At 37.3% G+C, this 144,179-nt stretch overlaps 1 protein-coding gene across 2 annotated transcripts; it reads right to left on the bottom strand.

The window, feature by feature from the left end:
* Positions 1 to 29,513: 29,513 nt before the first annotated feature.
* ZNF831 (zinc finger protein 831) lies at positions 29,514 to 139,675 on the bottom strand. Of its 2 annotated transcripts, none has more exons than XM_074210370.1 (6): positions 139,425 to 139,675; positions 85,880 to 90,086; positions 83,602 to 83,750; positions 73,407 to 73,558; positions 35,968 to 36,128; positions 29,514 to 35,294 (listed from the first exon to the last, which is right to left on the bottom strand). In XM_074210370.1, exons 2-6 carry the CDS (start codon positions 90,047 to 90,049, stop codon positions 34,455 to 34,457), a joined length of 5,472 nt encoding a protein of 1,823 aa, XP_074066471.1. In that variant the 5' UTR covers positions 90,050 to 90,086; positions 139,425 to 139,675; the 3' UTR covers positions 29,514 to 34,454. The 2 variants fall into 2 exon arrangements, with proteins under 2 accessions (XP_074066471.1, XP_074066470.1); XM_074210369.1 differs by lacking the exon at positions 139,425 to 139,675 and adding an exon at positions 114,730 to 115,105.
* Between the last annotated feature and the right edge of the window lie 4,504 nt (positions 139,676 to 144,179).

Below are 144,179 nucleotides of genomic sequence, written 5' to 3'. Positions count from 1 at the left end.
TTTTATAAATTTTAAAGACCTACATAAAGTGCTATTACAAATATATTTACTTTGTAAATGTAGCTTATTGGCTCAGCCACCAATTAAGGAAGCTTTATTTGCCAACAGGTTAGCTATTAGGAAATAGTCATCACATACCTTTGTATTCTCTTAAGTCAACAGAGCATTCTTCCATGAGGCCAGGCACACTACTCAATCTCATAAGGATAAACCTCATAAAGGAGGTCAATGACCTCCATTACATAAATATAAACTAGTATTACTATACTTTGATGAACTTGTTATCTCTTCAGTATGCATGTGCATACTTTCTCCTCCAGGACAGACTGTAGCCTAATGATGATTCTCACTCTGTCAACTCACTCACTCACTCAATTCTTGTCCAAGTCATCCAAGATATCCTCCAAGATGGGTCTATCCAAATGTCACAGGCCTTTCCATAAGTCCTTTAACATTACCAGATTATGGATACAGCATTGGGGTCTTCCATCTGTGGTTATATTTGTTCATCTGTTGTGAGGTCATATTATATATGATATATGTCAAGGGACAAAAATAACCATTATCCAGTGGAACAAGATATAAAAACATTTTTAAAAATCCCTTGTAATAATTCAAGACATATACATAAGTAGACTTTAAATTTTAATTCTAATACTTCTGTAAAATTCTAATTTATTGGAAATCAAGTAAATGTCCTTCAATTGGGGAATGGCTTAGCAAACTGTGGTATATGTATGTCATGGAACTCTATTGTTCTATTAGAAACCAGGACAGGTGGGAATTTGGAGAAGCCTAGAGGGATTTGCATGAACTGATACTAAGTGAGATGAGCAGAACCAGAAAAACATTGTACACACTAACAGCAACATAGGGGTGATGACCAACCTTGATGGACTTGCTCATTCCATCAGTGCAACAATCAGGGATAATTTGGGTCTGACTGCAATGGAAAATAGCATCTGTATCCAGAGAAAGAACTATGGAGTTTTAACAATGACCAAGGACTATTACCTTAAATTTAAAAAAAAAACTGATATCTTATTGTCTGATTTTGCTCTTATACTTTATGTTTCTTCCTTAAGGATATGATTTCTCTATCATCACATTCGATTTCAATCAATGTATACTATGGAAACAATGTAAAGACTGGCAAATTGTCTTCTATGGGGAATGGGGGGTGGGAAGTAAGATTAGGGGAAAAATTATAAAACTCAAAGTAAATAAAATCTTTATAATTCTAAAAAATATTCTAATTCATTCTTCAAGAAGACTTCCCTATTCTTCCAAGGTTGACCTTTCTCACTTTATTCTTAACATAATACTTTCCTTGTACCTCCCATTTCTGATTTTTTTAATATTTTGATACTTTTTTCTTTTCTTTTTAAGTGTTAATTCCCAAATGAACCCTTTTTTATAATAAGTACAGTCAAGCAATACACTGTTTCTGTTTTTTGGTCTTCTTTTGTACCCTCAGCACTTAATACATAGTGCCTGTCACATGGGTGCTTAATAAATGCTTATTGATTGATTTATTATTATCCATTATTATAGTTTTGCCCTTGTAAATCAAGTGTTTTTCAGAATAACACAGTACTTTTCCTATTTATAATTTCTGAAACCTATATTTAAGAAAATAATAATAGTATTCATTTATATTATACTCTATTTACATAGGGGCAATTAGCTGGCAAAGTAGAAACTATACCATGCCTAGAGTCAATCTGGCCCCAATTCTTTACTTACTCTGTGATGCTGGGCTAGTCACTTAATTCTGTTTCCTTCAGGTTCTTCAGCTGGAAAATGGGCTGGAAAAGGAAGTGACAAATCACTTCCATATCTTTGCCAAGAAAAACCCCATATAGGGTCATAAAAAACTGGACTCAACGAATGACTGAACAACAACATTTACAAAGGCCCCCCCCCATCCTTAAAGGTAAGTAATCAATATATTGACAATATAAAAACATAAACTATCATTTATTTAGTTCTTTCTGGATTGCAAAGCATTTTACTAATAACTCACTGGATCCTTTCAATAACCTTGGGAAGGAGGCATTATTAACATAACCATTTTACGGAAGAGGAAACAAACAGAGGTGAAGCGACTTGCCCAGAGTCACAAAGTTAATAATAGTCTGAGGATGATTATGACTCCTAGTCTCCCTGATTTCTTTACATATTATTTCTTTACATTCTTTGCATTATGGTGCATTTATGTGTTTACTGAATTCTACTTTAGCCACAGAAAGAAGCAGAAAAGAATTCTCCTTCAAGAATGAAAACAAGGTCTAGTATTCTCCCTACTATCCCACTTAGCTGCCTCTATATGTATTTATTAATATTATAAAGTTCAGGAACTATTCTAAGTTCTGAGGGACATTTGATGAGGTGAGGCAGAAGAGGAGCTATACTTCATCTTTGAGTTTTTCACAATTAGAAGTGAGGAAATGCTCTGCCTCCTCGGCCTCACCTCATCACATATCCCAGCAATGTGCTTACAAAGAGGAGACAAGATGAATATAAATAAGCATATAAGAAAAAATGCCAAAGAAATACAAGGTAATTTGTATTTAATAACAATGATAGATAATAAGAATATCATGCTTATAATATTCCAAGCACTGTGTTAAGCATTTTGAAAATAATATTTTATTTGATTCTCAAAACAACCCTGGAGATAAGTGCTACTATTATGCTCATCTTGCAAATGAGAAAATTGAGGCAAACAAACACTACATAACTTGACCAGATCCACATAGTTAGTGTCTGAGGCAGGATTTGCACTTGGCTCCTCTTGATGCAGAAGTCCAGTTGTCTGAGCATTATGGTGCATTTATGTGTTTACTGAATTCTACTTTAGCCACAGAAAGAAGCAGAAAAGACTTCTTCAAGAATGAAAACAAGAAGGGGGGGCTAGGTGGTGTAGTGGATAAAGCACCGGCCTTGGAGTCAGGAGTTCATATCCGATCTCAGACACTTAATAATTACCTAGCCGTGTGGCCTTGAGCAAGCCACTTAACCCCATTTGCCTTGCAAAAACCTAAAAAAAAGAATGAAAACAAGGGATTCTAAGAAACAAACTCTGGGAAGAGCTAACACAAAGCTCTAGAGATTGGAGTCAGATGTGCAAGTATATTTATTATTCAGTTTGGGAAACTGAACCTCAAAGACATTAAGTGATGTGTCCATGGTCACATAATCAGAAACATGAGACTGAGATTCAAGACCAGTATTGACAGAAATAGTTAGCTTTAAAAGGATCTGAACTTATTATAGTAAAGACTTAGAAGAAATAACTCAATTCAATTTAGCATTAAATGTCTCCTATGCAGAGAACATCTCAGATGTAAATAAATACATGATAAATGAAAGAGAGATTAGGTGACTAAGGGTGATTTCAGTGATTGATCATGATCATGAAACATACCTCCTGCTTCTGGGCAGACAAGTGATGAACTACACTTCTCTGAAGAATGAAGCCTGCATAAACACATATAATCACACAGAGCCAATGTATTGCTTGACTGTACTTACTATAAGAAAGGGTTCATTTGGGAATTACTTTAAAAGGAAAGGAGAAAAGTATCAAAATATTAAAAAATAAGAAGAAATAAAAAGAGATACAAGGAAAGGGCTATGTTAAGAATAAAGGGATAAAGATCAACCTTGGAAGAATAGGGAAGTCTTCTTGAAAAATGAATTACAATTTTAAAGGATTGGGATAAAAATTTAAAATCTACTCATGTATATGTCTTGAATTATTATAAGGAATTTTAAAAAATTTTTATATCTTGCTCTACTAAATAGTGGTTATTTTTATCCATTAACATATATATATATATATATATATCATATATCATATGTATGTGCAAATATGTGTGTTTGTCAGTCTAGGCTGCTAAATCCTCCACCTTGTGAGCCTGCTTTATCTTCACAAAATTACACAGGAGGAGAGAGATTTCCTGTTTCCTAATTATGTTTACTTTTCCAGTTCTGGTCAACTTCAGCCCAAGACTTCGCCCAGAGTGGCATTTCTAAATTCATGTACTCCTTTGCATATACACCATCCATAATCTGTTGATCTACTCACAATAAACAACAATATCCTGTCCATAAACATACATGAACTCTTCAATAAACTGAATATGCTTGCCTGGAAGCTCAGATAATTTCTCTTTATTCTTCTTGTTTTATGTCACTTATGGCCTGATACAGCAGAATGCTGTTAAATGTTGAACAATCAGTTTTCAAGGATAAAGTGTGATGATGGTGGTGGAAATTGGAAAATAATCTGAAAGATAATTTTTAAGTTTAATATACATCATTACCATTTTCTTCATCACTTTCTTAAGTCTAGACCAGTGGATGTCAAACCCAAACAAAACAAGGACCACTAAGTCAAACATAAGGATATCTGCCTTGGTTTTAAAGTATAATGTTAATTATGTTTTTTTTATTTTGTTAAATATGTTCCAAATGTCTTTTTAATCTAGTTCTGTTACTCTTGCCATGTTTGACAGCTCTGGTTTGGATAAACAAATCAACAAATCTAGCCCTACTTCGTATTGCTTGCCACTTTCTGAGGTATAAATGCTCACTTGGAAGACTTAAGAAAAGTGTTTGATTAACTGATTTGAATTGGCTCCAGCATACTCCTGATCTGGCCCACTGCTGATCAGCACAGAAGCTTTAACCTGATCCATTTTACTTATCTGAACAAGTTCATCCCAATACTAGGAAACCTAGTGACCCTCCACTTGGGGAGGAAGGAGAAAACTGATCATCATATCTGTATCAGACTTCATAAGAACACCCGATCAACTTTAGCCTTACTGTAGTCAGAGCTCCTGAACTCAGGTGATCCAAAAGGCTCAACCTCTCCAATAATAGGGTTTATAGGCATGTTGCCACCATAAGGGGTAATATTCTCTTGGTTCTGACAACACATTTTTCTCTTTTTTAAAAATAATATTTTATTTTCCCCTAAATATATGTTAAAACAATTTTTAACATTTGCTTTTGTGTTTTGTTTTGAGTTCTGAATTGTCTCTCGTTCCTCTCCCCCCCCCCCCAGAGATGGTGAGCAATCTGATGTAGATTATGCATGTTGCCATCACATATTTTAATGGTTGATCTTCATAATAAATCAATATGGAAAATTATGAAAATCTTAATGGCAAAGCATGATTCCCACCACAACCATGCTCCAAAATTCCTATTCCTTACACACACATTCAAACCCACATATAAACACACATAGCATTCACTTATGACTAACAACCTACCTACTTCAAGGACCTGTAAGTTTATCGGTATGAGTACTTTTCTAGAAGATTTCAGAGCAGCCTTAGTTGCTCCAGCTGAAAATTTATCTGAGGCTAATTTTCTAGTGATGAATCTCTTTGAATTTAGTTAGACTGATTCTTAGATGAGAGATTATCACCAATCCAAAATCAAAATCAATTTGAAGCCATAGAAATTTAGTTTGAATGCTGCCCCAGTTAAGATTTGGTAGTACATGCCTCTAATCTAAGTTATCAGGGAGACTGAGGCTGATGAATCTATTGAATTCCAGAGTTCAGAGCTACAGTGAGTTATGCTGACTAACTCAAGGACTACTAACCAGGGGACACCCCCAGAGGGGCAAAGCAGTCTAGATCAAAGACAGTGCAAATCAGACTGCCATACCAACCAATGTGGGATAGGCCCCTGAGAAGCCCTGCACTTCCAACCTAGATGATATGAGAAAATTCAGTTAAAATAAAACAGTTCATGAATTATGATTCTGCCACTTACTATCTCTTTCACCTTGGCCAAATACCTTAAATTCTATGCACCTCAATTTTCTCATATGTAAAATGAGCAAATCATACTATATAGGCATGAAAGTCCTTTCTTGCTCTAGGCTTAACATCCATGATCCTCTTACAGATTTTTCTATTACCAAATTAAAGCTCTCTGAGAGCAGGAGTCATCTTTTGCCTCTTTTTTTGTATCCTAAACATTTAGCACAGTGTATGGCATATAGTAGGTGCTTAATAAATGTCTGTTGATTGATATTAGACAAGTGAATTATAGAGCACCCACTTTTTGCCAGATACTGTACGAAGTGTTTTTTTACAAATTTTTTTTCATTTGATCCTTATAACAATCCTGTGAGGTTGGTGCTAATATTATCCCATTTTACAGTTGAGGAAATTGAGACAAATAGAAGTTAAATGACTCACCCAGCAGTATAGCTAATAAATGTGAGGTCAAATTTGAATTCAAATCTTCCCCACTCCAAGACTCCCATTCTATCTACTGTACCAAAATAAAAAATAGTAAAGAACTTTGCAAAGTGCCTAATAAATACTTGTTCCTCTCTCCCTATGGCTCAGAGAATCACTACTCTGCCACTCACCAGATTTACACCCATCATATTCCCTTGCTCCTTCTCACTCATCATGCCCAACCTGTTATCAAATTCTATCATTCTTTTCTCTACCTCTTTCCTATATATCCCCTTCTCTTCATTCACTTAACTACTGGTCAGGTTCTCTGATTCAGATTGGTTTTGATTTTTGGATTGGTGATAATCTCTTATCTAAGAATTAGTCTAGCTAAATTCAAAGAGATTCATCACCAGAAAATTAGCCTCAGAGTGATGAAATTTTCAGCTAAAGCATCTAAGGCTTCTCTGAAACCATATAGAAAAGTACCCATACTGATAAACTCAGAGGTTCTTGAAGTGTGAAGAAGGTAATCTTAAATGTGTGTGTGTGTGTGTGTTTGTGTGTGTGTGTGTGTGTGTGTAATAGAAATTTGGGGGGAGGAGGGGGTGTTTATTAGAGAAGTTATGTGAGTAACTGGTGATAGTTATGTGAGTGAAGAGAAGAGCAGGGATTGGGAATTTTTTTCTGCCAAGGACCATTTGGATATTTATAACAGCATTCACTTGCTATATTTGGCCAAGTACTTCATTAATTCACCCCTAAAACAATTCTAGATTTATTGAATTTCAAGTCCCTCCTGCAGTTCCCTTGACAACAGCAAATCAATATGGCCCATGGACCCAAGAATGACAGGATTTGGCAACAGATTGGGTGAGGGGGGATCATCTCTCAACAGACAATTTCAGAAACTTTTTAATTGGCCTTCCTGACTCCAGTCTCTTCCCTCTTCAATCTGTACTTCATACACATGACAAAATTATTTTACTTAGGTTCTTATTTGTCCTTATCACTCTCTTCTTCTTTTTTAGTTTTATTTAAGGCAATGGGGTTAAGTGACTTGCCCAAGGTCACACAGCTACATAATTATAAAGTGTCTGAGGTCAAATTTGAACTCAGGTCCTCCTGACTCCAGGGTCAGTGCTCCATCCACTGGGCCACCTAGCTACCCCCATTATCACTCTCTTCTCAATAAACTCCACTGGCTCCCTATTACCTCTAGAATCAAATATAAAGTTGTTTTGATATCTCAAGTTTTTTATAACCCACTCTCTTTCAAGTCTTTTTAAATATGTGTCTCTACACACCCTATAATCCAAGAATAATGGTCCACTTTCTGATCTTCATATATGATGTTTTCTCTACTATACCTGTGCCTCTACTACCTCCCATTCCTGGAATATTAGTTTCTTAAACCCCCTGACTTCCTTCCAAGCTAAGCTGAAGAGTCACCTTTAACAAGTAGCTTTGCCTCTGTAAAGTTACTTTGTCTTTGCCTTGATGTATCTTGTAAATAATCTAAATAAGAAAGCTCTCTCTTCCCTTCAGAATAGAATCTCTCTGAGGTCAAGAACATATTTTTTTAATTTTGATTTTGTATTCCCAGTTATTAACACAGCGTCTAGATCATGCTAAGTGCTAAATGTTTATTGATAAATTAATTTATTTTTCTTGTAGAAATTGCTGATGTTAAACTTTCAAGAGACAGAACCAAGAGGGACCCAGTGAGGCAGTTCTGCTTCTCAAGATGACCTGGAAAAGAGCAGAAAGGCTCTGCTCCCCTGGGAGCCGCAGCTCACAGCACCGGGGGAGTCTCCTGAGCTATGCCCCCTGGGGGCACCTGGCACAAATTGGGGCAACAGCAGGGGACCTCTACCAGAGAGAGAATGTGGAGGCCAGCCCTCAGGGCACACAGCAAGCAACTGGTCTTTCTGCAGCCCAGAGCCCAGAACAGAAGCAGGCGGAGCCTGTAAGCAGGAGCCCCCAGCACATGAGCCCATTGAGCTGAGGGAGGGGAGTGGAGAGAGAGACTGCAGAGCTCTGTCCTCTGCCCCTGGAACAGGACTCTGGGGCTCTGAACATATTCAGATACTGATTGCAGTCTAGCCCCCCCCCCAATAGAACAGCAGAGCCCCCTCCACCTCAGCCCTGTGGCAGAGGGGGGCGCATATGGTCATTCACAGACCAGGAGGGAGGACAAAGCCTCACACACTGAGACCCTTGTGGGAGTGTCCCAAAAGCTCAGGAAGCACCCCCAAACCAGGCTCAGGCTGGGAAAATGAGCAAGCAGAGAAACAAGAGGAACACCATTGAGAAATATTTTGCCTGTGAGTCCAAGAAGGATCAAAACACTCAGTCTGAAGATGAGGAAGCACAAGCTCCTGCATCTAAAAACTCCAAGAAAAACAGAAACTGAGCTCAGGCTATGACAGAGCTCAAAAAAGACTTTGAAAATCAAATGAGGGAGTTAGAAGAAAAACTGGGAAAAGAAATGAGAGAGATGCAGGAAAAACATGAAAATGAAGTCAGCAGCTTAGTCAAGGAAATCCAAAAAAATGCTGAAGAAAATAGCATGCTAAAAACCAGCTTAGGTCAAATGGATAAAACAGTTCAAAAAGTTATTGAGGAGAAGAATGCTTTAAAAAGCAAAATTGACCAGATGGAAAAAGAGATAAGAAAACTCTCTGAGGAAAACAAATCCTTCAGACAAAGAATAGAATTCAGAGAGATTGATGAATTTACCAGAAATCAGGAATCAATACTTCAAAATCAAAAAAAGAAAAATTAGAAGAAAATATGAAATATCTCATTGAAAAAACAACTGATATGGAAAACAGACTTAGGAAAGATAATTTAAAAATTATTGGAATACCTGAAAGTCATGATCAGGAAAAGAGCCGTGACATCATTTTCAAAGAATTACTACAGGAAAATTGCCCTGATATATTCTAGAAGTAGAGGGCAAAATAGAAATGGAGAGAATCCACCAAAGCCCTCGAGAAAGAGATCCCAAAAAACCAACCACTAGGAATATTATAGCCAAATTCCAGAACTTCCAAGTCAAAGAGAAAATATTACAAGCAGCCAGAAGGACACAGTTCAAATATCGTGGAACTACAGTCAGCATCTCACAGGACTGAGCAGCAACTACATTGGAAGCTCATAATTCTTGGAATATAATATACAGGAAGGCAAAAGAGCTTAGAATACAGCCAAGAATCAACTACCCAGCAAGGCTGAATGTCCTCTTCCAGGGAAAAAGATGGACTTTCAGTGAACCAGGGGAATTTCAAATGCTCCTGTTGGAATGGCCAGAGCTGAACAGAAAGTTTGATCTTCAGATACAGGACTTGGGTGAAGCATGGAGATTGGAGGAGAGGGGGGAAATATGAGGGACTTAATGATGAACTGCATGTATTCCTGCATAGAAAAATGACACTGATAATACTCATATGAATGTTCTCAATTAACAGAGCAGGTAGAAGGAGCTTTTATAGATGAAGCACAGGAGAAAGCTGAATTTGAAGATAAAATATGGGGTAAAAATGGAGTCAATAGAAAAAAGGAAAATGTAATGGGAGAAAGAAAAAGGAGACGGGGATTAGGCCAAGATATTTCATATAATAAGATTTTTCTTTATTACAATGAGCTATTGCAATGATATGGAAGGGAGGAAGGCAAGGGGGAATGAGGGAATCTTCGCTCTCATCAGAGGTGGCTCAGAGAAGAAACAGTATATATACTCAATGGGATATAGACATCTGTAGTAAGAAGAAGAAAGGGGGGACAGGGGGAAGGGGGGGATGTGAGTGATGGAGGATAGGATGGACCATGGAGGGAGAGTGGTCAGATAAAACACATTTTCTTTTTTACTTCTTGCAAGGGGCTGGGATTGGATGGCCTGTCAGCGACCATACGGCCAAGTGGATTCTGGGCCTAAGGGGTGGTATGGGGGCTCAGGGCCTCTTGGCCCCAGAGCTGGGGATCTGTCTGCTGCACCACTCAGCTACCCTACAGCAGAGTCAGAGTGAAAGGAGAGAGAAAATATAGTACATGGTAGTGGAGAAATACAAAAGGAGGGAGTTGCAATCAGCAATGGCAATGGTGGAAAAATATGGAAGTAACTTTTGTGATGGACTTATCATAAAGAATGTGATCCACCTGCGACAGAGTTGTTGGTGTTGGAACAAAGACTCAAGCACATTTTTTATTATTATTATTTTTGGGGGGGAGGTGCAGGGCAAATGGGGCTGGGTGGCCTGCCTGGGGCTGCATAGCAGGGTGATCCTTGAGTGTCTGAGGCCAGATTTGGACCCGGGTGCTCCTGGCTCAAGGGCCAATGCTCTGTCTGCCACCCAGCCACCCATACTATTGTTACTACTTTATTTCATTTTGGGCCTTTTTTTCTTTTTTTGGTTTTTGCAGGGCAGTGAGGTATAGGTGGCTTGCATGTCACACCGCTGGGTGATTGTTGAGTGTATGGGGCCAGATGTGGGCTCGGGTGCTCATAGCTCCAGGGCTGGTGCTCTGTCCATTGTGCCTGGCCATACCTACAATTATTACTATTATTTTTTTAATTTTAATTTTTTTTCTCTCCCCTTTATTGCTCAAGCAAGTCTATGTTTATGGGGGAGGGGGTATTTTGTTTACTCTTAAACAAGAATATTTTATTAATGTAAAAAAACATTATTTGTACAAAATGAGAATAAATGTTATGTTAAAAACAAATAAATAAATAAATAAAAAGAAATTGCTGATGTTTAAACCTTTGAGAATTCAGTCATAGTTTCTAAGCTCTTCATATCTCTAGAATATTTCAACTACCAAATTTCCTGATACCTTGGTCAGTAGGTAAGGTTGAAATTTTGTTTGAAACACTTGTGAGTGATACAAAAAAATGTGAGCAAATGAAAAGGATCCTGAACTTGGAGTAAAGGAACCTGATTTCAAATCCAGTCTCTGATATTATCTACCCATGTGACCTTTGGTAAATCACTTAACTTTTCCTGAACTTATTTTACTCATCTATAAAAGAGAGGTGCTAAGCTAGATCATTTCTGAGGTCCTTTAAATATCTATCCTTACCATTGATGAGTTCATATGTTTAGAGTATGTAAAAAAATATTAAAATAATGCCAAGTTTTGCTATCAGAGTAACTTGGGAAAGTCTATGATACATATTGATGACTCATCAACCTAGACAAACTAAACTTGCACACTATAAAGAAACTCATAAAGCCTTCTATATTAGACTATTTCTAGAGGGTAGCAATGGTTTTCAGGGTGGGCTTTCTAACCTCTTTCAGCAATGCCAGATTCACTTGAAGACTATTTTCTTTCCAAACCAAGTAGTATATCTGAGCCAAAGTGTGGTTCTTGAGAAAAGGAGAGAGTGTCAAAATCTGTTAGTTCAGTTGGAAGCTTTTATAGCACTATATTATCAGAAACTGAAAGGATGGTTTCTTACATATCTCACCTGGTACACTACCTTGGAACTTCTCTGATTGATTTCTCTACCATACCCAAAATTGAGTACTTCCCTATTTCAGTTTCCTTTTATTTTTTGTCTTCTTCCATTTGACTGTGAGCGCCTTGAGAACAGAGACTTTCTTTTTATTTTTATCCCCACTGCTTAACAGATAGAAGGCACTTAAATATTGATCTATTGATTTAAGGATGGAGAAAGGAATGCAGGGGAAATACTCACATAATTCACTGCTCAAAACTGAAGAGGCAGAATCCACAGAAAGACCCAGTGAAACATTTTTCCAGACCAAGATAACTTGAAGATCCTTTGGGAAGGCTCTGTTCCACCAGAGTCTCTGGGGGTGTTGGTTCGTGGCAGCATAAGTGGTATCCAGACTTTCCTATCCAGGGATCACCTAGCACAGTTTGGAAGATCATCAGGAAAAACTCTGCCAGAGTGAGCACAGAACCCAGGCCAGCATGGCTTTCAGTGCAGTCATGGCTCCATGGAGCCACTCAGAAGCTGCCAGCAGCTGCTTCCAGAACACTCAGCCCACAGAAGGTAAGGGGGTAGGGGGAGACTGTTGAAGTCTCTCTGATATCCCTGGGGCACAACTCTGGCTTCATCCATATTCAGACCCTTGTCCCAGTCTGGGGTCCCCCACTACCATACAACAGGGACCCTCCTCACAGCTCCAGAGCAGAGGGAAATGCTTGTGGTCATCCACAGACCAGAACACAGGCCAGGAGAGCAAAGTCTCTTATAAGACATTGAAGAAACTGGGGTCCTTACAGGGGTGCCCCAATAACACTCAAATCTCAGAAAACACCTCAAAACCAGGGAATAGGCTGGGGAAATAAGTAAACAGAAAAAAAAAGAATCTGACCATAGATTCCATGGAAGATCAAAACATATACTCAGAAGATAACAAAGTCCAAGCTTCTGTATATAAAACTTCCAAGAAAAAAAGGAGTTGAGCTCAGGCTATGCAAAAGCTCAAAAAAAGATTTTGAAAATCAAGTAAGGGAGGTAGAGGAAAAATTGGGAAGTGCAATGCAGGAAAAAACATGAAAGCCAAGTCAACAGCTTGTTCAAGGCTATACAAAAAATGCCAAAGAAAACAATGTTAAAACCAATTTAGATCAAATTGAAAAGGCAGTGTTAATGAGGAGAATACCTTAAAAAAGCAGAATTAGTCATATATAAAAGGAGATAAGAAAGCTCTCTGAAGAGAACAGCTCCTTCAAATGTAGAATGGAGATAAAGGAAACTGATGACTTTGTGAGAAATCAAGAAACAATAAAACAAAACCAAAGAATGAAAAGCTAGAAGTAAATGTGAAATATCTATTGGAAAAACAACTGATCTGGAAAACAGATCCAGAAGAGACAATTTAAAGTTTATAGGTCTACTTGAAAGTCATGATCAGGAAAAGAGCCTTGATTACATTTTTAAAGAATTTCTACAGGAAAATTTCCCTGATATCCTAGAAGTAGAGGGCAAAATATAAATTGAGAGAATCCACCAATCTCCTCCTGAAAGAGATCCAAAGAAAATAACCCCAGGAATATTATAGACAAACTCCAGAACTCCCAAGTCAAAGATAAAATATTACAAACAGCCAGAAAGAAATAATTCAAACATTGTGGCACTGCAATCAGGATTACACAAGACTTAGTAGCATCTGCATTAAGGGCTCATAGGGACTGGAATATGATATTCCAGAAGGCAAAAGAGTTTGGAATGCAACCAAGAATACACTACCCAGCAAAACTAAACATCCTCTTCCACAGAAAAAGATGGGTATTCAATGAAATAAGAGAATTTCAAACTTTCTTGTTGAAATGATGAGAGCTGAACACAAAGTTTGATCTCCAAGTATAGGAGTCAGGTGAAGCATAAAGAGGGTTGGACAGAAGGGTAAATTATGAGGAATTTTTTGATGTTAAACTGCTTGTATTCCTGTATGAGAAAATGATGCTGATAACTCATATGAACTATCTCAATTAATAGATCAGTTAGGAGGAGCATATTTAGACAAGGAACAGGAGAGAGTTGATTATGAAGTTATATTATCAAGATGGAGTCAATGGGTTAAATATTGGGAGAAAACGAAAGGAGAGATAGAATGGGCTAAGGTATTTCATTTAAAAGAGTCAAGAAAAAGCTTTTTCAATAGAGTAGAAGGGAGAAGGGGGAGAAGGGTAGGGGGGAATGAGTGAGCCTTTATTCTCATGGGAAATGGCTCAGAGAGGAAACAATATACACACTTAAGAGGGTGTAGAAATCTCTTATCCTAGAGGTAAAGGAGAGGAAGGGGATGGAAGAAAGGGGACGGGGGGAGGAGGGGGGTTGCAAGTGATAGAGGAGAGTGTAGATCATGGGAGAGGGTTGTCAGACAATACACTTTATTTTTTTGGCAAGGTGGTGGGATTGGGTAGCGTACTTGAGACCATACAGCTGGGTGGTCTGTCTAGGGTGGGATTTGGGCTTAGGTCCTCCTTGCTCCAGGGCCAGTGCTCTGTCTGCCCCATAGCATACTTTTGAGGAAGGACAAAGTGAAAGGAGAGAGAAAATAGAATAAACAGGAGTGATGAGGAATGGATGAAAGGAAATACAATCAGCAATAGCAACTATGGGAAAAAATATGGAAGCAACTACTCTGATGGACCTATGATAAAAAAGAGCTGATGATATACTGAGGTACAATTTTTTTTTCTTTCTTTCACTTTATTTTTCATGAGGTTTTCCTACTTCTGTTGGGGGCGGGAGGGATTATGCTTACTCTTAAAAGAAAACTATTTTAGAGTCAATCCTACATTCTGTCTAAAGTTCTATCTAAGGGGCACAAACTTCAGTACCAAATGAAAAAGGCTTTAAGTGTGGGTCCAGTGCTATGCTGAATCTTTTCTAGAATAAAGACTTATTGCCAGGTTAGCCACCAGATGATAAATTTCTCTAGCCACAGTGATTCAGGAAGGCCATCTGTTAGTCATAGAAGAATTGCAATCCTATCTTGGTGGAGAAAGCATATACCCCACTGAAATCACAGTTCACTTGGAAGTACTGAAAGTACTATGTTCCACTGATTAAAATTTTATCATGGGGAAATAACTAGAGCTCCAAAGTTTAGGAGACAATCTCCATACAATCCCAGCAATTTATAACTGTTGACCAAATTTTCACAAATTCTATCTAGGATCACCTTATGAACTGGATATCAGTGAAGCACTATCCTGAAGGATAGTAATACTGATTTGTTTAATATATTTTATAAGTATCTGTTTTTTAATTGTCTGTGATCTGATTTTTTTATTGTTATTGTTGCTCAGTTGTTTCAGGCATATCCAACTCTTCATGACATCATTTTGGGGTTTTCTTATCAAAGATACTGGAGTGATTTGCCATTTCCTTTTCCATCTTATTTTATATATGAAGAAACTGAGGCAATCAGAGTTAAGTGACTTACATTGGGATCACACCTAGTAAGTTTAAAGGCCAGATTTGAATTCAGAAAGATGGCATAGCATTCCATCCACTGTGCCAACTACCTGCCTGATTTCTTTTAGGCTTATGCTAATTGTTTCCAATGAACTCAATCTAACATTGGTTATATGGCAGAGAAGATAGCATGCAGTGTGAATGTGGGCAAGTCATTTACCTCTCTGAGTATTAGTGTGCAAATTTAGGAGTGATAAAAATGTCTCCCTTATTGGATTATTATGAGAACTAAAAGATATTACATGATTCCAAAGTCATTGCAATCCTTAAAGTGCTCTATAAATATAACCCATTGTTATAAAATTATCTGCATATAGATATAATATCTTAAAATTTTGTGTCATCATATTCATTATTAAAATGAACCATGCTTGTGTATGGGTGGCTAGGTGGCACAGTAAATAGATCACCTTAGTTTCCTCATTCCTCAAAAGAGTTAGAGAAGTTAATGGCAAACTATTCCAGTATCTTTTCCAATAAAAACCTATATGGGGGTTGCAAAGAGTTAGATGTGACTGAAAAATGAATCAACAACAAATACTTATGTGTTTAAAGCAAAGACAGTGTAGAGATGAGATTGTTTGCTTTCTTGCTTACCTTTATTATTCAAATCTTAAGCACAAAATCCTTTCTCATCAGATGTTTAGCCAGAAGTATATTGTTATTCATCTCCAGAATGATCTTCAGTGTTTATCATGAAGAAATTTTTATATCTTTTTTCAAAACCCCATGTAAAAACTTTGAGACTTCTTTCTCCCACTAAAACAAATCAGTCAGTGCTTGCTTGTTAAAGAAGAAACAGTGACAGGTCCAACAACTAACCTCATCATGGAAAGGAAGGAAAGAAATGCATAGAAAAAAATAATTTCTACTGGAGGTTCCTAAAGACTGGTCTTAAGAAGGATTTGGTTACATTAAAAATTCCCTTTGCACTTTTCTTTTAAATAATTTGCTATTCACCATCTTGGGAAATGGAACCTTTCCAACTGACCACTAAACATTATTCAATCACTGTAGAATCGTAAATCTAGGGCTAAAATGTACCTTGGGCTAACTTCATTCCTAATCCCCATTTTAAAGAGAAAGAAAGGAAAAACTTAGAGAAGTTAAGTGATTTGTTCTTGGTCATATAGTGACTTGGAGAGGAAGATTTGAATTTATGTTTTCTGACTCAAAAACTAGACCCTGTTTCACTAGACCCTGTTTATAAGTTCATCTGGAGCCCAAATATCTTGGTTCAAGGCCTGCATCTGCTTCTTACTAGCTATGTGGATTTGGATAAACTATTCATTCTTTATTTATCCCAGTTCTATCATCTGTAAATAGTACTAACAATATCCCACAGTGGTTTTGTGAAATGTAAATATGGCAACAGGTCTGAAGCATTTTTAAAAGTGCTATAAAATGCCATATTATTATACTTTAATATTTCAATATATGTTCACTGAAATCTTGTTGAATCTATATCTCAATATCTCTGCCTTCTCTCCATTCACACAATTGCCATTTGAGGCCCTAATCACTTCTTTCATTTGTACACTCTCTCCAATGGTAGATGTAATCCATCTGTCTTCTCATCTGGAAAAATTCTCATACATGTCCTTCCATTAATTCTCTATAGAGGATCTATCTAATGTGCTGGAGGTATCTCTCTAGGTCTTTTAACATCATTTGTTGATAAGTATCTATGACTTAGACTATTATTAGTAATCATAATAAATTAACTACTTAAGTCCTGTGAATTTTACCAGATGCCACTTCTTTTGGAGATTAAATTTGGCTGACTACAAAGAGGACTACTTCAAATTTAGCAACAATCTGAATTAGTAATAATCTGAATATAAAAGAGACATTGTCTTTATTTTTCAGAGGGAAGAATAAGAAATAAAGGATGGAAATTGTGAAAAGGCAAATATGGACTTTTCATAAGGAGAAAACTTTTTAAATCTTAGTACCCTTCATAAATGGAATGGGATAATTATAGAAGAAATTATCAAACTTATTAGAGGACTTCAAGTAGAAGCTGGAAATTTTTGTTAAGTGTAAAATAAACAAATAGCTTCTAAATTCCTATTCTAAAATTCTGTGAATGGTCTCAACACAATAATATTGCAAGTGATTTGCAGGAAGGAAATTTTCATGTGAAAAAATGGGAATTTTATAGAATTTTATACTTCATATCTTCTAGCAATATCTTTAATAGAGGAATTGTCTTATCTGGCAGCAAAGATTATAAATCTGTCTATAAAACTCAGCCATCTGTCTAATCTTTACTATCCTAACTAGTTACATTTTGATTCACATGTATATAATTGGAAATTACATTTCCCTCATGTAGTGCATGAACCATCTAACCACTGGCCAAAGTAGTGATTAATAGTGTTGTTTCATCCTCCACAAGCTCCTAAGTACAATTCTATTTCCATCTTTAAGTCCCCTGCTGCTTTCAAGGATATTATTTCTTTCAATTACTGAAAAATTTCTGCCAATGTGGTTATAAAATCAAAATAAGATACACAGGCTTTGTTATTCCCTTCTTGCATAGCTCTTCCTCCTATGAATGAATGATTAAATGTAAACAATTACAGATCACTTCATCATTTAATGTCTCTTCATTGCCTCTCTGTTTCCACGTTGGGGGGGGCGGGGCTCCCCTTCCCTCGAGGGATGATTTTTCCCTTTAGCTCCCCTGAGGCCCTCTGGAAAAAGCTTCCCGTGTGAGTACTCCGCACTTTTACTTTCTTGACCACTTGTGAAAATTGAGTCATTACAGTTCAGAGAGTTGATGATAATTTATAATCCACCCCACTGGGAAACATTTAGCTTTGGGTCAGCTGTTCAGGCCAAGTCAGGTACTGGAGGCAGCTGGAACAACAAGCCCACTTTTTGTCACTGAGTAGACCAAGGGATTTCCATTAAGTTACCAGACTTTCAAGAAGTCAAATGTTAGCCATTCCCAATTGTTTCTTTAATTAAGAAACCATAAATTTCCTTGATTTATGAGTCTCTAAGATTTGAAGTATTCTCTTTGAACACTTCAGAGATAACTAATTTTGAAATAACTCTTTTCTGTACTCTCCTCTTCTGCTAAGGCCACTTGTATGAGAGCCTTAGAAATTATATTTATAGCAGCTCTCTTTGTGGTGGCAAAGAACTAGAAATTATAGAAATACCCATCAAATGGGGAATGATTGAACAACTCATGGTATGTGATAGTGATGGAATGCTGTGCATTAAGAAATAATAAATTCAATGATCTTAGAAAAACATGGATAGACTTTCTTGACATAATGAAGAGCAAAATGAGTAAAACCAAAAGAACAGTGTATTTGATAATAGCAATAGTGTTTTAAGAATGACTTAAAGCAATTAAGTCATTTTGATTATTATATTATTATTATATTTGTTATTAATTTGTCTCAAATTAACAACAAAGGAGACCTATGAAGGAAGATACTATCTGCATCCAAGAAAAAGAATTGATAAATAGAAGCATGAATAGAATGATATATATAGTAATATACATATATAAGGAAATTATATTTATATAAAGAAATTTTATATAGATAGTAATATACATATATGAGAAAATTATATTTATGTAAAGAAATTTTATATATATGTTTGTGTCTAATGTTAGCCATGGAAGGGAAGTAAAAAAAATTTTACTTGAGAACTTGATTTTATGTATTTAAAAGGAATAGCAAATTGTACATTATAGATTTGCAATTTTGTGTGCAATCCTCATTTTTATTATACTATGTCAAGGAAATGCTTGTATATCCATAAATTAAAAATTAAATAAATAAAAAATTTTTAAAGGAAATGTGGAGATGAAATACATGGCAGTTGATATAAACTGGTCCAGTTTTTTCAAATTGAATTATTTCTATAGGAACTTAGAATTTATCTGCTCAATGAAAAGAGAAAATTTTTTCCATTTTTAAACTTAAGATCATATCGTAAAAAAAATCTCAGTTTTGACCATCTCAAATTGAGATCCAGTCATGGGATTACTTCCCAGTTTAGAAAACCCATCAAATTCTATTTTTTTCCAAGTCAGTTAGGGTGATCATTTCCCAGGATCTCTTCCTTTAAAAAGGATCTAAAAATTGAAAAAAAAAAGACATGGCTTCTGCAATTTCACAAGCTCCCATTTAACTTATTCAAATATGGAATAAAACAGAAGAAAGTCTCCTCCCTTATAAAATCTAGACTTCTGAGTATTTGGAAATATCATAATGATTAAGTTTTTCATTGTCTGCCCAAATGTTTGGCACTAGAGAGATGGAGCAAAAATCTCAAAGACAATGAGCAGGATGTGCTGACCACCTACACAAAACATATCTTTTTGAAGTTGTTCAGTTGTTTTAGCCATATCTGATTCATCATGAATCCATTTGTTGTTTTCTTGGCAAAAATACTGGAGTAGCTTGCCATTTCCTTTTCCAGATAAAGAAACTGAGGCAAAATGGTTTAAGTGACTAGCTCAGGAACATACAACAGTAAGCAAGTATCTGATTTGAACTCTGGAAGGTCAGTCTTTCTGACTGCAGACCCAGCATTCTATTCACTGCACCACTTGGTTCCCTACATCTCATTTTACAACTTTCAAAATCCCATTAGAGAGAAGTGATAAATAGCATTTATCTAGTTAAATCACAAGAACTAATTAATCTTAGAGACTTTTGAGTACTTGTCTCTAATTTTACAGATAAGGAAATTGAGGTTGATAAAAGTTAAATAACTTGCCCAGGATGGCACAGTAAATTACTGAGGTGGTATTTGAATTGGGCACCAGTCCTGTCTTCTTTTACATTGTTCCACCTAGCTGAAGTCCTGAGAAAATGAAAATAGAGAGGGTGGTTGTTTTGGCTATTTCAGCTTGCTCCATTTAAGATGTATTTCATGAAGCTATTTCAATTTTTGGTGTCTTTCTTGGAAAAGAATAAAGGAATGGCAAACTGTGGATACAATAAAACAAATATAAGTTCTATATGCCCCTAACCTCTCCCCCTAGTACACATTTCCCAGAAATACCTCATCTCAGACTCTGGAAGAGATGACACCCTTAAAATTTTTAATGAAGCCATACTTGTGATACTTTGAGAGATAACCTAGGGGTCTTCCCCCTTAGAGATGAAAAGGGGTTTAGAAAGCACACGGTTACAACTCAGAACAAAATCCATGAACCTGAACTCTCCACACTCTGAAAGAACACCCAAGCAGTACTTCCACCTGTATTCACAGCTTGAACCAAATACTTAAGCAAAGACCCTGAAAGAAAAAGCCTTTTGGGTAAAATAAAGTCTAACAGATCCCCAATGAGATATCTGGCATTCTGATGTAATGATTTGAAACAAATTCAAATTCATTTTAAAAGGGCACCAACTTTTTGAAAATTCCTAAATGGATCTTTTTTTGCCATGTGATTGAGAACTAAAGAAAGATTAGAAAGTGAACGAACACATTAGGCACATGTAATAATTTTCTCCAAAGAACTTAATCTTTTAGTGCAAATATGATAGTGACTTGTGTAGAGTTTCTCCACTAGTTTCTTTGTGCAAAATGTTTATATGTTAATTTATTTTTAGTTAATAACATTGTCTCATAATTTAAGATTTCAAACATTTGTGTTTTGGCAGCAATTCTGTCTCCTTTCCTGTTAATATATGTGTCTCCTCTTGAGGCCCATACTAAATTTTTTATTTCATACCTCAAGAATATGCAGTCAATTGGCATAAAAGCTAGCTACAAAAAAGCGGGGATGAGAGAAATGGAATCAGAAAGAATAAAAAGACTGCAAAATTGATTAATTGGAATGGTCATGAATTAGAATGTTATAATTTCCAGTTTTTAATTAAATAAGCACATGATATATTGAATAGAAAGTTGATCACAGAATGAGAGAGAACTGGATTTAATTTTTGCCTCAGACACATATTAATTGTGTGACCATGGACTACTCACTCAGTCTCTCTCACTGCTCACAGATTACACTCTGAAAACATTAGATGCAGAGAAAGATTATGAACTACCTACTTAGGCAAACAGTTTCCTTATTATACCAATGAAATCACAATGAAACCTGATTAAAAAACAAAAATCAAATTCAAGTTAGCTCAGAAATCCACTATTGCTTCAACCATAGTACTGGAAAATCTTTATAAGTTATATTACTTCATGTCCTTTCTTTCTGTTTGTTTGTTTTTGCAAGGCAATGGGGTTAAGTGACTTGCCTAAGGTCACACAGCTAGGTAATTATTAAGTGTCAGAGGCTACATTTGAATTCAGGTCCTCTTGACTCCAGGGCCAGTGCTCTATCCACTGTACCACCTAGCCGCCCACCCATGTCCTTTCTTAATGAATCACAATCTTACCCAGGAACTTCCCTGACTACCTGGGCCACCTCTTTACTCTGTCATATCCCTCTATCATGCTAATCCCTCCTTCTCCCAATGTCCTCCATTTTGGGAAGGGGTCAGAATCTTTATTTCCCCTCCTGGCTCTGCTTTTAACTTTCTAGATTTTGACATCATTTCCTGACACTGGTACCATCCCCACCCTTCCTTTCAGCTCCTTTTGTATGTTGTCTTTCTCCATTAGAATCTAAATTTCTAGAACCAGGAAAATATTTTACAAAACTAACAGCAATATTGTAGGGATGATCAACTGTACTACTCTGATCAAGAACAAGATCCAAGACAATTCCAAAAGAGCCTACATGAAAAATGCTATTTGCCTCCAGAGAGAGAGAAGTAATGATCTCTGAGTGCCTATTGAAGTGTATTTTTACTCTATTTTTCTTTTTTGTGTATATGTGTGTTTTCTTCTGTGACATGACTAATGTGAAAATATGTTTTACATAACTTCACATGTATAATCAATATATTGCTTGCCTTCTCAAGAAGTAGGGAAGGAGTGGAAAGGAGGGGAAGAGTTTGGAATTTAAAACTTTTTAAATGAATATTAATTTTTACATGCAATTGGGATATATTAGCAGAAATAAAACATATTTTTAAAAATTAAAAAGAATGTAAACTACTTGAGGGCAGTGGCTATACCTTTTAACTTGTATTTGTAAATTCACCAGTTCACGTAGAACCTGGCATATACTAAGTGTTTAATAAATGACTGCTGCCTTTCTCATAGAATTTCTGTATTGAAAGGTAACTGAGAGGCCATTCCAATCAACCAATAAACATTTATTAAGCACCAAGTTCATCTTGTCCAAACCATACAAAACAAAAATTCCTTGTATAATATATTCTAAAAAAAGTATTCATCTGGATGTTTGAAACTTAAAGATTTCCAAGGAGAGGAATCCCTATACCTTTTAAGTCATCCTATTCAACTTCTGGATCATACTAATTAGTAGGAAGTCCTAGAATTGGGCTTTTCCCCTGAAGTCAAACCAAAATATGCCTCTTTGCAACTTTCACCCATTGCTTCTGGTTCTCCACAATTCTTGTTATTCAGTAGTTTCAAGCATGTCTAATTGTGATTCCATTTAGGGCTTTCTTGGTAGAGGTATTGGATTGGTTTGTCATTTCCTTCTCCAACTCACTTTACAGATGAGGAAACTGAGATAAATAAGGTTAAGGGACTTGCCCATGGTCACACACCTAATAAGAATCTGAGGCCAAATTTGAACTCCAGAAGAGGAATCTCTCTTAGTCCAGATCTGGTTCTCTGTGCACTATAGCACAACCTCTTTGCCCCACACCAGGACCAGGTAAAATGTCTTTTCCTATGTCTCTTCACACATGTCTTCTAGATTTTCCCTTTCCCATTCTCAGTATCACCACAACTCAGCATCCAATAAAGCTTTTGCATAATGATTCTCCCTTTTCCCCCTTTTTTTAGGGTTTTTTTGCAAGGCAATGGGGTTAAGTGACTTGCCCAAGGCCACACAGTGAGGTAATTATTAAGTGTCTGAGGCTGGATTTGAACTCAGGTACTCCTGACTCCAGGGCCAGTGCTCTATCCACTGCACCACCTAGCCACCCCTGTATAATGATTCTTAATAAAAATTCACATTATATGGTGCCAGAGATAGAAATATTTTAAGACATAGGGCTTGAATATGTGTTGATCTTAGGATGTATATACACATAAAATTGGAGTTTTGAATGAACAACTTAAAAATATTTATTTAGACTATATAATTAGTTCCATACTCAAGGAAGATCAATGAATTTATTATGTGAGCTATAATAATACTTAACATTTACATTAGAACATGCCTGATGCTGTATTAAGTGCTTTACAATTATTGTCTCCTTTGGGCCTCACAACAACCCTGGGAGATCTGGTCTGGTTATTGTCCTTTCTTCTCCAAGAGGACCAAAATGACATCACCATGTTGGGATCAAAGTACAATTTGATTTCAGAAGGCTCTACCAGGGGTTGGCACAAATAGTCCATATGAACATTTGAAGTGGAGAGGTCTCTAAATTTGGGCATCTCAAATGTTTCTTTTGAGCTACTGCAATAACATATTGCTCCTAGAGCACAATGCATTCTTTGATGTGGGCACATCATGTTGAGCTCTCCTGTACCAGTGTCCCCCGTGTCTCACAAACAATTCAAAAGTGTTTCAAAGAAATCTTGAAAGTGTCCCTGTATCATTTCTTCTGACCTCCATATGAATGTTTACCTTTTGTGAGTTCTCCATAAAACAGTATTTTAGGCAAATATATGCTTGACATTCAAATAATGTGACCAACCTATCTGAATTATAGTCTCTGTAGTAGAGTTTGTATACTTGGCAGCTCATCTCCAGAAAGGATCTAAGTGTCAGGTACCTTATCTTGCCAGATGATCTACAGAATCTTCCTGGGACAATTTAAATGGAAGCATGGCATTGGTATACTGCACAGATAGGCTCTGTAGCACAAAGTCTCTTCAGACATTCAGTTTGGTAGTCAGTCTAATACCTCCTTCTCCCTCACTTTCCTTTGGAGTCCAAATATTAAGCTAGTTCTGGAAATATGTGCATCAATTTCATCATCTATGTGTACAGTCCTGTAAAATATACTATCAAGGTAAGTGAAATTGCCCACCAAATTCAAAATTTTCCATTCTCAACTCTCCGATGTTTGTGCTAATTTTGTGCTATCAACACCAAGAAAGCAAGAGGTTCCCCACCAGCTAGTATCACACCATCCATTCATGGATTCTCAGTTATAGCAAATGGAGAAACTTTTCATGCTGAGTATAAGTTTACATAACTTGGCAGCATATTTTCCAGGAATACTGACTGCTGTTTGTCCTTCATTCTCGAAGAAGACAAAGACAACATGGAGTAATGCAAGCACATGAATTGGATTTGAATGAGGGGCTGTTGTGCCAAGTCATCATCCTCACTATCTTCTCCAGAGCCATCTGGGTCCAGTGGTCACATATGAATCAGGACATTTGGAGATCATGCTGGGTGCAAGGCAACCAGGGTTGATTTGCCCAAGGTATCACAGCTAGTCAAGTATCTGAGATTGGATTCAAACTCCCACCCTCCTGACTCCAAGTTCAGTGCTCCATTCACTGTGCCATCTAGCTATCCCTCCAGGGTCATACACCCTGAGAGTAAAGTACTGTTATTATCCTTGTTTGACAGATGAGGAAACTGGAGTAAAGATGTTAAATAACTGCCCCACAGTCACAGTTAGCAAATGTCTAGAGTCAAATTTGAACTTGGGTCTTTTGGACTCCAGATCTAGTGCTCTATTCACTGCACCACTTAACTGACTTATTTTTTTTATGATTTAGTCCATAGAGATGTGAACTTCATTTGCAGTGAGATAATAAAAATAGATGTGTGATTTCATTAGTATACTTAAAATCAGATGAGGAAACTCCCTCTACCAATGAGGACGAGCATCCTCTCTTCAACCTGTTATATGATGGAGGAGTCTAGAATGCTGACTTGTATAGAACCACTCATTAGCTATGTGATTTTTGGGTAAGTCACTTAACCCCTCTGGCCTTGTTTCTTTATTCATTAAATAAAGGCATTGTTTTAGATAATGGCAGTGAGGTAGTACAGTGGATAGAGCTCTGGATTTAGTCAGGAAGACCTAAATTCATAATCTGGGCTCCTACACTTGCTGTGTGATACTAGTCAAGTCATTTAGCCACTGTCTCTCAGTTTCTTCATCAGTAAAATGGGGCTAGTAATAACTGTGCTGTAAGGATCAAATGAAATAATATTTGTCAAAGTTCTTGACAAACCTTAAAACAATTAGAAATGCTAGTTATTAACAATGTGTAAGGTCTCCTGTACCCAAAAAACTGGAATTTTTTATTTGATATTTCTTTAAGAGTTTGTAAAACAAATGTTTCAAAAAGCAAAGAATCAAAATTTCAGCAAATAAATTATTATATAACTTTAATGTAATCTATCAAGAAATTTAACCTAAAACACTGTCTACTGACTACTTATGCATTCGAAAGGGCATTCCCTATAAACATGCCTTTATTTATGTCATTTTCTATACATGAAAAGCTTGTTTATTGATTGGTTGCTTAATTAGTGCACTCTCTCTCATGTCCTATTGAATTTCCATCTATTCTTTAAAGTCAAGCTCAAAGAATAACTTGTCAATGCAGTCTCTCCAGATGCCTCCCTCTCAATATGTTCTCCCCTATAATCTGAAAAATCACATTAGTTTGCAATTATCTAAGAAAATCAAATCCCAACATCAATTAAGGACCTATAGTACATAAACCATTGTGCTAGACCCTGGAGATACAAAATCAGAAACACAATGGTGAATGCAAAAGATATCCAGCATACAGTTGAAACTGTTTGAATGGAATTCAGAAAAAAAAAAAGATCAAAGAAGAATACATACCTGAAACCTGTATAAAGTTTGCAAGATAATTGGGACAAGTAAAAAGGAGGGCCCAGGACAGACCCATGAGGAACAAGCGCCCTGAGGGGACAAGAGACTAAAAGATGATCCAGCAATGAAGATAGAAAAGGGGCAGTCAGTCAGATATAAAGAGAATCAAGGAAAAGCAATATCCTAGAATCCAAAGGAGAGATAACCAGAAGGAGGGGATGGTCAGCATTACCAAAAGCTATAGAGAGGTTGAAGGGGTATGAATGCTGATAAAATTCCATGATATGAATCAGTTTAGATCATTGGTAACTTTGGAGATAGCAGTTGCAATCTATTGTAAGTCAGAAGGCAGGTTACCAGGATTAAGACTTAAGTGGTAAAGAGAATAAGACTATGTTTATAGATGACTCAAGTAGTTTGGCAAGGAACATGAAAAAACATAGAACATGATAGCTTTAGTGGGATGAGAGTGTTAAGTAAAGGTTATTGCTGTTTTTCTCAAAGATGGAGAGGACTGTATATGTTTGCAGCTAGAAGGAAAGGAACTAGTAGGTAAGGAGAAACTGAAAATAAGACAGAGGGAATTATCCAAGGGGCAAGCTCCTAATAAAGATAGAAAGGGAGGAAGCCTAAGGATGGGGCAAGTTCTTTAATAGTCTTAACAAAAAAAAGGGTCACTTCTTCAGAGTCTTGAAGAAAGAAAAGAATAAGAGACAGCATGGAAGGGTTTTGAGAGGTGAAATAAGAGAAGAGAAAGATATCATGAGAGGGTTATTTTTCCCAATAAAGCAGGGAGTAACTAAATTTGACACCTATAGCAATTTATGAATGGGAATATTAAAGACTATACTTAAAAGATGGAGTGAATCTCAAAGAGAAAAAAGATTTGAATTAAGAGCAAAGGAATAGTTTGAAATTGACAATGAGTATGTCAACTCTTTTCCTCTTGCCCAGTGTGTCAGAGAGTAAGTACCCTCTCAAAAGTACCAGACACTGAAAATGTCTGAGAATTGTGTGTCTTCGGGAGGATATCTGATAATCAGGGAAGAGAAAGTTGAAAAAAATGTGAGATAAAGAGATCTGATTGAAGACAAGAAGCCTATTAATCTGAAATTCCAGTGAACAGCAGACAGACAGGCTATGTATCTTGATGGAATAAGGCTAAGCTAAATAAGAATAATGATGGAATAGCAGAGGGAAAGGATTTTCTACTGAGCAGATGGTGACTTAACATAGAGATACAAGTACCACAAGGTGGTGGTTGCTCGGTCACAAGATTGGGGGAATCCTGTAATGACCAAGTCCAGATCCAGGCATGTCATGGTGACATCTGCTTCTATCACTTGTCATTTCAACCACTAGGGACCTGAGGATGGAGACTTTTGGTAGAGGAAGCAAGATCAGTTTAAGAAAAAATCCTGAACATGAAAGTGATTCTTCACTCCCAATCTCTGAATCCTAGGAAGTAGGTCTGGTACCATGAGGCTCAGCTTCTCTGATGAATCCATACAAGTTCCCTATGTAAGACATATTAGTCCTCACAAACCTTTCATTCTCTCCTTCCAGTTCAAAACAAGGGATCTGTGACCTCAGGAATGTAGGAGCTCTTATCCACACATTCTCATTTGGGTGACTCTGGCCCAAATACTCCCATAAACCTTCCATGGGGCATCCACCCACTGTACCCTTCCTCTAGGTCTTTTGACATTGTATGAATCCATGTGCCATAGCACATAAGACTGCCCATAAGTTATCTCTCACTATATCAGATCTACCATCATTTTGGCTCAGATACCCCTAGTTGATAGCTATTTTAACACTTCTTGTGTATGTTTTCTTCATCAGTAATATACTGCTATCTATATAGACTGCATTCATTTGACATTATTCTTGGGTAACTTACAATTTTGATTCTTCAGATTATGTAGTTTTCCATACTTCTTTTAATACTGTGTATTATAGTTAACTGTAGTTTTTGTTTTAACCCTATCAACTCTAAACTATCAGTTCTAAAGGAGCTAAATTTAGTTTTTTTCCTCTGCCTATCCTAATGCACCTCTGAACTAGAGGTGCTTAATACACTAAGTGCTTAATAAATGCTTACTGAAGAAATAACTGCCTTAATTTATGTCACAATTTTTGGCTTCTTGATAGCATTACATGATCTCTGGATATTAGCCTTATTTCTGGGTTCTTGGTTTTAATCAGAAAGAGACCAGAGACACAGGAGTTTTGTGTATAGGTTCAAAAGGATGTCACCTTACTGGAGAACTGATCAATCTTTCTCAAAGAGCAAACAAATTTTACTGGCCTCTAAAGCACATCAGCTTCCCTTGTACTTAAAAGATGCAAATCAATTCTTTTGACCTTTATTGATAACAGACTAAGAAGACTTTATAAGTGCCAGAATTGCTTCTTGTAAATGCCGTCCACATAGTTGGCAGAGATTTCTCCTCCCATCAGCATCAAGACTTGGATACACCAGTCTAGATATTGAAGGAGTGTTTGTCTTCTAGGGTTAAAACTAAAAAACAATTCACCTATTTATGACCTAAAATTGCAATAGGCTAATCCTGTGCTGATCAATCATAAATGATGCAGGATTTGCCTCTAGCATGCAGCTGGGAGACAGCTATGAACATGAGGCAGCTGTGCCTGCTGGAAACCAAGTTTCCAGATGTCTGAGAGTGAGACCTTTGCATTTGAGGAGCAAAGCTCAACAGGCTGTAAATAAGTAGGAGACTTGAGACCTGCTCTCTAAGCCGTTGGTGGTGCTGCCCAGTTCATTTGCTTGAAATCTAGAAGGATGGAAGTCCTTTCAAAGCAAAACTGATGGAAATAGTTTGTGACTCAACATGAAACCCTGAGTATGGTTTTCTTGGAGATCCAATTACATTCACTTTAAAAAAAAGCCCACAAAACATTCCCTTGGGTTTGGTAGATGTGTGGAGGTGGTGGTTCAGCATGGAATGTTAGTTAACAAAGAGCAAAGTTTGACTGAAGGAATTGGTCACCCCACACCACCCCCTCCCTTATCCCACACCCCATAACCTTCCCCTCCTCCACAGCCATCCTTTCGCCCTAGAGTCTAAGTAAGAAAATTCCACAGCTTAACAGGAGGTGGAGCTGATTACCCCAGAAATGTTTTACATTAGGAAGAAACAAAGGATGAATTTCCTTCTTAGATTAACTGACTTTTATTGGAAAGTCTGATTAGTTGGAAGAAAGGCTATCAATGCCCTTCAGTAAATGTCCTCGGCTTCAGACTATCTTTTTTTTCCATCCCTGCTCACTTCAAAGGAGATTTTTAAAAGGCAGGAAAATGGACTAAGATTGTGGGCATGTAAATTAAATTTAATCTTATCCCCCAAAAGCAAAGGAAATTCTATCAGCAAAAAACCCTTTTAAATTAAAATTCTTTTGTATCATTACCAAATCATATGAATTTTGTCAAATAAATATTAACCACAATAATGTTATATTTTTCTATTGTCGACAGTGCCCCCCTGTGGCTTCTAAGATCAGTTACACTTAAGAATTGTTTAAAATGCAGATCTAAATGGAAAGGCATGAACATAGGTAGGTGGGTGTGTGTCTGTATGTCTATGGCTGTGTTTTGTCTGTTTTTCTGTTTATGTGTCTGTGTGTCTTTGTGTGTCCATATGTCCCAGTAAGTGTGTGATGTTAAAAAATAAACCTCCCAAAGACATTTCATAAAAGAATAATTTTTGATCCTCTAAAGACTGTTAGGACACAAACACAAAATGGGGAAAAAATTGTTTAAGTGGGTCAACTAGCCAGCATTGATTAGTAAACAAATGCTTACTAATCACAAAGAATTCTTTACCATAATTCTGAGGTACTACAACCTTATCACACCGTTTCATTTTGATCTCCAATTTTATTTTATAAAAACCAAATAATTTAACAATATAAAGAATAAATTCCAACAATCTGCAAAAAATTCAATGGCTTCCCTGATTCTGAACAATCAACAGACTGCATGTAGTTAAACTACTGTATCTGCATATTTAACAATTGTGCTCCTTGAGGTTCCCACCACATAAACATGCTCTTTTTTCTAAGAGTTCAATAATGTGTTCAAATTTTCCAATACTCAATAAGGCCAGATATGCATGATGAATCAATGCAAAACTGGTCTGTAACTTAGAAAATATATCTTAGAAAGTTGTTTGAAACTCCTTAAGATTGAAAGGGCTTGTAGTAAAGGTCAGAGAGAATATGAACGCAGTTCTTTCTCACTTCAGACTCAGCACTCTAAACTATCTGATGCTGTTCCTAACAACTGCATTTTACACAGCTCCACAAATAATGTTGAACTATATGGTAGAAATCTCTGACACAAAGTTTTGAAAGGCTTGTCTCTATGCTTCTTGAGTTCTGACAGCAGTGAGAAATAGGTCTATGGTCAAAGTATTTTTTTTTTAAATTTTAGTGTCTCACTAAAACTATGGAGGGAAAGAACTGAATATACTAAAGATGACTGTTATATGTGCTGCAGAAGTACTGTAGGTTGAAACTAACCATTTCTTGTTCTGCTATACTCAGTTCTGCCAGAAGTCCATAATAGTGTCACAGTTTCTCTCACTATAAACGTCTGCTGCATTAGGAGAATCTCATGCAAAGTACAAGATTAAAAAATAATAAAAATAATGAATCATGGCTTCCTTCTAAGTAGTTGATGGGAATGCAAGTGATCACCTTTTGGAATTAGATTTCAAATAAGTATCATCTATTTAGTACCTAGGAAGAAAGCTGGTCAGAGAGTGGTCAGGGTTACACAATCACTTCAGTAGCAGCAGTATCCCTGATCATATCTATCAGGAATTTGAAAAGTTATGACAAAATATAAAACTGCTCTGCACTTTATCCAGAGTTCAAATGAGTTAAGTTATTCTCCTAGATTCATATTGAAAGTCACTAATAATGTTGAGTTTTCAACTCAAGGCTCTAGGCATGGTCTATGTTTTCCCCGATACTGTCTTCATTATCAGTAGCTGAAGACATTCTTACAAGACATTTTTTGGGTGTTGGGATAAGCCTGAGCTCCTGAAGCTTTTGTCAGAAGAATGGTGGGAGCAAATAGATCCCTCCAAGATGGAAAAAGTTTTGAGGGGGGTTCAATCTCAAATTGACTAACCCCAGGTGCTCATCATCACAAGGTTGGTCACCAAATAATGGTTTATTTATTTATTTATGGCCATAATCACCCATTTCAGTCAAATATATCTGAAAGAGATTTAATTTTTTTAATGACCAAAGCTCAGGTCCTGCAATAAAATATATGCTTATGACAGCAATGCAATACAAGTACATTCCACTTTAAGTGAACTGATATATATGAAAATCAAGATTTACAAAACCAGAAAAATCCAGATTTTAAAAATTCCAGTGGTTATTTTTACAAAAGAATGTTTTACAAAAAAGAATTCACCATAAAATTTAAATATTAAGCCCTCCCCCCCATACAGTGTTTTAAATAACTGGATTTACAAAAAAATCAGCTTAAACATAGTTTTTCAGAAATACATTGTACACAGTAAGATACACTTGCAAGAATGTTTCCAAATGGGCCACCTGTGTGCATTTTTACACAGCCCTTTCTCCTCCCCCCCCCCCAAAAGAGAAAACAAGTTTTTAAAGTGCAACCTGAAGTTTCAATTACAGGAACACATTATTGATACTTGTTTTCAAGGAATGAACTAAGAGGCAGCTAGAAAAATTGGCTAATGGAGCAATGACTTTTTACCTCTGGTCTGAAGTCATTACCATTTGGTGGCAAAATATTTGTATTTCTGGTCCAGTTACCTAAGTCTCAAGAGAAGCCAAGGTTAAAATAGGCGTCAAAAGGAACACTGATTCTCTTCCTATAGGAATGTCTTCAGGGAAAAGAGAATCTTCTTTTCTGGAGTACTTAATTCTGTAAAAAAGTCTTTTGTGTTGATTGAGTCATCAAAGATATCTATACTCTGGCATTTCTCAAGACCAATTCATGTTTGGGGAAAAAGTCAACTTCTAATTGTTCATGCTAAGGAAAGATTATATAGCAGATCATGTCCCAAACTGAGGACACAAAATAAGAAAACACAAAGGTCTCTGCCCTCAAGAAGCTTATATTTTAAAGAGGGAGACAATGTATATAAACCAGAACAGGAAATTATAAAGTAGATAGAAAGTAACTTAAGAAAGAATAACAATAGCAGCTGTGGGAAGGCTAGGTACAAGAAAGCCCTCCAGACAAGCAGGTGGTGGCTTGGCCAGATAATCCAAAAATCGTATTTGGTTTTGAAATGGTGGAGGATTAAAAATACATCAAGATAAATTTTGGAAATGCTGCAGGCAAGTATACAGAATGAAATACAACAGATGACCCACATGGCTGATTTGCTGATACACCATAGGGCCTCCAAGTAGAGGATTTATGAAATTATATGGATAAGAATCTCTCAGGAAAGGCGTAAAAGGTTTTCAATATGTAGTAATGGAGGGAATTATAAAGTGTAAATAGTTTCAGATCATTGGATCACAGATCTCTAACTGTAAGAGACCTTAAAGGTCATCTAGTTCAACCTCCTGATTTTACAGATGAGGAAACTGAAGCATATACAACTTAAACGATTTGCCCAAGGTCATATAAAAATAATCTATCAATTATGGTATTTTAGCTAGTACTGAATTTATTTGCCTTCCCTAAATATACATTAATTGGCATAGATAATCTGAGTAACAGAGAATGCTGGCATAGGTAACCCTAAAAGTAGATAATCCAAATGAAGATCATTAGAAATTAATCATACTTAACAAAAGCTAGGACCAATTGCAACACCACCATCAGATAAATGAGATTATTTCAAATTTTTGTCTTTCTTCTGGAGCAAAAGCTAACGAATGAACAATACTGCAAGAAAGCTAATCCAAAATATCCTATAATATAAATTTCAAAATTGTACAAAGCTCATACCAAAGACATGTATGAAATTATAACACAGCAGTGCAAACCTCTTTAAATTTTTCTATATCATTTAAGCCAGAGAAACTAAGAATACAGTAAATCCATGAGGCAGAGTGGCATATGCCTGTTATTTTGTTCGAGTCATTATGACTAGAAGTATTATTTTTGAAAAATCTGGTTCTAGTCTGATTTATAAATTACATAGATATTTAATTCATAGTCAAATTTGTAGTAAACTTCTCAAATAAAATAACTGAAATTTAAAATAGCATCAAATTCCACTTAATTTTATATTCTTCATGCTTCTGGAAGAAATCTAAAAGCTTTTCTCCTGGATTAACAGGGCACCAATTTCAGCTTTGGATATTGACAAAATATAAGCCTCTAACTGAAATTGTTTGGATCAAGATATGACAAAAATAGAATCATATAGTCATGTGATATTAGCCCCCCAAATCCCCCAAAATTTCATTGCAAAAACTACCCCAATTAATTTTTAGATGTCATTGTTCTCCAAGAACTGCAAAATCAAGGATTTTTAAAGTTCTCAACAGAAAAGGTACCAGTCACAGAAGCAGAACATGGTTGTATTATCTGAGCAGAAATGAACACTGACCATTTGTGCAACATTTAAAAATGATCATTATTTCATAATGTCATGTGTGTTTGATGTAAATTTATAAATTTATAACTCCCACTAAAAAGGCTAGATATCTTAATTCCATGATCTAGTATTTGCTTGCATTCCTTAATGGAGGATTGTGTTGTAGTAAAAAAAAGAACTTGATTTGGAATCAGAAGACCTGGGTTTGAATCCCTGCTGTTTCTCAGAATGTAACCCTAGATAGGTCATTCCATGTTTCTAGGCTTAAGTTTCCTTATCTGTAAAATGAAGAGGTTCAGATGATCTTAGATGATCTCTAAGGTTCTTTTCCAGATCTAAATCCATGATATGCATTTTACATGACTCAATTATCCCAAACCATATGCCTGTTCTTTAAACACATCTATTCTGAGGATAGTGTACCTTAAATTATTCCCTTCCAAAGAGACTATCACTGACAGAGGAAGGTTTCCCACCATTATTTTAAAAACTTCTTTGATACTTGTAAACAGTTATGGTGCTCTTCTAGGGAGCAAAGGATTGAGAAAACTCTAAAGAGAAAGGAAAGAGGAGAGTCTTAATGTAGCAGGGACTTGAGGTGCAGAAAATATTTACATGTTCTATGTTCTATTCAGAAACAATAACTTTATGTCTACCTTTGCTGAAGTAAAGTTGCCTTTAGTTCACACATAATCATAAAGTAGATTGTAGTAAGCCTTTTGCCATAACTTGGCCTCTAGCATCCAAGAAGGTTTTTTTCACCTAATCTTAAGGTGCATCATAAGAGAAAATCAGTTTTTCTGTCAACTTAGTAGAATTTATAATATAACCCTTCTGTCTTCTGGAGTCTCTACAATTCTATAACTAAGCGATCTTCATCATCACTACTGGTGTCACTGTATTCTACTCGAATTTGCTTCCTCATCCCTTCTAGGCTCCTCTTCTTGAGGGTTTTAGATGAAACACCAGAGATAGTTGAAGACCCTCCAGGATTAGCAGCAATGATGCTCTCTTTAACTGTGACCATTCTAGTTACTTGGTTCCCATTATCAGTTCCATCTATGCAGGTTCCATGCTTTTCCCCACAGCTATAATAGCTACTGGTAGAAAAGTATGTCCGGGGTCTCACTGTCACCTGATGTAAATTACTTGTACTAAATCCAGAAACTGGTGTCTCCAGATGAGTCTTCCCAGTTATGCCCACTAAAGTTGAACATGAAATTCTTGATCCAGATGAGGGTTTCTCTAGTAAAGGTGAACATGATTTACCTACTATGGTAGGTTCTCTATTTAGGATATTTTGTGACAGAGGCTCTGCTAGAGCTGAACCTTGGGCCTGAGACTCATCTTTGTGAATCCTCAGGGATTTGTGGTTTGATTTGTCCCCTAAAGGAATAGAAATGGCAGATCCAGATGTAACAGTATCGGGATGAGGAAATGTCCTCCTGGCATCCAAACAAGGGAAACCCAAAGGATCTAAGTAACTTTTTGAAGCTGAATCTATTGAACTGTGTTTCAATGTGCCTTGGGAATGAGTCAACAGCAATGCAGTACTGAGGCCACTGTCATATGCAAAAGGCTTAGCTTTAGCTGTGGCCAAGCCACGACATATTTGCAGAGATATTCCTGAAGTGATGGTAGTGTTCTGAAGAGAGGGATCACCACACTCATTAGCAGATGGAGGCAGATCCTGAAATAAATGAAGGAAAAATAATGATTTTAAAAATGCCAATCAGTGCAGAGTTCCAGTCAAAGAAATATAATACTAATAATGGTGGGTATAACACTGAATGAAATTCAATGCACCCAGAAAGCACTGGATAATTATTAATCAAGACAGTAATAATAACTAACAGTTACATGGTATTTTAATGTTTACAAAGCACTAAGTCAACTAATTGATATAATAAAGAAAATTGTTGACATCATTTTATATTTTCCATCTCATAAATTAAAGTACTCAAATATTCAATAAGCTCTGTCTTTCCCATTCGGAAATTATAGCACTTAGGCACCATCAATGATACATTTTACTGTGGACTTATTTTTATCTATATCAATAGTTCTTAAAGAGTCCTCTGGGAGCAAGGATAATCCTCCAAGCAACTTATGAGCTGCTATCTTGTAATATTTACTTTTCTAATGTGATCATCAAAAATTACCTATTTTCTGACATGAATGCAAAATGGACTGGGGATAGCAAAAGCAGTCCCATTATTTTTCATTAATTTTGGTGAAATTTTATAGCAGTAAGTGAAATAAGTGGTCTGCAGAGGTGTTGCTCCATCAAAATTATATCAAAGAGATTTCAAAACCACTTGATGTATGGCAGCCATTGGACAAACTCACTCTGAACTACTTACATCTACATACAGTTTGTCTGTTTCCTGGAAGCTTCTTGGATTTACACTGTGAGAAAAATCTCCTGAGTTATTTTTGCTGTTATCTTCACCCTTTGGATCATCCTCACAGCAAAGTGACAGTTCTGAGTTTGTATCAGATGACTTCCCTTGTAGACTTGGTCCTGAAAAAGAACAGATTTGTAGAGATATATGATGTTAATGCAAAGTCTCACATAGCAATTTCCTTGAATGATATTTATTCCCTCATGAAAATCTCTCATCTTACTCACTATTTTATACAATAACTACAGCAATTCATACTAAATCAGTTCCAGAGCACCTACTCCAAAAAAAGTTTGAAATAATCAAGAATGATTTTATTCAGTTTTAGAGTACAAAAGGTTGTTAGTTTACCTTCTCCCTCCCCCATTTAATTTTCTAATAATATTTTCTTAGGTTAATATCAGGTTAAGGAGGGTTCATGGAGAGATAGAATGTGGAGATATATATGGCCATTAACACTTTTTAAAATGTATTTATTTAAGGCAATGGGGTTATTGCCCAAGGTCATACTGCTAGGCAATTATTAAGTATCTGAATTCAGATTTGAACTCAGGTCCTCTTGACTCTAGGTCCAGGGCTCTATCCATTAGCCACCTAACTGCTCCCATTAATACTTTTTTAAGAAATCAAATGCAGCTACTCATTGGGTTCCAGTAACCAGGGTTTCCCCTTAGGTGACTTAGTGGGTTGGGACTCTAGTGGGAAAGAGGACTCTCTTCAGAGAAATCATTCTACTTTGTTAACCTATGAAATAGAATGGGCAGACCACTCTGGTTTGCTTCTTCCCTTTTTTTCCTTTATTAACAGTGGGATGGGGGGGGTCAAGATGGCTTGGTGGTATGAAGGCAAGAATTCCCAGAAACTTTCCTCTAAAATACTCCAAATGCCTTAAAATTATGACTCTAACCAAATTCTAGAGTGGTGGAACCCATAGAAAGTCCAAGTGAAGTAATTTTCTGACCCAAGACTACTTGGAAGATTTGTGGGAAGGGTTTGTTCCATTGGATCTGGAAGGAGCCACAGTACAGCCCAGACCATGCAGCACTGGAGTGAACAAGCTCCAGCCTTCCAGGAACAGCCCACAAGGTACCTGGGTCCCTGGGGGTGGCTGGGTTCATGGCAGCTGGAGTGGCTTCCTGAGCTGTCAGTCCAAGGACCATCAAGGAGCACTTGGAAGGTTGACAGTAAAACTTTGCCACACCAGAGTGAGTGAAGACCCTAGGTCAGCCCTGGGAACCAGAAGTGGGACTGTGAAGTCAGCCAGCAGTTATTTCCAGAGTGCTCAGCCCACAGGTAAGGACTGAAGTACATTTTTTTCTTTTTCTCTCACTATTTTTCTTGAGGTTTCTCTATCCTAGTGGGGGGAAGGGGGATTATAATTACCTTTATAAGACTATTGTAGTAACGTGAAACTAATTTAATTAAGAAATCTTATTTTGACTTGATGAAATGGTACAAATAAAGAATAGCTGGTATGCTTGAAGACTGAATCAAATAATAAATCTAAATAACTTTAAACAAAAACAAAATAAACAAAAAAACAGAGCAGTGCTCTACTCTTGGGGAGGTGGAAGCAAGTCTGACCACACTCAAAGTCACATCTACCTAGGAAATATTCATTACTGCCATAGAGCAAAAAGAAATGGGAGCTAAAAAGGTTGACCCACAGTTTTCTCACCCATTCTGTCACAGAATTGAGTGCTTGATAGTAGACTTCCCCAGATGAAGAGATAGCGACAGTTAGGGCAATTGAGTTTCTGTAGAAGCCAAGATGCTTGCCTGTGTGGTCCGGGATCTGGGAATGATGTCTATGGATAATGTTCCTGAACCTGGACCTCCAGGGTAGAGAAGGGAAATTCCCTAAACAACAAGAAGTTAAAATCTAGCAAAGAAGGGAAATCTCTTAGGCAGTATCAACTTTGGTGGTTGTCTCAAAAGTAAACCCAAATTTGAGTCTAGGAAATCAGATATTATTATAATTCTGACATGTGAGTTCATGGACGAAACTTTCTAGAAAGAAAAAAGTTTTCCTCTTTAAAAATGAACAGAATTGCCCCTGTGGCACCATGGCAGAGGAGCAGTGATGGTTGAAATTCACCACAAAAAGAGAAGCAAAGCATCTGGACCTTGTCACTTCTCACAGTTAAATTCAAGTATGCAAACAGTGGTGGCCCAATGGAGTTACTAATTTAATAGTTTTAGAGCATGGTTGTCTTCTACAGAGAACAAGGGAGACTACAAATCTTAGGGTAAAATTACATAAGCTAAGATTTAACTGAAATATCTGGGTGTTGACCTGATGGTTAACTCTTGAATTTCCATCTAGGAAGAACTAGTATGGGACTCTTTTGTTTAATAAATCTGTTTATGATCTCCTGTGGATTTTTGTGATTACTGTATTTTGTGTGGAATGAAAAAAAAGTTCTTTAAGTCATTTTTTATTTGTTATCCTGAATACTTATACAGAACTATAGGATTCAATTATATTTCTGAAAATCTAAACACAAGTACATTTGAAGATGTTCCTGTAGTAAACTCAAGTTGGGGCATGAAAAAGAAAATAAGAAAATTATTTTCTTGGGTCAGACTCAAGAGCAAATCTGTAAGATGTCCTATACCATTTCCTGACTCCTTACCTGATGGGGCAGAGGACAAACTTAGAAACCTGCAAAAGAGAGCACGTAATTCAATTCTTCTAGATTATTCTGGGGGGAGGTACAATTACAAGCTCAGTATATGTCAACAACATGATGTGACACCCAAAGAAGCTAATGCATTGTTGGAATACATTAGATAAAGACATAGCTTCTAGAAGCAGAGTGACAGTCTAAAAGAAAATATCCAAGATGGTGAAGGGATTTAATTCATTATCACATAAGGATCAATTAAAAGAGTAGGACATTTTTAGCCTGGGAAAAAAAGGGAGGACAGAAGAAGGGAGAGAGGGAGGGAGGGAGAGAGGAAGAAAGGAAAGGGAAAGGGAAAGGGAAAGGGAAAGGGAAAGGGAAAGGGAAAGGGAAAGGGAAAGGGAAAGGGAAAGGGAAAGGGAAAGGGAAAGGGAAAGGGAAAGGGAAAGGGAAAGGGAAAGGGAAAGGGAAAGGGAAAGGAAAGGAAAGGAAAGGAAAGGAAAGGAAAGGAAAGGAAAGGAAAAGGAAAGGAAAGGAAAGGAAAGGAAAGGAAAGGAAAGGAAAGGAAAGGAAAGGAAAGGAAAGGAAGGGAAGGAGGGAGAAAGACTGAGAGGGAGGGAGGAAGGGAGGAAGGAAACATGTTACATGTACCTAATATGCCAGACATTGTACTAAGCACTTTAAAAAATATTATTTCATTTTCACCTCACAACAACTCTGAGATGTAGGTTAGCAGATTAGGAAACAGGCAAAGATGAAATGACTTATTCAAGTTCTTACAGTTAATAAATCTCTGAGTCCAAAATTGCACCACAGTCTTCCTGACTCCGGGCCAAGAGCTCTGTGCATAATAATTAATGAGAACTACCCCAAATAGAATGGGCTTCCTGGAAAGGAAGCAGGTTCTCCCTTCTCTGAGGTCTTCAAATAGAGGTTAGATATTAGCCACTTGTTAACAATGCTATAATGGGAATTCCTTTGATGTATAGGTTAGATTAAATGGTTGCTGAGGTCCCTTCTTCTGACTCTCAAAACCTGTGATTTACTGATCATTTATATAAATGAATAGTACAGGGTTCACTGTGGATTCACTAATTCGAGTATTTGGCATAGTGGCTGGCACTTAACAAATGTTTACTAGTTAATTATGTTTTAGCATATACCATATAACATCAAACATATACAGAGAAATCTGTGATGCCTAATTCTCTTTAAGATAAAATTATCAATTTTATGAAATGATTATTATTAAATCATAGCTATTTGAAATTGGGTGATCTGATTCACTTCCATACTTTTGCCCAATAAAGGAAAATTCAATTCATTTTGACATTTCAAATTCTATGAGATAATTTAGATGAGTTACAATTAAGTTTATTTTTATATTTTCAACAAAGTTTTGTTTCCAATTAGATGCAGAGATAGTTTTTAGTACTCATCATTTTGCAAGCATTTGAATTCCATATTTTCCTATTTTGGCTAAAATCCATAGGTATGAGGTACTATCTCAGAGTTGTTTTAATTTGTATTTTTCTAATAAATAATGATTTAAACCATTTTTCATATGATTATAGATAGCATTAATTTTTACATCTGAAAACTGCCTGTTCATATGTATTGATTAGTTATCAATTGAGGAATGATTGTATTCTTATAAATTTGACTCAGTTCTCTCTATATATGGAGTATTTTATTTCCTCTTCTGTTATCTGGGCAGTTTATATTTTTGCAACTATTCATCCAACTCACCTATATTATCAGATTTGTTGATATAAATTGGGCAAGATAGTTCCATATTATTTCTTTGATTTCTTGCTCATTGACAGTGAAATACCCTTTTCATTTTTGATACTAGCGATTTGTTTTTCATCTTTTTTAATCAGATCATCTAAAGTTTGTCTATTTTATTGATTCTTTTCATTATCCATCTCTGAGTTTTATTTATTGGCTCAATAGCTTTCTTACTTTTAATTTTATTAATTTCTCTTTAATTTTCAGAATTTCTTTTTTTTATTTTTTTTTTGCAAGGCAAATGGGGTTAAGTGGCTTGCCCAAGGCCACACAGCTAGGTAATTATTAAGTGTCTGAGACTGGATTTGAACCCAGGTACTCCTGACTCCAAGGCTGGTGCTTTATCCACTACACCACCTAGCTGCCCTGATTTTCAGAATTTCTAACAGCATTTAATTGGGGGAGGGGTTATGTCCTCAGAGATTCATCATATCTCACTTTTCTAAAATTCTATTCATCTTCTTAATGTTCTTATTTGTGATTAGATTTATCTAATTCTGAGAGGTTGAGGTTCCCTACTAAAATAGTTTTGCTATCTGTCTTCCTAGATATCACTTAGCTTCTCTTTTAAGAATTTGAATGATATACCACTTGGTGCATAAATGTTTAATATTAATATCACTTCAATTATATGGATAAGATGTAATTTCCTTCCTTATCATTTTTTTTTAGTTTTTTTGTAAGGCAGTGAGGTTAAGTGGCTTGCCCAAGGCCACACAGCTAGGTAATCATTAAATGTCTGATACTGGATTTGAACTCAGGTACTCCTGATGCCAAGGCCAGTGCTCTATCTACTGCCACCTAGCCACCCCCTTATCACTTTTAATTAGATCTATTTTTGGCCTTTGTTTTGTCTGAGATAGAAATTGCTATCTCTGTTTTGTTTAAGACTTCAGATGAAGTGTACTATAGTCTGGCTCCAGTCTTTTCCCTTTATCATGTGTGCATCTCTGCTTCAAATGTGTTTTTTGCAAGCAGCATTGTATAGGATTCTGGCTTTTAATCTACTATTATATATTTCTGTTTTATGGGAGAATTCATCCCATTCACACCCACAATTGTGATTACTTACTCTGCATTTCCTTCCATCCTATATTCCACCTTTTTTACTTTTTTTCTACTTTAGCCTTATGCCTCCTCCCCAATGCTTTTCTTCTAACTGTGGTCCCTCAGTTTGTTTTTTTCCATGTCTTCTCTTATTTCCCTGTGGATAGGATAATTTCTAAATCCATTTGGAAATGTAGATCATTCACTCTTTAAGTCAAATCCTTCCTTCCCTCTACTAAAATAGGTTCATTTTGCCTCTCCATGAAGTGTGAATTATCCTCTAATACCATCACCTTCTTCTTCCAGTATAATCCTTTTTTCATGTCTTTTTTATACCTGTCTTGTACCCACACTCTCTGTTCAAGTACACTCCCTCCAACAGTTCCAATAAAAATACAATCCTCAAACTAAAGTAACATCACATCATGATCAATTTATACCCACATCCTCAGTCCTATTATACTCCCCCAACTGCCTCAATAGAAATACAACCCTCATGAGCTAAAGTACCATCACATCAAAATCAAAATAATAGCCCTTCTTTCTCTCTAATTGTGCTACTTTCAACTATCCTAAGAAAAATATAATTCCCAAGAGGTATAAGAAATGGCTTTCAGTGATGTGAACAGTTTGGTCTTATTGACTAACATTTTCCCCCTTTTCTATTTACCATTTTATGTATCTCTTGACTCTTCTACATGAATATCAATTTTTTGTTCAGTTATTGTCTGTTTATCTAAGAATCTTGAAAGTTCTCTATCTCATTGAAAATTCATCTTTTCCCCAAAAAGATTTTGCAGAGTGGTTGATTCTTTGTTTAATCCAAGCTCCTTTGCCCTTGAGAATATCATATTCTATGCATTCAATGAGGAAGCTGATAACTCCAACATAATCTTATGTTTCCCTGATATTTAAATTGCTTCTTGTTGACTGCTTGCCAAGTATTTTCTTTTTTTAGCTGGGAATTCTGAAATTTGATTACAATATTCCTTGGAGGTTTTATTTTGGGATCTCTTTCTGGGAGTGAATGATGTATTTTTGAAGGCCTGTTTTATATTCCTGTGCTAGGATATTAGGGCAGTCTTTATCATTATTTCTTGAAAGATATTCTCCAGGTTCTTTTCTGATACTGTTTTTAATAGACCAATAATTCCTAAATTATCTCTTCTGGATTGAGTTTCCTGGTTGATCATTTTCTTCTATTTTTCAGACTTTTGGTTTTGTTTGATGGAGTTTTGTCTCATAGAATCATTAGTTTTCATTTGTTCAGTTCTAATATTTAGGACTTTCTTTTCTTCAGTTAGCATTTATTATTCCTTTTCCAGGTGGTTATTTTTACTTTTAGTTGAGTTTTTCTTTTCCAGTCAGTTATTTTTACTTATGAGTGCTTCCTTTTCCAGTTGGTCAATTTTACTTTTAAAGGGGTTGATTTCTTTTTCCATTTGGCCAATTTTACTTTTAAAGATATGGTTTTCTTCAATTTTTCATAATTCCCCTACATGGGTCTCATTTCTTTTCTCAATTTTTCCTCTTCCTCTCTTGTTTGGTTTCTGAAATCATTTTTGAACTCTTCAAAGAGATCTTTTTGGATCTAAGACCAATCATACACCTCCTTGAGACTTCACTTGAAGACATTTTGTCACTGCTTTCCTCTTCTGAAATGGTGCTTTTATCATCTCATCAGAATAGTAGCTTTCTATGATCAGCACTCTTTTCTTTTTTTTGCTCATATTGATAGTTAAGTTCTGCTCCTAGCACAAAGGAAGCACAGTCCCAACCTTTTTTGTGCTAGAACTGGGGTCTTGTCCCTGACGTTTCAATCAAGCATTTTGGATGTTAACAGGTTATCTCCTGTGTTAGAATAGCCCAACCCAGTCCCACCTGTTGCACCAACTTTCCTGAGCTTGAATTTTGCCTTCTGACCTAGGGTTGGGACCCTCACTGCTGGCCTGCTATACCACTAACCTGCTGAACCAGGACCTGAGCTGTGTTGCAGCTAAAAAACCTTTTGCTGTCTTCCCAGATTTTCTGCCTATGATAGCTATACTCCCCTTTTACCCACATGAGATAAACCTTTTCTGAAGTTCTTCCACAATATCTTGGGTTGAGAATTTGTTTCACTCTGCTTTTTGGTGGGCTTTGTTGCTTTGGGCTCTGTTTAGAGGTTTCATTTAAAGTTGTTTCAAGAAAAACTCCATAAAACTTCCAAGCTTCATGCTGCCATCTTGACTCCACCGCTGGAAGTTGGTTATTATTTTTAACTAGAATTTTATTTTTATATTTACTGTGAATAAAACATTCATGGAGCAAGTTAAAAGAGTATATGAGATCTAGGCATTATGTAGAAATTCTTTGTGTAAGGGATTTATTCATGCCAACAGAACTAGCAACTCTAAATTCCTATGAATTGAAGCAGGTTGACAAGACTTGACAGGAAAGTATTATTTTCCAAGATTTATGGATATTAGAATACCCACCTGTTCTAATCTAGTCATCAGAAATATCTCCTGCTGGTTTGGGAACTACTTTTACCTCTTTATTTCATAAATAAACCTACTTGGAAGGCATTCTGGGAAGGAAAATAGCTTTATATCAGGGAGAGGGTTTTTTCCCTTAAATTTTTCACAGGAACATGGAATTAGGGTGGGATCTACCTTGAATAATTCCTTAGTCTGACTCACTCATTTTAAGAATGAGAAAAAGAGGGGTGGCTAGGTGGTGCAGTGGATAAAGCACCGGCCCTGGAGTCAGGAGTACCTGGGTTCAAATCCGGCCTCAAACACTTAATAATTACCTAGCTGTGTGGCCTTGGGCAAGCCACTTAACCCCATTTGCCTTGCAAAAACCTAAAAAAAAAGTATGAGAAAAAGTAAATCTCAGTGGTGTCAGATGGCTTGCCCAAGGTCACATATTCATTAAATAATAAAGTCAAGTGAAAGGCAGAAAGAGTATCCAAGAGTTCTTCAGAATTTGAAATGATTTAAATGTCAAGTTTGAGAACTGAAAATATTTGCTTTTTAAAACTAAAAAATATGATTAAACTGAGATCACTAAAAAAAATTTCTCATCCTCCCTCAAGTTTGACACCCTAGAAAAGATCAAAAAATTATTTTTCTACAATCCATAGCAATATTACTTAATTAAATACCTTAGAGAACAGAATTCTGACCAAGATGGCAGAAAGGAGCCAGACACTGTTTTAAGCTCCCCTGGTTTTCTCTCAGAATCAATATGAATCAAGCTTCTTAACATATTTTGGATCAACAACCCACAAAGGAACAGCAGGTAACATATTCCAGTAAGGTTTGGAGGGGTGGGGGGAGGGAACTGTAAGAGTGCCCAAGGCAGAAAGCAGAGATCTAGTGCATAGTCAGCAAAGTGGGGACTAACCTGAAAACTGCAACAATGGGAGTGGAAGTCTTTGGGAAGTGTGTGGTGGCCAAACTGCGAGAGCTCCCGCTCAAACACCCAGGACACCCATTTGGCCAGCTCAGTCAGTCTGCACAACCCAAACCCATGAGCCCCCCCCCCACCTGATCCCAGTGGAGCTCCCAGCATACTTGTGGGAGGGTCTGGTGTTCTCCAGTACAAAGAGCACCAGGTGTTTTCACCTTTCTCCAAGGCCCAGGTATATGCAAGAGGACATCCCCAGTGGTAATAATCGAGGGAAACCATCTGGAGTTTCTAACTCTGACAGCCTAGCCCAATGATATGTGTTGCATGAGAACAATTTAGATCTAGTACCAGGACTAGGGAATGGACCCTGACAACACAAACACAGACAATCCAGAGAAAGTTTCTGGTGTTCCTTATTGGTTGGTCCACTGAGTAACCCCCTGGAGTTACTAACCCCAGGACCAAGACCTCTAAGGTTCTCAACACCAAAGGTCTTCAAACCAGCCCCTCTCCAAACACAAGACCCTAGGGAAAGCTAATATACCCAAATATAAAAAGGCCAGCACAAAGTATGGCCTACTGAATGTTACTTGGAGATAAGAATACTAGATCAGAAAAGGAGAACAGACGGGGCATTATATGTGAAACTTCAGAAGAAAATATGAATTGGTCTCCTATCCAGAACATCTTAGAAGAGATCAGAAAAGAATTTAAAAACCAAATGGAAAAATTGGGAAAAGAAATGCAAGAGAAAATTAATACCACGTAAGAGAAAATTAAGATCTTCAACAAAAATATGACAGAAGAAAACAAATTCTCTAAAAATACAGTTGGACAAATGCAAAAAAAGGAAATAATCCCCTCAAAACCACAACTGGACAAATGAAAAAAGATAATTCCTTTAAAATAGAATTGACTGGCAGAGCCAAGGTAGTGGTGTGAAGGCAGGAATTCCAAGAAACTTGTTCCCCAAAAAACTCCAAAAAGTCATCAGATTAGGACTCTAGTAAAAATTTAGAGGGGGAAAAACCCACAGAAAGACTTAGTGATAAAATTTTCAATTCCCAAGACAACTTAAAAGTTCTGCAGGAAAGGTCTGGTTCACCAGAACCAGGGGTTGGAAAAAGCCATTGCACCACAGCTCAGAGTAGCCTGGCCAAGTGCTTAGATCCCTGGTGGTGTCTGTGGCTGTGGCTGGGTGGGGGGGATGGGGAAGGGAGACAAGGGAGGGTCAGACCTCCTGACCCTAGGATCACCAAGAACATCTTGAAGGGGTGGTGAGAGAACTCAGCCACACCAGAGTGTGTGCAGAGTGAGCATTGGCCTCAAAGCAGCAGTGTGGTGACAACCTGCAATGGGAATCAGGGAAGCCAGCCTGTACCTCCAGAGCACAGTCCACAGATGGTGGTCAGGGGAGACTTCAAAGGTCTCTCTGCTCTCCCTGGAGCAGGACTCAGCTGTTTGCCCAAATTCAGATCCAAGTTACAGTCTGGGCCCTTATACCACCGTAGCTGAATAGGGACCATCCTCATAATTCCAGGGCAGAAGGGAGGGCCTATGGTCATCCACATGCCAAAGCGCAGGCAAGAGAGTAGTCAGAGCCTCTCATAAGACCTTGGAGGAATTAAAGTCCCTGTGAACTGTCCCCAAAACTCCCCAAAGCCTCGGAAGTGAGGTAAATCAGTCAAAGGCTGAGGAAATGAGCAAACAGAAAAAGAAGAATCTGACCATAGAAAATTATTTTGTTCCCATGGAAGATACATAAGATGATAAAAACAAAGCTTCTGTACCAAAAACCTCCAAAAGAAATAGAAAATGGGCTCAGGCTATGGATGAGCTCAAAAAAGACTTTGAAAAACAATTAAGGGAGGTAGAGGAAAAATTGGGAGGAGAAATGAGAGAAATGCAGGTAAATCATGAAAACCAAATAACAGCTTGATGAAAGAAATACAAAAAAATACTGAAGAAAATATGTTAAAAACCAGTTTAGGCCAAATGGAAAAAAGCAACACAAAGGGCAAATGAGAAAAAGAATGACTTAAAAAAAGTAGAATTGGCCAGCTGGGAAAGGAGATTAAAAAGTTCTCCAAAGAAAATAACTCCTTCAAATGCAAAATGGAACTAAAGGAAACTAATGACTTTGTGAGAAATCTAGAAGAAATAAAACTATTCCAAAAAAACCCAAATTAAAAGAAAATGTGAACTAGCTCATTGGAAAAATAACTGACAGCAAAAACAGATCCAGAAGAGATAATTTTAAAATTATTGGGCTACCTGAAAGTCATGACCAGGAAAAGAGCCTAGACTTCATTTTCAAGAAATAAAACAGCAAAATGGCCTTGAGAATCTAGAAGCAGAGGGTAAAGTAGAAATTGAAGTAATTCACCAATCTCCTCCTGAAAGAGATCCCAAAAGAAAAACTTCCAGGATATTAGCCAAAGTCTAAAACTCCCAAATCAAAGATAAAATACTAAAAGCTGCCACAAACAAACAATTAAACTACCATGGCTCTATAGTCAGGATTATACAGGATCTAGCAGCATCTACATTAAGGCTCGCAGGGCTTAGAATATGATATTCCAGAAAGCAAGAGACCTTGTTTTGCAACCAAGAGAATCAACTACCAAGCAAAACTGAACATCCTCTTTCAGGTGAAAAGATGGATTTTCAATGAAATGGGGACTTTCATACTTCCCTATTGAAATAACCAGTGCTGAACAGAAAGTTTGATCTCCAAGAACTCATCTGCCCTCATAGAGCAAAGACTAACTATGAGGAGCTTAATGATGTTGAATTGTTTGTATTCCTGCATGGGAAGAAGATACAGATAACTCATATGAACTTCTCATTTATAAGAGCAGTTGGAAGGAGCATATATAGAAAAGGCACAGGAAGGTGCTGAATATGATGGTATAATATAGTAAAAAGATAGTCAATGGGTGATAAAGGAAAGTACTGTGAGGAAAAGAAAGGAGAGTAAAAGGGACTAAGATATTTCACATAAGAGACAAGAAAAAGTTTTTTCAATGGAGTGGAATGGGGGAAGGTGAGGGGGAATGAGTGAGCCTTCATTCTCATCAGAAATGGCTCAGAGAGGAAATAACATACACACTTAATAGGGTATAGAAATCTATCTTACCCTAGAGAAAAATGAGAAGAAAGGGATGGGATAAGGGGGAAATGGGGGAGGGAAAGGGGTAATAGGTGATAGAAGAGAGGGAATATCGTGGGAGACCCTACTCAGATACAACAAACTTTTGAACAGGGACAGGGTGAAAGGACAGAGAGAATAGTATAAATGAGAGTGGGAAGGAATAGAGTGGAAGGAAATACAGCTAGAAATAACAACTGTGGAAAAAAATATTGAAGAAACTTCTTTGGTGGACTTATGGTAAAGAAGGTAACTCATCTCAGAGACAGAGCCATTGGAATCTGAACACAGACTGAAGTACATTTTTATCACTCTCTATTATTGAGGTTTCTCATCATTTTGGGGGGAGGGGTGTTTATGTTACTCTCACAACAAAATTATTATGATAATGTAAAATAAACCAAAAAATAGAATTGATCAAATGGAAAAGAGATACAAAAGCTAAATGGAGAAATTTCCTCTCTGAAAAATGGAATGAGCTCTGTGGAAGCTAATGACTTCATGAGAAACCAAGAATCTGAAAAACAAAATGAAAAAAAATGAAAAAATAGAAGAAAGTGAAAAATACCTCCCTGGTAAAACAACTGACCTGGAAAATAGATCCAGAAGAGACAATCTAAAAATCATAGGGCTACTTGAAAACCTTGATCAAAAAAAGAGCCTGGACACCATTCTTCAGGATACAATTAAGGAGAGCTGCCCTGATATCCTGGAACCAAAGGGCAAAAAAGTCATTGAAAGGGATCCCAAAATGAATACACCAAGGAATAATGCAGTCAAACTCCAGAATTATCAGATTAGGGGAAAAAATCCTGAAAGTGGCCAGAAAGAAGCAATTCAAATTCCAAGGAGTCACAGTCAGGATCATATAGGACTTGGCTGCATTAAAATTAAGTGTTCGAAGGGCAAGGAATAGAATATTTCAGAGAGCAAAGGAGCTTGGATTACAACCAGGAATCAACTATCCAGCAAAACTGAGCCTTTTCTTTCAGGGGAAAAGATGGACATTTAACAAAATAGGTGTTTCAAACTTTTCTGATAAAAAAAAGATCAGAGCTGAATAAAAAGACTTGATCTTCAAACAGGAGATTCAAGAGATATAAGAAAAGATGAACAGGGGAAAAGAAAAACCTGTTATCCAATAAGAGTAAATTGATTATATACCCATCTCAGAGGAAGATTCTCATAATTCTTGAAAACTGCAGGGGCAGCTAGGTGGAACAATGGATAGAACACCGGCCCTGGAGTCAGGAGTACCTGAGTTCAAATCCAGTCTCAGAAACTTAATAATTACCTAGCTGTGTGGCCTTTGGCAAGCTGCTTAACCCCATTGCTTTGCAAAAACCTAAAAAAAATTATGACTCTATTAGAGTGAATATACTTAGGCTGAAGGTATGAACATCCATGGTATATCTATGATTTTGAAAGAATGATATAAAAGATACTATTTCATTAGAAGGGGGGGACTGTAAAGAAATAAGAGGAAGAGAGAGGTTGAAAGTGGTAAATTACATCACATTAAGAAGTGCAAAAGACCTATTGTAATAGAGGAAAAGGAGGGATGAGGTAAGAACCACCTGAGTGTTACTCTCATCGGATTTTGCTCCAAGAGGGACTAACACACACACACACACACACACAGAGAGAGAGAGAGAGAGAGAGAGAGAGAGAGAGAGAGAGAGAGAGAGAGAGTAGAGTTTAGAAATTTATCTTACCTTTCAAGTATTAGAAGGGGAAAGCGGGAGGGAAGGAGGGACTAATAGAAGGGAGAGAAGGAAGAAGGGGAAAAGGGAAAGGGGAAAGAAAAGAGAGAGTGGTGAATAGTGAGGGAAACACATTGAGGGAAGCAGTATTCAGAAGCAAAGCATTGGGGAGGAGGGATAAAGTGAAAGAAGGGGGAAAATACAAACGTGTGGAGATAGAAAGTAGGGCAATAAAGACTTAGTAATTATAACTATGAATGTGAATGGTATAAACTCTCCCATAAAATGGAAGCAGATAGTAAAGTGGATTAAAAACCAGAATCCTGCTATATGCTGCTTACAATAAACACATTTGAAGCAGAGAGATATATATACCCAGAGTAAAGGTAAAAGGCTGTAGCAGAATATATTATGCTTTAGCTGAAGTGGAAAAAAAGCAAGACTAGTATCTTCCTATAAGGTACCATGGACAATGTAGTAATTTCAATACTAAATGAGTATGCACTAAGCATTATGGCATCCAAATTCTTAGAGAAGAAGCTAAATGAGTTACAGGAAGACACAGACAGCAAAACTCTACTAGTGAGGGACCTCAACCTCCCTCTATCAGAATTAGATAAATCTAATCATAAAATAAACAAGAAGGGAGTTAAGGAGGTGAATAAAATATTAGAAAACTTACTTATGATAGACCTCTAGAGAAAAATGAATGACAGAATACACTTTTTCTGTGGTACATGGCACCTACACAACAACTGACATATATTAGGGCATAAAAACCTCGTAATTAAATGCAGAAAAACATAACTATTGAATGCATCCTTTTTCAAACCATGATGCAATAAATGTCACATGCAATAAAGGGCCATGGAGAGATAGATCTAAAACAAATTGGAAACTAAGTAACCTAATTTTAAAGAATGGTTAGATCAAACAACAAATCATAGAATAATTAATGATTTCATCCAAGACAATGACAATAACAAGACAACATGCCAAAACATAAGGGATATAGTCAAAGCAGTTATTACAGAAAATATTATATCTCTAAATGCTTACCCAAATAAAATAAAGAAAAGATCAATAAACTAAGCATGCAACTAAAAAAGTTAGAGAAAGAACAAAATAAAAATCTTCAATTAAATATCAAATTAGAAATTCTGAAAATTAAAAGTGAAATTAATAAAAGCAAAAGCAAAAAACTACTGAACTAATAAAGAAAACTAAGAGTTTTATGAAAAACCAATAAAATAGATTCAAAAAACCTTTGGTTAATTTGATTTAAAAAAAGAAAGAAAAAACCAATGTACTAGTATCAAAAATGCAAAAGATAAATTCATCACCAATGAGAAAGAAATTAAAGGAATAATTTGGAACTATTTTTCCCTACTGTATGCCAATAAATTTGATAATCTAAGCAAAATGGATGAATATTTACAAAAACATAACTTGCGAAGGTTAAATGAAGAAGAAATTAAATAACTAAATAACCCTATCTCAGACAAAGAAATTCAATGAACTCTCTAATAAAAAATCTCCAAGACCAGGTGAATTCACAAGTGAATTCTACCAAACATTAAACAATTGGTTCCAATTCTATATAAACTATTTGAAAAAAATAAGTGAAGGAGGTCTGCCAAATTCCTTCTATAACATCAATATGGACTTGATACCAGGAAGAGTCAAACAGAGAAGAAAATTATAGACCAATTTCCCTAATGAATATGGATGCAAAATTTTTAAATAAAATATTAGCAAAGTGATTACAGCAAGTTATCACTAGGATAATACACTATGATCAAACAGGATTTATACCAGGAATGCAATGTTGGTTCAATATTAGGAATGCTATCAGCACAACTGAACATATCAATAACAAACCTAAAAGAAATCATATGATTATCTCAATAGAACCTGAAAAAGCTTTTGACAAAATACAGCACCCATTCCTACTAAAAACACTAGAGCCTAGGAATAAATAGAATATTCATTAAAATTAAAAGTAATATCTTTCTAAAATCATCAACAACTATTATATGTAATGGGGATAAGCTGGAAATATTCCTAATAAGATCAGAATTAAAACAAGGATAACCATTATTACTACTATTATTCAGAATTGTATTAGAAATGTAAGCTTTAGCAACAAGAAAAGAAAAGGAAATTTAAGAAATCAGAAACAGTAATGAAAAGGCAAAACTCTCTTTGCGGCTGATATGATGGTATACCTAGAGAATACTAGAAAATAATCTAAAAAACTACTGAAAACAATTAGGAACTTTAGAAAAGTTGCAGGATATAAAATAAATCCACATAAATCTTCAGCATTTATATATAAGTATACATATATAACATATATATATATATATATATATATATATATATATAACACTAACAAGATATAGCAGCAAGACATAGAAAGAGAAATCCCATTTAAAATAACTAACGTAGATTCAGAAACTTTATGTAAACAACTATAAAACCCTTTTCACACAAATAAAATCAGATCTAAATAACTGGGCAAATTTCAAATGCTCATGAGTAGGCCAAGTTGATATAATAAAAATTACAATTGTACCTAAATTAAATTATTTATTTAGTGCCATACCAAACTTCCAAAATATCACTTTAGTGAGCTAGAAAAATTAATAACTAAATTTATGTGGAGGAAACAAAAAGTCAAGACTATCAAAGGAATTAATGTAATGTTTCTGTTTCTTTAAATCTATAGTAATATGACATTTAGATTATAATGAACTTTCAGAAAATAATATTGTGAGAGAAAAGAATGAAAGGGTATCACTTATTTCTATCCAAGTGAAAAGGGTTGGGAGGGTGAATTTCAGGAAGCTGGCATGAAAACATTTTGAAGACATTGTGTCAAAAGGGAGGAAGAGGGTGGAGGATCCTTAGGGAGACACCAACTTTTCAGTATAAAAAATAAGCATGAAAGAAACAGAGAAAAAATAAGTTAAGAAAAATCTCACTTCGCAGCTAAGTGACACAATGAATAGAGCACCAACCCTGGAGTCAAGAGGACCTGAGTTCAAATTCGACCTCAGATACTTGATAATTATCTAACTATGTGACCTTGGGCAAGTCACTTAAACCCATTGCCTTGCAAAAAAAAAACTCACCAAATTCCAAACTTAAAACCATCTTGGATTAGGCCCATATGGATATATGTTATGACAAAATACCATGAGTAGACTACAGAAATATTGGTAAAGGACGAAATTTAGTAAGCATAATCTTTGTAAATAATGGCCTCATTTCTCTACATGTAAAGGAGAAAGGTAATGCTTTCTTTGCCTGAAGTGAAGAATTGTGGCACTTTGAGAATATACTTTCCTGGATGATCTGGAGGCTTGCCACTTATTTCTAAAGATATCCAAGATCTGTGTTTTGGAATAAGATGTACACATAGTGTCTGCATCTTTTATTCAAAAGGCAGCTGACATCCATTCAAACAAAAAAAGGTGCTGGGAGAGGGGGTAAATTATCAAGATCAACAATTAGCAAGACTGAGGTCCACAGAGAAGACCAAATACTTGATCCTAAAAGCCAGTGATGGCAATATGATGGCTCATGAGGAACTAAATGTTAAATTTCCTGCAGGAAAAAAAAAATTCTTCTTCATTCAGAAAATATAACTGTTATCTGTGCAACTAAAATGATAGAGAACATGAAGAAGAAGCTTTGCCCCATATAGGCCAAAGCTCCATATTTGTCTATTGCCATTCTAACTAGAGTTCATTGAATTGTGCTATCAGGGGAACCACCTAAGGCAAAGACCTAATAGAAGCTGTTTTGAACATGGCATTTGATAGCCCCCAAGGCCAAGGCAATTTTGAAGAACTTTTCTAAGCTTCACACATATGCAAAAATGCTGGAAAAAACTTGACCAGAAGCTTCAATATGTTTATAAGAAGCTTTGATAGTCCTGGAGGAGAGTCTGCCACAAGTACCCTGATAGTATCACCTTCATTTCTGTAACTTTGAGTGATGAGTGGTATGCCCCACTCTATTATATAGAGGTATGCTTTCTATGGAGTGCAAGAGCACCTCCATGAATCATGGGCTGAAGATGTTGACCTGAGGGCTAACTTGGGTAAAGAAATAGGCAAAGTTCATGACACTTGGAAGAGGACAGTATCATGGTACCAAAATATTGGCATCAACATGTTGGCTTTACCAGCACTAAGTGTATGCTGTCAGTTCCATAAACAAGAACTGAGTTCACTTCATAATAAGGAGAAATAAAAAGGGGAGGAAAAGGAGAAGCGGAAGGGGGAAAAGAGAGGAAAGGAGAGGACAGGACTCGACCATATATATACATATACATACATATACATATATATATATACATATATATATATATATATGCTATTATTAACCCCATTAACCCCATCTTAAAAGTTGAGGAAGGGGCGGCTAGGTGGCGTAGTGGATAAAGCACCGGCCTTGGAATCAGGAGTACCTGGGTTCAAATCTGGTCTCAGACACTTAATAATTACCTAGCTGTGTGGCCTTGAGCAAGCCACTTAACCCCATTTGCCTTGCAAAAAAAAAAAGAAACCTAAAAAACCTAAAAAGTTGAGGAAACTAAAGCATGAAATAAATGTTATCATTCTTGAGTAATTTAAGAGAATTTAGAACATACTTGATAATTATATTTAACAGTATTGTTAAAGGAAAAATTGATATTTGTTTTCTATGTAAATCTTTAAAAAAAATTTTTCATTCTTATGTTACTTTGCAGTTTTCTAGCGGAAGTTAATCTGTTGTTCTGTAATGTCTGACATTTAGTGACCCCATGAACCATAGTACACCAATGCTGTACACCCAACACCTTGGGGTTTTCTTGGCAAAAATGTGAGAGTAGTTCCCTATTTCCTTCTCTAGTGGACCACTTACTTAAAAATTGTGGTTGAAAGACAGTTGCTGTCATAAATGTTAACTGAGATTTTCTTTTTTAAAAATTCTTACTAAGGGGTGGCTAGGTGGTGTAGTGGATAAAGCACCGGCCTTGGGAGTCAGGAGTACCTAGGTTCAAATCCCGTCTCAGACACTTAATAATTACCTAGCTGTGTGGCCTTGGGCAAGCCACTTAACCCCATTTGCCTTGTAAAAACCCAAAAAAAAATTCTTAATAAGAATACCATCATTTGGGGCAGCTAGGTGGCACAGTGGATAGAGCACTGGCCCTGAGTCAGGAGTACCTGAATTCAAATCCGGTTTCAGACATCTAATAATTACCTAGCTGTGTGGCTTTGGGCAAGCCACTTAACCCCATTGCCTTGCAAAAAAAAATGAAAAAAAACTGAAGAATACCATCTCTTGAGTCTATAGTCTTGAATCCACACATTTAATTCAACAAGCATTTATTATGTGTCTTCTGTATACAAAGCACAATGAAATCATGAAGACAAAAATAAAGAAATCCCTGATTTTTATGTGTTTATAGGGTACTGTGTGTTGACTATAACTGTAATAGTTTTTGTTGTCATTAGGGCAGGAAGAGGTGGAAAGGAGAAGCAAACTTTTTTAGTTTAGTTATGGATCTATATTATCAAGAGAAGATAATTAAGAATAAAAGATAACTATTTAAATAAATAAAAATTTAAATAATTATCCTAGAGAAATAAGAAACTGGCAAAATATTCCTACAATCTTATTTAATATGCTCACCTATACTCCTAAAAGCTGGATGAAGAACTGTGATTCCTTACTTTGGTTTTTCTTGCTGAGAGGGGAGATGTTGAAATAAGGGTGAGAATATTCATGCACAATCTCCTTGCTAAAAAAAAAAGCAAAATTTTGAATCTTTAATAATTCCCCAGAAAATATATATGAGATGGAAAAAGAAAAATTAGCTTTATGGAAAATTCCCCATATGAGCTTCACTAAGAATTCCCAGCCCCTGGGCTTTAAGACTGGACCAGAGAAAGAGAACAGCTTCATAGTAAATCTCTAGAATGAGACTTTAGGATTAAAAATAATGGTGGTAAAGAAGTGAGTAGCTTCATGCAGCATGCTGAGGACACAGATTCAGAGGAAAAAAATAGGAAGAAAAATTTTTAAAATGCAATAATTTTAATGGAAAAAAAGAGAATCTCTTACGTTACCTTTGTTATCTAAGACATGCAACCCTGGTCTTTAAGGTTAGACTGTAAGAGAGAGGATTTTAGCTTCCTACACTATATGATTTTTTTTTAAAATGTTTGTTGAATTGAGTTGAATGATTTAATCTTAAAATAACTTATAATTATCTTAAAAAAGAATGACTTAGAGTTATCTAAAAATGAGTGACTTAATAACACAGGAGTTAATTTTTTTTAAAATTCAGTCCTAGTCTTTAAGTTTGGACTTGAAGGTGAGAAATCTCTTCGAGACTAAGGAGGAAAAAGTAAAAGGAAAATATTTTGGTATAAAAAGAGGGAGTAAAATTGTTCAAAATCTCTTCCATGATTCAACACTAAGATCCTCTCCTTGACTTGAGAACCAGGTTTCAAAAGAAATCTCAGAGATACAGCTACTAGTCTTTAAGACCAAGGGAGGAGGAGAAAAAGATATTTTTGTGGAAAATGAGATAGCAACTTTATGCAAACTGTCTCATATGATCCTGAACTGCCTAAGATTTTACCCACAATATAAGTCATTGTACATAAAGTCAGAGTCCCTGGGTTCAAATACTGTCTCTGCCAATTATTATATGTATTTCTTTAGATGAATCATTTAAGCTCATAGTTCTAGTCATAGGATCACAGATAACTCAAAGGACATCTAATCCAACCACTTTCATTTAACAGATGAGGAAACTGAAATGAAGTGACTTATTTAAAGTCACACAAGTAGTAAGCAGAAGAATGGAGATTCAAAATCAGGTCTTGACTCCAGTTTCATTGCTCTTTCCACTGTGTCAGCTGAAACTTTTCTGGGCCACCTATAAATCAAGAGTGTTGAACTTAAAGGTCTCTAAGGTCCCTTCATCTAAATTCATAATACTATGAAAAATAGGACAAGATAATCTGGTCTACAAAATTAGGCTACTGGAGGAGATTTTAGAGGAGGATGTGTGTTGTGCCTAGACAAACTTCTGTGGATTCTAAAGACAGTTTCTGGTCCCTGAAAAGTAAGAACTGAATGACAGTCTGTTGGGTAAAAAAAAAATGTATGCACATGCATGTATTTAAGTTGAATCAGTATTACAAATACATTCTTAGGTCTAATTTTGTCCTCGAAGAAGAAGATCATGATATCAGGGATTTGATGCCATGACAAGCACATGAATTGGATTTGATGGAGGAGGATGCTGTGCTAAGTCACCAGCTTCACTTTCTCCTCCAGAGCCATATGGGATCTAGTGGCAGATATGATTCAGGATCACTGGAGGTAGCCCTGGATGCGAGGCAATTAGGGTTACGTGACCTACCCAAGGACACACAGCTAGCAAGTTGCAAGTGTCTAAGACAAGATTCAAACTTCTGTCCTCCTGAATCCAAGGCCAGTGCTTTATCTACTGTGCATAGTCTAACAATCAACAGAAACCAAGTCTGATTATAGTGTTTGCTAGTTTTCAAAGCATAAAATATTGACACTGAAAACGTAATAGCTCTAGACTATCTCAGTGCCATATGATACACAAACATTTAAGATCTGCATCTGGTCTTTAGAACTGAACAATAATAAAAAATAAGTTGCTTTATGCTAAACTTCCTGTGTGTGTAGAACTAAGATCTACTTCTGGTCTAGATTAATACAAAATAAAAAGTAGATGCCATGCAAACTCAAGAATACAACTTCAGGTCTTTAAGGCTTAGAATTACAGATAATAAATGTAGATAAGATGTGGTTAGAAAAGAGAGAATGAGGGAAGCTAGGTGGCACAGTGGATAGACAACAGCCCTGGAGTCAGGAGGACCTGAGTTCTAATCTAACTTCAGATCCTTAATAATTACCTAACCAGTCACTTGGGCAAGTCACTTAACCCCATTGCCTTGCCAAAAAACCCCAAAAAACAAAGAAACAAAAAAAAGAAAGAAAAGAGAGAATAGTCCCATGTAATATATGAGGAATAATCTAGAGCTACTCTAAAAGACTAATAGAAGAGACAGGAATTCATAGGAAATCTCCTGAATAATTCTGAGTCTTCTAGAATCTCCTCCCTTACATTTATTATTTTTTTTTAGGTTTTTTTGGCAAGGCAATGGGGTTAAGTGGCTTGCCCAAGGCCATATAGCTAGGTAATTATTAAGCGTCTGAGACCAGATGTGAACCCAGGTCCTCTTGACTCCAGGGCCGGTGCTTTATCCACTGCGCCACCTAGCCGCCCCCCCTCCTTTACATTTAGAGCCAGGCACCTAAAAAGAGAAACAAGAATATTGTATGGAAAGCAGAAAGCAGCCTTATACATCTCATAACCCCTATGAGGGATTATCTCCTTGGCTCACTAGCTGATTACTTTTCTCAGCACTTCAAGTAAAATAGCAAGAGTCATATCCACAAAATGGGTAGAGATACCTCTCACAACTTTTTGTAAGGATAAAATTATAAAGATTTTGGCACAAAGAGAACCAAGACACCTAGGATTAGAAGGGAAATTGCTAATTGGGGAAAATAATCTTTGCATCAGAAATCTCTGATACTATTCTGCTGTTGAAGGCATGGATAGTAAATTAACACAATATTTGCTAAATACTAAGACCCATTCCCCAATAGAAACAAATAGTTGTCAAAAATGAATTGCAAAGAACAAACACAAAAAAGAACATTATAAATAACTAAAAATAGGAAAATGTATATACAACATTTTTGTACATAAAAACAACTTTGAGGTTTCACTCATGACCAATAAACTGACAAAGGTAACAACAAATAATTCATGTTGGACAGAGGGACTGTTGAAAAACAGGCACACTTAGATACAGTTGGTAGAGTTGAGAATTGATCTAACCACTCTGGGAAACAATTTGGACATATGCTTTTTAAAAATATAACTAAAATGACCAGGTTCTTTGAGAAAACTTATTGATTAATATATATTCTCAAGGCGATGGATAAGAACTCATATAAATCAAAACTATTTTTGTGGCGACAAAGAACTAAAAAAAGAGAGCTCATCAATGGAGAATGCCTATACAAATTGTGGTACACAAATATATTATTTTATTAAAAAGGGTAAATATGGAAAATTCAGAGAAAAAATATTAACTGATACACAGTAAAAAATATACATATCTACAATGATATAAGTGCAACATGTCAAGAAAGAATGGGATCTGGAAATAAGTGTGCTTTCTTAATAGAGTAAATAGTATCTTATCTAACACCAAGTGTTAGCATTATATGTAACGGAGAAAGGCTGGAGACTTTTCCAGTAAGAGCAAGGGCAAAAGTAGGATATCCATTATTGCCACTATTATTTAATGTTAGCTATAATATTAGCTATAACCTATAAGCTTATATAGCTATATATATATATATATGCATATATATATATATAACTATAGCAATAAGACAAGAAAAACTATAGCAATAAGACAAGAAAAAGAAATAAAGGGACTAAATATGCAATGGTCTACCTAAAGAATCCAGGAGTCAAATAAAAATTGAAATAATAGCCATCAAAGTTGCAGTATAATGTTCACAAATCATCACTATTTCTGGATATTACCAACAAAACCCAGCAAAAAGAGATAGAAATAAAAATTCTATTCAAAATTACTGTGGAATGTATAAAATATTTTGGAATCTATTTACTTAGAAACATATAGTATTTATGACTACAACAACAAAAAAATTCTTCATAGAAATAAAGACAGACCTAAATAATTGTAGAAATATTAACTATTCATAGGTAGACAACAGTAATATTGTCTAAAATAATTTACTTAGGTCATCCAATCAAATTATTTAGAAAGGATAGAAAAATTCATCTGAAGAACAAAAAGTCAAGAATCTCAAAGGAAGTAATGAAAAGAGAAAAGGGAAAATGAAGGGGCATAGCAGTACTAGATCTCAAACTATATGGTACATAACACTAATCATCAAAACTATTTAATATTAGTTAAAAACAGTAATTGATTAGTATGACAATTATAGAGATATAAAAACAAGATAAAGTAATTTTAAAATGTTTAAAATTCATTTAAAAAAATTTACTTGGAAATCAAGTAAATGTCCTTAAATTGGGGAATGGCTTAGCAAACTGTGGTCTATGTATGTCATGTGTCTAATAGAACACTATTGTTCTATTTAGAAACCAGGAGCGATAGGAATTCAGGGAGGCCTGGAGGGATTTGCATGAACTGATGCTGAGTGAGATGAGCAGAACCAGAAAAACACTGTATACCCTGACAGCAACATGGGGGTGATGATCAACCTTGATGGACTTGCTCATTCCATCAGTGCAACAATCAGGGAGAATGTTGGGCTATCTGCAATGGAGAATACCATCTGTATCCAGATAAAGAACTGTGGAGTTTGAACAAAGTTCAAGGTCTATTCCCTTTAATTTAGAAAAAAATACTGATATCTTATTGTCTGATCTTGTTATCTTGTATACTTTATGTTTCTTCCTTAAGAATATGATTTCTCTCTCATCACACTCAATTTGGATCAATGTACAACATGGAAACAATGTAAAGATTGACAAATTGCTTTAGGGGGTGGGGGGAGGGAAGTAAGATTGGGGGGAAAATTGTAAAACTCAAAATAAACAAAATCTTTAATTAAAAAAAAAATTAACCCAACAATTTGGGCTTGAGGTTGGTCAGCTCCCAAGACCTGCAGTGTTCAATAGAAACATTTTTGAGTATTGGGAAAGACATGAAAATATTTCATGGGATCAAAGATTTAGTAGATTTTTCTCAAAATATTATATATATAAAAAGATGGTGACAAGTTTAAGAGCACAAATTTTAGATAATATAAGAAACAACAGGCAAATTATGCGTAACTCCATTTACCTACAAAACCCTTAGGCCTGCCTTGGGTACTACAGTCCTACTAGCATAAAAAAGAAACAGGGAGGATTATTTTATAGTGGTTCTTTGTACAAGGGACAAATCTTGACTTTTATGAAGGAATAGGGTTTTTTTTTAACTATCAGCTCCAATAAAAATTGGTTAATAATTCTGATCCTTTTTTCTTCTAACTAAAATAATACATACCTACAATTGTAGCTCTATAAAGTTGTTTGTTCATTTCAATCATGTCTGACTCTTTATCATTCCTATTGGAGTTTTCTTGGCAAAGATGCATTTTTCTTCTCCAGCTCATTTTATAGATGAGAAAACTGAGGTAAACAGGATTACATTATTTGCCCAGGGTCACACAAAGCTGGATTTGAACTCAGGAAGATAATTATTCCTGTCTCCAGGCTGTCCTGTCTTCAGTCTGTCCACTGAACTATCTAGCTGCCCAGATCTGTAAAGTACCTTGAAATAATAGTTGTCTTCCTTGACTTGTTACAGGACTGACCATCTGTTAACTTTTTCTTGGTCTTTTTTGTTTTGTTTTGTTTTGTTTTTCAAGACAAATGAGGTTAAGTGGCTTGCCCAAGGCCACACAGCTAGGTAATTATTAAGTGTCTGAGGTCGAATTTGAGCTCAGGTTCTGGCCCTGACTCCAGGGCCAGTGCTCTATCCACTGCACCACCTAGCTGCCCCCATTTGCTAACTTTTAATTGCTAAATAATAAAAAGGAGAGACAGCGAAGAAATGGTTCCTGGAACTAATTACAAGGAACATAAGTGAGAAGAAAAGCCTATTTTTAAAAGCACCTGGAAAAAGGTATGAAGGACCTTTGGTATAAAAAGATACTCAGTGTGAGAGTAGGAAAAGTGTGCTTTCTTAGTTATAAAATAATCTGTTTATAGTCTTGCAACTAAAACTACATATTTTCATATTTAGTGTTCAGGTGAATATTAAATTTAAAATTAAATATGTAATAATTGCTTACACTAATCAATATAAAATATGGAATTTAAAAAAGCAAATTGTATGAAGGTTAGTGTCCCTCATTCAACTTTGCAGCAGAGAGTATTGTAACCTACAGAATGAGTAGAGAACTCACCAAACCCAGGAAGAAGTTTTGGGTTAGCAGTCATAAATAATGATAATAACAATAATGATACCATTTATATACTACTTTAATATTTATAAGAAAGAAGAAACAAACAACAAAATAAACAAAGGAGAGGAGCTGTATAGCCCAACTTGCCAGCCACAGGGCTGCATCTATTAATGCCAAAGGTTATTGTTTAAAGACCATGACCTGAGAGAGGTGAATGGAAGTTGCCTCAGGCAAACTGTGACCTGGTAAAGTCATAACTTTTAAGAGACCCAGGACTTCCACTGCATCCAGGGTCATCTCCAGTCCTCCTGATCCATATCTGGGTACTGGGTCCAGATGTCTCTGAAGGAGAAAGTAAGACTGGTGATTTTGCACAGCACCCCATTATTAAATCCAACTCACTTATGTCATGGCATCACCTCCCTGATGTCCTGATCTTCTTTGAGAACTAAGGACACCAGCATCATCAATAATGTTTACAAAGAATTTTACAACTATTATTTTATTTGGTCCTCATAATGACTCTGTTAGGTAGAAACAATTGGTATCCCATTTTACAGATGAGGAAAGAGACAGAAAGAGGGTCAGTAAGTTAGTGAAGCAGAATTGGGACTTCCTGAATCCAGGCCCACTTAGATGATATTTCAAACACTTAAAATCAATTTTAATTGTACATTTGTCTAAGGACTTTGAAAAAGTCAATACCAATTATATTTAATTACTGGACATTCATTTTTGGTTTTTTAGTGGTTATACAGTGCCTGAAGTTTTCATATTAACAGCATCAATTATCACATAATTTTGTTTTCTCTAATTACTATTTGTCTAATTCCTTTTTCTCTAATTACTATTCCTCTAATTCCTTTTTTAATTTGTGAGGACTTGTTGAAGCTTTATAAGACAAGAAGTAAAATATCTCTAACTTTTCAGAAACAAAAAGCTCCTCCTGGTATAGTTCTGCTTTATTGGAGGGAGCTGAAAGCACCGTTAAGTGGTCAAAGAGTGTTAGTAGACATGACCATTCATTTCATTTTATTTTATTTTTAATTTAAGGCAGTGGGGTTAAATGACTTGCCCAAGGTCACACAGCTATGTAATTATTAAGTGTCTGAGGCTAGATTTGAACTCAGGTACTCCTGACTCCAGAGTTGGTGCTCTATCCACTGCACCACCTAGCTGCCCAGACCATTCCTTTCAAATTGAGATTTTATCATCCTATGGCCAACAGAAAGAGAAAGGTTCTTTGGTTGCATTAGGAGATGGATTGAATCAGAAAATGAAAATTCATTTGACTACCCATATGACTTCTCCACTTCTAACTGCTCTTCTCCATTCCACAAACCTCTTTTGAATATTCAAAGATTCATTTAAAATTTTTTTAAATAATAACAATTGCATTTATGTAATCCTTGTCCTAAATGATTGATAGAGAGACAGATGATAGATAGATCATAGATAGATACATAGATACATAGATAGAATAGAATAATCAAAAGAATGGATGAATGATAGCTGATAGATAATAGACAGACAGACAGATGAACTGATAGTTCATGAAGATTTTGATAGTTTTTGTCAAGTCAGGGGAACTTCAATCAAATCCTTCCTCTGATTTACTGCAGGAATGGCCTTTTTCATCTCTTGGACTCAGTTTCTTCAACTTTAAAATAAGGGATTTGACTAAATGGTTTCCTTCCATCTTTACAAGCTATGACCACCTCATCATTTTTGCAACCCAGTGGAGTTATTGTACTCTCAAAGAAAAATATCTTGACAATTCTGAATTTTAACTTCTTGCCTATGCTAACAATGTGTCCTCTCAAATGTCTTTCAAATAATCTTGGTCACTAAGCTTTCTTTTTGTCTTCTCTTCCTCTTTCATCTCTCTATATATCCCTTTTTCTTTTATTTTTTTCTCCTCTTCTTTCCTTGTAGATTTTACTTCCTCTTCTTGGACAATTAAATTTAATCTTTGCATCTGTATTGCATTTATGTAATGGTAATAAACTTCATATACCATTAAGTCTGTCCACTTATATAATAATGAGTCACTGCCAATCTTCTTGGATCAGAATGATAAGTTTTTTCCCTTCATGAATCTGATCTAATCCATATGAAATGAATATGAAATAAGTATTCTATCTTTAAATCAAAAACCTTTCACTCCTTGTCTTCTGTCAGTTTTATCTGTGTTCTCCCATCAATTCCAGAAGCCTTCCTCTATGACTTTCATGGACAGCAGTAGAGTATTCTGACTGTCCCTAGGCTATTTCCCTTATGCTTGCTTTATCACTGACCCATTTTTCTATCCCAAAAGCATCTTTTCTTGATGATGCCTTTTATGCTGCTTCTTGTGTGCAAGTCATGGTTGTAAACATGCCACACACTACTATGAGTATCTGCAATATTCATTGGTTTTTCCACCACTTTGGTTCTTTGGAGATGGCAGTGCCCCATGTTTTACAGATATGTAGCATCAAATTTAGAATTCAAAAATTATAGGGTTTTTTTTGTACTAGGAAGCAGCTTGGGAGTACTGAAAAAGCTGCAAAGTTTTCCAAATGCAATTCAATCCACTCTCTTCCCATTCAATTCTGGGTCCAGTTCATAATCCACCTGGGCAGGTCCTAGAACTAAATAGCTGGAAGAGAATGTCTTCTGGTTTATTTGGAATAAATATCTACTGAAAACTCTAACACTTCTGTATAGATGCCAACTCTTATTTACCAGTGAATTTTTATAAGAATGTATTGATATACACAGCATGCCCCCATGTAGTGAAGAAATTGTCCCAAAGAGAAGACTCATTTAAAGGGATCAACTTTAAAGAGACAAAGACTGAAAGGATGAGTCAGTATGACATGAACAGTTTTTACCAAACCTGACAATTTTTGAAGTTGGGGGGATTTAAATATTTTTTCAACAATATAACACATATATAAATAATAAAAATGCATGTCTAGTTTAGGACCAGGGGATTGGCCCATTACCACAGGAAGGTCAAATTATTTTTATGTTAAAAAAAACTACCCTTCACTCCTGAGAACACAAAAACAGGCAGAGAGCCATATAGGAACAGGGAATGGTCTATTTGGGCCTCTGGCTAGAGTTTGTCAACCCTTAACATATACAAGCTAGTGCTATTATTCTTTCTAACATAGCTTGTTTTGTTACACATTCACCAATTTAGTCTCTGGTACCTATTTTCAGATTATAAAGTTGGAAGGGACCTGACCTCAGAGACCATCTATTCCACCATCCTTTATTATTTTACAGAGGAGGGAATTTTGAGGAAAGTTAAGTGATTTAACCAAGATGAGAGCATCAGAACTCTTGACTCCTTTCTCGCATTTTTGGTTTTATTCAGACCACAGTCTAGGCTACTGGCATGTTAAGTATTTCATGATTTCATATTTCTTTAAAAGGATATAGACTCTAAGTTGGAAGGGATCTCATAAGTCATATAATACCCACGCATAAAACACTACATATTCCTCAGTAATGAAAGCTAAAGCTCAAACTTAGGAACTGAATCTGTTGGAAAGGGTTAAAGAGAATAAGAGCTTTGCCAGATATGCAACAAGGTGGGGGGGGGGGGGAGGCAGAAAGAAAATAGAAGCAGTTAAAGAGGAGGAGGCGTAAAGCATTAATCATGATTCAGACTACCACACTGAGCTCATTTTGCAAGCTGTCTGTAGCTGGAAAAATAAAGGAAATTGGAAGAAATTAGGAAGCAAAATTATTGTTGAGTGATTTGAACACAGATGAGGCTTAATAAACATTTTATGATCATATAAAACTCAAGAGATTGTAATAAAGAAGCTTTTATCAGTTTCCAGCTCTGTAGACTTTAGAGGATAGGAGCCACGAAAACTTAAAATAATCACTAACAGCAATGTTGGTAGGAGTGTTAGAATTATTCTTCAGGTCTAGGACCTAGGGATATGAAAAAGATAAAGTTCAGGAGTTCCTACAAAGTACTGAGTTGTAATGAGAATTCTATTCTCCCCAAATCTAGGATCATGATGTGTGGCCTTGGAAGTCTCAGTTTTTCCAGTTGTTAAATGGGATTGGTTAAAATGTATACCTTCCTACATTAGAGGGGGGAAAAAGACCCTAGGGATGTTCAATGTGAGGCAAGAATTGATTTCCCTGGGCTCAAGGATGGAAATTGTTTCTAAACTCATTTTCAATGTCAGATTTGGGGTTGAAAGTTTTAAAAAAATTACTTTTAATTTTTTAAATTATGACATTTCTCTCCTCCAATATCACTAAATAAAACCATTTGTTATCTGAAGCCATTCTGCATTCTGCTATAAAAATTAAGAATTGAGACCATACTGCTAAATGTCAAATTGGACTGTATAGTGATTGCCATGGGAAAAGTTAAGCATATAGAGAGGCATATTTAGGGCTGGGAGTCTCAATTTTTAGCAATTTAGTGTTGGATAGCAAAAGTCCTTTAGATGGTAAAGTCTGCATACTAAGGGAGCCCACACTAAGTAGATCTTATGAAGAGGGAGAGAGGAATGGAGGAGGAGTACAGAAGGAAATTCTTTTAAAAGACTCCAAGGAAACTTCCCTTTATAGGTAAAATGAGGGAGTGATTTGTTGTCTCTTCTTTGAAACATTCTCTGACCTCTGTTCAAGCTCCTGTGATTCTGTTTTCCCAGTTCAGACATTCTGAGGTCCAGTGTTCAACTCCTAGCCCACATGTTGACCTCTGATCTCTGAATACTCCAACTTCTATTATCTCTAATTGCTCCTCCAGGGACTAAATTTACAGAGTGCAGTGAATGGCTAGAGAAATAGACTGGGAACAAGAAAGCCCTGAGTTTGAATCTTACTTGAAAATCACAGGACCCCTTTCAACCTTAATTCCCTCATCTATAAAATGAGGGTAAATAACAGCACCCTGCTTTACTAGCAAGAACAAGAGAGAGAACTTGTGCAAAGTGCTGCACAAACACAAAAGTGCTAAATAACTACTACCAAGCATAATAATGATTAAATAATATACTGCAGCTTCTGTGCATAGCATAGTACCTGGCAAATGTTTATTGACTTAACTTGCCTTGACTAGTGAGCTATTAAGCTAGATGACAGTTTGGTCTAATTTCCCTGTCTCAAATGTAAGCTCCACAGGGGCAGCAACTGGGTCTTCTGCTTTGTATCTCCTATCATACGTTGAAAAGACTTCACATGTGTCAAGTATTCAATAAATATTTGTTCAATTGATGAACATGTGCATGAATGAATGAGTGTTCAGAAAATACTTATTAAATTCTAAAAATGAAAGGGGCCCTCTCTGAACTATTCTCAACAGGTCAAAATAAGGAGAGGAGGATTTTTTAGAAGCAATAAAAAAAAGAAAGAAAAGTAAGTCTTGTGGTTAGGTCAATTATTATATTCAACCTGAACAAATAACATTGCAATTACATTAATTGCCTTGTAGCTATGAGTCTACTCATTTCTTCTTTAATTCCCAGGAACATGGATTTTGGCACTAGAAGCCCCATGAATTTGGGTAGGAATAAGAAATTCACTTCCCTAGTCTCTGCTTGTAATAAGAAATAAATCTATCCCTCTGGTCTCTGTTTACATCATTGAATGAAAGGTCTCTGCTTAGCCTTAGAGCCTCCCTAAGTTACAAGGAAAAGCAATTTGTCTAATATGGAGTACCACCAGTGCCATAATATAGTTTTAGTATCCGTGATAAGCAAACGGATAGACCTCTTGTGCAAATGGTTAGTAGGAGAAAAAAAACTGCTGTCTTTTATGATAAACAATATTTCACAACATGTTCTAAAATTCTAACACAAATAAGGCACAAATCTACTAATAACTTAAGTAGCAAATACAGTTCTCTGTTAAGATCATGCTCCAGATAGAACATAAAAGCCAAGTCTTCTAATTTCTAGGTTTTTTCCAACTTATTATTGTGGTTAAGGCCTTAGAATTTTCAGTGCCTAACCTTTCTCAGCATGGACATATATTTTCTGCACTTGATATACAGTAAGAGTGGGAATAAACTTGGAGCATTATTTCCAAAAGTAGTTTCTGAAGAAAAAGTGTTGTTGAGACCCAGTATTTACATTATGTGACAGTTTTTTATACATTTTCTATTATCTGCCAAATCACTTTGCTTTGGTGGTACCCTCTTTCCAAAAGTCAGTTTCTACCATCACCTTTAGATAAAGGTAGGACATAGGGGACAAAAGCAAGAATAAATTGAGTCAGTGCAATTTAGATTAAACAAAAACACTTGAAGAAAAACTTGAATTCCAGTTCATTTCCATTAAAATGCTGTGTGATCTTGGACAAGTGACTTTCCCTGAGTTTCAACTCCAACTATAAAATGATAAGGTTGTTGTAGATTCTGTCTCCTTTAGCTATAATAACCTGTGAACCTAATTACTTTATTTGGCCCACTAGTCTAAACTAAGCACATATTCATGTTCTTTATTGCTGATTGATACTAAAGATACCACCCAGAAATTTAATCCCAGAAATATGGAAACCCTACTCCATTCATTCATGAAAAAGTCTGACCTGTTAGTTCCCAAGCTCTAATACAGAGAGGCTGTTGGTCATCTTGGGTCTCATTAATAGAAATTTGAGGGCAAATTACAATCTAGTAAACATAGAGAAATAATCTCCCTTGATGAAACAGTTGATTCTTCCATTCTTGGTCCAGGACAAGTGCCCTACACACCATAGGGGCTTAATAAATGTTTGTAGGAAACTAGATTGTTTGCTGAATATTCAAGGGAAACCAAAAATAGATAAGAGTTTTTCTGCTGCTCCAGTAAGGAGGGAAAGTCTGAACCCAGAACGAATTGCTTTAGTGACCTAAATGCTAAGTCGTCAGTCTGCTTTGTTTGTAACTTCTGTCCTCTTTTGAGATCCTTTGAGTCTGATCTGATTGAAATTCTATTCCCAAATGTGTCCAAAGAAAACTTCTAGCTTCTCACTTACTAGTTTGTCTCTTGGACTGAATTGATGGTAGGATTTAGATTTCAGGATAAAGACTCTTCTTTCTCAGGACAGTCTCAAAGTCTTCTGTCAACCCAAAATCTGAGTAAATATGGTCTTTATCCTCCATAACTCCTTTGTCCTTATGCCTGCAGATGATTTCACTGTCAAACCATCTGTTAATTCAAATTATTATTACCAAACCATCAGATTAGTTTGGAAGAAAGAGAAAGATATTTTCCCACAAATCTCTCTTTCCTGATAAATAAATAAGATGTTTCAAAAGTGGTGATGGGACCAGTTTGCCCAATGTTTGGAGTAGTCCCTAGCTGTTTATTTGAAGAAGATTTTTTGAGCCCAAGTTGATTACAGGGATTTGGACAGGAGACTTTCTTATTTCCTGGACTGGGGAGAAGGCAACATGGGGGTGGGGGGTGGGTGATGTAGCTGTTATTAAGGCTAACAGATCATGAGGGGAAACCTTTCCCAATGTCCAGCCCAAATTTTCTTTGGCTAAATATCATATGGTCCCTCAGACCACCCAAAACACAGACCTTTCCCCCACCATCATCCTTTTTGTCATAGTTATCATGTCCCTTGTCAGTCACTGTTTAGGAAAGCTCAATGGCTAAGTCAATGACTGTTCTCATCCATTCAGGACTACTGGGTCAAAGGCTACTAAAGAAAGTTGTTTGTAAATGTTGGGGGAACCAAAGCTCATCTTTAAAGTTTCTTTGAAGTTATAGTACTTAGTCTTCAAACACACAATGCTCTCCCAGTGCCTGTCACACAGCTGTGAAATATTGATGTTGGCTACTACTATGTAAGAGAAATAAAGTCCTCTTCCCCCTTTGATTTTCCTTCTGTATTTATCTTAATGTAATCTTTCACCTTTTGCCTGGACTGTTTCCATTATGGCCTGTAACTTCTGACCTGCTGACTTTCCAGTGTGTCTCTTAACACTGCCCACCCCCACCCCCCAACAGAGTCCCATAGGCCAGCAAATTTCCCTGCCTTTGCTCTGACACATCAGGATGGAATAACCTATGATTAATACTTACTGGGCCAATGCTTAAAGCAGATCAAGCAGTTTTACACCTGCCCTTCCGTGGATACTCTGCAGGCTCTTCCTTATTGCTAAGGAGGGGTAGGAAGGGTAGAGACCAGGGAGCCATACCTCTCCATTAACTTTGAAGAATCACTAGAACAACAAACACGAAAGCCCAACTATTATCTAGGTGGGGGAACTTGTTTCTTAGAAACAAGGGCCTGATACATTAATAAATATTTGTTGATTAACTTACTATTCAATTGATATATATATATATATATATACTCTGTGTGTGTGTGTGTGTGTGTGTGTGTGTGTGTGTGTGTTCCTGGGCAGTAGAAATGTTAAAACACATCCTAAACTTAAAATACAAACACATTCTGACTCCTGATCAATGTAAATGACTCTAGTTATACCCTATTCTTTTATGTGATAGGATGATATTCAATGGAAGTTGAGTTTTCCTTTTGACTTTTACTTTATCAGTTTGCCCATAAGATTGAAAATAAAAGGTATGGAATCCAATATTTCTCCTTCCCCTCCAAATAAGGTGGCAAGGTATGTCTTACCAGTTCACACAGGTGGGTGGGAAACTCCATGGAATGAAAAAATAATTTCTATTTGGGAAAAAGAACTTGAGAAATAGCCAGGTTTGGGGAATTCCAAATGGGTCACTCCAAAACCATCCTCTCCTGTCCTGTAAAATACTGTCAGATCAATATTCCTAAAATACTCCTTGTAACATGATTCATTTATTAAGGAACTTTCAGTGTCTACCAATTGCCTTTAGGATTATTTCTAAACTCCCTGTCATTTGTGAACCTCCAAAACCTAGGGTGAGGTGCCCTTTTCAGTCTTATCTCCACTGTTCCCTTCAGTCAGACAATATACTTTCTCCTTGACAAGTCTTGATCATTTTTACCTCCTATATCTTTGCTCGCAATAAATGATCCCTATTTGAACATCCTTTCTCCTTTTCCATTCTCCCCAGTCTTTGAGTTCTAGCCCAGGTGTTCATCTCCACTGAGAGCCTTCTTTAAACATTTCAGCCTTTAGCCTCCTGTGTTCTCCCTCTATTTGCCTATAGCACATGTAGTTTCTACTCCTTATTTGGCATGTTAACATGAAACTACCCTCTTTTCTTCTTATCTTTTCAGGTCTGTACCTTACTTCTTCAACTTGATGTTAAGAAGCATTCAATTCAATAAACATGAAATGCCTGCTAATAACTGCAAGGCATATGCTAGATTCTGAGGTACAGAAGATAAAAGAAGTGCCTGTCCTCCACTAGCTTTCACTTGACTGGAATTATCTCTTATTTCTTTCAGTTCCCTCAGGGACTAGCATCACTATTTGCATAAAGTGGATAGATGTTCAGTAAAATCTCCTGATAGTTTGTTCATTTCTTCCTTTGTTAGTCATTCCTGACAGCCACAAAAATCACTGGACTTTCCTAAACTGATAATACAATTATAGAATGTTCAAATTGAGTTACCTGTAAAGGTCATCTAATCAAACTCCTTCAATTTACAGAGAAATTGATCTCTTCTGTTAGAGTTCAAACTGGAATATTTATCACCTGGATTATCTGTGGGAAAGGGATTTTTTTATGAGAGGAGTAAGTAGAGTGTAGTGGGAAAAGTATTAGACTTGGAGTCCAAAAACCTAACTAAAAATCATAGCTCTGCTTGCCATCTACATGTGTGACCTTTGGCAAGTCATTCCCTCCTTCAGGTTTCAGTCTCCTCATCCATAAAATGAGGGGTTTGGACTGAATTATTTCTAAAGTCCCTTATTTCTCTAATCCTGAGACCCCTGATTCCACAGAATTGGGTATTTTCTAAGAAGAGAAACTGTAAGGTCCTGTTTGCTTGGGGTAGGAAAGCTCCATTAGCCCGTGGCTATTAAACCTCAGGCTTCAGTCCATCCCACAATAGTTTAGAGGTCAGGAGGAAAGCCTTGAGTTGATCTCAAGTTGGGGCAGAAGGGGTGGCTAGGTGGCACAGTGGATAAAGCACCGACCCTGGAGGCAAGACTACCTGAGTTCAAATCCTACCTCAGACACTTAATAATTACCTAGCTGGGTGGCCTTGGGCAAGTCACTTAATCCCATTTGCCTTGCAAAAAAAAAAAAACTTCAAGTTAATGTTCCTTAAGATTACAGGTTTAGAGCTGAAGAGGGGCACAGAAACCAGCTAGCCCAATCCTCTAAATCAAAAGATAAAGAAAGAGATGAGAAGATTGTCCAAAGATATGCAGGTAGTAGATTTGAACCTGGAGTTTCTCTTTCTGAATCCAGTGCTCTTTCTTGGCACTGAAACACTTTGTGTATCTTGGCACTTTCTGCTAACAGGGAGGAGAAAGTGTCTGGGACTCTGGAAGAACACAGCTGTCTGGGAGAACATCAAAGCTCTCCCCCAAAGACTAAAGGAAAGCCAATTCTCTAAGAAGGAAACATTGTGCTGCCCTCTGCCTGTCAGCCCAAGGGGGAACATATCTTTTATCATGCCTGAGTCTCAGACTACACCATTGACTAAAGGATGAGCATTGTAGAATATCAATCAGGCATAGTCAAATGGACAGCTCAACCAATTAAGTTTAGTAAAGACACAGATTAAAGGGAAAGGGGTACAGAAATGGAGGTACTAAGTTATATATCATTTTGATTGGATGTTAGAGGACCACTTACTTGTTGGGGATGTTGAAGAGGGAATTCCTGCTCATGTATTAAGATTGTTTACATTGACGTGTTTTAGGTCTTTTCCAAGTCTAAAATTAAACTATTCAGAGAAGGAAATAGCTAAGTTTACCAATGAAAGACATAGTCACACATGCAGAGGCAGAATATATATTTGACTTATGCAGTGGGATATCGCAGTCATAAAGAAGAAATACACACATATCACCCTTCTACTGCCTGATGAAAGAAAATCTTCTCACAGGGATAAAATCTAATATCATATTAGAGAGGAGGTTTTTCTTTGTGAATTCTCCTGGGAGTGGAAATATACTGATTGCCATTCACATTCAGATATGACTAATATTTTAGTTATCAGAGTCTTCCTAAGAGCAAGTATTGTTAGTGAAAGATGAGTAAAGAGTACAGAGGTTACTGAGTACCCAAAAGGGGTAGGGAGGGAGAAATGAAAAAAAGAAAGCACAACAAAGATCTATTTATTCGCAAAATAGCTATGAACAAAGTTTCTAAATTTCTCAAGTATAATTCAATCCAGTTCAATTTAGTAAAAAAATAAATCTATCAAGTGGCTGTTGTGTTCAAAACATATTATTGTCATTGGGATTTCTTTGGTCTTTGACTTATAAAATGCTTTATCATCTACAACAAAAATCAATTCAACAAATACTTATTTAACAGATATCATATGGAAGGCCCTATGCTAGTGCTTGGAACATCCATATGTAATAAGGCACACTATCTTTTTTCAGCTTCCCAAACCTATATAAGTTATTAAGCTTAATCCATATAGCTACTGCCATTGGTGGATGGAGGATAAGGACTCAGATCTCTTGACTTCCATTCCAATACTCTTGTTACTGGACTATAAGAAGCCTGTTACCTGCTTGGTCTAGTGAAGGAGGATGACAAGTCTTGTGCTCTTCAAGGCCATCCTGCATGGGAGAAAATTGCTGTTTTCTCAGAGCCCAGCGTTGCTTCCGAAGACGACTGGCTTTCAGATGAACACATCCCTGTAGATGACTTCGTTTATACCTGTAGTTAAGAGACAGCATTCTCATTTAGCTTTCATATAAAGCTTTGGAAAAGGATATCCATGCCCTCCTTTAATTAAATGAAATATACAAATATGACGTTATAAAACTCAAAAAACTATGGAGTGAGAATTACATTCCATCACCACAGGGTCCTTTTAAAGAGTAAGTCACTCTGATACATTTTATTGTTTAGTTGGGTATCTACTTTGACATAATGTAAGCAAAGGGAACTTATGAAGAGAAATTAGAAACATAGAATGTCAAGATTGAAGGGATTTCAGAGACCATCAAGTCTTATCCCTTAATTTGAAAATAAGGAAATTAAGGTCCAGAGAGAAATTATTTGTCCATGATCATACACATTAAGTTAAAAGCAGATCCTAGACTAGAAACCAGGTCTCTTGTTCTCAGTCACTACCAAAGGAAAATCAATTCACTAAGATAATGAAGCACCTCTAAAATTATAACATAAGTCAATGGGAAAAGATAATTTAGTTTATCTTTAAAAAATCTCTTTTCTTGCAACCTTTCAGGAACATAGTAGCAGTCTAATAAAGTGACTGTTGGTGAGTTGAGCTATTAAGTTAAAATCAAATCATGTACCTTTGTTTAATAAGTGTGTCTAGAGTACTTTCAGTTACAATTCTAATCATTCATAGTTTTCTTTAATTCAGATTTTACAAACCTGAAAATAGAGGAAATAAGGGAGACCCAAGTGGATTCAGTAATTTCTTAGAACTTTCCAGACCTAAGTTCTATAACTTTTGGTTACTCTTTGCAGGATGGAGGTTTGCCAGTGACTCCCATTACAGTGCAGTCATTGATGTAATTAAACTGCTTGAGAACTGTGATTCTCTGTGGTGGAGCCTGGGCAGCCCTTTGAAGTAGTGGCTCCTGCTCCCTAAGCTCACACGTTTCTGAGAGAGCCTGCTAAGATCTGGGTGTGGAGAAGCAAGGCCACTTCATGAGGGCCTGCTGGTTCACTAATCATAAACCACTAAGGAAGTCCAAGCTCCTGCTGGGACCCAGGCAGCAAAACGATTTCAAAGTACAGAGAGTGGCCTAATCAGGAAGGTGTGTCTTCAAGGAAAGAATTTTCTTTATGTGTGCTTTGGGTCACCTTTGCTCCCATTCCAAGAAGAAGGTACAAGGACCTGGCAGGGGCTAAGACCCACACAGTTGGACGCTATGGTATTGTTTTACTTGGTTTTTAAAAAAAAAAAACTTCCTTTAGCAATTATTCTTCATTTAATAAAGAAAAATGAGTACCCCAAAAAATTGTTATGATTATATCCATATTGATTTTAACCCCAATAATTTGGACTCTGACCATTCATCCTAGGTCTTGGCTACTGTTGTTTTTGATTTGTCTACAAAAGATAGGTTTAGTCATTAACAGTAACAATGTAAATATGATGACAAGGAAAATATGTCCGTTACTTTAAAAATGAGTTGTTTGTAAGCACTGACAGCACAAATAATTAATGTGCTAATTATAAATCACTATTATTTGCTCATTAAAATAGATTCCCAAAGGATCTCTACTAAGCAACTTGATTCTAAACTCAATAAAAAGTCACATTTGTGTAATACTTTACATCAACCTTGTAAGGAAGATAATGCAAAGATCATTATCTCTGTTTTGCAGATGAGAAAACTGAGGTTCAAAGGAGTTAAGAGATTTGCCCAAGGTCATACAACTATTAATTATGAAAACCTGGATTCAAACCATGTCTTCCTACTCCAGATTCAGCATTCTTTCCCATTATACTATTCTTTCTATCCCCACCAAAGCTCTAAGCAGTACCACATAATACGTTTAACAGATATTTACTGATTAATTGAACATATGAAATTAAGATGGGAATAGATTCTTGGTTTAAGAATAAAAATTGGGGGGGGGGTGGAGCTAAGATGACGACAAGAAGGGATCGAGTCTTAGGAGCTCTCTGATAAAACTCATCAGCTAAGGACTCTAACTGAACTTTCGAGACAGAACCCACAAAGGGACCCAGTGAGGCAGTTCTCCTACTCAAGGTAACTTGGAAAAGAGCAGAAAGACTCTGCTCCCCGGGATCGGAGAGGTGGCCTGCCAGAGCAAAAGAACTTCAGCCTCCCGGAGGCAGCCCTAGGGTGCTGGGAGTCTCACAGCAGGGGGGAAGTCTCCTGAACTGCACCCCGGGGAGCACTGGCACAAAGTCGGGGAACAGCAGGGGACCTCTGCCAGAGCAAGCACATGGAGCCCAGCCCTCAGGGCACACAGCAAGCAGCTTGGTCTTTCTCCCAGACCAGGAAACAGAAGCAGGTGGAGCCAGTAAACAGGAGCCCCCAGGGCATGAGCCCATTGAGCTGAGGGAGGGGAGTGAAGAGAGACTGCAGAGCTCTGTCCTCTGCCCCTGGAACAGGACTCTGGGGCTCTGACCACATTCATATCCTGATAGCAGTCTAGGCCCCCCCATAGAACAGCAGGGCCCCCCCCCCCCCACCTCAGCCCCATGGCAAAGGGAGGTGCTTATGGTCATTCACAGACTGGGAGGGAGGACAGAGCCTCACACACTGAGACCCTTGTGGGTGTGTCCCAAAAGCTCGGGAAGCACCCCAAACCAGGCCCATGCTGGGAAAATGAGCAAGCAGAGAAACAAAAGGAAGACTATTGAGAAATATTTTGCAAATGAGCCCAAGAAGGATCAAAATACTCAGTCTGAAGATGAGGAAGCACAAGCTACTGCATCTAAAGACTCCAAGAGAAACAGAAATTGGGCTCAGGCTATGACAGGGCTCAAAAAAGACTTTGAAAATCAAATGAGGGAGTTGGAAGAAAAACTGGGAAAAGAAAGGAGAGAGGTGCAGGAAAAACATGAAAATGAAGCCAGCAGCTTAGTCAAGGAAATCCAAAAAAATGCTGAAGAAAATAGCATGCTAAAAACCAGCTTAGGTCAAATGGATAAAACAGTTTAAAAAGTTATTGAGGAGAAGAATGCTTTAAAAAAGCAAAATTGGCCAGATGGGAAAAGAGATAAGAAAACTCTCTGAGGAGAACAAATCCTTCAGACAAAGAATAGAATTCAGGGAGATTGATGAATTTACCAGAAATCAGAAATCAATACTTCAAAACCAAAAAAATGAAAAATTAGAAGAAAATGTGAAATATCTCATTGAAAAAACAACTGATATGGAAAACAGACTTAGGAAAGATAATTTAAAAATTATTGGAATACCTGAAAGTCATGATCAGGAAAAGAGCCTTGACATCATTTTCAAAGAATTACCACAGGAAAATTGCCCTGATATTCTAGAAGCAGAGGGCAAAATAGAAATGGAGAGAATCCACCGATCCCCCCGAGAAAGAGATCCCAAAATACCAACCCCTAGGAATATTATAGCCAAGTTCCAGAACTCGTAAGTCAAAGAGAAAATATTACAAGCAGCCAGAAGGACACAGTTCAAATATCGTGGGGCTGCAGTCAGGATCACACAGGACTTAGCAGCAACTACAGTGGAAGCTCATAGGGCTTGGAATACAATATACCAGAAGGCAAAAGAGCTTAGAATGCAGCCAAGAATGAACTACCCAGCAAGGCTGAATGTCCTCTTCCAGGGAAAAAGATGGACTTTCAATGAACCAGGGGAATTTCAAATGTTCCTTTTGGAATGGCCAGAGCTGAACAGAAAGTTTGATCTTCAGATACAGGACTCAGGTGAAGCAGGGAGATTGGAGGAGAGGGGGGAAATATGAGGGACTTTATGAGGATGAACTGCATGTATTCCTGCATAGAAAAATGACACTGATAATACTCATATGAACCTTCTCAGTTAATAGAGCAGGTAGAGAGAACTTTTATAGTTGAAGCACAGGAGAAAGCTGAATTCGAAGATAAAATATGGTGTAAAAATGGAGTCAATAGAAAAAAAAGGGAAATGGAATGGGAGAAAGAAAAAGGAGAGAGGGAATAGTCCAAGATATTTCACATAAGATTTTTTTTATTACAATGAGCTATTGCAGTGATATGGAAGGGGAGAGGCAAGGGGGAATGAGGGAATCTTTGCTCTCATCAGAGGTGGCTAGGAGAGGAAACAGCATATATACTCAATGGGGTATAGACATCTGGAGTAAGAAGGAGGGGGGAGCAGGGGGAAGGGGTGGGGATGTGAGTGATGGAGGAAAGGATGGACCATGGGGGGAGAGCGGTCAGATATAATACATTTTCTTTTTTACTTCTTGCAAGGGGCTGGGATTGGATGGCCTGTCTGGGACCATGGGGCCAGGTGGATTCTGGGCCCAAGGGGTGGTATGGGGGCTCAGGGCTTCTTGGCCCCAGGACCAGGGATCTGTCTGCTGAGCCAGTCAACAACCCTACAGCAGAGTCAGAGTGAAAGGAGAGAGAAAATAGAGTACATGGCAGTGGAGAAATAAGAAAGGAGGGAGTTGCGATCAGCAATGGCAATGGTGGAAAAATATGGAAGTAACTTTTGTGATGGACTTATCATAAAGAATGAGATCCACCCATGACAGAGTTGTTGGTGTTGGAACAAAGACTGAAGCACATTTTTTGTTATTATTATTTGGGGGAGGGTGCAGGGCAAGTGGGGCTGGATGGCCTGCCTGGGGCCACATAGCAGGGTGACCTTTGGGTGTCTGGGGCCGGATTTGGACCCAGGTGCTCCTGGGTCAAGGGCCAATGCTCTGTCTGCCACCCAGCCACCCCTACTATTATTACTATTTTATTTTATTTTGGGTCTTTTTTCTTCTTCTTTTTGGTTTTTGCAGGACAGTGGAGATCGGGGAGCTTGCATGTCACACGGCTGGGTGATTGTTGGGTTTACGAGGCTGGATATGGGCTCAGGTGCTCGTGGCTCCAGGGCTGGTGCTTCATCCATTGCACCACCCAGCCATACCTACAATTTTTACTATTTTTTTTAATTTTAATTTTTTTTCTCTCCCCTTTAGTTTTTTCGCCCAAGCAAGTCTATCTATATTCATGGGGGAAGAGGGGTATTTTGTTTACTTGTAAGCAAGAATATTTTATTAATGTAAAAAAACATTTGTACAAAATGAGAATAAAAAAATAAATTTAAAAAAATGAATAAAAATTGTCCACAATCACACACATTAAGTTAAAAGCAGATCCTAGACTAGAAACCAGGTCTCTTGTTCTCCAGATATTTGCAAAACAAAAATTCCCGCAAAAGGAAAAGAGTTCTAAAATGCTCCCTTTCACCTTGGGTACTAATCACCCTACTAAACCCCTTCTCCATTCTTTTTTTGTTTTGCAAGATAATGGGGTTAAGTGACTTGCCCAAGGTCACACAGCTAGGCAATCATTAAGTGTCTGAGGCCAGATTTGAACTCAGGTACTCCTGACTCCAGGCCCCATGCTCTGTCTATTGTGCCACCTAGCCATCCCATTTCTTCTTCATTCTAATGCAAAAGATATTTGGCAAATATTCATATCTATGGGCAGGATCATAAAATTTGATCTTTATGTTATATTCATTTCAGATAATAGAGTAAAATTCTGAGCCATATTTAAATGGGCTCACTTAAAGGTGTCCTTCCTTCCTTTCTTCTTGCCCAAGGAGCTGAAAAAGGATAAAGAGTAGAGACATCCAGACCCTTAAGTGTCCAAAATCCAAGATCACAGAGAACACCCCGCCTAATCCCCTCATCTTAAGAATGTTTAGGCACAGTGATGTGGAATGACTTGCAGAAAGTCAGTCAAGCTATTCTTAGGACTTCTTTTAGAGCTCTTGTCTACTACAACACAGGGCTGTAGAATCATCAGAATGGTCCTACCCAATATCTATCACAACATTGCCCCTTTTGTGGGTTTGTACAAGAATTCTGGTACACATCCCCAAGATTATACTGTTATCCCTGAAGGCATTTCCACTGTAGGAATAAAGGACATAAACAATTGGAGTGAATAGTCACTTCCAGCACAATAACTGAGTTTTAAACAAATACCACTATTAATAGGATCACATCTATTTTTCACCAGACCAGAATAATAAGGAATTAATATTTAGATGGCACTTTAAATTTGCCAGTTACTTCAAATATTTCATTTTACTTGACCCTCAAAACAATCCTGTAAGATAGGTACCATTATTGTCCCCATTTTAAAGTAAGGAAACTGTCTGAGACGTTTAATGTCTTAGAGTCACATGACTAGTGTTTGAGGTAGGATTTGAACTTGAGTCTTCCTGCCTCCATATCTAGCACTCTATGTACCATATCACCTAACTTCCAATAGTTTCTTCTTTTATATTCTCCCTAAATGAATAATGAAAGTTTTATTTATTTACAAAATGCCTAAGTTTAACTGAATTTGGAATTTCAAATGTCATTATTCTAATTGTCAAAAGAATTTCAGAACAAGTCTTGTGTTCCTTTCTTTAAGAATGTGCATGGGGCGGCTAGGTGATGCAGTGGATAGAACACCAGCCCTGCAGCCAGGAGCACCTGAGTTCAAATCTGGCCTCAGACACTTAATAATTACCTAGCTGTGTGGCCTTGAGCAAGTGACTTAACCTCACTGCCTTGCAAAACCTTAAAAAAAAAAAAAGAATGTGTCCACTTGGGGCAGCTAGGTAGCACAATGGATAGAGCACCAGCCCCAGAGTTGAAAGGACCTGAGTTCAAATCCAGCCTCAGATACTTAATAATTACCTAGCTGTGTGACCTTGGGCAAGTCATTTAACCCCATTGCCTTACAAACCCCCCCAAAAAATGTGCACACTTAAAAATTGATCATTGAAAATTTTTCTTTGGAGAAGAAAAATTTGTTTTATAACCATTCAAAATAGATTTGCTTTAATAATAAATCACATGTTTATAGAGTTTTAAGGATTATAAAGTACTTTCCTAACAATAATGCTATGATATAGGTAGCACAAGTGTTATCATTTCCATTTTCAGATGGAGAAAACAACTCAAAGAAGTAAAATCAATTTGCCAATCATACTATATATTGTCAGTATCAAAGTCTGGATTCAAACTCAGGTCTCCACAATGGGTCTAATGCTCTTTCTACTCTACTATGTTGCTGGGAAGAGATACAGACATCACTATATTTACTGGCTTTGTTGCTTTAAAAGACCCTATGATTCTGTTCAAATAAACACATATATAAAAGGAGGAACACCATGGCAATCTTCTTGACAACAGGAAACTAATCAGTCAGTGACCAAACTTGTGAGGATCAGCCTTGCCAAATTCACCCACAGACATATGACTCAACCCTGGGACCCCACTTAAAAACCATCCCAGCTTCACAGGATAGTGCAAAACTCTCCTGGAATAGTCTTCAAGAAGCCAGTATCAAAAAATAAGTATGCCATAAGTGAGTGCCAGAAGAAGAATGTGAATTCTTCAGAGAAACATGAAAGCCCAATATGAACAGAGTGAAGAAGGTAGAACCTAAAGTACAATATACACACTGTAGCAAAGTAAATGAAGAAAACACTATAAAGTAATAGAATTTACTATGGACAATGTTTGGTTCAATATGTTAAAAATCAAAGAATACATACATTCTGTAATTAAGTATATTAGTGCCTCAATACCAATGTAGGACTTTTAAGATTTGTGTTTTTACTTTCTTTATATGTCTTTTCCCACAAACAGCTCCAAGAAATGAGGCCTAAAAATCTTATTTTCGTTAACGTATAAGAGTTTACCAGACTTTGTGGGCTTGAGCCAGTGTAAGGAATCTCTGAATTGAGATTATTATACTTCCTGTAAAATACTCAAATATCTGGTAAACCAGAATTTTATAAAAGTCAGAAAATATGCTAACAAAATTGCCTTAATACACATGTATACATGAGTATATATGTGTATGTGTCTAAGAGGCAACATGTTTTGTAGTTTGGTTTTCTTATTGGCTACTTTGATGAAAAATGGATTTATATTCTACTTTCTTATAACTGTTGAAAACTTTTGGAAAGAAAGGGATTAAAATAGTCCTATGTCATATTGAATATTGTGAAGTTCTTTATAGTTGATCAAGAATTATTTCCTGGTTTGGGTTTTTTTTTTTTGGTAGTTTTAACTCTGGCTTAAAGAATGGGGAGTTAAAACCAAACTTCCCTTCTTGTTGCCACTTAATATGTGAAAAATCTACTCTATTGCCTCAATACTTATGGCCTCACAGAGAGTGCCTAAAAGAAATGAAAACAGCCCCACCATGGCCCCACCCATCTTGATTTGTGCCTTAAAAGTTCTGGCTCACATTCTCCAAAAGAAAATAGTCACAGGATAAGAAAAATTTTCAAATGAAGAAATGAAGACTATCAACAACCCCCAAAAAATTAATCAAAATTGTCCTTAGTGGGTAATATTTAAATTAAAACAAATCTAAGGCATTACTTCACACTCATCAAATTGGCAAAGAGAGGAAAAGGGTGCAAATTGTCAAAGGTGGTGGGGCTGTGGGAAGACAGGCATTGCAACTCAATGCAATTAAATCAACATTTGTTAAGCACCAGCTACTAGATAAATATAAAGCTAAGAGCTGGGGAACAAAAGAAAAAAATAAATTAGTCCTTGCACTCAAGAACGTTCAATTCTACTGGAGAGAAGTATGATGCACTCATATAAGAAAATATAAGCTAATACACAAAATAACTTCAGAGGGAAGTGAACTAGCAATTAGGGAATTGGAGGTGTCACTTCAGTTGAGTCTTGAAATGAACCTTAGATTTGCAAAAGGCAGAGGTGAAAAGAAAGAACAGGTCAAGCACAGGAATTCACTGATGGAACTGCTCTAATTGAGCCCCATTATTCTGGAAAACAATTTGTAGTTATGCAAGAAATATTATTGTCCTTCATCTAGTAATCCTACAGCAGAATTTATGCCCCCAAGGAAATCCATGACTGAAAAGAAAGGACCTCTATGTACCAAAATATTCATAGCAGTATTATTTTAAATACAAAAAAGGCAGAAATAAACTATGTGCCTACCAATTAGAGAATGGCTGAACAAATTGTGGTTTATGAATGCAATAGAATGTGCCAAAAGAATAATGTGAATTCTTCAGAAAAACATGGGAAACCCTATATGAACAGAGTGAAGAAGGCAGAACCCAAAGTACAATAGATACAATATAGCAATGTAAATGAAGAAAACACTAAAAAGTAATATAATTCAAATTAGATAAAAATGGATGTTTGGTCCAATTTGTGAAAATAAAAATGCATATTCATTCCACAAACATATAATGTAGTAGAAAAAAGCAACATCTCTGATTTTCAGAAATCTAAAATTATTCAGGGGGAAAAATGTGAAACCCTCAAACACTCATAATAATCAGAATGTAACAGACACAATAGAGAGGTCACTGGGTTGCTTAGTGAAAATTTCATAGAAAAGATGAGATTTGACCTAGGCTTTGATGAAGAGGTAGGAGTTTTAAAAGAGAAGAAAGAGGAAAAGAACATTCAAATGAGTAAAAGTAGCCAAAAGATGTTCTGACAAGGAAAGTAAGCAAATCATTTTGACTAGAGTAGAGGATTCATATAGGAAAATAGTGGAAGGCAGTAATGAAAAGGCATGTTGGAGTCAAATTGTAGAGGTCTTTGAATTTGAGTTTGAGGGATCTGGACTTTATCCTCAGATAGTCAAGAACTATAAATGACTTTTCAGCAGGGATGAGATAAGAGTAGTAGTAAATTGAGTTTGATCTCTTCTAAACTTAAATAGAATGGCACACTCTCTCAATTCAATTACTATCTTTTGACTATTACCTGAGTTGGGGGCCTTCATAATATGTGAAAAAAAAAATCTAGACCTCGGGTCCTAGCAAGGAGGAAGAAGAAGTTGCTGTAGAGGCAGATTTGGAGTCTTTGACATGAAAACAAACACAAGGCTCTCTTGAGGTAGAACTTCATTCTTTGCAGTATGAATAACTTTCAAAAATTGGAGCTGCTGCTAATTGTGAGTGTCTTTGGAGCTCTCGAGCTCATCAAAGCTGCAGTTTGTTTTCTGAAGTGTGGACACAGGAGGTGAATAGGATGGGACTTGAAACCATATTTCTTACCTTTTGGGGTTGATCTTTCTCTTCTGCTTGTTGCTCACACCAGGAGGATTTGTAGACGCCTTTCCCCTCCTACAGGGTACTCCTCTCTTCTTCTCTGGCTCTGAAACCTTTTCACCAGACACTCTCCCTGCACCTATTGCCCGGGACAGCTGAAAATACCAGTTGTATGGTCATCACAGGGCTCAACCTTGGAGAACTCCTGAGCCAAGTGATAAAAGCTTTAATCAGAAGCTTAAATCAAGGTGCTCTCCACAGCCCAATCCTATTTCTTTTTCCTTTCGTGATAAATGGGTTCACACTCTTTTTACTACTAGACAAATTAAAAAAACAACCACATTCAAAAAGTAGCCTGAATCCCTTGGTCAACTCTGACTCTGATTCTAGTATAGAATTCCTGTAGATCCTGTGTCAAACTCATGACCTATAAAATTCTGAATAAGTACTGAACCAGATTAAAATGTAATTGGGAAATTTTAACAAAATAAATAAAAATACAATACAATCTAGATCATGTTTCTTTGCATTTTTTTCTAAGGCAATATGCAGTCAACAGAGATCTTTTACTAGTTGTTTGATACCACTGGCCTAAATCACTATTGTAAACTTGTTCTTTAGAGTAGAAAGTTAACCTCTAATGCAGAACCAGAGTCATAATGAAATTAGGCCAGACCTTTCTTCAAGCTTTTGGCAACCTCTCCCTCTCTTTCTCACCAATTCTTCACTGACTGTCTCGTCAAAATGCAAAAGAGTAAGGGAAAAGATATATGTATAGTAGCGAAAGGGAAAATGGAGTAGAGAAATTTTAGACTGAGATCTCATCTCCTAGACCTAACTTAATATTTCCCAATCCACAGGACAGTATTATAAGAAGGTATGCTAAATCTGGTGACTGAGTACTGGGTAAAAAAAAGAGGCTGGTTTGAAGAGATTCTCTATCCAATGTATAATGCCATGTAAAAAAGCCCTTCTTCAATGACTTGGAACACCAAAAAAAGAATATGAGCATTCTGTGCCTCTCCTTCCCATCCCATCTCACCCTCCCCTTCATGGGTACAGTCTTTGAGCTAGCAAGAAACTCTTCACTGTTCCTGTCCCTAATTTGTAAATATAAAAATATCATACCTGACTAAATATGCCCTTGGCCTGAGAAGCGATATGATTAAGCAATATGGTTTAGTAAAAGGGGGCATGGGATTTGCAGTCCAAGATTCTGGGTTTGAATCTTAGCTCTGGCCAGCTCTGTGTGACTCCCTGGGCAAGTGATTTGACTTCTCTTTGTCTCAGTTTCCCCATCTATAAAAAATTAGATGGCTTAGATCTTATGTCTAAGATGGCAAGATCTAAATCTAAAGCCCTCTAAATCTCTCCTAAGCACTCACCACATTATAATTTATATTATGATTATCTGTGTACTTATCCCTCCCCTTTTTAAATTATGAGTTTCTTAAGGCTAAGGAATGGGTGTAGGGGGGAAGGGTTATCATCTTTCTCTATCCAGTAACCTGCACAGAGCACCACCTTTTGACAGTTCTTCAGTTGACCCTTCATTTCCTCGATGTAGGTGGCTTTCCCTACCAGCAACCAAGTGGTATTATAGCTAAAGCACTGGACCTGATATGATAAAGTACTGGATTCTGTTACAGCTTCCAATATTTAATACCCATATGACTCTGGACAAGTCACTTAGCCTCAGTTTGCCTCAATTTCCTCAACTGTAAAATGGGGACAAAGGGAATAATAATGTCATCTCCCTGGTTAGGCTATTGTGAAAATCCAATGACTTATTTGGAAAGTGCTCAGTAGTACTTAGCAATAGTAGACACTTCCCTTTCCTTCTCTCCCCTTAATGCAGATTGCAACTTCTCCACAACTTAGTCAGAATTGTTTTATGACCATATTCTTATGAAGAATTGCTGTGGTCAAAACCATCCATACCTTGTCACCAGTTAGGCCTGCCTTTAGAAGATAGGCATGACACCAAGAAAGCTAGCAAGCTTGCCCAGGCCTTCCAGGACCTCTACTCCACTGGCAGAATGGGGAGAACTCTGCACAAGGTAGGCCCTTCATAAACATTTCCTGAATTTAAACAACTAGGTGTCTGGAGATCTGAGTTTCTTATCTCTTCCACAAATAATACACTTTTTGCCTCTGAAAGTTGCTTCCAATTTGAGGCCTAATTTTCCTGTTTGTAAGATGAGAGGGTTGAACTGGCTGACCCCTAAGGTCCCTATGGGCTCTGACAATCTAGGACCTGGGCGATGGTCAGAGAGTTAGTTACCTTTTGTTTCTGCTGTCCCCATGACAGTGAAGACACCAGTGTTTTCAGGCTTCCACTTGACAATCCATAGGTGACAGTCTGGGTCATGTTTTTCACCTCAAGAAAGGAAAAGTCCCTCCTGGAACTTGCACCCTCTTCTCCAGAGTTATTGTCACAGACGTGCAAAGAAGAATACACAGAGTGGGCCTTCTCCTTCTGCTCAGCTGGCAGAGGGAGACTCCTGCTGAGGCAGCACCAGGTAAGGCGAGGCTCAGCACTTAGGGAGGGGAAGGAGCCCCTGGCCCCCGAGCTCCGAGGGTACCCTGAGTGGGAAGTCAAGCTGATTTGGGGCCAGGTAGGGGAGTCTTGGTGCTGAGCAGGAAGAGCATGGCAGTAAAAACTTTCAAGTGAGTGGCATATGCTGGTATTCTCCAGCGACCTGGGAGAGCCCTCCAAGCCTTCTGGAGGATGCTCCTGACCATTTGAGGAAGTCTCACACAACTCCCAATTCTGAAGCAACTGTTCAGAAGTATCCCAAGAAGATACTCTTCTTCCAGATGTGGACGTCACCAATAAAGTGGTACTCCCTGAATGGAGGTGGCGGAAGAGCTGACCTTCACCTTTAATATCAGTCCCTATGAGAAAGCTACTTGTGTACACAGAGGTAAAAGAAACCTTCTTCTCAGGGACCTGTTTGGGGCAGCAGGCAACTCTTCCTGCTATCTCCTCAGAGGCTTGCGCCTCACGGACTGCTGGGTTTCCAATCTCTGCTGCCACATCTCTTGGCTGGGGGTGTTTGTGACTCTCACCATCACTGGCTACCTCAGTAAGGATATTGATGGAGTGGGTTGGTCTGGGAGACAAATAAGATGACAAAGTCATAGTGGATGGTACTCTATTAAGCTGTAACTCCACCCCAATTGGACATTCTGCCTGGAGGAGAGATAAAGGTTCAGCCAGAGATTCAATCTCATTTGTCTTTTTGTTGCCTCTAAAGGACATATTTTCCTGCTCCTTCCTCATGGTAACTGATAATTCAGTTTGATTTGCTTCTTGAGGTAATTGGAGGATATATTTTGGAGAAAATGCATTATCTTTTTGAGGAATGACTAGCCCAGAAGTTGTACTTGCAGCAGTAAACAAAGAAGGAAAATGACTTCCTTCTGGGGGAGTACCTTTCCTGGTTCCTACAGCTGCAGAATCACAAAAAGACTGTTTGGAGTCTTTTTTGTTTGTCAATCCAAGCCCCAAAAGAGCAGAAAATGATGTCAATGACACATTTTCTCCATCTGAGACAGATGGCATGGTCTCTCTTGCACCACCACCGTCACTGCTGGCCTTCTCTCTCTCTGAGATTCCTTCAATATTCCTATTGCATTCATTTGGTTTGGTGTCTATGCTACTCTCTTCCCCCTGGGCTTTATCTGCCCTAGATTCTGAGGAAGTAGCAAGGGAGGAGCAATCTATCACTTTACTCCCCTCCCCTCCTGATTCCAGGAACATCCAATTCTTTTTACTACTCAGTTCCTCCACCTTCAGCTTTTTTCTCTCAGACGGGAGCTTTTCTGACTCTGGCAAGTTATTGCCAGGACTAAAACTGTGTAGTTTCAGAATCATTTGACCCCACTGACACTTTTCCTTGTCTTCCCCATCACTGGGAGGAACAGCTTCCTGATCTAAGATAATGGAGGAAGAGTCTTGTGAAATGGGAGGTAAAGCCTTCCTATCATCAGCACTGAGGGCATGGGGGCATGATGCACAGGTTTCCCGTGGCATCTGGGGCACCATCACCTGTCTGCCTTTTGGAGCTGGTAAAGGGTTCTGGCTACTACCTATGTGTTTAACCAAGTTGGAGGTGATGTTACAGCTAAGGGTGGGGGATGACCCGGCTCTGTTCACTCTAGGATGGGCACTGCTTCCTGTCAGCTGAGAAGGCCCCTTGTGTTCCTCAAAACTACTCAGAGTCTTAGACAATGAAACTGCTAGGGTTTGCTTATGTACCATAGGGTCAGGATCTGCAACTTTTGGCTCTAGTGGAGACAAGACTTGGGAGATAGAAATAGCACCCCCACACGTAGAGGCCCTGGTATCTCTGGGACCTGCCATGTTATCTCCATCCTCAATCTCCTTTGTAACAGAGTCAAAGTTTCTCATGTCATGCAACCTTGTTTCCCTTGGCTTCTTGATACTTTGATTGGTTTTCATTTTCTGGTATATTTTCTTAAATGTTTCATCCCCATACATTTGCCACTTCTCCTGGGAAAACATCTTCAGCTTTTTTGGATTGAATTTCTTTCCTGCCACCTTGCATCTCCCAGAGGTCCCCTCCCCACTTGGTTTTTTCCCATCATTGTGATCTTCCATTGGTGACTGGTTTTCAGGGGGATGACTCAGGGGCAGATCCTCCACTGCAATTTGTCTGACCAGGGCCCGAGGGTGACTGCTAGGAAAATCCATAGACCTTGTAACGGGACTGTCGCCATGCAGATGATGTGAGGAGCCAGGACTTGGGGACTGCTTTGAGAGGCAAGGTGCCCAAGAATTCTCTGCCTTCTCCTGGAAAGTTCTAGTGCCTTCAACAAATGGCAAGGAATTGCTCCTTGTGACAGGCACACAATCTATGGTGGTGGAAAATTGAGTAGGGACTGAGTGAAAGAAGAGAGGCTTGGATTTTTCGAGGGGAGTGAAGGTAGATTTGACAGAGCATAAAGTGATATTCTTCTTCCGAGTGGTATTGAGAGATCTGATATCAAAATGGAAAGAGTCTTTGTAAGTATAAGGCATAGGGAGATCAATGCTTCCCTGTTTTGAGAGGATAGTCTTCCTGGGTCTGACATTATCCAGCTGGGTGTCATCCACCACAGCCTTGTTGTGGGAGATGAGTTTGGAAATGTGCTCCTCCAGCTTCTTCTTCTCCAGCATCAGGGCAGTTACTTTTTCCCCAGGATGGACTTTGGCACCAACTGATGCCATTCCTTTTGGGATACCAGGAGAAGTCTCATTCTCAGACTCCACACTATGCTCAGACAGGCTGTGCAGAGGACTAGAGGATGACAGCACCTGCTGCTCCACACTATCAGAGCGGGAGAGGTAGCCAGAGTCTGTGCTCTCACATTTCTTCAGTTTCCCTTCAGACGCCTTCAGTTCCCAGTGCTTCTCAGAGTAGGTCGCTTGCTGTCTTTGCAGCTGGCTGTGCTTACTAGCTGTTGGTGATCTCTGTTCCTGCATCTTCCATCTCTGGGGCATACCTGCTGGTAAAAGCCCTGGGGAAGCCCTGGGTGGAGGTTCCAATGGGACCTCCTTGTCTGAGGCCCCAAGAGTGGACCCATGACTGGGAGAAATTTCAGGTCTTATCTCCAGGCTCTTGAATGAAAAAGAATTCAAAGCTAAGGGCCCCGTTTGCCCACTTCCCTGGGAATCGGGAGAAGTGGTGATTTCCAGAGCCCCATCTTCCTCTCCCACCTCTTCTTTCTCCTCCCCCCGACTCTGCTCTGCTTTAAAGGGCTGTGGGAGGGCTTCTCCCAGTCTGTCACCATCTTCCAGGAGGCTGCTGCTGTCAGACTCAGACGACAGTCGGGTGTTGTTGATGTGTGTCTGAGTTCTTCTATGTTTGTACAGATTGCTCTGGGTCTTGAAGGCAATGCCACAAGTAGTACAAGGAAAAGGCCTCTCTCCTGTGTGGGAACGAATGTGTTTCTCGAGCACACTGGGCTTTAGGCAGTCTCGCCCACAGTGCTGGCATAAATACTTCCCTGCATTCCGAGTCTTCCCTGGGCTTCCCACAGTTGCGTTTGAGCAGGAGGCAGCAGGGGACAGCACAGGTAGAGCACCCACAATGTTCACAGTCAGTGTTTGGCTCTGGGGTTTCCTTGGCTGGGTTGCTTCTGTCCTCTCTGAGTGGAGCAGGGGGCTCAAAATTAAGGGAAGGCTACTGCTATCCAGGCTGAAGCTGCCACCACTGGCTACCAGAGAGTGACTGGGCTGGAAGCATCCAGACTGGACTGGGGGGTACAGTGGGATGGTAAGGGCCTTCAGATACACTGTCGGAGGCAGACTTTGTTCAGGTTGCAAGATGACAGGGCCAGTGAGATGTGGTGATGTCTGCCTGCCATGGGAAGCCTGGAGGCACAGGGTCTGTACTGGCTGATTTGTGACTGGTGTGGCTGAAGAGCTGACTGGGGGCACCTCCATCTCACATCCTCTGGCGCATCCCGGGAATTGGAATGATCTGCAGGCAACAATTACAGACACCTGAGTTTACAGTGAAATAAGAAATCATTGAATTTCAGTGCTGACATGTACCCTAAAGAGAAACCAATTCCATGAATTCACTGCATGATAGAGGTTCCCCTCAGAAATCAGCTAGACCAACTCCCTTATTTTGCAACTAAGGAAACTAAAACCCATATACAGAAAGTTACTTGCCCCAGGGACAGAAGACAGTTTTATAAGTTAAACCCCACTATCCAGACTCCTCATCCAGTGCTTGCACCATTCTTTGTCTTTACTGCTCATTTGTAGCACAATTATAGCCCAGCTAAAGGATCTAAACTGCTCATTCAGCACTCTTTCCATCAATGCCTCCTACTCCAACAATCTAAGCCCATGGCATCTCTACAATTTCACTCATGCTACTTTCTCCCTTTTCATGGCAAATCCTTCTCCTTCTATACTTCTTCAACTCCCACCCATCTTTCAATGTCCAACTCAAGTCCAACCTCCTTCAAAAAAAAGCCTCTTCTCCTTTCCAATGAACCCCTAAACCACTCACTCTTTTCACCCATTTAGAATTTGACTATTATCCATTCCATGTCATTCAATAAGTATGTGTGGAATACTGACTGTGTGACCAATACTGTGTTAGGTGCTATGAGCACACAAAAATGAGCCAAATAGTACTACCCCTCTCAAGGAGCACAGGTTATCTGAGAACACACACACACACACACACACACACACACACACACACACACACACACAAAAACCCCTACCTACCTACCTCTTAAGATTAATATAAGATCTCAGTTTTTACACTGTGTACCTGTGAGACCTTGTAGCAGGCATTTCCTAAACTAGACCTTGTTCTAATAGTCTATGCTCTAATATCTAAGATCCTTTACAATGCTAATAGTCTGTGTTCTAATCTTCTCAACAGTTAACATTTTAAGTTCAAAGGTTCTTTCCAGCACTAACATGTCATGCTAAGGTTCCTCTCAACTTTGACAGTTAATAGTTTGAAGGTTCTCCTAGCTCTATGTATGGTCTTATGACATAGTCCCTGACCTCAAGAGACTTATACTCTTGTTGGGGAAGTCAAGACTAACATAAGAGAAATAACATACCATGAGATAATATGTAAATAAGTAGTCTGTTAAAAATTTTTCACTTTAGAAGTTTGGAAGAAAGAAATCAGTGTCAGCCAATTGGCTTTACTAATAGAAATACTATTAACTGAATACCAATGAAAAACATAGGAACTTGTTCAGTTGTCTGACTCTTCATGACCCCATGTGAGGTATTCTTAGCAAAGACACTAGAGTGATTTGCCATATCCTTCTCCAGGTCATTTTACAATAAGGAAATTGAGGCAAACAGGATTAAGTGATTGTCCAAGTGTACAAAACTAGTACATATCTGAGATCAGATCTGACTCCAGGTCCAGCACTCTATCCACTACGCCATCCAGCTACCCCAAAGGGGCAACTTCCCGGGGGTCAAGTAGTCATTTACTCATTGGCTTATATGGAAAGCTATATTCTCTGGGGCAATGGGGTTCAGATTATTTTAATCATATATCTTTCCTCTTCATAAGTAGGAGCTCTGAAGCATTCTGCTGGCTTTTCATAGACCAGAAACTTTTCTCCTTGATACCCTGTGTGGCTCCTGGAATCAGAGAGTGAGGCAGCTTAAATCTAACTGAGCTGATGCCCATCAACTGGGTTTTGTGGCTACAAATGATGCTGTGGCCCTCAAGTCACATCTTCCACCACCCCTCTATATGAACTGCAACAAGCACCTCTCCAAGGATTCTTTGTCAGCTCTCCATATGAGGAAAGGCAACGTTTCCTCCCCTTCTTAGAGAAGACATGGGACATACAAAAAAGACAACTGGATACAGAATCACATGACCAGGACATGAGTTTTGGCTATGCCTTATTAACTGTGTGACTTTAAGCAAGACACATTTCTCCAAATTCCCTTATAGTTCAATGATTTTACTTTAAATAAAGGACCAGACCAACATACTCCAGAACAAGAGCTGTTTTATAAATGTTTATACTTGATAAAGATTTGCTGAATGAATGGATGGACCTGATTATTCCTTCCAACAACTGAGAACATGAAACATTATCACTCTATCCTAATATATCCCTTCCTTGAAAAATGGAGATTTGGGGGTTTTTGTTTTGAGTTGAACAGGATGTTCTCAGTAAAAAAAATGGAGGGAAAATAAATTTGATGATAAAATAAGAGCAGTTCCAGAACTGATATGAATTGATAAGAGAATAGTTGAAGATTTTTCTAAAAAAATATTGTAACCAGAAACCTCACTAGCCAATCTACTCTCCCCACCTCTTCCATTCCCATTTTAGGAAACTGCTATCCTGAGAAGTTAAGTAACTTGCCTAAACTCACACAATATTAGTTGCCTGAAATGGAATTAAAGGCAGATATTCTGCTTCCAAAGTCAATATTCTTTCTACTGTACCATGCTGCCTCCTGTGGTTTGAGGGGAAGTATGATATGGGGTGACCTATGTACCCCCATGAGGTCCATGAATGGATTTTAAAGAGTATACACACATGGACCTAAAGAATTTTTTCTTTATTTTTCACTAACTTCTAATTGAAACTTGGCAATTCCTCTGTGAATTTATGTATATCCTAAAATGGGTACATTATAGATACACAAAAAGATTAAGAAGAGCTGACCCAAAGAGTTCTTCTGTAGAGCAGAAAACATTTCTAATTCATTAGCCTATACTATATAAGCCTATGAACTAGGCTTAATCTTTATATTTTTCAGGTTGTCCAGGAAATTAAAGAATGAAGTAGCTTGCCTAAGGTCACATGGAGTGCTGATGAACTATATGAAATCAGATTCAAGTTGGTTGATGATCCATCCATCTTCCAAGAGTTTTTATCCTTCATGCTGCTAAAGGTTCAGAGATCTTCCTTTGGGGTCCTTTGGAAACCTTAAAGCATTATGGAAATTCTAGCTGGTACAATTATTATTATCATCATTATATTATTTGAATGTTCTATGTTGGTACTTCAGTTCTAATAAAGGAAAAGAATAAAATGGGGCAGGGGACCAAATTGCTATATATTCTGAAAGAAATCATCACAAGGAAAAGGAGATGCTATTTTCTTGATCATGTTGGCTAGAAAGAAAAAAAAATCCCTGGATGGGGCATGTATTCAATTTGTAAAGAATTTATATGTTTTAGGCAGGTGCTGGGCTATAGGAATACCAAGACAAAAACAAAACAAAACAAAACAAAAAGCCCCTTTCCTAACAACATTATATTTTCTTGGGGGCAAAATAGGGGCAGGGGAGAGGAGAATAAAATATACATAGAGCAATGAATTAAAAAGAAATAGTCCTTTCGGGGCAGCTAGGTGGTGCAGTGGATAGAGCACTGGCCTTGGAGTCAGGAGTACCTGAGTTCAAATCTGGCCTCAGACACTTAATAATTACCTAGCCGTGTGGCCTTGGGCAAGCCACTTAACCCCATTGCCTTGCAAAAACTAAAAAAAAAAATAGTCCTTTCAAGAGAAGGAAGGCACTAGTGACTGGAGTGTTCAAGATGGAAGATGGAAGGTAAAGGGTGGTAGAACAGGGATGGACAAGGTTATGAAGCATCATAAAGACAAATAAACTAAAATGATAGGACATAGAAAGGAATTAATGCTACCAAATCTCAAGAGGTTATTTAGTCCAACTCATACCTGAGAAGGAACTCTCCAACATCCTGACAAAGATCAATTGACCCCAGACTGATGACTTCAATCAATAGGAACACACCACTTCCTGAGACAATTCTTTTTGATTATAGATAATTCTAATTCTTAGGTAGGTAATTCCATCAATTTCTCCTAGTTCTGCCTTGAAGGCCTCTAGTTGGTGCAACAGATAGAATGCTAGGCCTGGAGTCAGGAAAATCTGAGTTCAAATATAGCCTCAGATACTATGTGACCCTAGACAAGTCATTCAACTTCTGTTTGCCTCAGTTTCCTCAACTGTAAAATGGAATTAATAATAGCCCTCCCTCACAGGGTTATTGTGAAGATCAAATAAGATAATAATTGTAAACTGCTTAACCCAAGTCTGGCACTTAACAGGCATTTAATACTTATATCTTTCCTTCCTTTTGGGGCCAAGTAGAATAAGTTTAATCATTAAGTCCAATGGCAGTTGATCAGATATTTGAATTCTACAGTCATACCCCTTCCCCAAACCAAAACAAAATCTTTTTTCCAAGCCCACACACATTCCCACTCTTACATGGAAACAGTAAAAATAGTGAAATGTTTAAGTGGTCACTGACAATATGGTATAGAGCTGGTAAGAATCTGAGTCTGGATTGGAAATCAGGTCTTTTTTTCCTCACAGCCTAGCACTCTACCCACTGTACCACTAAGCTGGTGCCTAGGCAAAACTAGCAGTAATTGCTGGGAGGATACAGAGAGAGAGAAGTATTAGACTTGAGATTCAGGGGGTCCTGAATTCAAATCCCATCTGAGACTATGAACCCTGTTCAGTTCAGTTTCCTCATTTGTAAAGTGGAAATAATAAGTATTATACCTACCTTGATGGCCCAAATGAAAAGCACTAAAGATAAAAACCCTAAAGTACTAAATACATATCAGTCGTTATTAATTAGTCTCCCTGGGCCTATTTCATTAGATAAAACAATTTTTTATCTTTTTTGTTTTTTGGGTTTTTTTGCAAGGCAAGGGGGTTAAGTGGCTTGCCCATGGTCACACAACTAGGTAGTTATTAAGTATCTGAGGCTGGATTTGAACTCAGGTCCTCCTGACTCCAGGGCCAGCGCTCTATCCACTATGCCATCAAGCTGCCCCTGGATGAAATCATTTTTAAAGTCTCTTACAATTCTAAATTCTATAATCCATTAATGGGATTTTTTTAAAAAGATCATTACACACTAGAAAAACATTATAAACAAAAACTCTAAGCACCACAACAGAGTAGGCTACCACAGAGTCCCCTAATTTTCATTGCCAAATTACCTGGTTTCTCTTGGTAAATAAACTGGCTCCCTTCATCAGTCTGACATAATCACCGAGATCTCTTGACCCTTTCCTGTTCTTGGACTAACGATATGAGGAACTTCCCCAGACCTGTAAGATATAACTCAGCAGGGCCGGATGTAAGACTTCCTCTGTCTGAATTGAGGCAACCCCAGAAGATTCTTTCTGAAGCATCTGTTCAAGTGCCACATAAGGCCATAGCATGGAACAGTAAAAATAACAATAATTATGATAACTAATAGTTACATAGTGCTTATACTAGGCCAGACTTGTGCTGAGCATTTTACAATAATTGTCTCATTTGATCTTCACAACCACCCTAGGACATAGGTGATATTATTATCCCCACTTTATAGATGAGGAAACTGAGACAGACAAAGTGAAATGACTTACTCAGGGTTACAGAGCTTGGAACAATCTGGGGATAGATTTGAATTTAGGTTTTCTTTCCTCCAGATCCAGGGCTCTATGCCTTCCTTCTTTACATCCTTAGAGAACTCAAACTTTGTTGCTATTTTTATTCAACTTGTGATTTCAGGTAAGGTACTCTCAATTTGAAAACGTTCTCCATTCATCTCTAATTAATAGTCTTACAAAAGAGCCTGGGGTACTGAGAGGCAATGGAACACCCTGAATGATACAATCAAGCAAGTAAGCATTTATTAAACATCTACAGTGTACAGCACAGTGCTAGGTGCTAAGGATGCAAAAGTAAAATGAAACACTATGCCTTTAAGGAGCTTCTGTTCTCTCAACCTTGAATCCAGGTCTTCCTAACTCCAAAGCCAGCTCTCCATCAAAGAAGTCATGATGATGGAGTTACCAGTGGAGCACAAAGGAACTAAAGGAACTAAAAAGTCAAAGATATGGACCAAGAGCTCAGTTGTAATTGGGTCATCTTGGTCAAGTTACTTAACTTCTTCTCTATGTATCAGTTTTCTCATTTGTAAAATGAAGATAACAGTATAAGAAGCAATTGGGTCACAAGATTATTGTGGGGGTCAAATGAGAAAATCTATGTTAAAGTGCTTTATGTGGGCAGCTAGGTGGCTCAGTGGATAGAGCACTGTCCTTAGAGTCAGAAATACCTGGGTTCAAATCTGACCTCAGACACTTAATAATTACCTAGCTGTGTGGCCTTGGGCAAGTCACTTAACCCCATTTCCTTGAAAAATATTTTTTAAAAAGTGCTTTATAAAGTGCAAAAGTACTATGTAAATATTTGTGTATTTTATAGACTGGAGCTCTTTAAGAGATGCTCTATCTGAAAAATTCACCTGGTAGCCAAATCCCTTTCATGAGCCTTTCTGCCCTTAACTAATCTGATCCTTTGGTGAGACACACATATTCTTCATCTCTTAAACCCAATCTTAAAAACTTGCCAGCTTGGCAGAATCCACCAGAGCTCATACTCTCTCGAACCATCAAAAGGTAAATAGAACTGTGACCCAGGTAAAGGAAGAGTCAACCAGGGCAAGAAGACCACAAAGAGAGTTGAAAGTTAAGGCAAAGAGGTCCCAGGGGAGCTTCCAGTTTCTAAGCAAGGTATAGTCAGGAGAGGAATGATGGAAAAATCTGGAGGGAAGGCCACTCTTCACTAATCACATCTTCCAAGATTGCAAACTCACTCCCAGAGTAAACTCAGTTCCAATCTTTCCCCTCAAGTCATAATCATCTATTCTTCCTTTTCTATTCCACTCCTGACACATCTGACATGAGTTACTGAGGCCCTGAATTCAAATCTTGATCTTGGCACTTACTGTCTAACTTTGTACTTATAACTTCACACTTTCCAGGCCTCAGTTTCTAGTTCAAACTTTTCACTTTACAGATAATCTCCCAGGTACCTCCTAGGTCTAGGGCTATGATCTAGATACCTTTTTCTCATACCCCTTTCATTTCTTTGAAGGTTCATTGAAGGCTCCTTGAAATCTAGCTTTCCCTTGACTATGTATGCAGGGCCCCTGTTCAAGACTGGCTGCTCCTTCTCTGACACCTCTTGTTAGAAGACAAATTGGCACTTTCCCCTATCCCAACACTGCTTTCAGACCCACTACCAGCCACCATCCCTAGCAACCACCTCTTTCCCTTTTGAGTCTACTTCAACCTAAAAAGATCATTGTGTCTGATTTCCACACACTCTGAAGACACACTCACAACTGGACCCTATTATTCCAAATCTGGGGTGCTCATGGGGAGCTGTGTACCACCTTCAAAATTCTAGAGTTAATATGGGGAGATTGGGTTTTACTTCTCATGAGTCTCCCCTTCCCCCACCTCTCACGATGCTCTTCCTACTCACTATCAGTCATATTTGATAGGCTTTTCAGGAGAGACATTTTACTAAGATGGAATAGCAACAGAAGTAGGTACAGTACAAAATAATTCCTCACTGTTTTCCTACAGCTTCCATCATTTACTCCTAGTTCTGCCTTTTGGGGGTCAAGCAGAGCAACTCTAATCTCTAAATTCCATGAAAATCCAGAAGCAGTCATATCCTTTCCCCATGAATAAAATAAATTTTCTTTTTTCTGAGATAAACATCTCTACACTTAGATATAAAATGAAGATTGTTTAGGTGACCATTAACCCAGTGTGTCCCTTTTCTGGTACCCTCCATATCTGACATCTTCCAGGCCCCAAAAGTCTGGAGCTACCCATAGTACCCATGCAAACTCAAAGTACAAAATTATGGAGACTCATGGGTAAAAAAAACCCATCAAAACTCTTGATTACTGGAAGTCTTTCATTTTTTTTGAGGAATCCTCATGAAGTCCCATTCAGGTGCAGCTCTTTGCTGGGCTCTGAAGATCCAGAACTTTGTAGAGTACAAACCTTCACAACTCTTATTCACAAGGAGTCATGCACCCTGATACTTCTGGTGAAATTATGATCCCAAATGGATTTTTTGCTCCTAACAGGTCGTCTCCCCTTTCCCCTCTGGATTCACTCTGTGTTATAATGATCCAGTCTTTCTCTGACATGGTCAGTGGAAAAAGGAAGAGAGGGAAAAAGAAAAACTCTGCTCTCCCTTCTCCAAGACTGATTCCCTCTCAAGGACTTGGCTTTAATTTTAGAATAAGAATCATCTGAATTGGAATTCTTTTAATATTAACTGGTTCAAAATCTCTTTTAATTCACCACTCAACCAATGGCAAAAAAGTAGTCTTTTTTGTTTTTTTTAAATTAGTTTCCCTTTTTTTTTTAATAATATATTTATATGTATTTTATGCATTTTGAGTATGAAATTGTATGCCTCCCTCTCTTCCAACCCTATATTAGAGAAGTCCATCATTTGATATAATTATACATGTAGAATAATACAGTACATAGTTCTGTATATCAAGTCTTTCTCTGAAAATGAATGATATATTCCTTCACAAGTCTTTTGTAACTCACTTGAATATTCATATTACTCAATTTAGTTAGCCAGTGATACTCTTCAAATAATATTTCTTTTACTATATACAACATTCTCTCTTGGTTCTTCTCATTTCACTATGAATCATTTTATGCAAGTCTTTACATATTTTTCTAAAATCAACCTACTCATCATTTCTTACAACAAAGAATTCCATCACAATCCTATACAATTATTCAGTTATTCCCAACTGATAAGTATTCCTTCAGCTTCTAGTTCCTAACCACTATAAGGAGAGGTCCTATTAATATTTAAAACATATATGTTCTTTTCCCTTTTCCCTGATCAACTTGGGAAATAGATCTAATAGTGAATGGTATAGCTGGATCATTAGGAATCCAAAGTTTTATAAATTTTGGGTCATGATTCCAGATCACTCTCCAAAATGATTGGATCAATTCACAGTTCCACCAATAAAGTATTATCCCATTTTTTCCACATCCTCTTCAACAACTGTCATTCTCCCCTTCTGTTAGGGACTGTTGTGTATAGGAGCACTGTAAATTATCTTCACCTGGTGTCCTTGAGCATCAGAGTCTTATTTTAATAAGTGCCACAGGAGTGGGAGTGGATTATGTACTGGAGAGGTATTTAAGCACTGGTATTTGGTTCAATGAACAGAGTAATTGGACACTTTGGAGACCTTGGTGTACATAGAGAGAAACTTGGCTTCCTTGCCTCCTGACCCTCCAATGCTCACCTGGAGTCCAGAAGGGACTCAACATAAGAGTCCGGAAAAGGGACTCAACACCCTTCTATGATTTTATTTGTTTTGTTTTTAAATTTTGTTTGAAACAAAAACAAAATAAGAAAGAAATTATCATTTATACAGCAAAACATAAAAGAGAATTCAATAGAATACAATAAAATTCCATTTCAAGAAAACCTATATAATAAATACTATACATTATGTTCAATTCTGTCCAACCTTCCCTGTAGGTTTTCTTTTGTTTTCTTTTTTTACTTTGTTTTTTTTTCTCCTTCCTCCTCTCCCTGTACAAGGAGACTAATTAAGCATAGATAGATAAATAGATAGATGGATGTATAAGTAGATAAACATACATATACACATATATACATGCATATACATAGTTACAAACATACGTTTTTATAGACATGTACATTCCAATGCAAATAGGAAAATCATACTGTGCCTATTTCCACTTGTCCTCTGTTTATCTAAAGGTGGAGAGAACATCTTTCTTCAACAGTCCAAGTCTTTCCATATTTATCTAAATCATTTCCTACACCACAGTGATATTATAATCTTATACATTTAACATATTTCCATATTAGTCATGTTGTAAAAGAAGAATAAGAACTAAAGCAGAAATAAGAAATAAAGAAAAAACAAAAAAGAAGTTTTTTTAAAAAATGAGCACAGTATGCTTTGCTCTGCATTCAGACTCCATAGTTTTTTCTCTGGGTGTGGATGACATTTTCCATAACAAGCCTTTTAGGATTGAAGAGCTGAGTCCTATAGTTAATTCACAATGTTCCAATGTAGTCTTCCTGCATTAGTTTCTAAAAATGATGCATTTAATATTTCTGCATTTGATTATAAGGCTTTTTATGCCTTAATATATGATCAATTTTTGGAAAGTTGGAAGCCATATAAATTGCTGAGAAAAAAAAAGTATATTCCATTCTGTTCTCATTCAATTTTCTCCAGATCTTATATATCTTATCTAGATTCTATTCTTCTCCTTGACTTCTTTCTTATTTATTTTTTGATAGGCTTAATCTTTTTTTGGAGGGGCAAAGGTTGAAGTCCTCCACTATTCTAGTTTTGCTATCTATTTCCACCTATAATCCTTTTCCTTTATATGTTTGGATTTGATGCATGTATATTTAGTATTGAAGTAATTATAATATTTGTATTATATATTATCTATAATTATCTATAATATCTCTTAACATAATATAATTTCTCTACTCATCTGATTTAATGAAATCTATTTTAGCTTTAACTTTGTATGAGATCAGGATTGCTATCTCTGCTTATTTTGTTAGTTGAAGCATAATAAATACCACTCTAGCCCTTTATTTTTCTCTCTGTGTGCCTCTCATTTTTAAACATGAGTTTTTTTGGTAAACAATATATATTTTCAGATTCTAATTTTTCATCCATTCTGCTATTCATTTCCATTTGCATCCCATTCATATTCAAAACTAAAATTTCTATTTGAGCATATCCAATTTTCCTGCTACCCCTCTTATTTGATTTTTAAAGTCCTTTTAAAGCTCTTCTAAGAATTCTTTAGATTTGTGATCATTTTACAATTTTTTTTGAAGCTTCACAAGTGATTTCATTGTATTCTGGTAAGTTTGAGTTTGAATCTTATTTTCTGTACCACTAGAGTAATGATCAGTAGTACTTCTTCTGTTGTTTATTAATTTTTAAAATATACCTATATCTTGGCTGTTAGGGTCAGGTTCTGCTCCCAGGGTGTGAGAATAATATCTCAGGCTTTAGCTTTTTTGAGTTGTTGTTTTCAGAGCTCTAACTGGGGGTCTTTTTTTATTTCTTCCAATGTGATATGATCCAATGCCAGGTGTGATCACTGCTCTTCTGATTTATGCTTTGATTTATGAATGACTTCACGTACTCCTCTCTGTCCCCCTCCTCCCAACCAGGGTCATCTGTGCAGCTGCCAACACACCACCAGCCTCCAGCAGCCACATAACAGTTCATTCCTATGCCCAAAAACCAAAACCAAGGACTCCACTGTCCTATGAATGATCACAACCAGCAGGACTTGCCCATCTGTAATGATACTCACCTGCCTGTACTCAATCCTCCTCAGTAGCAGGCACAGCCTGGGCTGCCCCAGAATAGCTGTCTAGTAACCTGCTGGTATTTGCACTGTACTCTCTGCCAGATCACTGCCCTGTAGGTCAGATCTCTCCTAATGTACTCCAAGGTTGTCTAAATCTGAACCACTGATTTGCCCTGACTTTTAATTGTTTCTGTCACTCTAAAATTCAAATTGGGGGATTATTTTAGGTTATTGGGAGAGTCAGGTAATTTCTTGCTTTATTCTGTCATCTTTCCACATCTTTATAATAGGCCCAGAAACATACCCATATCTTTTAGCAAACCAAAAGATGTTTCCAATGTGATATCATCTACTTTCATTCAAAGAACTATAATCCTCCAAACTGATTAGGAACTTATTCAAACGAAGGCTACATTTGATTAATTGTCTGATGAATTTAATTTAGATAGCAAACTTTCTATGATTTCATTAATTCAGGTGGGGAGGGATTCTCCCCACCTTACAGCAGTATCTGGCTTCTACTCTTATTCTCAACCCCAATACCTGCCTCCTTTTAATGGACTTCCCAGTTTCTCAGTTCCTCAAATCAGGATACATCTCTAAGTTTCTTCAGTCATACAGAAGAATCGTCATATCTATTGTATGTTAAATGCAGCTCCAAGTACACACACCCCAATTGAATTCTCCCTTGGTCCAAAAATTACTAGGTACAAGTGTTTGCTCAGTTTGTATAGCCTTTGAGAACTAAGAAACACTTTCACATCATGATGGAGTATCAGCAAATGCTAGAAGCATAGAGGATAGGAATCAACATAGTAACACTACAGGCCAGTCTTTTCAGGTCTTTCACTTTTTCTCCTTTAAGATAAGATGAATTTGGGAAGCTGGAGTCAAAAGCAATTCCTTGATACCTTAAACTTAACTGACCCCCAAAAAATGTATGAAATAGGTAAGCAGTTGTCTAAGAGAGGAAGTAATGGATTAAGCAGAACTACTGGAGGGAAATAACAATGGAGACATTTAAAGAACCCTGACTTCTTGTACATAAAGGAAAGAGGGGGAGAGAGTAATCACTATTTGGCTTTGTTAGCTTATAATATTATAATTTCAAGATAACTTGAACCATTGTGGTAATCTCAAAAACCTCTGTGCAGGGGGACCTCTTTGAAATCCATAAGGTCATATGGACTATGTCTGCTAGATCTTCCCCCTCTTCCTTCTACTTATTACTCCTGCCCTGCTATTTTCCTGGACCTCTTTTTAATCTGAATTCTTCCATGTGACAAGATTAGATAATGAATAGGTAACCAATCCTTAGATTATGTGCAGTGTGCTCTGCCTGCTATATATCAACATGATATCTTGGGAAACATAATTCTTCATAACTAATAGAGATGCACTGCATACAACTGAGAGAATGTTCAGATACTTCACTATTTGTGAGAATGAACTCAGAACTCTTTATGTGCTTATTTTAGATTTCTACTTAATACATCTTGGTTTCCTGCTTATAACATTAGAGGAATGAAAACAGCAGACATACCTTCTAATGACCTCATCCCTCACTATAAAATAGATGGTATTCATCTGCATTTCTAATCTATCTTAATGTAGGCGATGATCTACCTGGCATCACCTGAATCAACTGTCTCTTCTACCTCCTGCCTTGGGCATTAAAGTCATCTCACCCGAGACATGGGTCTCTCTAATGAGTCATGAATGCATCTTGTCATTCTGGAGAGTGGGCTGTATCTTTGTCTCTTTAATGACTATAATTCAGATGTATCTTTGTCTTTTCTTCTTTCTCATTCCCTTTAATGTCCCCTTGATGTGACATTAGTCTTTATGTTTCCCTTGTATGAATCAGAACATTTGGAATAAAAGCCTAATGCTTTTTAGCTGGGGCAACTAGGTGGCAATGTGGATAGAATGCTGGGTCTGGAGTCAGGAAGATGTATCCTTCTGATTTCAAATCTTATCTCTGACCCTGGGCAAATCACCTAACCCTGTTTGCCTTATTTTCCTCATCTTTAAAATGAGCTAGAGAAGGAAATGGCAAACTACTATAATATCTTTGCTAAGAAAATTCCAAATGGAGTCATGAAATGTTGAACAAGATTGAAAAACTACTTTACAATAACAGTAAAGCATTATTAGCTAATCTGCCACTGCTTTGGAAATTGCTATGCATCTAAAGCAGGAGAAATGGAATGGAATAACTGTTCCTAGAATCATTAGAATGAACTGTTCTATCTCCTCTCTTATTGTTGATACAATATAACTATAGAACAGAGCTCTAAGTCAAGATCTCTCTCAAGATCTGAGATCTAGAACCATCTCTGATGCTAGCAAACTGCAGAAGCTTGAGCATGTCAATTGCTGACTCTCACCCTTGGTTTTCCCATCAGTAAAATGAGGAAATTATACTAGATAACATTAGATCCCTTCAAACTCAAATAACCTATCAATGTGTTCAATTCTGACTTACCCACAAAGAAATGGCACAAAACAGAAGAAATCCTGAAGTGGAATACTGCCACTAGAGAGAGATACTAGATGGCATAGAGAAACCAGGAAGTTACCTGAATTTTCTCCAGTTTTCCTGAAAACAACATTAAATCAAGCCTCTGAAGAATTCTTGAATGAGAGAATCCACAACGAGACTAAGTGAAACAATGTGGAGGGTCTCCCTGGGGTAAATTGGGAACAGAGCCTAGGGCAGACTGCATCAGGGTATGCCAGTAGGAGGCTCATAGCCACAGTACAAATCAGCACCCAAGTACAAATCAGCATCCTGGCTCAATAGGCCAATGGCAAAGCGGGCAGGATGTCAGCCCCAGAACTTAGGGCATAACAGACATGACTAGGCCGGGTCATGCCAGTGTGGTATGTGGTACCAGCACTTCAGAACCCAGAGCAGAAAGTCAGTAACCAGGTCCCTGATTTTGCAAGAAGCTTGGGATAGTATTCCCCTGTACCCCAGGATTTTTTCTTAAGATGATCAAGAAACAGAAAAAAGCCCCGACCATAAAGAGCTACTATGGAGAAAGAAAAGATCCAAATGCAAACTCTGAAGAGGACAACATTATTAAAATACCTACATATGAAGTCTCAAAGGGGAAATATGATTTTAAAAATAAAATAAGAGGGGTAGAAGAAAAATTGGGAGGGAGAGAGATTATATATATCTAAAGGGAAGGATAGAGAAGGAAGAGGGGAGGTTAGTGAAAATTGCATTGAATTTGGAAGCAGAAGATCTGGGTTTAAATTCTGTCACTATTATGCTATTATATTATGTCCTTGAGGAAATCTCAAAGACTCAACAACCTCATTTTTAAAATAAGAAGGGGTGAGATGCATCTCTGAACCCTTTGGGTTCTAAAATCTCTAAGTTCAGACAGATATAACTAACACACACCTGCCCCAGTAAAAATAAACCACTAAGATTATGCCCATGCAATTTTCAAATGAGAGCATAGGGGAAATATTTAGCCCCTTTGTTATCATATTTAAGGTTCAGTCTAATACTTTAACAGTTACTCAGACTATCTTAATGTCCCTTTCATTCCTCACAATTTCCCAACGCTTTAGTGTTTCAAAACTAGCTGTGTGAAGTTGCTGATTTTCCCCAGTTGACAACGTCTAAGCCCTTCACAAATAGATAGATTATAGGCAACAGCCTATGTCTGATTTTCTTGGACTTTAGTATCTTCATCTGTTTATAGGGTGTGGTGATTGAGCAAGTCAATCAAGTAACCCACCTTACTTAAAACAAGTGATAAAATGCTCACTCATCCATACTTTAATGAAGTGAAAATAAGTCTCATTCAGTCTCAATCAGAGGATTTTCAATCAATTAATCATTTAACTCTTTGGAATCAGAGTGATGCTACACAAGAATTAGGGAACTGGGAGATTGGGAGACCATCAAGCTAGTTTATCACTGAGCTGATTCCCATAGTGCCATTCTAATAAAATCCCCAAAGTGTGACCACTTTGGGAAGGGAAAAGAGGAAAAGGAGAGGCTGGGAAGAAGGCAGGAAGAAGATGTATAAAATCAGTCACTAATGAAAAGTCATTCCGAAGTAACTCCAAATTTAGCCCTACTTGACTTTGGAGGAAGTGGTCTAGTAAGAGAGGACAGTTCTCCAGCTTTAATCAAATTTCTTTAAATGTTAATCCCATCTCTTCACAATTCAAGTGGCACAGGTAAACTGTCCAGTTTTCCAGGCATACAGTAATAAGGCCAATATAAAGCCTCTATAGACCTTCAATTTGGTAAATAGTCTAATACTTCTCTTCCATACTTTCTTTTGGAATCTACCAAACACTGAGCTACTTCTGGCGTAGTATATGTCAATCTCATCATTTATATGTTGTTCAGTTGTTTCAGTCATGTCTGACTCTTTACGACCCCATTTAGGGTTTTCTTGGCAAAGATAAAAGAATAGTTTGACATTTCCTTCTCCAGCTCATTTTATAGATGTGGAAAGGTGGGCAAACAGGGTTAACTGACTTGTCCAGGGTCATACTGCTAGTAAATGTTTGAGTCAGGTCTTCCTGACTCTAGGGATGGAGCTCTATCCCCTGCACCATCTAGTTACCTTTTCATCTATGTATACATCCCTGAAAAGTATACCCCTCAAGTAAATGAACTTAACCACAGCATTCAAAATTTCTCCATTTGCTTTTCACGTATAGATGATGCAGTGTTGGCTGGTGGAGAAACTGTTTTCTTAGTATTGTCAGGCCAAAATTAGTGTAAACAGCAGAGCAGTCCATATCCTGTTGCATTTTAGCCTCAAGGGCTAAACCAAAAGGTTCCCACCAACTCTCCCTTCAATTTTACTCTTGGCTTATAACCTTTTCAAATTAAATAATTTACCATCAAAGCAGGTAATGATCTTTTTTTTAAGGTTTTATGCAAGGCAAATGGGGTTAAATGGCTTGCCCAAGGCCACACAGCTAGGCAATTATTAAGTGTCTGAGACTGGATTTGAACCCAGGTACTCCTGACTCCAGGGCCGGTGCTTTATCCACTGCACCACCTAGCCTCCCCTGCAGGTAATGATCTTAATGACATTTTTGTCCAATTGACAAAATCAGAGAAATGGACCTGGATATACTGATGAAGTTCTGTCAATCAAAATTCAACATCATGGATAGAGCACTGGCCCTGGAGTCAGGAGGACATGAGTTCAAATGCAGCCTCAGACACTTAACAATTTGCCTAGCTGCAAGTCACTTAAAACCCATTGCCTTAAATAAATAATTTTTTTTAATTCAGCATCATTATATAGGCAATAAGAGGCAGAAATGATGTGCCCATTGTCACACAACTAGATAAGTACTGAAGGCAGGATTTAAATATAGATCTTTTAATCCCAGATTAAGAACATATCTATTCTGACATATGCCTATATCATTGATATTTATTATTATTATTATTTATTATTATTTTAACAAAAATGGCCTTGGTCACACTAACAGTTGTTACTATAATGAAAAATAATGCAAATTGTACAAATAGTGCAATTTATAAATTGGTTTCTAGATCATTTCACATTCTTACCACCACTTTTCCTGTATAACATGAAGGAGATCTGCATCAACTTCATACCATAAGACCAACCTTATTATTATGTGACCCATGTAGATCAAGTAGCCTCAAGCTTCCTTGGGGCTAATAAATATATAAAATAAAATAGTATATTACACCGGTAGACTATATATTAGCTTATTTGTTTATGGTTTAAAATAATGTGCTTTTGAATATGCATTCCAGGGGCAGCTAGGTGGCATAGTAGATAAAGCACCGGCCCTGGAGTCAGGAGTACCTGGGTTCAAATCCAGTCTCAGACACTTAATAATTACCTAGCTGTGTGGCCATGGGCAGGCCACTTAACCCCATTTGCCTTGCAAAAATCTAAAAAACAATGCATTCCAGTAATTTATTGCTTTATATAATTACAACAATTAGCAAGGTGGGGGAGGGGGAATGAGAACATATGCACACTGCTGAGTTAGAAGGAAGGGTTGGAATGAGAATTCCAAATGCTATATTTGGTGATTCAAAGTTTCCAGAAGTTGCCTCCCCACATATCAAATAGCACAAGCAAACATACACACACACACACACACACACACACACACTTTGAATAATAGAATATAAAATTCTCAAAATTTTCTATGTGAGATCCTGTGCATTATTTCTACACAATAGTGTGTGTGTGTGTGTGTGTGTGTGTGTGTGTGTGTGTGTGTGTTAGATAACTACGAGTATTGCTATTCCATTCCTCTTTTTTATATAAGGAAACCATGGCATAGAAAGACCAGATGACTTACCCATATCATCTGGCTAGTAAATACTGAAACCTTGACTCAAACCCATGCAAGTATAGTGGGTGTAATCAGGAAGTCGACCAACTTAACAAAGTCAAATACATGAGGCCTTTCATTGACCTTGAATGAGGATTGGTCTGATCTTGAAGATAACTCCCTTTATAAGGTATGGTGGACAGAAATGTATTAACATCACCTTTGGGATAATTTCACAGCTATGTGAAAATATACCTGTTCTGGGTACTAATAAGCCTATTGATATTACAGTAGAAATGACTGTTTTCATCATGACTATTGAATAACTGAGCTCACCCCTTGTGTTTTGCCTTTAAAGGGAACCAATGAAATCTGACAAGAGAGACCAGAAAACAGGAGCTGATTGACTTGAGAGAACTGAGACTAGACAAAGGGAAGATCAAGAAAGAAACCATGCACAGAACACCGACTGGGGAGAAAGGAGAGCAGCTTATCTATGCCCCAGGAAGTTCTGACCCCAGAAAAACAAGTGTAGAACCTCTAAGTTCCCCAGAGAGGGCAGCTATGGAGAGACAATGGCAAAATGGTGGAACAGATGTTAGTGGAAGAACCAATCCCTCAGGAGGGGAGTTCCTGAACCCCACTTCCTGATAAGAAGAAGTTTACTCAGGTTCCTAAGACAAGACTACATGAGAATGAAAGTAACCAGGTGACCTTGAAATTGGAGAAACAACAAAAAATATAGTTGAGAGAAATGATTATTAATAACCAATAATTTGGGGAGATCCAGTTTTCCCCTTATAAAAGTATGATGTTAAAAGTTCTGTCTCTTTGAAGGGCAGTGCTAATAATGAAGATTGGACTAAGACCCCACCCTGGTAGGATAGCAATTATGTTCTGCTTAGATTTGGTTAGTATATGTGTTTTTTGAATAGATGAGCTAAAGCTTGAGGGTGGTCTGAGTAGAGAGAGAGAGAGAGAGTTTCTCTGTTCAGGGGAGACATGATGTTACTCTCACCCCTTCATGTTAGCATAGCCTCCCTCCTATAACATCTCCTGTGGTTGACCAATCAGAGTCGATTGCCGCTCCTCTTCCAAAAGAGTATTTAAACTCTGAATCCACCACCTTTGTCTTTGCTATAAAAGAGATGGTCAAATGACCATCCTTTCATTAATAACTTTTTTGACCTTTTTAATATAATAATTAAATTACCCAGAAACCACATCTCTTAAACATTTTTTAATTATCACATAGTCATAATGGGGAACAAGCCAAGGCCATATCTTCTATTACTTCTATGAGATACATGAACATAGAGGTTTAAGAGGAAAATCTGTTGCCTCTCCAGCAAGCCTGTTTCCCTTTTAGGGGAACCTCAAACACAGGCATTACTATACCTTGCTATAGATCTTGAGCACTTCATAGGTCCTAGGAAAAGTGAGGTTCATTGAAAAGAGAAGAATAGCACTGGCAATTTAGGAGCTTAGATGCCTTTTGAGGAGGATGACATAAAGGTTTCTTATATTCCCATGAGTATAATGATAATAACAAGCATTGGGGTGGCTAGATGGTGCAGTGGATAGAGCACCAGCCCTGGAGTCAGGAGTACCTGAGTTCAAATCTGACCTCAGAAACTTAATAATTACCTAGCTGTGTGGCCTTGGGCAAGCCATTTAACCCCATTGCCTTGCAAAAAATAAAAAACCTATAATAAGAATTTATATAGTACTTTAAGGTTTGTAAAGTGCTTTATAAATATTATCTCCTTTTATCCTTATAACAATTCTGGGAGGTAATTGCTTTTATTATCTTCATTTTACAGATGAAGGAACTGAGGCAAACAAAATTTGAGCAATATACCTAGAACCATACAGCTAGTAAATTATGAGGTTGGATTTGGATTAAGATCTCACTGGTGAGATCTTACTGGTCTGGTTCAGAGCCATATTCTCTCTACTACCAAGCTGTCTAAATAGAGAACTAATTGAAAGGCAAGAAGATTTGGATCCAAGTTCCTCCTCTGGGATATGCAGAAACCTAGAAATGAATCAAACTTATAAGTTCCCAGAAGTCCCCCAAAATTGAACCTGGTCTATGTAAAATTGAAACCTATGTTTTAGGATGCAAGTTATGCAAATCCAGTGAATTTTCTACTCTTTCATCTTTCTTTGGAATATAAATAAAATACAATCCCTGGCCTCAAAAACCTTGTAACCCAAAAGATACAATGTGAACCTATTTCAGGATAAATCAACTTAAGATCTAAAAGGATCAACATTCACTTGATAAATAGGAGGCAAGAGATATCATTTTTAGTCCCTTCTCTACTACTACTGATTAATACTATCATTATTATGGCTATTAACACTACTATTGTTCATGATATTATTATTGTCATTGTCAAATGACATTCTCAAATTGCCAAAACTTGGTATATAACCTAAATTCTTTAATAATGAATGAAAAAATAATTTATATATTATCTTACCCAAAAATCTAAATATTTTAATGACTATTAAGTTCCATTTCAGTGGCTCCTTATACTAAGGAGGTGACTGGCCCCAGGTTTTTCAAGGCTTAGCTAGCAGGGCAAAAGCTCTAGCAAGGTCTTCCAACCTGAGAAGATTCCAGATATAGGCCCAGGGCTGTACCTCTTGCCTGAGAAGTATCCCTAGCTAAAAGTAGAAAGATTTACCACCAGAAGATTGGCATGAAGGGATGCATTTTTTGGTCATAGGAACTCATTGAGGTCATTTACAGGCATACCTTATTTCATGGTGCTTCATTTTATGGTACTTTGCAGATATTACATTCTTTAAATTTATTTTTATTTTTTTTACAAACCTTTTTTACCAGATTTTATCAAGCAGGTGTATCAGTATCATTTGTCCAACAGCATGTGCTCACATTGTGTTGCTGTGTCATTTTTTGATAATTCTTGCAATATTTCAAACTTTCTCATTATTATTTTATCTGTTTTGATGATCTGTGATCAGTGATCTTTGATGCTACTGTTATAATTGTTCTGAGACCCCACAAACTGAGTCCACGTAACATATCAAATTTACTCGATAAATGTTGTGTATATTCTGGCTGTTCCACCCAACAGCTGTTACCCATCTCTCTCCCTCTCCTTGGGTCTACCTTTTTCCTGAGACACAACAATATTAAAGAATATTACCGAAACTTAGTTGATAAAGCAGCAGCAGAATTTGAGAATATTGACAGAAGTTCTTTTGTGACTAAAGTGCTATCAAACAGCATCACATTCCACAGAGAAATTTTTCATGAAAGGGAGAGTCAGTGGTTGCAACAAACTTCATTTTTGTCTTATTTAAAGAAATTGCCACAGTCAGCCCAGCCTGAAATTCAGTAAATACCACCCTATCCTGATCAATCAGGAGCCATCAACATTGAGGCAAAATCCTCCATCAGCAAAAAAGATTACGATTTGCTGAAGATTCAGATGATAGCAACTTTTTTTTAGCAATGCACTATTTTTTTAATTAGGCCATGTACTTTTTTTAAAGACATGATACCATTGCACATTTAATAGATGATAGCATAGTATAAACAAAACTTTTATATGTACTGATAAATCAAAAAATTCATATGATTCACTTTATTGTGGTGGTCTGGAACTAAACCCACAATATCTCTGAGTTATGCATGTACAAAGGTGTGGAAAAATTGTAATTTGAGTTGATGAGAGAAATACCTACTCAGTTAAACAGAAGCTAAAGACATTGACCTTCTGACATAATTACATAACATGCAATATTGAGCTGTGGGTATGAATTTGCCTACTCTTCATTGCCAACGTATGGCTTTTGCTGTATGAATTTGGGTAAATCATTTAAATCTCTCTTTACTATCACCTTTTAGACTCATTCAATTATATATTGCTTGACCTCTCAAGGAGAGGGGAAGGATGAGAAGGAAGGAAAGAATTTTTTAAATTATTATAAATTTTTTATCATGTATTTGGAAAATATTTAATGGAATAAATAAAATTAACTTTCTTTTGTTTTTGCAAGGTAAATGAGGTTAAGTGGCTTACTCAAGGCCACACAGCTAAGTAATTATTAAGTGTCTGAGACCAGATTTGAACCCAGGTACTCCTGACTCCAAGGCCAGTGCTTTATCCACTACACCACCTAGCCGCCCCTAAAATTAACTTTTAAAAGACTCACACAGTCACAGATTTAAAGCTGAAAGGAACCTGAAAGTTCATCTAGTCTAAATCCCCCAATCTGTATACAAATGATAACACAGACTTTCAAAGAGGGTAAGTGACTTGTTAAGGAAAGAAGTATCAAAGGCAGCATTTGAACCTAGATTCTCTGACTACAGAGTCAGTGTTCTTTGTTCTTTTTTTCTTTAATAACTTATTTTAAATTGTACATTTCAAATTGTATCCCTTACTTCTTCCCTCCTTTCCCATAGTCAGTAAGCAATCAGATATAGGTTATACATGTGCAACCATGTAAAACATTTCTATATTAGTCATTTTGTACAAGAAGATGCAAAAAAGAAAGAAAAAATAAGAGAAAAAGTGAAAAATAGCATGCTCCAATGCTCTTTCTATGATACCACATTCCTTGCTAAGATCAACTCCTACATGAGGTCTTTGTAGATCCCTGCCCCACCACCAGTGTTTCCTTTACCCCACAAATAATGTTGTATTTATTTTGGATGAATTTATATTTGTACATGTTGTCTCTTATGATGGAATGTAAGTTTCCTGAAAACAGGAACTGTTTTGGTTCTTATCTTTATATCTGAAGCCTGTAGCAGGTAATTAAAAAAATTAATTATTTGAATTTATTCATTTTAAACTCTCTGGGTCTGAATTACATTACATGGTCTATAAAATGGGTCTAACAATGCCTATGAGTGATGATCTTACTAGCACAAAATCAGAGGGTTAAAATTCCATCTAGTTCTAAAAAATGCAATTCTATTCAATTAATTATAATTATATATAGGACATACTCTGCTATTTTATCATCTTGGAGTGATTCTGAGAGAAAAAGCTCTCATTTTAATACTTCGAAGAATGTTACTTAGAGTTTTTGAATTTTGGCCTTCCAATTTGGTTCCCAAAGATCATGTGCCTAGCATTTTTTCTCTCTTTAATTTGCTTTTCCTTTAAAACAAGATTTGGAACATCACTCCATGTGTTCAGTTCTATGTCCACCTATAATGATGACATTGGGTCAAACTCCCCTTCCTTCTGTCATTTTGCCTTCCTCTTTACCCCAGAAATTTATTAGTATCTATACTGCTTTCTTGGTGCTTATAATCCCCAAGGATCATGTCTTATACTCTAAGGTTTCTTACCCTGATCTAATACCAGTACTACTAAAAAAAAAACAATCATTCATCTAAGTGCTAGGATGCTTCCTAAAAACATGATTCCTTCATAATTCAAGCATTTGTTTTGATTAGTCTTTAATAATGTTTAATATTAATGTTGACTTTAAGGTAAAGCAATAAAGTTATTGTTTAAAATGACTATTTCTAATTGGCTGTGACATATATTTGGTTTCCCTCATTAAGCTGATGTTATCACTTTTCTAAGTAGCATCCTGTCTAGCATTTTAGTTTGGGAGATAAAAATCTCTCATTTCATTCTTGCATAAAGATTTCTTACAAAAAGAAAACCCATATCACCTCTTTGAGCATGGGCCTCTCTCAGTTGTCTGAGATCAACCCAAATTCTAAATGGATCCTAAATACTTAAGAAGCAAAATATATGTGTAAATATATATATATATATATATGTATGCATACATATATATATATATATACATCCCATTCACCAGTATAGTGTGTTTGTGTGATATAACTGCTATCATAGGACCTTTAATAAAATATCTTTTAAAAATTTGATTTTAGGATCCCTGTGATGGGAATTGGGCTAGTGTAATAGATTTTACTAACCCAAAGTATGGCTGTGCTTTAATGAGGTCAATTAAGAAAACAATTTTACAGAGTAACTTTCTTCCTTGAGAGGAGACTGTAGAATTATACAGGCCTGGCTTTGAACACAACAGTCAGACCCTAGTCCAAATCTTACCTCTGGCACTGTGACCATGAGCAAGTTACCTAAACTTTCATTATCCCAGACTGATCAATAAGACTATAACTTGCAAAACACTTGCCAGGTAGAATTAGTAGAGGGAGTTCACATATCAATTAATTCCTTGGTACACCTATACATGTATGTTCCCATATATACTTGCATATATATATATATATATATATGTATGCCTATATATATTATATATATAATATACATATATATATATATATATATATATATATATATATATATATATATATACACCCACAGAAGTATGCACAATTCTTTGGGTTTAATGCATGAATTATTTTTTTCAGAAACAGATCTTTGTGCATGGTTTCTGATGAGAAAATTATGCCAAAATATCTTGCTAAAAATAATAAGAATTGGGGTGGCTGGGTGGTGCAGTGGATAGAGTGCCGACTCTGGAGTCAAAAGTGTTTGAGTTCAGGCCCAGCCTCAGACACTTAATAATTACCTAGCTGTGTGGCCTTGGGCAAGCCACTTAACCCATTTGCCTTGCAAAAAAAAGAAGAGAAAATAATAAGAATTAAAAGAGGCAGCTAGCTGGCACAATGCACAGAATGCCAGCCTTGGAGTCAGAAAAATCTGAGTTCAAATCCGATGTCAGAAACTTACTAGCTGTGTGACTATGTGTAAGTCACTTAGCCCTGTTTTCCTTACTTTCTTCATCTATAAAATAAGCTGGACAAAGGAAATGGGAGGCTACTCTAGTATATTTGCAAAGAAAATCCCAAATGAAGTCACAAAAAGACAGGTACAACTGAAATAATTCAACAAAAGTAATAGTATTAACATCATCAACAGCAATTACAATATGCTAATAGCTTAAGAATTGCCATTCTCAATCCATTCTACAATTTCTTAATATTTTGTTTTTCCCAACTGCTTAGTAAATTAAAGACAAGTCTCATCACTCATCAGGTTTTTGTACCCCCAAATATTTTTCTTGGAGTTTCTTACTTACCTTTCTGACAGTAATCTTCAGCTTTGGCTGTTTGATCAAAAACATCAATAACGTGACTTGAACTAAAGTTGCAATCCATAGGCATAGAAAGATCAATTTCTCCTTCCAGATAAAAGGAGAGGTAAAGCTTGGAGGATCTTCCTTAGTTCCTGTGAGATGTTAGCTGCCTATTGTTACACAGAGACCTCTAATGGGTCTTATTCTTCCCATATTGCAGGATGTAGGAATAATTTCTATATTCCCTGAAGCAAATAAAATACAGGAGAAATAGGAGTTTTTTGCCCATCCTTTGAACTCAGCATTTCACTGAGAGAAGTACCATTTCTGGCCATACTGAGGAAGAGAAAAAGCCAGGCTGAGAGGAAACTCAAGGCCAGCTCAGAAATAGGAAGTAAATAGTTTCAATACAATAGTTAGAGTTACAGTGACAACCTTTAGAAAACAGGAAGAGGTAAAAAACAGAAAAATGAAGTAGCTTTTCAAGCCTTTTTCTACAATTGTGATTATTCATCTAACAATCCATAAACAGAAGCAGTTTGCTTAGAAATGTAGGTGTTTAACATATTGCATGGAAGATAATCTCATTCACTTAGAAATCAGTACCATGGTAAGAATTATCTAGGCCAATGCTCAAAGGCTATCTTACAAAATTTGGGGTTTGTGGAGAAAGGAGAAAGAAAATATCTTGAGTACAATTATAATCTGTTTTGGATAGGGGACCATCATCTACGTTTTGACCAAGAACCACAGACTTTGAAAAGAAAAGAATGAAGGGTAGAAGATTGGAGTTATCTTCTAATGCTACTATTTTTTTAAAAAATTACAATGACCATATAAGGTAGATGAGCCAGAGGCTCATCTCTTAAACTGGGGCAATAGTCACTACGGTGTTATTCAAACAAGTTCCCAAGAAAATATTGTTCTCTCAACTACATTTCATTCATGACAATTAGAGGTCCAAGGCTTGTAGCTCTCTGGTCTAAAAATTTCCTTTCTCTGTCTCTTCCATGTATGTGACACACTTCAGGCTAGCCCCTCAATATAATGGGTCTCTTGCTTTTCCTTGTGTTGCCCTAGTGTTTACCCTCTATTGGGCATATCACATATGTATTAGCCTTACCATTCATGGGGACTACTGCCTGTCTTGTGCTTAAACAAGCAAGTTCCCTTAAAGAATTATTTTTCCATGAAATACTAATTTCCACTCATGAAAATCCAACGTCCAAAGTTTATGACCCATTTTCTGACAAGTCAGTCAATCCAAGTTGAGGGAAAAGTAGTGAAAAGACTAGCCACAAGGGATACTTTTCCAAAGCATTCCAAAGAGAGAGAAGAAGTTTAGGGAGGTGTTCAAAAATAAGAATTACCCTCTTGCATTTTATAAACACAATGCAGATCACAAGTCTTGCAAAGCATGTAATATATAACTGATGAACCCAGCATGTGGGCCTGGTCAGGGAAGCTCTGCTGAAAAAGAACAATGGTTTGCAAATATGTGGAGGTTTGGGTCAAGGGAAAGACAAATCCCATAGAAACTAATATCATGCATACAAAAAAATGCAAGCTTTAAAAGCAAAAATTATATTATCTTGGCAACTCACGGTATCCATAAAATGAATTGGAAAAGAAGCTATTTCATGCAGTTTTTTTAATTTGTTGGTTTTTTTAAAAAAGAGAGTGAAACCAGAACACCACCTCCATCTGCGCCAGGGATGAATCACCCTTCTGGCTCACAGATTATTCCCTCTCCACAGATGGGTAATAATAACTCCCAGACAATGCCACATCTTGTTTCAGCACCATTAGGCACACATTCCTGACCAACTCCAGCCTGGGCAATAAACATGAAATCCAGGAGGAAGGCATCAAAGGAATGGCCAGTGAGAGGTTCTAGAGGTGCATCATCCCTGGAGACTTTTAAGAAGACAATAGTGATCTGACTGAGATGGTTTAGACATCTAGCTCAGATTCAGGTTTATAAAACTGAAAGGAAAAAGAGGAGTAGCAAAACCTCCTGAACTGCTTTCTAGAACCCAGAACCACAAAGGCCCTGTTGGCATTTTTTAGATTAGTAGGGCCTCAGAGTCAAAGATTAGTTAGATCTGTACAGCACTCTTCTCCCTGCCTCCTACAGACACTGAAGAAATGCTCTTTGATGGTAATGATGAGTCAAATAGTGATTAACAAAGCAACAGCCTTCCCTGTCTCCTTTTTAAAGAATGCTGTGCCTCTAGCCACATCCTGAAGATTATATTTTACTCTCCCACTTTTAGCCCAGAAGCATGACTTTCCCCCTCCCCTCAATCCCATACCTTCCAAGATCAGGGTCCCAGAGAGGATCGCTGATGCTAGAACCAAATGATCAAGCTGCAACGAAGAGGCTGAGGTGGCAAAAACTCTGGCACTTACTACTTAGACCCAACAATCAGGAGCTTGGCTTCTTTTGGAACCTTGGAACCAAGGAATTGGAAAAAGCTTCAGAAGGCCCTCTGGCTTTCAGACTAGGTGGTTGTCTAAAATAGTGGGGAGAAACTCAAATAGAAACAGAGACCACTAAATTGTTCATAAGGATCCCTGCAGGTTGCAAATAGATCAATTTATTCTTAAAACTACAGTGCTGGAACCTTGAGAATCCCCTTTAGTTTTTGATTCTAGTGTATCACCTCCAAAAGGTAACACTTAATGATCTTGGGCAAAAAAAAAAAAATACCTGGGCCTCAGTTTTTTCATCTGTAAAATGAGAGAGGTCATACAAGACCATCTGTGAACTCAATTCCAGATCTAGATTATCATCCATTAATAAGTATTTATGAGCAGGACATGGGGAGGGAGCAGGTTATAGTTCTAGCACTGTGATAGAGAGTGAGGGAAATAAAGTCTTAGAAGATCACTATTCTTTTGAGATAAGGCTTACACAGGGATAAGGGATATATCACTAAGGCAAGATAAAGTCCTTCAAGATAATCAACAGGAACCTCTCTTAACTGTAATTGAATTAACTTCTCAATTAATCAGTCAATCAAAAAGTATTTATTAATCCAGGGACTATGTAAGCATTGAAGAAGTAAAGACAAAAGCAAAAACATTTATTTTCTAAAAAAACTGACATTCTAATGATAGTCTGCATATATATCCAAAGCAAATACAAGGTAACCTTAGGCATTATCAGCTGGAGGAGAAAATAAGAAAGACCTCTTTAAAAGGTGGTCTACAAGCTCAGTTGTGAAGGAACTCAGGGATTCTCAGAGCTCACTTCTCATGAACATTCTCCCTTCCCCTGGTCCCTTCACCCCATGGTCAAAAGAGTAGGCCTCATGTCAACAAACATGAGATTTTACCTATTGAGTAATATTAAAATGATAAGCTATACACACACAGGGCATCATTCTGATTGTTATGATATTATCCCTGTACTTAGAAAGAAATCATGAAATTCTATAATTTCATGACCCAAGGATTACTGGGTAGCAAATTCAGGTAGTTATTTGTGGCAGTATCTTACTGTAGTGTGGTAGAAATGGTAACAGAACTGAAACTGTAGTCTGAGTTTGAATTCCAGCTCTGACACTAACTATATGGATAGCTTCTCTGGGCCTCATTTTATTCATCAAAGTGAACAAGTTGGACTAGATCATAAAGTCATATGTTTAAAGTAGAAGGAACATCAGAGGTCACCTAATGCAACTTACTCATTTTTAGACATGAGACAACTGAGGCCCCCAAGAGGTTAAATGATTTTCCTTTTCACTCTATCATACAAATAGCAAGCAATAGAACAGGATTCAAACCCAGATTCTCTACAACTCCAAATGAACATTATTTATGTCTTTTGGACCAGGGAACCTTGCAACTTTAAATTTACATGACCTGAGGAGATTATTATTTATTGTATGATATGTACAGCCTACTCTTGGTCATCTATGGTCATGAAAGTCAAAAGAACTGGAAAGATTGTGATATCTTGGTAATCAAAAAATTGCATTGGACACAATTCCCATCTTCTCTTTTGGCAGAAAAGTTGGCAAGGAATACAAGGGATATACTATAAACTGTAAAACTGGAAGGGTTCTTAGGATCATCTATTGCCATTTCACAACTCTACACTCAATTTCCAGATGAGTAAAATGGCTAAGGGCCAGAGATAGGCAATGATTAGCCCAGGCCATCCATCTCTGAGATCAAAAATTATTCTACTTCTCTATAGCTGAACATGGTATCAGAAATTCTAATACTCTAATTAGGAAACAGTTGACCAAAAAGTAGGTGACTGAATAGAAGAAAAAAGGTTGCTGACAGTCTACAAGCTAGGTCATGATGACTAAGGTTACTGTTTTCAAGTACTAACCAATAGGAGAGATTCCCATCATATAGTTTCAATGCGATTCTGACCTGCAAGATGTTATCATGCTCTTCCTCAGTCTTTGACGTAGCTCACTTTTGTGATATTTCCAATACTTGGCACATCAGCAGGATTTACTCTATGTTCATTAATTGACAAAGCACAGATGGAGTTGGCAAATACAGCAGAGAAATTCTGCTGATGGTATTAGTCCCATCCAACTTGTTTCATCCATACCTAAGACTTCAGAACTAAGCTCGCTCTAAGACCAAAAACCTCCCATAATAGCACATCTTCTCACAGGCAGTTGCCCTAAACATTTCCCTGAATCTCCACAAGGAAATAAAAAGAATCAAAGAAGAGTAGAATAGTATTTCCCTCAGGACTGTATCCTTTTGTGGGGAGTTGAATGTATCTCTTAGGAATGTGACCACAGAACCATAGATTTAAAGGTTAAAGAGGTCTTTAGAGATCACAGAGGCCAGCCCCTTCATTTTTCCACTGAGAAAACCTAGACCCAAGAGATTAAGTGAACAGAGAAGGAGCTCATAATCTAATGGAGGAGACAATAAGAAAATAACTATGGTATACAAAATATATACAGGATTATCAGAAAATAATCAATAAAATGAATTCAAAAAAATTAAAAGAGGTTGGGAAAGGCTTCCTATAGAAAGTGGGATTTTAGCTGGGGCTTGAAGAAAGGCAGGAGGCAGAGGTGAGGAGCATCCCATACTTATCTGGGGGAGAGGCAGGGAAAATTCTATGGTTGGGCTATGTAATGTCATGTGATCATTGAATCAATGAGTTCATGGTAGGGATGCTAGAAAGAGGCTGGGATGAGAGAGAAAGATGAGGGGGGTGGATTTCACATAGGTGGAGGGATTCCACATAGGTGGAAAGTGGTAAAGCTGGGAATCAAGTCCAGGTCCTCTGACTTCAAAGCTAGAGTTCTCCACTGGGTTTTACATGATTTTTGTTCCTGAGGAGGTAGCATTAGTGTAATAGAAAGAACACTTAATTCAGAGTCTGTTCCTCTCTGGTATTTACTTATTTAGACAAGTAATTTCACTCTTCTGGGCCTCAGTTTACTCAGTTATAAAATAAGGAAGTTGAACTAGAAGATCTCAAAGGCTCCAGAATCCTAAATGAAATCATTTTGGGGCTGGAAAACTTCTCCCCTCAAAACTCACTGTTTTTGTAGAAAAATGTTTTTCTTTCAACCACAAAAAGCCCTATGCCAACTGAATCAAGAAAGAATCCTTATTGACATTCCCACCTCCCAGATGAAAGTTTCTTTTTCTCTTTTTTTTTTTTTTGATTTTTGCAAGTCAATGGGGTTAAGTGATTTGCCTAAGGTCACACACAATTAGGTAATTATTAAGTATCTGAAGTTGGATTTGAACTCAGGTCCTCCTGACTCCAGGGTTGGTGCTCTATCCACTGCACCACCTAGTTGCTCCCAGCAAAGTTTTTTAAATAAAAAACTGGTTATATTTTGCTCAAAGGAAGACCTCCTTTGCCCTATAAAGAGACCTATGGATCTATGCATCCATGCCAGGAAAATTCCAACATACCCAGAGTACCATGTAACAGATCAGTTAAATTCATTCTTATGAGTTTTAAGAGAATGTAGCTTTATTTACAAAAAACAAAATATTTAAACATTTAAATAAACAGATTACAAAACAGATTCTAAGATAGTCTCTGCCAACTGCTTCTGCAAGCCAGGAATACTTCTGTCCTGGTGAAATGAAAAAGGACAAATTCTTTTTCAAGGCCAAGCCACTAAGTCAAGGATAATTACCTTTCACAACAGCCTTACCAAGACCAACCCATTTCTATTCATAAACCCGTCTCATTTTATGCAAAGGCCCTTCCCCTTGCAAAGGTAATACCTATTTAGTCAGCTTTACTCAGTTCAGTTCTGCCACAAAGCAATGTTCCTCAAGAACCACCCATGCTACATGATTCATTGGAAAAAAATGTTGGAGTTGGGGTCAGAGGTAGCATTTCTGTCATTTATTATCTTTGTGACTTTGAACAAGTCATTTAACTTCTCTGGACTTTAGGTTCTCATTGGGATACAAAGGTAAGGTCACCTGAACTAACAAATCACCCCACTCCCATCTAAAGTAACTAAGAAGATTCTACAGTCATAACATTATTAAATGAAGTTATTTATCTATATTGAATCAAATACTCATTTAAATGAATTAAAGTAATGTATGCCCCATCCTGTCATAGGGTTCTGCTATAAAGTGTGAAGCCAGTTCAGTACTCTATAGTATTTGAGTGTCCTACTCCTCAGTAGAGAAAGAAATTCCAGTCTTGCTCAGGAAAAAGAGGAATAGAACCTCTGTCTCTTCTTTGTCTCCTTGACTAAAGAAAAACATTATGAAATTTGAAGTATCAGACACTGTGTATTTCTCACTGGTGTCCTCTGGTAACTGAGGACAAACTAGACATTTTGCTCAAAGAAAGCTTCAAGACTGGACAAGGAGGCCCAGAAGAAAACTGTTCCATCCTTTTTTTAAAATTTATGGCAGTGGGGTTAAGTGACTTGCCCAAGGTCACACAGCTAGACAATTATTAAGTATCTGAGAACAGATTTGAACTCAGGTCCTCCTGACTCCAGAGCCAGTGCTCTATCCACTGCACCATCTAGCTGCCCTGAAAACTGTGCCATACTTAAAGGAAACTTCATGAGTACTTCATAAGGGGAGAAGCATGAACTCTGAGCTACCCCCTTTACCTTGCCACATATGCTAAGTTTGAGCCCACTCTATACTTGTAATAAAAATCACAAACTTTTGAGGATAATGTTTTCTAACAAGTGTTCTTACCATTCAACCTAGAAAATACCCCTAATTAAATAATTGATATAAATTGATAATCACTAGGGGAAAGTATACCAGTTGGAAATTAGAACATTGGGAAGACAGAACCAGTTGCTAAGGGTTCTAGAGAACCCTAAAGGGGAAAGTAGCAACCACTTTCTGGGGAACCAACAAGCCAATGCAAATGGGAATTTGGAAAAGTAGCCCCACATCATGTGCTACATGTAAATTGAAGAAGTTAGACTGGATAACTACTAAAGTCCCTTTCCAACTCTAAGTCAATGATCCTATAAATTGTTATTAAATAATATCTTTATTTCAGCTTAGAGTTACCTACAATTATTTGATTTGTGGTTCCATTACTATAGGGGATTCCCAGAAGGAAACATGCTCTACATGTATAGGCTGATATAGTCTTTGCAACTTATAGATCAAAATAATTACACAGAACCACAGGAGACTAAGGATTTTCCAGGATTACCCAGCCATTATGTATCAGAAGTAAAACACAGGTCTTCTTGGTTCTGAGTCTGACTATTCCTAGATACCTTGCCATGCCATCTCTCAATAATAATAGTATGTAATTAATTATTAATAATAATCATTGCATTTGATAATGTTTTCTTCACAGTAACCCTATGAACTAGAATATATAATTGTTATTACTCATATAGTATTCATTCTTAATGTGCTATACAAAATCTTCTAGTTAACTCTGAATCCAAATTCTGCTACTGAGCTTCATCTTCATCAGGAAACTACTGACCTTAACTTAGGGTTCTAAATCATTTTGCATTAGAAAGTTTCCTCTTCTGTGATGTAAGACAGCTAGATAAGATGATCTCAAATGTTCTATGAGTCAGTGACTCATTAGTCTCTAAGAGTTGAAAGGGAACTTAGAGATAATATGATCTGTTCCCCCCCCTTTTTATAAACAAATATACAGATGTATCACAGTTTTATAGACTGTGCATAGAGCATGGTATAGTAGACAGAATGCTGAACTTGGAGTCAGGAAGGTCTGACACTTGCTTGGTGTTCCTGAGCAAGTCTCTTGACCTCGGCATGTGTCTATATGCAATTCTCTAGGATTTATCTATTGCTACAGTCAAATCTCATAAGCTTTGTTGGGGAAGGGAATTATCATACCAGGAAATCACTGTACTAACAAAGTTATAGATCTTTCACACTTCCACACATATATACCATGTATAGGTATTTCTTCTACCAAATTCTATATCATGCCTCACGGTGGCATGACTGGGTTCTTGAAGATTATGAAGCTAGGTGGCAGAGTGAGCATGGAAGATTGAAGTACTAAGTTCAAATTCTGACTCAGACACTCCCAACTCTGTGACCTTTGGCTGTCAATTAAATTCTGTCTGATTTAGTTTCCTCAACTCTCACATGAGGATAGTAGTAGTACCTATCTCCCAGGAATGGTGTGAAGATCAAATAAGATAATATTTATAAAGTATAAAGCACCATGACTCACATATAGTAGGTACTTAACAAATCCTCTTCCCATGTGCCAGTAGACTATAATATCTGATATCTGCCAGAAAGACTTCGAGTATAGTCTGGATTGAAGATTGTGTCTTCACTTCAAGGACAAACTGAGATATTGTAGGGAGACTCATCCGTAGGCTGGACACAAAGTAGTAAAATCTCTGACCTTGGCAACCCATTAAACAAATGCAAAATTGTGATGGCCTTCAAGCCGGAATAGTCCCCTTAGACTTCTATAGTAATGGTGATAGTAATGAGAAAGAAGGCAAAAAGTGCTAAAAACTGAAGGGTTTCAGTTTAGTTACAACTTTGACTGTAAACTCTTTTGTCTAATAGCCAATCAACTGACTTCTTTTGGAACAACTGAACTGTAGGATTTGCTTATGATGTGAGAGATAGAGTGACAATTTAGCTGGAGAGCTGGTTGCTCAGCCAGCAGGACCTAGATTCAAACCTCACCCTGTCACAACCTAGCTGTGAGACCCTGTAAAAATCATTTACCTTCTTATCACCCATAGGTAAACCTTCTAGGACTACAAATTGCAGAAAAAAATGTCAACCTACAATGGTAGGAGTTTCCTCACTCAGAAGTTCCCTACACAATGAAGCCACAGGTCCAGGCCCAATATCCCCCATCCTAGGAATAAGTAAGACAAAAGACAAAAGTTATAACTAAAAGGGCAGGTATATCACAGGTTCTCCTTGAAGAAGAATACAAAAGAATTGGCTGAGGTGCTTTCATTCAAACAAAGACAAAAAGAAATATCATTTCATGAAACACCTGGTCATCTTGTCTTGCAGTGCTCCTGATAAACAAAAACAACAAAACTCCAAAGATGATCATATCTGATGTCTATTGGAGAGAATGAATATGTAGAGAAATTCTGTGAATAATTTGATAAGGTCCTTTAAATCATTTGAAAGTGAAAGACACTTCAAAGGCTTATACCACTTTAGACCAACTTACAACTTTAGATCAAGTGAAACTGTTCTCTCCAAAATTTTCATCATTTCTAAATTGTCATATCCAATGACCTTGCTCAAACTTCATCCTTCTTGACTTCTCTGAAGTACTAGACATTGTTGGATCACCCTATCCTCCTAGATATTCTCTCCTCTCTGGGGATTCATGAAACTACTCTCTCTTAATTCATTCATCTAACCATTTCTTCTTTCACCTTCCTTTGAGGTGTATCATCATCCTATGTGTTTTTTTCTCAAGTTTCTGTCCTAAGCTATCTTCTTTTTTCTCAGTGATCACTTTAGCTCCTGTGGATTCAATTATCATTCTATTCAGATGTGTACACCTACATGTGCACACTCAGATGTATACAACTAGCTCTAATCTCTCTCATGAGCTCCAGTGTCAAATCAACTGCCTATTTGACTTTTTCAACCAGATGCCCCACAATCACTCATTATGCCCAAAATCAAAACTATTTTTCCCTACATAGACCTCCTCCACTGATCCTAACTTTTGTATTTCTATTCTGGTCATCTTTCTAGTCATTCTGGACCATAACTTTGGAGTCATCATCAACTTTCCATTGGTCCTCATCCCACATTTTTTCAATTAGAATGCCAAGTCTTGCTAATTTCACTTCCATTACATCTCGGACATTTAATCCCTTCTCTTCATTCCCGTGGTCACCATCTTTATTCAGAACCTCTCAATGACCACTTCCCTGAAACAGCCTTCTAATAGGTCATTCTGCCTCAATTCCTTTCTATTCTCTATCTTCCATGCAACCTTTCAAAGAGATTTTCCTAAAATATGGATCAGATCATGTCATTCCCCAAGTACAAACCTCCAGTTTTTGCCCATACCTTTTTGCTTTTAAGATACAAACTCTTCTGTTTGGCATTTAAAGTCCTTTACAAGGGGAAGCTAGGTGGTGCAGTGGATAGAGCACCAGCCCTGTAGTCAGGAGGACCTGAGTTCAAATCTAGCCTCAGACACTTAATAATTACTTAGATTGTGACCTTGGGCAAATCACTTAACCCTATTTCCTTGCCCCCCCCAAAAAAAGCACTTTACAGCATGGGCCTCCTAACCTAGTATTTCAATCTTGTTCAAATTACTGCTTCTTATCAACCTCCTATACACCATATCATCTCATTTCTCTATACCTTGGCACAGGTTGTCCCCCCTTCCTGAAATGCATTTGTCTTTACATCTGCCTCTTAGAATCCCTAACTCAGTTTATATACTTCTTATCAGTCAATCAACCAGCAAGCATTGTTAGCCTCCTACAATGCCAGCACTGGGAATTCAAGAAAAGCTATCCCGACTGCAAGAAGCTCTCAATTTAATGGGAGAGACACTGAAAGATATTGATATTATACTATTTTATTAATAACTATTATTAATTTGAGATCCATCCTTTTCCTCCATTTTTGTGCCCTCACTCTACAAAAAGTCATTCAGTTTTTGAGGGGTATAATTGAGTAAGGTAATCCCCTAAACCCAAAGACATCTACCTGGACAGGGACCCTTATCTTTTTATTTATTTTAAACAAAAGCCAAATAAATCTTTTCCCAAGGACATGTCTCCTGGTCCTTGATTCCCTCCATTGGAGTTTTAGGGTGAATCAGTTCATGAAGGAGAAAACTAGCAAGAGAGATCAGAATGGAAATGATTTCTCCTGACCAGATACCTTCAGACTGCTGAGTCTCATGATCAAGCCACATTCTCAGTCAACAGAAAAAGTTGAAGACTTTTAAACCAACTTTCTCATTAGATGTCCTCCAATCAAAAATGAACTTCACTTGTCAGAAGAAATTCCTATCAGAAGGTGCACACTTGATTTAAGGTGTTTCAGAGTCTCCTTTGGGATCTTTGATTATTAAGAGAAACCACTGGCCATTAATTTATTGATTATTGGATAACCTAATTGATTTTTAATTACCTGAAAATTGTCTCTCGGGAGTTTTAATTGCAACAACACCATGAAATGACTATGTATAAACAAGGCATATGCAGGAGACTTTTTACAGAAGGTGAGACTTGCACTGAAATTTGAAGGAAGTCAGGGAATCCAGGAGACAAGGAGGAGTAATGGGAGAATTTCAGACATAGAAGACAGCGAAAATGTAGAGTAGATAGATGGAATGTCCTGTCTGAGAAACAGCAAGGAAACCAGTGTTAATGCATCTAGAGCATAAGAACAGACATAAGATAAGACTGGAAAGTTAGAAAAAAGTCAGGAAGAGTTTTAAAAGTCAAACAAGATTTTATATTTCATCCTAAAAATAATAGGGAACTAGTAGAATTTGTCAAATGGGAATGACATGGTGACATCTATGTTTTAGGAAGATCATTTAATAGCTAAGTAGAGGATTGACTGGAATGGGGAGAGACTTGGAGCAGGGAGACCAAATAGAGAATTGAAATAGTCAAAGCAAGAAGCAATGAGAGCTTGTGCTACTAGTGTGTCTGAGGACATGAGCGAAGGAGAAATCAGCACTGGAGAAGGAGGAAGGGGTATAGTGTCTTTGGGAAAAAAGTGAATCTTCATGAGCACAGGAAAGGGTAAAAAGTGTAACTAGAAGAGATTGCAGAGGAAACAAAATTTATTAAACAATTGAGCAGAAATTCCAGAGAGCCCACAGAAAAGGAGAGAAAAAGAGGAAACTAATGGGGAATGGCAGGATTTAAGATAGATGAGAACAAGAATATGTGGCAAGATAATAATGGAAGGGAGCTTTGGCTCTAGGAGAAAAGATACCTAAATTCTTAGAATTTGCTAACCAATGTATTAATAATAAGGGTTACTCTAACCATCTTCATGTCATGCATGCCACTCTGATCATTCTCCAGATCCAAACAAGTATTCCATTTCCTGTTCTGAGGTCTGAGGCTTCAGATTTGTGGTAGTTCACAATATCTAGGCACCCCAAACTTGCAATACAACTGTAGCAAAACTGCAGCAACCATCATGTGACTCCACCAGGTAAGTAAACTTTGTCTCCCTACTTTATAGCTCTTGCCCTGGGAACACTAACGAAATCCACACTGTTCTATATCATTCCCCTCACCCGCTTTCTCTACTTGTACCCATAAGTGACTGAATACAGGTGAAAGAAATCTCAGTTCTCTTGACTGGGTCCACTTCAAATTCATGTCCTCTGGATAGGAAAACTGTCCTGGACTCCACTCATCATCCCTGTGCCTTCATAACCAAATGGCCACCAATTCTCTATAGATATTATCTTTCTTCATTGGAATGGTCTTGTTTTTGTATTTGTATCCACAATGCTTAATAATAAGGGATGTTTAATTAATGTTTCATTCATTCATTCATTCAGGTGGTTGCAGCCTCTATCTTGCCCAGTCCTCTGATGGCACATGGCACTGGTGAGGTGTTCCCTCTTTCAACACCAAGAAATTAAAGAAGATGGCTTCAGAGATTTTTATATAAGAGGTCTGGATTCTCCGAGACAGAACTAACCTCACAAACACCATTTATGTAGCTATATCTAAAATGGAGGACAAAAAAACTAACATCAAAAGTTATCCTGCACAGAGAGCCAACAATAGGAAGAGCAATGCTCACCATATTCTGCAGTGTATAGCTCAACAGTGCACTATTGTCCACCTTTGTCTCCCTTATTCTCTTGTCATACCTTTCATACTATTCATGACCTATCAATATATGTCTCTTTTTAATTCCCATCATCCACTTTCTTTATTATAAACTAGAATCACTAAATGATGCTGAAGGAAATCACACAAGCATCCTGACAAATTAATGTTATCAAATCTCAACCAACACTTTGATTGATTTCCTATCTTTCTCCCTTCATAGACAGTTTGTTTTTTTTTTCCTGAGAGGTTCCAAACTTCTCTTAATTCCATAGTATATCTCTCTCAATAAATATTCTTACCTCCTGAAAAAATAGAGGTAATTTCATAGGGAGAGCCTTCTTCTCTTCCATTACATGTCTCAAATATTCCATATCATCACTCATTTTATCTTATTCCTATTTCTTAGAAAGAAGCGACTCTTCTGCTTGCCATGGCCAAACCCTCTCTATGTATTCTGAATTCCAATCCCTTTCTTTCTCCTGGAACTTTCTATCAATTATTCCATTTTTATTTCTCATTGTCAGTCTGTCTCTGCTTGCCTCTCTCTGTCTCTCTCTCTCTCTGTCTCTCTCTCTCCCTCTCTCTCTCTGTCTCTCTCTCTCTCTTTGTGTGTGTGTGTGTGTCTGCACTGCTCCCTAGCTGCCTATAAAAAGCTCAGATCTATCCTATCCTTTAAATACCTTCCTTTGACCCTCTCATGCTGCTGTTTTCTATCTCTCCTCCTTTTTACTACCAAACTTCTGAAATTAGATTAGGACTTCTATTTCATATTCTGTTAATTTGGACATCCTATAGTTTTGTTGATAATTCTTGATTTAACTGACATATAATTGTACATAGGAAGTATCAATAAATCTTTTTATTTCCTTTCTATTGTGATTGTACATTATTCATTTTTTTTCATTTTGGCAATGATTTTGCTCTCTTCTTTCTTAATCAGTTAGCTAAAGTTTTATCAATTCTTTAATCATTTCAAAGAACCAGTTTTCCATTTATTAATTCTATAGTCTTTTTGATTTCCAATTATCAATTTCTCTTCTAATTTTCAAAACTTCTTTTGTGCTCGTTTTGGGTGTATTGTCAATTTTCTATTTTTAATCACATTGTTAATTACAAATTCAGTTCATTAATCCTCTTCTATTTTGTAATACATATATATATATATATATATATATATATATTAAAAACAGCATTTTTCCTCTCAAAACAGTTTTAGCTTCTTCATTCCACTAAATCTGGTATGCAGTAACCCAATAAGCTATTGTTTTTAAATGTTTTAATGTCATTAACTTTCCATTTACATCTTATCTTTTACTTATGTTCCTTAGATTAATTATTTTTATTGCATTATCATATGTAAAGGACACCGTCAAACTTCTAGAAAAACTATCTATTTTGTTGCCTCATTTCCTCACCACCCACTCATTTCGCAGTATCTTGCAGTGAGCCTGCAGATGTCACCAATGGAATGATATTGTTAGTTCCAAAGTTTGCTAAAGATGTTTAAACTGCACTCCCAGTCTTAATCCTTTTTGACATCTCTGTAGCTTTTGATTCTACTGTAGCTACTGATTCTACTGTAGCTTTTGCTTCTACGCTCCTCTTCCTGGTCATTCTCTCTGATTTTCATGGCATTCCTCTCTCCTATCTTTCCTTCTTTTGACTACTTCTGAATCAGTCTCCTTTACTAAATTAGCCTTCATTTTCTGCCCCCTTAGCTTGGTACTCCCAAATTGCTTTCCTGTGACCTCATATTTTCTTTCTTTCCATATTTCCTATTGGATTTCATGCATTCAAGTACCATCTCCATACAAGTGACTCCCAGATCTTTATGGCAACTCAAAACTCTGCTGAAGCTATTTGCATATTGTGAACTGTTTACCAGAAACTATAAATTGATGAGTCCTGTATAGAAATGACTATTTTCCCTTAAAAATTTTTTATGGGATGGCTAGGTGGTGCAATGGATAGAGCATCGACCCTGGAGGCAGGAGGACCTGAGTTCAAATCCAACCTCAGACACTTAATAATTACCTGTGTGGCCTTGGGCAAGCCACTTAACCCCATTGCCTTCAAAAAAAACTAAAAAAACCCTTTTCATTTCTATTAAGGAACACCACCATTTTCTAGGTCAAAGCAACATTTTGACATCAGAGGTTATGCTTGCCCTTTCCACTCCTTCACTTCCATAGTCAAACAGCTTCTATGTCTTTCCAAACATATCTTCCATCCATCCACCTCTCTTTACTTGGAGACCTAGCCCTCCACCCTAGTTTAAATCTCCTTACTTCTCACCTACACTAGTACTAGAGGCTCCTAATTGGTTTCCCTGTTTCCAAGTTCTATCATCTATCCTCTACTTAAGGGTCAAAGTAATCATCTTGAGGCAGAAAACTCATAGTGTCTCCTATCTAAGGAGTTTCTCACTGTCTAAAGAATGAGATACAAACTCCTTAAGTCTGACATTTCAGGGTCTCCACAATGACTCACACCTACTTTTCCAACCTTATTCCATACAAGTTCCTTTTACATGAATGCCAGCCAAAGTGAACTATTAGTTGTTCTCAGAATTTAACCCTCTTACCTCCTGCCTACATACATCTTCACAAGCCATCTTGCTTGGTGAAAATGCACTCTCTCGACCTCTCAACCTCAATTCAAAAGCAACCTCCTCTGTAACAACTTCATTGATCTCCTAAGTTATTAGTGCCTTCACTATCTTCAATTTTTCTCGTACTATATTTATTTGTTTATATGCCTCTCCCCACCCCCGTAAATTGTAGATTCCTTGAGAGCAGAGACTTGGGGGGGGGGGCAGGTGAGTTGCATTCCCAGTGTCTAGCACAGAGTTTTAAAATAGTAGATGTCTGACAAATTTTTGTTAAATGACTCTCTAGTTTCCTCTAAGCCAAACAAAAGTATCTTCTATATTAAAAATGAATGAGGCATAAAACTAGAGGGAGGGATGTTGTCAAATGTGTTTGAGTCCTCTTAGAGTCCTCTACTAGGTCTAAAAATGTGAGTGGATTTCCCTAGAGATGATGAGATCCTCAGATGTTGTTTGAAAAGGATATTGTGTTGATTACATTAATATTTATAATATTATTTGTAATGTGATATTTGTAAAATGCTTTAGGGTTTGCAAAACTTTTGCATACATTATCTCATTTAATCTTACAATATGGTTGTACTTCAGGCATTATTTTCTGCATTTTACAGATAAACAAACTGAACATCAGACAAGTTAAATAATTTGCTAGGTTTACATAACTAATTGTGAGTAGCAAGATTCATACCCATGGGAGAGCCTGACTCTGCTTTCCATTATAGCCCAAGGCATTTCAATTAAGTCCCAGAACATTGCAAGACCTCCTTAATGTTATCTAATTTTTTTTTTGTCAAGAGATCAACTTAGCAATCTTTAAAAATAAAAATTGCCAAAATAATGCTTGCTGTCTACTCTTATCACATTCAATTGGTTGGTTAGTGCACTAGGCTAGTACCTCAATACATACATCTGGAACAATCTCTGAAGATGAACAACAAGTTGGGCTCAAGGCCAAGAGAAAGAGAGCAGGTTGGATTGCATTTAGGAAATTATGCAGTATTTCAATGATCATCTTCCCCTACCCCCCACTCCCTGCAAATGCTTATTTTTTTAAACATAAATATTTTCCTAGTAATTCTTGGAACATTTCAGTCTCTCAAAAATAAAAATCACAGGTGATCCAAAAGGAAATGAAGAATCTATCATGGATAGAAGTAGGCCTTGGCATATTTATAGCAATCAAGAAATGGCAAAAGGATATTATTGAAGAAATGATTGATTAGAAAAAAAGGTTAGTCAGAAAGGTATCAAGAGTGAAGAATAATTGATAAATGAAAATAGGCTCCCTGGCCTATGGCAATAGCAAGGAATAGCACCAACATAGCTTAGATATGGCAATAGTTCATGAAATTTCAAAAAAACCTAAAGAAAGTAAAGTTTCTAAAGCATAATTTCTGTTAAGGATCTTTAGGAGAACATAGACAAAAATAGCACAAGATGTGATGGCATGGACAGGTTGAAATCTGCCCTAATTCTAGAAAATCAACTGAAGAAACATAGGCAAATATGCTTGTATAAATAACTTTGTGGATTTGTGTTCTGATTACAATTTCCCCAAACGAGAATAATAATCAGCCACACCTGACTTCAGTGAGAACCAATGAGATCACATGAAAATATTCTCAGGGCACTTCTCCTACTTCTTTGCAGAGAATGGTGACCTCTGGGATTAGGATACTACATCAGATTTCTGTTTTAGTTAGTTTGTTAAACTGTCTTTTATTTTTCACTTTTTGTCTGAAAGATTTTTACAGAGTGGAGGCAGGAGGAAATGAGGGGAAACTTCCTAGAGAAGATGGAATTTATGCTGTACTCTGAAGAATGAATAGGAATTCAACAACTCTGAAAAGAGGCTGGGGAAGGATGGCATAAATTAGAAAATGCATGTGATGGGGAAAGTAAAGCACCCAAATAAATAATAATAAAATTGGTAAAATAAATAAGTTTGTGTATATTTTTTTAAAAAATGTTTTCAACTTCATTGAGAAAAGGGTTATAGAATCAGATAAAATCCATTGAGCAAATAAAATTAAAGCATTCATCCATCTTTTCTATTGACAAACAATAAATGGAAAGTGACAAGATATCCATTCAAAATCACTTTATTATAACATTTTGCTTAATTGTTTTTATAGGAAGGTGTTATAGGAAAGGCTATTTTGGGGGAAGCTTAGTGATATGTCAAAAAATTTTAAGAAAAGGGGTATATAAGAAATATAAAATAGTGACTTAGCTTATAACTAATTTGCTTTCAGGTTCTAGTCTAAAGGGTCATCATGACATCTGGACCCCAGCAGAGATAAGGATAGGCAATCTGTACTTTCATCTCTTTCTGTTTCTCTAGGATTTTTGTTCCCCCTCCCCTCCTCTCTCTGTCTTTCTCATTCTCTTGGCTGCTGACTCACCTTCTGCAAATTCTGTTCTGGGGCCGATTATTATAATTTATCCTAGTTGTTCAGCCTTCCCATCTCATTCTGGCAGCCCTTTGGCAGCCTGGACAGTGTCCAGACCAATTAACCACTTCACCACATGAACCTTGGACTATGATCTACTCCATGAAACAATTCCATTCACCCATCCAAATTTTCCTCTCTCCCAGGAATTATCACCAATGAAAATTCTTCTCCCCTGGACAGGATCAAACAGAAATTATGTGCTATGCTCAAAGAAAATTAAGCCCTGAGTTTTAAAGAAATTGCATATCTTGTCTTCTCTTTTCAATTCCTTTCTTTCCTTCTTTCCTTCCTTCTTTCTTTCTTTCTTTCTTCCTTTCTTTCTTTTTTTCTCAGTTGGGATGGGAGGTTCTTAGAAGTCTGCACTGGTAGTAAGCCCTTTGAATAATCTGCTGGTAGCAAAAGTTTGTGTTCCCTAATGCTAGAAAGGCTGGTAGGTAGAGATGGCATTCTCTGAAGTCAAGCAGATGGGCAAACTATCAATCATTCAGTCAATAAGTCTGTCAATAGACACTGAGTATAGACCTCCCAGAGTCAGAAACTGTGCTATTGAAATGAGACCAAAAAGAAGCAGTCCTAGCTCTCAAGATGAAGAGGAACTTTATTTATAAAAAAAAAAATAGTCACAGGCATGCACAAACTCTTAAATATTTACCTATATATATGTACAAATGTATGCAAATAGATACCCACATATGTATACATGCCCCATACATATCTATGGCCCACACTCACAAAAATGCATATGACCTCTATGCATAGAGGTCATACTTATACTGTCCCTTGCATTCTCTATACTCAGATGATCCCATTTTCCTCCCTGCCCCCATATGCTCATGACCATATACTTCTGCCAAGAGAAAATAAAGCTTATCTGATAAAAAAAAAAAAACAAATAGCTAAATGGTTAATCATTGAGTGTACCTGAAGCCTGGTACTGGACTTACTGTACTGGACTTACCAGATACACCCTTATTTGAGATGTTCATTCAACAAATACTTATTAACAATATTTATGAGTAGAGCATCACTGTACTAAGCCAGATGGACCTTTAACTTCTAGGACCTTACAGTCTGGGAGGGTAATGTGGCATATACACACATTACTATAATGCAACACAACCCAAGTGTTAAGTGATGTCTGAAAGATTTTTACAGAGTGGTGGCAGGAGGATATGAGGGGAAACTTCCTAGAGAAGATGGCATTTTTGCTGTACTCTAAAGAATGAATAGGAATGGGGCAGCTAGGTGGCGCAGTGGATAGAGCACCGGCCCTGGAGTCAGGAGTACCTGAGTTCAAATCCAATCTCAGACACTTAATAATTACCTAGCTGTGTGGCCTTAGGTAAGCCATTTAACCCCATTACCTTGAAAAAAAAAAGCCCTAAAATTTTTTTTAAAAGAATGAATAGGAATTCAACAAAGAAGGGGAAGGGAGGCATACAAGACATCAGGAACACTGTGAGCAAAAATCTAGGGTCAGGAAAATGCAGTGTATTTTTTTTTGAAAGTTTGTCCTAATTTCTCTTGCAGAGTGAAAGTTCCTAAAGCACTCATGCCTGGTGAATTCAACACCTACCACATTATTGGAATATATTCAATGTTTGCCATTTATTATTCATCCACTGCCACCCCGTGAGAGGCAAAAATCAATATTCACTGAGGCCCCTATTGCTCTAGCAGTAAATAATCAGATAGTGTCCTAGCTCCCAAGGATTAATCATTCACTTTTAGAAGGTTTATCCTCACAATTAACTGTAGCAACTACTCTAATCCTACTTTAAATTGCCCCTGTCCTTACTCCTTAGATTTAGGGCCTTATGGAATACCTCATTGAATTGTGGCCTGAGTTTAAAGATTTGGGGTTGGCTACTGTCTGTGTTTTTTAATCTGTTTAAAATCTGTTCCCCTTTTGGTCAAACTATGCCAAGTACTCATCACAGCAAACGTGAGGTTGCACTTCCTGTGGTAGAGCATGTGTGTTGATGTAAACAGTGGTGGCGTTTCCAAGGCTTCTCTCAGGATGTAAAAGCTGAAAAGGGTAAGAAAAAATGCATTTCTGGGCAGCATGAGGCCAGATGAGAGGAGATAGTGCCTACTGCCACCCAGTACTTATAGGGGGAAACAAGGGGAGGTAAGAGGAGCTGATTGCTATTGCACACAATCCCTCTTCAATCTTCATGACCTTGTGTCCAAGCATACTGTCTGCTTTGGGTAATACTGGAGCCCTTCAGAGTTTCTGCAATGTCTGGCAGCCTGTACACAGCCAACCAGCCTCAGACAGTCAACTGCCAGCCTCTGGCCTTGAGCTGGCCTCTTGATGGATACATCTGTGAAATCTGGGGGCTGTTAGGGCATTACTGCCAGCTTACTCATGTAAAGGAAGAAATGCTCAAGGAAACTTTGGTTCTTGGGTCCAGCCCAGGAAGGAAGATGCTGCAGTTGGCTTTGAAAATCAAAAAAAAAAATGCTTTTCATTCATTTACAACCAAAACACATTACTCAGGCTTAAACGTGGCAGGACTTTGGAGGACAGGGACTGGAGCCACTGCTTGAGCTGAGCTCAAAGACAAATGTTCAGAGAGGTTGACTAAGAGACTCAGAATTAGAAGGAATTTCCTAGAGCATCTAATTCAGCCTTTACCTGGAAAAGGAATCCCTTCAGCAGCATTGGACTTGGAATCAGGAAAACTAGAGTTAAGATTTCACTTCAAGCTCTTCTCAATAGCTGTGTGACCCTGGATGAATCACTTTGCCACCTGTAATATGAGGAAGTTGAACCAGATGATCTCTGAGGTTCCTTCCAACTCTAGTTCTGTGTTCCTATGATTCATGGAAGGTCCAGGGTGGACAAATGGAGCAAGCAATGAACTTGGAGTCAGGAGGAAAGGGGCTCACATCCTCTCTAGGACATTTCTTAGCAAATCATATCATCTCAACTGTAAAATGAAGGGAAAGTCCCCACCAGAAAAGAACATAAGGAGTCAGAACTCCCCAGTGCCCACATAAAAGCTCAAAATTCTTTATGTCAAAGGAATACAAATTCTGTCAATGTTTTTTTTTTATTTCAGTGCCCAGGGGCAGAGCCCAGTCACTCTGTCCTGATTCTACGTGTATATGGGCAAAATCCAACTAAAGTCATGTGCATATTTTTCAGAAATTCAAACCCCAAGAAAAAATTACAAACCAGGGGGAATCACTCATTCTTTCCACCAACAACTTATTGATTTCTACCATATTACAGGCATTGACTAGGCACTATGGGGAATGCAAAAAGCATAAGATAGGACCTGCCCTTGATATATACAATCTAGTTTAAGCATGATCCACATAGCCACAGTTAAACAATAATATAAAAGCTGACACAAGGAAAATGAATAGTGTAAGTAGCAAGTGCTGTGAGTCAATATGGCCTGTGGTAGTCATGGAAAACTTTCTGGAGGAAGAAAAGATTGATAAAATCCAATCACACCCACACAGAGGCATAACTGAATCAGTAAAAAAGGACCCTCCTGAACACAATAGAAGAGAAGTTACTGGAATACAATTGGAAAGGAAAGAAGTTTTCTCCATGGAAGGATGTTGGAGGAGGGGGGGAGGTTTGCAGGTCTACATGGATACCCAGTCCTACCTTGGTCCCCTGGCCAGTTATCTTCCCCTTCACCCAGTCAGCAAAGAATGGAAACACCAAGGCCCCAAAATACACCGTCTGAGGCAGTCACCTAAGTTGACCTCCTGGGGTTCAATTTCTTTATATGCAAAAATGAGAATTAAAGCCTATGTGCTACCTAGCTCGTGTGGTTTTGAGGAGAGAGCTTTGCAAACTCAAAAGCCCTAGAGTTTACCTAGGAGAGGTTCAAGCTCATCAGAAAAACATTGATATCAATATCATTTAAGTCTGCACTTTGCTCCAGAGAGCAATTGGCTCTTTCCCTAAGAACTTGGAAAGATGTGATTCTCTTGCCAACGTTCTACTGAAGACTTTTCTGGAACTTGCTTTGCTCACTCATGGAATGAGGGGATTGGACTAGATGATCTCAAGTTCTTTTCCACCTCACATTTTATGATTCTGAGACCCTAGAAACACAGCCTCCTAGAATGGCATCACAGAGAATGTTCCAGTCCACTGTGAGAAAGTATCATTAGAATTAACTTAAGAAATTAAAAACTTTATTATAAATCAATAGAACAATTATCAGCTTTGGGCAGAGAGGTAAGACATGAAAGGTGGTACAATAATAATAGAAATAATAACAGCTGACATTTATAGTTCACTTCATTAAAGTGTTTATAGTTGTTATCTTCTCTGAGCCTCAAGGCAGTCTCATGATATAGGTGGAACAGTGAATAGACTACTGGACCTGGAGTCAGGAAATCCTGAATTCAAATTCAGCCTCAGATACTTATTAGCTTTGTGGTCTTAGGCAAGTCACTTAAACTCTGTTTACCCCAATTTCTTCATAGAATAAGAAGCATTATAAAACTTATAATTGTTATGAAGATCAATTAACATTTGTTAAGCACTTTGTGAAGAAACTGAAGTAGGTAGCAGTTAAGTGACTTTCCAGAGTCAAACATCGAGTTAAAGTAAAATTTGATCAGAAGTAAAATTTGAAACCAGGTCTTTCTGATTCTAAGGCTAGTCCTTTATCTACTATAGAATATGTGAAGTATTTTTCAAAGTCTCTCAGAGATATGGATTTCTATAGGTCTATTTTAATTTGTAAATATGACATTACTCTATTGTCCTATTGCTGTGTGATATTTTACAGTTTCCTGCAACACAACTGTTCTAGACTTGAGCACTTTGTCCTGCATTACTTAATATTACCCTCCTACTTGAACTAGCTGTCATCTCCTATTATCACCTCAGAACAAAAGGCTCCCCACATATGATCACTAACACCCTCTCTGAAATTACTGCTGAGATTTACAGTGTCTGCTGTGAAATATGGACAACAAGCTTTTTAGAATAATTATGCACAGTTTCAGCCAGGACATCAGTTCAATCCCAGAAACAGAATCTGTTCCTTCTCAAAGATCACACTATCTAAACTCCACCAGAAGCTATTCCATGATTATGAAAACAATTTTATAAAAAAATAAGTCCAATCTAGAGGTTAGGAAGTTCCACTCCTCTTTCCTACAATAGCGTGGTTACTTAAAAAACCATGATTTCCCATTCCAATCCTCTTTTCTGCTTTCAAAATATGCAGTTTTTTCCCTCCTGAAGAAATAAACAAACAAACATAGCCAAGTACAAATCTTTGGCTAGGGGCCAAAAATCCCAATTGGGATAAGAGTAAGAGATTCATGGTGAGCCCTAAGGAATAGAAAGCAAACATTAATAACCTGGGTTGGGTCTGGAATCACATTCTGGACAAGTGGAGATTTTAGATATGGGAAGTTCTGATCAACTCTTTCTACTGAACACGTGAATGGAAACAAGTCTGTGGGCACCAATTAAGGCCCGACAAAATGTGGCAGCATATCTTTCAAACTCTAAAAATAGAAGCATGCCAACTGATTCATCCTATGACAGCACAGAATTTAGAGACTTTTATCTGATTGTTTCCTAGTTAGTCTCTTTCTTCTTCATTTAAAGGGATGAACCTTCCCAGAGACCAGTCTCTAATCTGGTGGCCTGAAAGCTATAGTCACCTTCCATGCAAATGCAATAAAACTATTTGTTTCTCTGGTCCCAGAGGTTGCTAACCACATAGGCTGTTCATTAATTTTTTTTTCTCTTCAAACATCTATCCTTGTTGTATCAGACACAGATTTCTATAGTTTCCAATTCTGATATGTCTATTTTAAATATTGTTTTGATGCCTGTTACTGATGAAATCTCCTAAAGGTAGGTTTTCATATTTGGCTATTTATTATTGCCAATTCCTAATGTCAGTAAGATAAGATAATTTTCAGGTGGAGAAAGTTCTCCTTTGGTTCCCAAAGAATGGAGCTTACTCTAAGAGGAAAGAGTTAACCTCTTAGCCAATAACCTATAATCAACAGGTTGAGCTAAGAGCAAAATTATACCTTAATCCAGTATTTAAAGTTAAGCAGACTGTACTGAGAAGAAAAAGCAGGAAAATGCACACACACACACACACACACACACACACACACACACACACACACACACAACAACCCCACTAGTTAAAAGGAATTCACAGCTACCTAAATGGGGGATTGTGTTCTAGATGCTGTGTGTTTGGGAGGAAACCTTCCATCATGCTTATTTGATATAATCACTCTGTAGGCAACAGACTATAATGATTAAGATCCTTTGCCTCAGGGACAGATGGCATTTCCTCAGCCTTGTGTAGCCCAAAAAAATCACAAGTCTTCTCTCACCTTTAAGTGGTCAGTCCCCAGGCAGGTGCGGGGATCCTGTGTTCTCCTGAAGCCCGGTAAATCTGGATTAACAGCATCCTCATTGCTCTTCCCAGGGTTGGCTTGGCTGTTCCTGCTGCCTTCCTTCTTTAGAGCAGTCTGATTATTGACATTTAAAGGAGGAATTTGGAAAGGGGGTGACTAGTTCTGGTGGAGGTGGGGAGGGGACTCCAGAGGGGGAGATCTCCAGCCTGCACAAGTCTGGGAAGAGGTTTCATGGCCGGGGCTGGTAACATGGTTTGCCTGTGAGAGTGTCTGCACCACTGCAGCTCTGTGTGTGTGGGCGTAAGAAACGACACGGCTGGGTTTCAAACCATTCCACTGAACATTTGCAAACAGATAAAAAAAACAAAACTATCAGGTACAAATGGAAAAATCTTTTTCCTTCTATTGTGTCCCTTTGTGTCCTTTAGATTGTAATTAAGGATATTTTTTTTCCCCAAAGGGTGAGTCAAACTCTAGCCCTTTCTCCTCTATAACTTCTCCATGGCCTATATAATAGGTGACAGATCAAATGAACAATATCTTCCCAAGGAAAGCTTTGTTACTATGTTTTAGGACATCTGAAGAAAATGACTGTGAGTCAAGCATGTCTTTCCTCTTCTGAAACACCTGTAGCACATTCTGGGCAGACCAATAAATGATTCAAATTCTTTCATCAGAGGATCACCAAACCAAGTTGGATTTTGGCCTTGCCTCCATTCCTAGCCCTAATATTAGGGGCCAACCTAGGATTTTGCTTGGCTATCTGTATAGCTTATACTATCAACTTATACTATCTCTATAACTTAAGCAAGGACACAAGTTAATTTTCACTTCCCCATTTTTAAACTAGGCAAAAATAATTCAGGAATGTGATAACCTGCCTAAAACAAAATATTTGGAAGACCAGTTTGTCTATGAAGACATTGGAACTAAGAATATAACTCATGTGAAAGAGAAAGATGGAAAAAGGATGGTTCCATATATATCAAAAATTCACATCAGGAACTGGAAACAAAGTGATAGTCCTCTGATTAAGGAATAGATAAACAAACTGGAGAGTTATATGAGATCATGAATATGAAGAATTCAGAAAAGAATGATAGAACATAGGGACTAATGAGAGTGAAATGAACCATGAAAACAGCATAGCCAGTGGCTGCAACAAAGTAAAGGCAAATTCCCACCTCACCCCCCATAATGACCAAGGTTTGGCCCTAAAGAAACAGAAGAAAATGCACCTCCTTCCTTTCTTTGCAGAGGTAGAGGACTATGGGCATAGAATACTGCAAATATTGTCAGCCTTGGTTGTTTCTTCAATTGGTTTAATGGAACTGCTTTTGTTCTCTTTCTTTTTTTATTTTACAAGAAATGGCTTGGGAGGAGGATGTATTTAGAAATGAAGACACTGTAAAAACAAGATATCAATAAAAATTTTTAGAAATTTATATGTTAAAAAAATAGAGCTTCTGAAATTCTGTATTCTCATCAAGTACAGGGAGAGATTGGTTGCTCTCTTTCTAACATCAAAATCCTCAGCTGTCATACCTAATTTATAATCAGAAGATCTGGATTCAAATCCTGGATCTGCTATTTCTTGTCTGTGAGACCTAGAAATAAGTATTTAACTTCCCTGGAATTCAGTTTTCTCTCCAGAAGATGAAATAGTCATGTTATAAAATATCTAAATTTCCTTCCAGTTCTAAAACCATGAACCTGCTTCCCGGATATTATTTTTTTTTTAGCAGGTGAACTCAGTACCAAAATTACATTCAATAATTAATTTATCACAGATATTTTTTCTTTCTTTTGAGTGAAAGTTCAGTTATAAGCAAGATTTGAAGTCATATGATCTGGATTCAAATCCTTTGCAATTTTTACTGTAGACTCCAGTCTACTGCTTATCGTTTACTGATTCCAGTTTATTGACTCCAGAATCAAAGGACCTGTATTCTAATAATGCTTCTCTTGGCATTCAGTGTCTCTATGACCTTGAGTAAATCACTTAAACTCTGTTAGTTCAAGTTTCTTATTTATAAAATGGGAAAATTGGACTAGATGGCAAATGAAGTTCCTTCTCACATTAGATCTCTGAGCCTACAAACACTATAAACAGCAAAAATAAAGTATAAAAAATATCACTAATTCAAAAATGTATGAATTAGGATAAAGTCCAAACTGTAGATATTTTTAAAAGGAGAAACACAATTCTATTATTTAAGTACTTGCTGAACTCTCTGAACAAATTGATAGTTTTAGAAAATCAAATAAAGGCTTCAATGAATAATTGTATGTTATTAGAACATTATATACAAGCTACTAAGATAGCTTAACAAATTCTTGATAATAATTTCTTTCCATATATTCATAAATAATAATGTTTGTCCTTCATTTTCAAAGAAGACCATGGCATCAGGGAAATGATGCCATGACAAGCACATGAACCAGATTTGAGTGAGAGGGTATTTTGCTAAGTCACCAACCTCACTTTCTCCTCCACAGCCATCTGTGCGTCCAGTGTCCAGATAAGAAACAGGATGACTGAAGATGGCCCTGGATGTGAGGCAATCAGGGTTAAGTGACTTGCCCAAGGTCACACAGCTAGTATCAAGTATCTGAGGCTGAATTCAAACTCCTGTCCTCCTACCTCCAAAGTTAGTACTCTATCCACTGTTCCACCTAGCTATCCCTAAATTCATAAGTAAGAGACACTTTGGATCATGCTATTCATTTGCTTCAATGGGTCCTATCCCAATCATTGACTTTTCCAAATTACTGGGATCCCAATGAATGAAGTGTTAGAAAAGTGGGAAAAGATCACAGATAAGATCACAGGCAGCCATAGAATCTATTGAATCATATATACTATAAAGTAAGAAAGAATGGAATGTGACTTTTTTCTCATTGTTGCTGGTGGCTCTGTCTGAGGCCCTTGGGAAATGATTTTTCTCTTTAAGACTGAAAGTTCTTGGTACTTTCACATCTCGAGGCAGACAGGGCTGTGGGTAAGGGAGAAGAGTGAAGGAGAACATTTGGAATCAAAGGCAATGCAAAAACAAAAAGTAGCAAAACAAATTAAAGATTTCTTTTAGCTGCAGAATATAAATCAAACCACCAAAATTCTCATCAAGAGTTTGAAATAGTTGGTGTGGTCCCTAATATTTGTGGAAAACTAGTATCCCCAAAAATAGGGAAAGTTCAGCAGTGGGTAGAAGAGAAGATCAACATAGGCCATCACATATTTTCTGGCAAGGCAATTTGTTTCAGAGTTCTAGTGAGGGTTTTGTAAACCTAGTCAACATAATAAGTCAGTTTGGGGGGGGGGGGCAAGGGAGGAAAGGAATAAGCCTTTATTAAGCATCTACTATTTGTCAAGTGCTTACAAATATCTCATTTGACCTCACAATAAAACCATGTATTAGGGACACTGTGACTCCACTTTACAGCTAAGAAAACCTTGAAGTTACTTGACTTGTCACAAAACTTGAGTCAGAGGCTGGACTTGAAATTCTATTTTCCTGAGTCCAAACCCTATATTCTCTTGCCTATACCACCCAATGTCTCCAACAACAAATACACAGGGAGAATTAAGAAAGAATGGAGCAGTCACTGAGTTACAGCTTCTCTGAAATAGCTATTTTCCACACTAAATGACCCATCCTATCTGACCCAAGTCATTTTATGAAAAATAGGGCCAGACTGGACCCTAATCAGTTTATCATCCAAGCCCTTCATTTATCAGCTCTCTCTCTCTTGGCTTAGGAAATCTAAAGTGAATGATCTCAAAGTCATTCAGGATCCAACAAGCGTATGGACTATGATGCAAAGCGTTGCTTTGGGCACTGGAAGAAATACAGAGAAAATAACAAATCCAGCTCTCCAAGTTAAAAATTATAGGATGCACCTCACAATCCTGGAAGATAGTTTGTTTTGTTTAACCAGGCCTTGGATAGTGCTGGTGGAGACAACACCTGGTGAGGGAGCGCTCCCTAAGAAGGCTTATCAGCATCTGCTCTGCAATTTTTAGTCCTAGAGAACTGAGTCAGAGTCCCAAAGGATATTATAATAATCAAAATAATCTAACTGATACAAGTTCTGCAAAGGTGCTTTACAAATCATACCTCAATTAACCCTCACAACAACCTTGTAATATAAGTGCTATTATTCTCCTCATTTTACAGATAAGGAAACTGAGGCAGCAGAATCTATATGGCTAGCAAATGTCTGAGAAATAGTTTAACTCAGGCCTGCCTGCCTTCAAGTTCAGTGCCTTTATCCCCTATATTACCAGTCAATACTTTTTAGAGACAAATCTTAAATCCAGGAGTTCCTGATTGTACCACATGGTGCAGGTATTATTATTTCCATTTTCCAGATGAGGAAACTGAGTTCCTAAGAGGTTAAGTGACTTTCCTAGGGTCAAACAGTCTATGAAAGAATTAAGCTACAAATCGACATCATTATGGACATAAATAATTTCAATTCAGTATAAATTCAGTGCCTATTGGAGTAGGAAGGGATCATAGAGATGATCTGACTCAATCCTCATTTCATGGATAAAAATGATAACTTATTTTTGCAGATCTCTTTTTTCAGATCACAGGTAGGATTCCAACTCCCATTTTTCTGACTCTATGTCCTGTATTACCTAGCTGCCCAGGCATGTAAGGGTAAATGGTATTGTCCCCACTGAGAACACTGAGGCTAGAGAAATAAAATGCCCCACCCTAATTT

This window comes from Macrotis lagotis, chromosome 1 (assembly GCF_037893015.1).
Source record: "Macrotis lagotis isolate mMagLag1 chromosome 1, bilby.v1.9.chrom.fasta, whole genome shotgun sequence".
NCBI lineage: Eukaryota > Metazoa > Chordata > Mammalia > Peramelemorphia > Peramelidae > Macrotis > Macrotis lagotis.
The sequence above is the reverse complement of the archived record's forward strand: the minus strand, read 5'-3'. Positions and strand labels throughout refer to the sequence as shown.

What these genes read in the sequence shown, in the direction of transcription:
- ZNF831 (XM_074210370.1), bottom strand. Translation starts at nt 90,049, where the DNA reads ATGGAGGTGCCCCCAGTCAGCTCTTCAGCCACACCAGTCACAAATCAG. An exon ending in GGGGACAGCAGAAACAAAAG is followed by an intron (nt 83,751 to 85,879) that starts GTAACTAACTCT and finishes TGGTATTTTCAG; the next exon opens with CTGTCCCGGGCAATAGGTGC. An exon ending in CAGACAAACTGTATGTAGAT is followed by an intron (nt 35,295 to 35,967) that starts GTAAGTAGTTCA and finishes CATTTATTTCAG; the next exon opens with GATCTGCCTCCATCTGCTAA.